This window comes from Trematomus bernacchii, unplaced genomic scaffold (assembly GCF_902827165.1).
Source record: "Trematomus bernacchii unplaced genomic scaffold, fTreBer1.1, whole genome shotgun sequence".
Lineage (NCBI taxonomy): Eukaryota > Metazoa > Chordata > Actinopteri > Perciformes > Nototheniidae > Trematomus > Trematomus bernacchii.
In genome coordinates this window covers 175,067-318,816 of record NW_022987720.1, presented here as the reverse complement: position 1 = coordinate 318,816, position 143,750 = coordinate 175,067, and the positions used below count along the sequence as shown (strand labels likewise).

At 40.4% G+C, this 143,750-nt stretch overlaps 9 protein-coding genes across 15 annotated transcripts in view; 4 read left to right on the top strand and 5 right to left on the bottom strand.

Annotated features, from left to right (window-relative positions):
* The window catches only part of LOC117492218 (elongation of very long chain fatty acids protein 4-like), a 6,704-nt gene extending 4,286 nt beyond the window's left edge, over window positions 1-2,418 (top strand). The window contains exons 5-7 of the mRNA XM_034142347.1: window positions 371-542; window positions 666-793; window positions 1,161-2,418. Coding sequence (XP_033998238.1) covers window positions 371-542; window positions 666-793; window positions 1,161-1,439 — 579 coding nt within the window. The 3' untranslated portion in view covers window positions 1,440-2,418. The remainder of the gene's footprint in view (window positions 1-370; window positions 543-665; window positions 794-1,160) is intronic.
* Window positions 2,419-5,660: 3,242 nt separating this feature from the next.
* On the top strand, window positions 5,661-14,530 carry LOC117493540 (protein SOGA3-like). Of its 2 annotated transcripts, none has more exons than XM_034144162.1 (10): window positions 5,661-6,425; window positions 7,061-7,285; window positions 7,508-7,666; window positions 7,906-7,968; window positions 8,279-8,548; window positions 8,632-8,994; window positions 9,361-10,020; window positions 10,336-10,466; window positions 12,259-12,297; window positions 14,331-14,530. In XM_034144162.1, exons 1-8 carry the CDS (start codon window positions 5,661-5,663, stop codon window positions 10,402-10,404), a joined length of 2,574 nt encoding a protein of 857 aa, XP_034000053.1. In that variant the 3' UTR covers window positions 10,405-10,466; window positions 12,259-12,297; window positions 14,331-14,530. The 2 variants fall into 2 exon arrangements, with proteins under 2 accessions (XP_034000053.1, XP_034000052.1); XM_034144161.1 differs by having other exon boundaries at window positions 10,141-10,466; window positions 14,331-14,446.
* Window positions 14,531-15,969: 1,439 nt separating this feature from the next.
* On the top strand, window positions 15,970-18,093 carry LOC117493541. Its single transcript, XM_034144163.1, has 4 exons — window positions 15,970-15,997; window positions 16,134-16,198; window positions 16,293-17,202; window positions 17,293-18,093. The coding sequence occupies exons 3-4, from the start codon at window positions 16,525-16,527 to the stop codon at window positions 17,548-17,550; spliced, it is 936 nt and encodes a 311-aa protein (XP_034000054.1). The 5' UTR covers window positions 15,970-15,997; window positions 16,134-16,198; window positions 16,293-16,524; the 3' UTR covers window positions 17,551-18,093.
* Window positions 18,094-30,489: 12,396 nt separating this feature from the next.
* LOC117493250 (E3 ubiquitin-protein ligase rnf146-like) lies at window positions 30,490-36,569 on the bottom strand. Of its 4 annotated transcripts, XM_034143710.1 has the most exons (6): window positions 36,219-36,569; window positions 35,676-35,867; window positions 35,033-35,173; window positions 34,799-34,951; window positions 34,261-34,449; window positions 32,639-32,932 (listed from the first exon to the last, which is right to left on the bottom strand). In XM_034143710.1, the coding sequence occupies exons 1-6, from the start codon at window positions 36,295-36,297 to the stop codon at window positions 32,874-32,876; spliced, it is 813 nt and encodes a 270-aa protein (XP_033999601.1). In that variant the 5' UTR covers window positions 36,298-36,569; the 3' UTR covers window positions 32,639-32,873. The 4 variants fall into 4 exon arrangements, with proteins under 4 accessions (XP_033999599.1, XP_033999597.1, XP_033999598.1 ...); XM_034143708.1 differs by lacking the exons at window positions 34,799-34,951; window positions 35,033-35,173; window positions 35,676-35,867; window positions 36,219-36,569 and having other exon boundaries at window positions 30,490-32,932; window positions 34,261-34,326; XM_034143706.1 differs by lacking the exons at window positions 34,261-34,449; window positions 34,799-34,951; window positions 35,033-35,173; window positions 35,676-35,867; window positions 36,219-36,569 and adding an exon at window positions 33,527-33,762 and having other exon boundaries at window positions 30,490-32,932.
* A 2,939-nt stretch (window positions 36,570-39,508) lies between these two features.
* cenpw (centromere protein W) lies at window positions 39,509-41,546 on the bottom strand. Its single transcript, XM_034143625.1, has 3 exons — window positions 41,328-41,546; window positions 41,098-41,211; window positions 39,509-39,705 (listed from the first exon to the last, which is right to left on the bottom strand). Exons 1-3 carry the CDS (start codon window positions 41,412-41,414, stop codon window positions 39,679-39,681), a joined length of 228 nt encoding a protein of 75 aa, XP_033999516.1. The 5' UTR covers window positions 41,415-41,546; the 3' UTR covers window positions 39,509-39,678.
* Window positions 41,547-41,773: 227 nt separating this feature from the next.
* Window positions 41,774-44,979, top strand: hddc2 (HD domain containing 2). The gene is made up of 6 exons (XM_034142908.1): window positions 41,774-41,895; window positions 42,520-42,641; window positions 42,798-42,900; window positions 43,059-43,127; window positions 43,242-43,380; window positions 43,760-44,979. Exons 1-6 carry the CDS (start codon window positions 41,821-41,823, stop codon window positions 43,897-43,899), a joined length of 648 nt encoding a protein of 215 aa, XP_033998799.1. The 5' UTR covers window positions 41,774-41,820; the 3' UTR covers window positions 43,900-44,979.
* Window positions 44,588-60,500, bottom strand: tpd52l1 (tpd52 like 1). 3 transcript variants are annotated; one of them, XM_034142911.1, is made up of 7 exons: window positions 58,115-58,204; window positions 52,906-53,024; window positions 52,646-52,794; window positions 51,505-51,606; window positions 49,999-50,031; window positions 49,394-49,408; window positions 47,407-47,839 (listed from the first exon to the last, which is right to left on the bottom strand). In XM_034142911.1, exons 1-7 carry the CDS (start codon window positions 58,164-58,166, stop codon window positions 47,797-47,799), a joined length of 513 nt encoding a protein of 170 aa, XP_033998802.1. In that variant the 5' UTR covers window positions 58,167-58,204; the 3' UTR covers window positions 47,407-47,796. The 3 variants fall into 3 exon arrangements, with proteins under 3 accessions (XP_033998801.1, XP_033998800.1, XP_033998802.1); XM_034142910.1 differs by lacking the exons at window positions 47,407-47,839; window positions 49,394-49,408; window positions 49,999-50,031; window positions 58,115-58,204 and adding exons at window positions 44,588-46,318; window positions 47,331-47,391; window positions 60,358-60,500; XM_034142909.1 differs by lacking the exons at window positions 47,407-47,839; window positions 49,394-49,408; window positions 49,999-50,031 and adding exons at window positions 44,588-46,318; window positions 47,331-47,391 and having other exon boundaries at window positions 58,115-58,188.
* A 1,098-nt stretch (window positions 60,501-61,598) lies between these two features.
* Window positions 61,599-75,085, bottom strand: rnf217 (ring finger protein 217). Its single transcript, XM_034143057.1, has 7 exons — window positions 74,052-75,085; window positions 70,483-70,704; window positions 69,633-69,797; window positions 68,750-68,847; window positions 68,569-68,672; window positions 67,229-67,300; window positions 61,599-66,074 (listed from the first exon to the last, which is right to left on the bottom strand). The coding sequence occupies exons 1-7, from the start codon at window positions 75,030-75,032 to the stop codon at window positions 65,992-65,994; spliced, it is 1,725 nt and encodes a 574-aa protein (XP_033998948.1). The 5' UTR covers window positions 75,033-75,085; the 3' UTR covers window positions 61,599-65,991.
* A 6,629-nt stretch (window positions 75,086-81,714) lies between these two features.
* nkain2 (sodium/potassium transporting ATPase interacting 2) lies at window positions 81,715-125,210 on the bottom strand. The gene is made up of 6 exons (XM_034143058.1): window positions 125,078-125,210; window positions 123,323-123,403; window positions 103,272-103,472; window positions 91,572-91,632; window positions 84,287-84,368; window positions 81,715-81,974 (listed from the first exon to the last, which is right to left on the bottom strand). Exons 2-6 carry the CDS (start codon window positions 123,377-123,379, stop codon window positions 81,965-81,967), a joined length of 411 nt encoding a protein of 136 aa, XP_033998949.1. The 5' UTR covers window positions 123,380-123,403; window positions 125,078-125,210; the 3' UTR covers window positions 81,715-81,964.
* Window positions 125,211-143,750: the final 18,540 nt, after the last annotated feature.

Genomic DNA, 143,750 nt, shown 5'->3' with positions numbered 1-143,750 from the left:
ATACTAGAAGGTGGGGTTAAAACACTTCAGACCACTGATTGGTCAAAAAGAAATGTGAAGGATTTCATAGGACATCCTGCACAAACCACTAATGTTTAAATAGCCAGGCTACTGTCAATAGCAAACCATTTTTTTTTGTATTAATTCAACTCATTAATTTAGCTTTGAAGGGATTCAGTGGGTGTCCCGTTAAAAAATATGTAACATAGAGAAAACACAGCATAAGAAGCCATATTGAATACTACGCCAATGTCTTCCCACTGTATTTCGCAGTCAATCAAAGATGCTATTGTGTGCAGCGGTGTTAGAGTCAAGGATCCTCCTCATCAAGCCGCAATAATGACCTCGGTCCTGTTTTTAACGTCTTCAGATAGCGTCTGCTCTCTGGTGGTACTACATCTCCAAAGGAGTAGAATTCCTGGACACAGTGTTTTTCATCCTGAGGAAGAAGTTCACCCAGGTCAGCTTCCTCCACGTCTACCATCACTGCACCATGTTCATCCTCTGGTGGATCGGCATGAAATGGGTCCCAGGTGGACAATGTGAGTAAAGGGATCTTATGGAGTCTTCAGTTGCACTCGCATTCAGTTTGAACGCTATCAACTTTCAAATCCCCTTACCGCTGAACTCTGATACAAGTTGACGCCTATATATTTTTTCCACAGCATTTTTTGGTGCAACCATCAACTCTTCCATCCACGTCCTCATGTACGGGTACTACGGCCTGGCTGCTCTGGGACCTCATATGCAGAAGTACCTCTGGTGGAAGAAATACCTCACCATTATTCAGATCGTGAGTGTGACTTTAAAGATAACCTGTTTTGTGGGTTGGGGTCATTTCTTTGGTGGTTTTTCCTCCTTAAAAGTATTTTTATTTCAAAATATGATCTGACTGATTATACTTTTGTCAAAGCATTACAGCTAGATAACAGAAAGAACTAGAAAAGACAAATTAGATACACTGAACAATACTGATTTCTGTCCATCAATGATAGTACTGAGAAAGATATGTCCAGTGCATAATAACTAATGTCTTATATTCATCCGTGGTTATAGGAATCCTTGTTTTCCAATTACATTCTGCAGGTTGATTGTGTTTTTACCACGATGTGGGCTCTTTTGTCGCCTAATTTTGTTCATACAATTTGTCTGTTGAACAGATCCAGTTCCACGTGACCATCGGCCACGCCGGCTACTCCCTCTACACAGGCTGTCAATTCCCCGCCTGGATGCAGTGGGCTCTGATTGGCTACGCCGTAACCTTCATCATCCTCTTCGCCAACTTCTACTACCACGCGTACCGACGCAAACCCTCCTCGCAGAAGGGAGTCAAGTCCGCGGCGAACGGCACCTCTATGGTAACTAACGGTCATAGCAAAGTGGAGCAAGTGGAAGATAACGGAAAGAGGCAAAAGAAAGGACGAGCGAAAAGGGAGTAAAGAAGGAAGAGGGCGTGCCCGGCGATTTAAAGAAAGAGGACAGTTGTTGGAAGGGCCAGAGAAGGAGGGAAGAGTTAGGTAAGGAATAAACAGAAAGCTTCCTCCTCCCTGCAAATAATGTAGAAGGATGTGATTTGTGACCAACTTGGGAAGCTGAAAGCATAGAAGTGTGTGTTTGTGTCTATAAGGGGTTTCGAGAAGGAAGAGAGGGGTGATGGTTGTCTCCATAAAAGTTGTTTTTTTTAAAAGCAAGATGCTGATCACGTATGTTCCGAGCTCTTCTGTCCAACTGTGTTCTGGACCGTCATAGGACCAACATATTAAAAAAAGGAACTACAAACTCAGCATCGTTGATCTTATCAACCAAGATTCACCTCCATCTTTTGTACTCTGGATTCCAGTATTGTTTTAACTGAAAGCTTAAATAGTCTTTAATATGCTTATTTATTTTCTAGTGCTCTAAAAGAGTTTTAATTAATTTAATTATTACCAACAAGAGAACATGCAGATGTTTATACCAAAGGGTTTTTCTCTGGGTTCGTGGGGAGATATTTGTTTACGAATACTTAGAGTTGAACAAAGTTAGGAGACATTCTCATAACTGCCATCTATTGTATTTAACTTTACAATTATCTACACCATCCACCAATCATATATGTCACAGACTTTCTCTGCTGTCTCAAGCTGATACAACTGTATGACATGATATTTACATTTTATTTCATGTTCATTGTGATTAAAACCTGGTTTAAAATACTTTGGGACAGTGGGATTGGTAGTTTCTTTGAGTATTTATGCAAATGTATGGGTATCTTTGTTATAATATTTGTATGTGGGTCCTCATCATTTATTTCTGTTTGCTGTGCGATGTAGCCGAGGTGCAAGAATAAGACATTTGAAATTCAGCTCAAAATCGTCTCACTGCCATGTTGGACTGAAGGGAAACTCCTCCTGAAAAGAGCTTTTTTTTTTTTTTTTTTTTAAAGAAAACAAATGGTAACTTCATTGTCTTATTAAGAATGAAGGCAACACAGCTTCTGGCTGCACATATAACTGAAATAAAGACAATGTCAGCACCCACTAGTTTACGTTTGTGTTTCTTTGTGTTAGTTTAAGTATGTTGTAAATCAGTTACTTTTAGGAAGTCAACGTATAGGATCAAGTTGTCACCCATTAAGGAACCTAATCTGGAGCCGAAAGCCCTCCCATCCTCCCTCTTACCATCTCTCACCTCATTCCTCTACTTCCTTCCTCCCAGGAACTCTTCTAGGTGTGTGTGAGAGGCAGAGGTAGGTGGCCTGTCCAGACAGATCTGCCCTAATCTTTGGGGGTAAATTGGCTTTAGCTCCAAAAGAGCTTATTTCCACGTCACTCCTTGAGTTACCATTTAAATCAGGTCACTGGGAGGGAAGCCTTTGCTAATCTGCCACCAGGTTGCTCCTGCGACTCTCAAACTGTATGGATTAGTTAACATTTAGCTTTGATACCGAGTCGATCTATTGAGCAAATGATTATACAATACTTCTGTGTGACAAGGGGCAGAGCAAAAAGAGGTGCATAATTGAACTAAGTGTGTTTTTTCCTACAAACAACCAAGTGCTTTGCTGTGAGTTTAATATCAGGGTTAATTTAAAGTGGACCTATCATGCTATATTTTAATAATATATTGTAGGGCCATACCTATATAAGGTATATTTATACGCTTTTTCAAAATACCAAACAGATCATGCATTTTAGCCATGCCTCATTTTGCTAACGGCAGCTGACCACGCCCCCCTGCAAAGGAGGGGCCCGAATTACGAGCGTCGTGTTACCATGCTGTTACCATGCCACGGCAACCTCTCATTCCCCTGATAGGTCAGCTCCTCCGTCCTGACGTCAGAGAAATGTTCAAATCTGGATCAGTCTGTATCAGATCCGTTGCAGCCCAGTTTTTAGAGATTTGGGTATGGAGGAAAAGAGAGAGGGTTGTGTTTTCTGACACCGGGGACACATATTCATGTATAAAAGACGTACAAAAGTGCATTTTGCATGATAGGTCCCCTTTAAGGAATTTCAGCAGATTCTTCAAACACACTGTATCCATTTCTTGAATACCCTGTGACAAACACACTATATCCCTTTGCTCTTTCACCGCATTCTGGATCCAGTAATGGCATCTATTAAATTATTCTTCCACTATCTTTTTCCTGTGCTCCAAAAAAAATTCAAATCACAACCATTCTGTTATTCTTGATACCACTGAGGGTTTTTTTGTAAGCCACTTTTTCCACATCCTTCAAACTACTCTACAGAAGGCTACATGCACTACTTAGCAGCCTTCCTTCTTATCCTAGTACACCACCATCTGTCTCTTTGAACCCATGGCATCAGGGTGGAGGTGGAAAACCCAAGGTGCAAGGGTGTAGACGTGAATGATAAACTGGATGAGGAGTACATGTCCTCCCGGGGACACGGAGGGATCTAAGCCAGGGACTAAGAGGATTGCAGAAGAGCCAAGGCTTTAGTACAGGTCACTATAACCAGCATCTCTTCTGCTAAAGGGGCATGCACACAGACACCAAGGTGAATTACAAAGCTTTGGCAACTCTCTTAAGAAACCTTTTAAAGTGTGAAACACATTGCTAGTTCCAAACATTTTTACTTTGTCCATGCCTTGGAAAATGTGCAGCAAATAGACATCTCTTCTGAAGAGCATACTGACCCATTCTGAGAGAGCGAGTCTGTTAGAGGGTGAAGGGTCAGATTGTCAGGGGTTAAATCTCTGCAAACCTGGCCCGTCACTTACTCATCTCATTAGCAATTATATGACTAAGGCGCTCATTCTATCCGAGCAGAGTGGAAACAGTCAGCGTTTTACTGGCTCTCCGTCTGCGCCCGACTCTGTTTTGTCTGTGGAGAGCACCCTCTGCTGGGACTGGATTTAGTTACAGTACATGTTGTGATTAATGACCAAAGTGGGTGAGGCATATTTTATGTACATGCTGGGAATCTTTAATACATTAAACTCAGTATTGTCAAGCAAGAAACAAATGTATTGTAAAACATGAAATTAATGTGACATTTCTGCATTAAAATGTCTAAAAACGACTGTTTTGCATATTTTTGTTAAGTTATGTTAATATTAAACTAGCCCAAATGGTTCAAATAATTGTAAACCTATGTGACATTTTCTCAGACATAAGGATGGCACCTTTAAAACTACAGGTGCAGGTCTCCCTTGAAAAAGAGATCTATGATCTCAATGGGACCAATCTGGTTAAATAAAGGTTTGAAATGAAATGACAGAGGATATTACAACTTTTTTTACAGGGATCAAATAGGTGGACCCTTTACTAGATGTTATAATGCAGGAGAACATATACTGTGTATATATATATACTGTACTGTATATGCAACGCACCTAGACTGATCCCTATTGATCTGTTTAAAGTTTCATGAACCTCATTTTGGAGTATTGTGATTTGGGTTTGTGCCTTATTGACATTATCTTACACTTTTTTGTTGCTCTCTTCCCATTTTGATCTTATCAAGTTGCACATTAGTTAATAATTGATTTATTGCACTCCAGCCCTGCCTTCATTTAAAAGTATTAACTTATGTTATAATACATTTAAGTGAATATTCCTCTCTTGTAAATGTTTGTTGTAAAAGGATATAACCTCTACTTATTTAATGTTTATCCTTACACTGTAAAGCATTTGCCACCTGCTTTAGAAATACTGTTCTTATTTAGCAATGGAAATTGAACTTTTTAGAAAGAGATACAGATGTGGGGGTGGCTGTTTACTTCCTGGTTTGACGTACATCCTCACGTCAGTTGTCCGGTGCCCCTGCAGTGCCTGGTGGTGCCCTGTGTCAGCGACTCTGCTTAATACTCTGCGGTAAGAATGCACCCATTGGAGCTCTGTGAGATGCATAAGAGACTTTTAAAAAGAATATTTTTTTCAAGTGTCGTTGAATGGATGTTGTTGCAAAATATAAAGTCCATAAGTTCTGGAGTAAACAAGTAGACCCTAAAGTTATGGGTCATAATAAGTGAAGTGTGCGCAATCGCAGAAAAGCTCTGGTGGCATTCTCCTCTACTTTAACTCTCTAGTATAAATATTACAATTGGGTTACCTTATGTAATTGAACAAGTTTGGAGCTGCTGTGCTATTTAACTTCATGATAAACAACTACAAACCATCGCCCATGTTTGGAGTTTGAGTGCAGCAGAAAATGAAGTCTGCCGCCGGCGGCGCTGCAGCTGCTCCATCACCGTCATCATCAGACAATAGCGCAAGGAGGAGGAGGGGGCGGAGGCAGCACCGGGATCCCTCGCCGGCTACAGCCCAGGAAGGGGCAACCAAGCGAGCTCGGAGACACCCAGCCAGGCCCGGATCTCCTCTTCCCGCTGGAAGTAGCAGAAACACCGGGGCGAGGGAGAGTTTGAGGTCCGCTGACGGAAGGGAGAGGGAGCCAGAGAGGCGCGGCGGAGCAGCTGTTCACCCGGATGGTGCTGAAGCTGATGTAGTCAGAGCAAACAGGGCGGATGCTGTCGGGGAAGCTCCGACAGATTCATCAGCATCGGCCCGTCGCTCTGTTTTACCCCTGCCCTGCCTCAAAGGTGATTCCTCCCGGCCTTTGTTGCCCAGCAGAGGCTCGTTTTCCTTCCCCGCGGTGGTGAGAGAGGGGACACCCGGAGAGGAAGGCGGCAGGAGCCGGGAGAGAAGCGGCGCGTCTGCGGGCTGCGGCCTCGCCTCGTTGGGTCTGTGGAGAGGAGGATGCTTGCAGGCTGAACTCATCCAGTTCCATCTGCAGAAGAGACTAAGAAGAAGCGGGGCGAAGATGCAAACCAAGACCGAGAACATGGGGCCAGAGGAGGCCGCAGAGGGAGAGCCGGGGCCGGCTGCAGAGGAGACAGAGGCGGGGTCCGTGACACAGCAGGACCAGGCCTTGGAGGACGAGGTGGAGAGGCTGCTTGACGAAAATGATGATCTTAAGGTTGGTAACATGCTATTTTTATGCAGACTGATGTTTCGTCATCATCTAGGGAGGATTTAGACAAACAATACAATGTATCACCTCCCCAGAATCCATTGCAACACAGTCGACATTTGTTTTTTTCATATTAGGGTGACAGATAAACCATGTTTAGGCCTATTTGGAGTCTGTGGCCCTGTTAACCCTGGGGCCAACCACTCTGGACTAAATATTGTGTTTGCAGTGTTCTAAATGAGTAAACATCAATTGATTTGTCTGTTCAACATCCTATATGTATTCACAGAACATAAAGCTAAGACCTAAGTTGGAAAAACACAGACTACTAATGAGTAATTGGTTATTGATCCCATCTGTATCGATCAGATAGGATCAATGATATGTTGTGTCAAAATGAGCGACAAAGGGAGTGAAAGGCCATGATTTGCATGTGCCATGTTGGCATAGAAAACCCAAATGAAGCAAAATCCCGCCTAGTCTTTTTGCACAAAGTAAATTCAAACTATATTTTTATGAAGTCCAAAAAAATCCAATACAAACTCAGGGAAGTCAAAAGTCAACAGAAAACAGTAGAGTTTAGTCTTCATTTAAAATAATCTAACAACTATGACACGTTATCTTTATAATGCACCTGCCAGTGTGAAATTGAGGAAATGAGGGCCGAGATGGACGAGATGCGAGACACATTCTACGAGGAGGACACGTGTCAGCTGCAGGAGATGAGACGTGAGCTGGAGAGGGCCAATAAAAACTGCCGGATCCTGCAGTACCGTCTGAGGAAGGCGGAAAGGAAGAAGCTGCGCTACGCTCAGACGGGAGAGATCGACGAGGAGCTGCTCAGGAGTCTGGAGCAGGACCTGAAGGTGCGAGAGGGGAGGGGAAGGTGCTAGACCCCCTGTGTGTCTGTCTGGGAGCAGGATGTGTTTGCAAGCTGTTAATGTAGTCACAAGCACAGGTGAAAACACCCCAATGTGGGTCAACTTAAATGTAAACATAATCAAAAGTGAAGATCAAACATGAATATCACTGGAAATGAGTGTGCATATTTATATTATTGATGTCCTCACATTCATTTAACCATAAAGGTAGCGAAGGATGTGTCTGTGAGGCTGCACCATGAGCTGGAAAAGGTGGAGGAGAAACGCACAAAGACCGAGGATGAGAATGAGAAACTGAGACAGAAACTCATAGAGGTGGAAGTGACCAAACAAGCCCTGCAGAATGAACTGGACAAAACCAAAGAGGCAAGTAAACCCTGGCCGACACTAAACCACGTCACGTGACATTAATGAGCACAAAATAACTCAATTTTGTGTTCTGCTTAAGCTATCATCACAAATGCTGTGGACGTTTTGGTATAGTGCACTTTAGGATGTAAATGCTTTGTTTTATATTACAAGTAGAGTGTCAGAGTGTAAATGGGATAAATACACACAAAGAAAACAAAACCAAATATTTCTGTATTCTGTCTCAACATTCTCAGAAGAGAAGAGGAAGCAAGGACATCCAGAAGACTGACAGGAAACCATCACAAACTCCTACCGAGGTGAGGTTTTCACAATAATCCATATTCTTGCCTCATGTTTCCCTAAGGAGCATCTGCTATCCTCTTTGCATAATCTGTTTTCCTTTGGCCCCCTTGTTGCATATTTGTGAGAGGGTGACATCAAGGCTTTAATTACATGCTCACATTATGTTCTCACTGTTTTGCTTTTCAAGCTCTGTGGCCACAACCGGCCAAAGCAAATGCTCCCATCATTTGAAATTAATGTATATTCAAATGAAAGCTGAGAGTTTGCAGAGATCCAGAAATTACACACTTTAGTATTTACAGTCTGTGCTATCTCCATCTCCAGGAGGTCAATGAGGACCTTAAGTGCCAGCTAGCTTTTATCAAAGAAGAAGCAGTGCTTATGAGGAAGAAAACCGCCAAGATTGACAAAGAGAAGGACCGTCTAGAGCAAGAGCTGCAGAGGTACCGCTCCTTCTATGGCGAACTGGACAGCACCCATCATAAAGGAGAGGCTGGGGGTCCGCCCACCACCCGTGAGTCAGAGCTCAAGTTACGGCTACGCCTGGTGGAGGAGGAGGCCAACATTCTGGGGAGGAAAATAGTGGAGTTGGAGGTAAGAGCAGACAATGCTACATGGGTCTATAAAAGGGAGTGGTGAATGGTAATCATGTGAGATTTGATCCATCTACCCCACAGGTTGAAAACCGTGGGCTGAGGGCCGAGCTCGACGACATCCGTGGGGAAGGAGAGGGCGCAGGAAGCTCTGAGGGCGGAGCGATGGGTGGGTCTGGCTCAGGGCGAGGCCTTGGAGATGACCTGACGGAGCTCCGACAGCAGCTGCAGCTGGTGGAGGACGAGGCAGAGCTGCTGAGGAGGAACCTGGCCGATGTTGAAGATCAAAACAAGAGAGTGACCACTGAGCTGAACAAGTTACGGTTCAAAGCCGGAACCCATGAGGGAGGCAGCAGGCACGGGGGAGGCCTCGATGGAGCAAAGGCGGAAGCCCTGCAGGAGGAGTTAAAGGCAGCAAGGCTACAGATTAATGACCTAAGTGGCAAGGTATTGCAAGTTGATGGATAATATTGACAAATATTAGGTTAATATTTATTTTTTCTGAAATTCTTTACTTTAGTCCTAAAATAAAAAGTAGGATATGTTGTTAAGCCTTATTTCTAATCTCATTGTGTCTTATTTTGTAGGAATGTTGTCAAAGCTAGTTTACAGTCATGCTAGCAGCTAAATTCAGCTAAATGCTAATGGTAGCATGGAGCATGGTAACACTGACAATGCTAAAATGGTGCTTTATATATTGTAGTTTATACTTATTACATGTTGATATTTTAGTAAATTACCATGACTATGCTGGCATCTCTGCTGTTTTGAGTACAAAATCTCATTCTCATCACCTCTCTGTTGTTTTTTCAGGTGATGCAGTTGCAGTACGAGAACCGTGTGCTCCTATCTAACATGCAACGCTATGACTTGGCCTCCCACCTCTCCCTGCGGCCCAGCCCGCGGGACAGCGACGCAGAGAGCGATGCGGGCGGAGCCACAAGTGGTCGCCGTGAGAGCGATGAGGACTCCTCCTCGCGCCTCGTCCCACCCCACCGCAAACGCGAGGGCCCTGTAGGTGGGGAGAGTGACCCAGACGAGGTCAGAAACACTAACGGAAGCAGCCGCTGCCTGACGCCCACAAGGGGCCTCTACACCCCCACCGGGCCTGAGGGTGCCGCCTCCTCCCCCTTGGCCCGCTTCCTGCCTGTTGGCCGGTGCAGCCTGCTCGAAAGGCAACACATGACTGACATCCGCATGGAGGCTGAGAGGCTTGTTCGGACCATTGACCGGCTCATCGCTGATACGGCCACGATCATCTCAGAGGCGAGGGTATTTGTGACAAACGGTGACCTGATGTTCAGGAGAGGAGGGGAGGAGGGCGGAGAGGAAGATGGCAGCCGGATCAGGGAACACGAGCTTCTGTATCGTATTAACGCCCAGATGAAAGCCTTCCGGAAAGAACTGCAGACGTTTATAGACAGACTGGAAGTGCCTCGACCCGAGGGCAGGGAGACAGAGGAACCACTGTCGGTGAGACAAATGTTAAAAAATGTTCATACGGTGCATATAAAATATCTCAAAGAGTTTAATGCTGATTCTGTTTCTTCCCTTCTCCACTTAATCCGACCTCCTGGTTTGTCCTCCGCCCAGATGTTCCAGCCTATAATTTTGCTCATCCTCATACTTGTGTTATTCTCGTCCCTCTCTTACGCCACCATCTTTAAACTAGTCTTTCTTTTTACTCTTTTCTTTGTTCTGTGATGTACGCCTCCCTTAATTCACATCATTCCTTGTTTGTTTTTGCTCTGTTGTTTTCCATTCCTCCCCACATTCTTTGTTGCCAAGGTAACCAAAAGCACAGAAAAAGCTCAGCACTTGCCGAGGCTGCAACCACATTCAAGAAAGTGCGGCTAGATTCAACACCGCAGTCTATATTATTCATTACACATCACTGTCCACGTCTATCCCTAAAGAAGGTGAGTTACAATGTGTCACTGAACAACCCAGTCTCACAGCATTTCGTGTTATAGTCACGACCTTTAATCTATTGATTCGTGTTCACCAACAAGATTTTCCCCTTTTTTTCGTGTCACACAGAACGATTTTAAAAGCAATGTATTTCTATTGGTAGTGTGTTTTGTGCCTGCAACACGTCTTTTTGTCCGGTCGGGTCTTGGAAGACCGGAAGCTGTGTGGAATCTCTTGTATAATATTTAGTATTATATTTTGGTTCACACTAGAAATATTTTATATTTAATTTTTCACTATTTATAATTTTTGAAATATCTTTTACATTTTGAAAAAAAACGTTTTCCCATAGGATTCCATAGAAAATGCATGCGGGTCAGTTTTGACACACTTATGGAAGCTTGGGGTAGTAATACAAAAACTACAATTTCTTAAAATGTAAATTAAAAATGTGAATGGCATGATATCCAAAACATGTTTTTTGAGGAATAGCTGGAATATGAAATGATACATTTTTTTAAATTACAAAGGTACTTCAAGAAAACCACCTCACCGGGTCCAAAAAGACCCACTTATGGAAGCTTGGGGTAGTAATACAAAAACTACAATTTCTTAAAATGTATAAAATGTAAATTTAAAATTAGAATGGCATGATATCCAAAACATGTTTTTTGAGGAATAGCTGGAATATGAAATGATAAAAAAATGTAATTACAAAGATACTTCAAGAAAACCACCTCACCGGGTCAAAAAAGACCCACTTATGCATCTAAGGGTTAATTAAAGGTGCAATTGACAACAATAAAAACATTCAGCCACTAGATGGCACACTACCCCTCCCCCCTTTTATCGAGTCACAAGAAAGTGATGCCAGTTTGATGCACAACCTGCATTTTTCATTGACAGTTTTTGTGTACGGCCAAACAAATTTAAAACCCTGTTTTTCTTCACCAACTAGCAAATACTATGACTCTTGATCACTACGTGATACCAACGTCGTTATACTATTGTCTCACAAGCCCGGTTAGCGAAAGGCAGTGGCGGCAAAAATCTTTTCAGTATCTTTCACAGAAATAGAAATCAATAAACCTTACAAAAATTACAACATTAGAACAATGAGCACTTAACTTCAAGAGAGACGAGTTATAGGTGTTGGTAAAAAAAAAATAGATTCTCTCAGCAATGCTAACTCGAGAGATAAAACAAAGAAGGCGGGCTACGATAGCACTTGTGGCTGTTGACATTTAGTTTGTCTTGTAAAATCCATAAAAGAGCAGCCTTATAGATTAAATAATTATCTAACACTACCTGGTAGAGAGGTTAGGAGAGTGTTGTTTAAAATGTTGTTAGGCTCAGGATGCTTATGTAATATCCTTTTCTATCTTAAGTTGGGATAGGAACATTAACATAGGAATCGTACATTTTAATTTTAGGTCCTAATCGTGATTACCATGGTAACCAGACAGTTAAAATAGGGTTGGCAAGTTGAGAGCAATAATGACATCTCAACCATAAATTGGAGCATAAGAATTCACAAAAAAGCAGGAAAAGAAAAACTGGATGAGGACCCCCACCGTCCCCCCCTTGATATTAACCCCACCCAAAATGTTGTGACAAACCTTTGCCTTACATAATGTGGTATAGCATTGCTTACATCGAGGTTTAAAGGTCGCAAGGCTCTAAGGGAGGAAGTATTAATCAACTTTCCATGCCACTATATGTCCTGGTTTAACCTTGTTTCTAAATATATTTGATCTTGTAGCATGTTATGACAGCAGTCACCTCTTCCTTGTTTTTCAGAATGACACTTGATGCACCACCCCCTGTTGTTGCCTCAAGGTAAAGTAAGGAGAAAGTTTGTTTTTACCCCCTCTCCTTGACTCCTGGGGGATTTGTCATAGGGAACACAACAGGTGGAGGAATAATGGCAATGATCCCGTGGCTTTAAACTGGAAGGAATTCTGATGATAACGTCAAGTGCCAAATGTTAGATCTTGTCCAAGGGGACAAGTCAAAGATCCCAGTGGGACCCCCAATTAGAGGCAGGCATTAGTAATTGATGGTGTGTCAGCAGCAACTGTTTTGGACGAGTCAAAAACAAGGTCTCAGCTACAGGTTACTCCAGGACATGTCATGACATTTTACACATTTTGCGCTTTTGAAAGATAGATGTGTAAGAAAAATATTTCATAACATTAAAATGCCGTGGCCTCCTGAAGTTTAGTTCTTAAAAAGGAATGAAATGTTGCCTAACATGCCAGGAACGCACCTTGCCGTTTCCTCTTCGTGACTAACTTCAATAAAGATATTATTGACAGTGTGACACATTATTACTAACCTTGTCACACACACTCTATTGGCATCTCTTTGAAAATGATTTGCAGTGGTGCATGGTCACAAGGCAAAATCTGCCCTAGCATCCTAAAGGAGAGTAGCAACAGAGAAGCCCATTGGCCGAGAGATCGCAGCAGCTGAAATAGCTATGTAAACACTTTCCCTCTCTCCGTGAGCCCCAGTAATTATAGCCAGGATGCTGGTGACGACAGTTGTCCCATCGAGACTTCAAATGGGGGAATAAATTTGACATTATGATATTTGATACCGGCTCCAATGGCGCGCCCACGTAAACAGTAAGGCGCGGTATAAAGGCTGGGGACCCCGGCTGGAACAGAAATTGTTTACCCTTTAGCTCAGCGATCAGGACTTAACACCGAGGCGTGACTAGGAGAATCAGGGCCCTTTAAATCCAGTCCAAGGGGTTATACGTAATACAGAGGTGGAAACAAGCGAGGGAAGCACCGGAGAGAGGAGACTTCACGTTTAGGCGCTGTGTTGGAGAGTCCGGAGCGCAAAGCGCGCGGGAGGTAGAGCAGACTGAGGATTTATACTGGAGCATTGAACACGCTTATGTTGAGCAAGGTAAGAACAGCTGTTTATAATGAGGCGGAAGTGTAGCTTTAATGCTAATTCATCGGATTTATGGGGATCATTTCGAATTAATGGTACATAAACTGAAAGTATACAAATTGAGACTGCATGCATGGCAAAGCCTGATGTTGAGTCTACTGTTGTCTTTTTTCAGATTACTTACACTTTTTTTTCAATATCTATTCCATATACCATGTTGAATTTTCTCATCGCACTAGTAGCCTACTGTACTTTTATCTGTCCCCCTCCCATGCGCACAGGCCACGCCGTAGGTTTACTATGCATAGTTACACGATTATGAATATCTCTCCTGTTGCATCACAAGTGGGAGGGAAGTGGCTGGTACATTCGGGCACCTTCATTAGGATACTTGTCATACTTTAATGATGGCAACAACATCAACAAAGCCAGGGGCTGCACAATAATAGTTAGTCCTCGCTTTGGGATCATGATGGCATCAATATATTTTGACCAGACCACATTGACAGTGTTTAAAAGTACATCTGAGGGGCAACTTTAGAGATTAAGTTATATTTTTCTCTCCATGTTGGGAGACATACAGAGTCAGGCTGGAGGTCAAAGTGGACAAAAGCTGTCATGACATACTTACACGACTATGCATTTTTTTAAGAATGCAAAAGAAGAAGTTGGTGATGTCTGACCTTTGTTAGGCCAGAAATTGACCAAAAAGCCCTTTAACTACAGGCAATTAAAAAAAAGGGGGCAATTATGTTTCACTTGATTAATTGGAACCTCAATCAGGTGTTATTGGCACTGGTGCAGTATGCTTTATGCTGCCTTGTGTTGAAGACATTGAAAAAACAGCATTGTGAATGGTTGTCGAAATGTTCACTTGTTTAAAGCAAAATAATTTGCACCAAAAATGTGTATTTCATAAAATATACTAACAGTCCTTTCCCCCCACCATGTGTTTTTCTCTACAGTGTTTCCTGGCCATTGATCCCTGAAAACCTAGGGTAACATCTGACAGTAAAGTGAAACAGGAGAAAGGGGAAATTGGCATTTAAAGGGGCCTCTGGGTATTGACCGGCCTGCGTCATGGCAGCCATTGATCTGGAGCGTGGGCTGGAGCACAGTGGCAGGGGCTGGGGGCAGGAGAGGCCGGAAGTGATGGACAACTTCGATTCAGAGATGCAAGAGTGGGAGGACCAGCTTCAAGACATCCAGCAACAAATCGAAGAGGTAAGATTTTGTTAAAGAAAATTAAGTCTCAATTAAGTCTCATTCTTCAACTGGACAAGTTGCATTTAAGAAAATGGATTATTCCATGCTGCTCTTCGCACTAAAAAAACACATTGTATCTAAACATGACACATACAGCGGGTCTATGCAGTGTGAATCTAATGTGAAGGACAGTTGGGGTCAGTGATTCTGCATAATACTATACCTAGGAATGTAAATATATAGAGGTAAAATTCACCAGCTTCACTAGTGTTCAAGGTATTTCTGTTTTCTGGCGGTAACTGCAGAATTTAGTTATGCAAATATGTTCATGAAAGATAAAGAAATGCATAAAAGGCATAGTCTTCTTTTGCTTAACAGTGCAACAGTTTTCACCATGTACACACACACACACACACACACACACACACACACACACACACACACACACACACACACACACACACACACACACACACACACACACACACACACACACACACACACACACACACACACACACACACACACACACACACACGATACTAAACGAGTATTAAAAGTCGTGATGGGAAATAGATGGTTGTGCAAAGTGGAATAACATGTGCCGGTTATAAATATAGGTTAGGTTTTTTGATAATTATAAAACTTGCTTGTTGTGTAAACACAGTTCCTGTCATTCAGCCGTGTTTTGCATGTAGTTGGGTACAACATGTGGAAGTAGGAAGTTGTTTATGTGTCCTTCTGTTTCAATCTTTGCAGTTGTACAATGGAGTCCAGGCTCGAAGAGGAGCAAACGATATCCCTACTGACAACCAGAAAAATGGCAGCGAGTTGGAGTGCGGCCTGGGGCACCATGGCAATGGTCACTTTGCGCCCGGACATAACAACAAGAATCACCCCGGAGCTATATCTGTGCCACATCACTATAGTAACAGCCGTAACTACAGCCCCAGTGGGTACAGCTACCCCGGGAGTCATCAGAATGGCTATGGTTATTGCAACGCCAACTCAGAGATCGGAGACTTGTTGCAGGATTATTTGGAGCAAGGGAAGCAAATAAGCCAGAAGAATAACGGAGCTCGCCATGTGGTAAGTGGAGGCATTTTAAGCATTTCCCTGCCCGAATGCATCATTGTGTTGGCGTCTGCACATATGATGAAACCAAACACGTGATAAGAGTCAAAGCTGGGGTTCAGTTGGGAACATATGCATTACAGTTAGTTGGTTCCTTCCAGTCTGCTTACAGACAGGTTACCACATTGGCGTTAGTTTCACATACTTTCACCAACTCCTGACAAATTAGGCAAGAAGGAAGCCAAGACATTAAACTGTTTCCTGTTACACATTATAACGTTCAAGTATAGTAGATGACAGTTAGGAGTTCTTTATCGTGTGAGGATCAAGGGTCAGCCGAGGTTCTGTTTGAGTAAGTTACAGTAAACAGAACATTGCCATTGGGGGATCTTGAAGTATCACTCTTGTTAAAAACTATAAATATAGTAGGTAGAGATTAATATGATGATGGATATGGTGATTTATTTATATTTTACCATTTCTTTCAGCGCTTCAGCGACACAATCAAGGACAGCCCGGTGACAGAGATCAAAAAAAGTTCTGGAAATGAAAGGTAAGTGCCACATTCAAGAACCTTTTGTAGAATTACGTGATGGGTTTGGGATATACCTGTTAATTCAATTTTTGTCTTCTTTGGTTTGGTACAGGCTTGGTCAAGAGCAGTTTGTGGGCAATTTTGAGGAAACTGAAAACAGAAGGAACCATGTGTCTCACCTGAAGAGCTCCTCTCGCAGAGAGAGTTCCCCCAACAAAGAAAACACAGGCTCGAAACCTCCTCTTGGACAAAGAGATGCCCCTGCTGGTCAACCACGCTCACAGCTCCCAACCACAAAAGCTGAATCTCCGGCCCTGGACAGGAAGTCCTACAGTCCTGGCGTCATGGGAGACAGGAAGTGCGGCAGCCCTTCTGTCCTCAGGAAGTTTGGAGCCATGCTTCAGGAAAACGAGGGCAAAACACTGACTGAATCAGGGGTGGTGACCAATCAGGGGCCGGCTCCGGAGCCAAAGTGCCCAACCCCTAGCTGTCAGCGCAGAGCTCAGGGAGCCACTGCAGTCGCCAGCAGGGCGCCCATGCGCGTGCCTACCCAGAAATGCCGAGCAGATTCCGACGTGCTGACAGCAGAGATAGAGCCCGGCCAAGAATGGGGGCTCATATCAGACTCTGGTAGACAGAACCACAAGGATCACAGAGGAGCCTACAAAGGGTCCCAGCGGGGTCCTCAGCTGTCCCCGAGGAGATCACCGGTGATGGGAAGCCCAAAGCTTAGACCCAGGGCTAACAGTGGGGGAGACAGAGATGGAGGACTGGCTCAAGGGGAGAGAGGAAGGAAGCCTGCACCCCAACATGCAGAGCCCAAAATGGACTACAGGGCCTCAAGTGCTTCCTCTGGAGCTCAGAAGATCCAGAGGGGTGGGTTAGCGGGACAAGAGTTGGCAGGTTGTGGCAAAGTGAGGGATGAAGGACTTATTGAACTGCTGGACATGTTGGATATCCAACACGAGTACAGCTCCAGTCCCAAAGCGAGACAAACAGCTTACAGACAGGATCCACAGCAGGTAGGTTTTTTTTTAGCTATAGTACAATTGTTAAAAAGCTACCAGTGATGATGTACAAGCTAACATGTTTGCCATTACGTCTTTGTTCAGGTAAACCCAGACCAGTCGTCCCCTGACAATCTTAGTAAATGCTTCTCTCGTCCTGCACGGCCAGCCAACCAACGACCTCCTTCCAGGTGGGCCGGCCGCACCCCTACCGCCATCATCACCACCCCATCAGGCCCAATGTACCGTCCCCCAAGCCCCCTGGCTCGCACATCTAGCCCCATGACCAGAACCCCAAGTCCCGCGCTGAAGCGTCGGCCCCATGTTTCCTATTCTCTTCAGACTGAGACGGTCATTATGTGATACCTGTCCATTTCAGATTAAGCTTGATCCCTTCCTCCTCTCTCTGTGTAAATAGTAAGGACTTTTTCTGTGAAACAAAGTGCTTTAAGAGAGTTAAAGATACGCTTAATTTCATCTTGATGCCATGTTCAAGAAAAAAAAACATTCTCCAGGGTTGCTGTGGCTTTTTGCTTCTTCTGTGCTGAAACACATTAACAGATTGCTTAGTTGCAGCCCTCCCCTTATCCTCTTTTTGTATTAAATTTCAGGTGTTTTCTGTATAATGAGATTTTGCATGCAGCCCTAGTTTAAGGGTGCATGCTCATGTGTTTAATCCTCATGGCGGCCATGTTGAATCAAATTCAACCTGGACTCCAGTAGGAGTAGATGAAGTCGCAACTGTGCTCCCAGCAGCAATCTGCTTACTATCAACATCAGTGTGTTTTTCTGTATCATATTGTTAAAGTAATATATTTGAGATGTTGGAATAACAGCTGTGACAAATTGCTATGATATGCCTTTAATGTATTTTTTTCCTTGGTAATAAATATGACAGTGCTTTGACGTAAAGACTCTTGTCTTTGTCTATGGCGGCACTGCATTGTTCCATTAACGATTGCTCATATTTCATGATTTACTGCATGTCAAGCCTATGGTTATCTGATACAGGCAGCCCTCTGCATGCCAGTGCAGTTGCAGTTGCAAATGAGCTAACTATCCACCAACTTCAACACATCAACTGGGTCAAACATACCTGAGGAACTGCATGATCAGGTATGGGACAAGTTACAGATTGTCTAATAAAAGCAGGGTTTTTGAGGTCCATAAATTGCACAGCACTTGGATTACTTAGATTTAATTATATATTTGTAAGCATTAATCGTGCATAGTGTTGGTTCAAAAGCAATTACGTAATCGGTCGTTAGCACGGTTGCCCAGTGTGCAGCACACACACACAGACATTTTGTAGCAATAGGGATCACTTTTCATGCTCAGTGTTTCTCGCCTCTTAACAACCTATGGCTTCCCTGACACCTCCTTCACTGAGGAAGGTGACAAAACACACCCTCTCAGCTTCTCCCGTAAACACGCAAAATATATCTTGCCGTTTTCTCAACGTTAAAAAAAACTTTTGTACACAAAAGCACATATATGCTCAGCCACACATTCATACAAACACACTCTGCTCTGAAAGAGGTGGCCAAAGTGTGAAATGCCACATAAAGGCTGTGAGGGTGTACGGAAGTACATTGGCCTGGTGATGCCTCATCCCTGTCACCCTACCTCTCGGTGCTATGTGGCACCTCATACGGAAATAGCAAGCGTGACGTGTGTTTTGGTGCCAGAAATCTTACCCTGCTGTCTTTGGGGGTATAAATAAAGAGCGGGAGGGGGACGTTGGTTCCTCTCTCTGCCCCCCGATCTCTCTTTCATCTTACCCGTACCCTTTTCTGCATGTTATACCAAATCATTTTTGACAGATTGGCAATATAGTAGTTTGCTCTGTCCTCTAATATCGCCTCTATCTATTTGTCAATTTGCAAATAATGATCATTTCTGTGTCCTATTCTCAATGGTTTTAAAGGCAGTATCTTCCCCTTATCTACTTCTCAGCTTCTTTTTCTATTCACTCCCTTCTTACATATTCTGCCTCTACTCCAACTTCTGTAAATGAGAGCCCATTATACTGTTTGGCACCTCCTTGGACTGCATGAGGTTATTTTAACAAGGCGTTATGTTGGCCATCCCTCCTCTGTCCTCATCAGGCCCCCTGGTGACTCTTGGCAGGTTGCTGTCTGCATGCTACACACCAAATACATATTCTGTGGTGTGCATGTTTTCACCCTCCACTCCCTTTTTTTTACCCTGCTTCCCTGACTGAGGACACTCTTTGCATACAGCATGCAGAGCTTGGCACAGCATGTCCTCCACTGGACAGGCTATATTCATGAGAGCATAGACAGAGGGAGAAAGAAAGAACATGAGAGCAGACAGCTGAACTGTAGCCATGGCTCCCCTGACGTCAGAGGACCATGTTGTCACACCCACTCTGACGCCGGAAAAAAATAGTTTGGATCCCAGCACAAAAGACTTCTAGGACTACCTCTACAGTTACACAGCTTTTATAATTGGCTTTTGTAATCCTGCACAGATACAATCATACAAACACATTTATGAAGGTAAAACACCATCTGTACATAGATAAGGCCTTCTCTATGACATCTGGGTTTGAGTTGCACTTGTTCTCATGGCTTTGATCATGTTGTTCTGCCATCATGAAAGGTTAATTAGACTAAGTTTGTGGGTGTCATCATGTGTGCGTGTGTCTACAAGGCATTCATTGATGTCACTAAAGGCAAAGTGATGTTCCGCATATAAATCTAACCTGTTAAAACAATAATAGCTAGTGACCCTTCGTTTTACAGTCTTCAGGACTGAGGTTATCCTATGGTAACACTTAAGGTCTTGTTTAGACTGCCAGAACAAATAGTTTATTGGCATATCCAAATCGATTAAAAAAAAGTCTAAACAGTAACGACTATTCATAGTGAGCTGAGCAGAATCCATTGTACTGCTAGAATAACGCTATGGTAGAGACGATCAAGGAGTTCAACAGTCCATGACAACACCAGGCTCCTAAAAATGTAATTATGGATTTGGATTCATTTGTAGGAATGTATGTTCATCATATGCAAGTCATTTATTCCAGCTGCATCCTGCTAAGGCCTTGGTTGTAGATACCTATTAATACTCTTTAATTAAGACTTACTTTAGCTTGGGAATGAGTTAGCAAGACATGTTGGCAACACTTGCTTTGCACAATGTTGGTAAAAGACACTTAATGAGGACATAGAGGGCTGTTAGATTGTATTGTCAGCAATATGCTGACTTGGAGGATGCTATCAACTGTTTTATCAATTGGAAGAATCTGAAAAACGTAATGGTTACCTGTGGATGTATTAACTTGAAACAGGAGCACTGCACTTTATAATTTGGGGAGAAAGACTTGTGTGTGCTGCTAGCTGTCTAGACTCCTCCTGTGTGCACAAATAAACCAAAATGTTAGAATAGGTTGTTGAAATTGACAACCCAAATATCTTGTGCGATCAAATAAAAAAATGTTTTTCTCTCTTGAAGATGACTCGGGCTCCGTTTTGCTGGTTTAACCAAGATAACAAAAAATAACAAAAAATAACCCATTACCAAGAGAAAAAGTTATTCAGAGAAAGATAGTCAACAATAGAAAATAAATTATTGTAACAATAGATAATTTTTGTAATAACATGGCATGGAAAGGGCATGATGTTTTATGTTAACCCTGGTAATTCAAAGTACACCCGTAGAGACAGGATGTCTACAGTATAGTTGCTAGGCAGACTTCAAAGTTCTATACATCTCGATAAGCTCGATATATGTATGACCTAAACATTCGTGTTTATGAGCGTTACATCTGTGTGAATAAGCCCCTGGTAGCTGACATAATGTCTTCATGGTTGTCTGAGGCATGTGTGAATCTTGTGCTCCTTCCTGCCTCCTCTCACCCACATCCACCTGTCCCCTGTCCTTTGCCCTCTGCCCCTGTCCTGCATCCCTGTCCTTTCAAGCCTCTCATTCATTGGAGCTGGGTTCGGGGGGGGGTCTACACTGAAATCCTCAGCATGCGTCGGTTGCCACCGCAACGGACTCAAAATAGATTGTTAACTGCCACTTGTATGTGAGTGTGTCTCACAAAAATGTGGACAGATGAGTGACAGGACCACCCTGTTCCAGAGGACGACCCGAAACTGAGCTGTTTTACAGGCTTCTTCAATCCCTCTCTTTGCATTATACAGAATGTTTTCTCTTGTTAAAGTTAACAGTCCGGAGACGTTTGCATGTCTCTGACTGCATGCATGTTAGTGTACTTTCAAGTTCTACAGTGTTATCATTTTTCTCCTACTGTAAAAAGGAAATTCCCTCAATGGCATCCACCTGCACCTGACATCATGGATGTATAATAAGAAAATAAGAACTGGATACAGCGTCAGTGGCGGGGTCTCGTTCTTTCCTATGAGAGCTGCTCATTGGCGCATGAAGGCAAAATGGCCCAACTTTTGAGAGAGCGAAACGTCACAGATTACCCGTCATGCCTGGCTGTCAGAGCAGAAGTACCCGTATGTGCGCTCATAGAGCATGCGCAGTTGAGTTGCCACTTAAGCCCCGCCCTCCGAGCTCCCACTCTCGGCTCACTAGAATGAATGGAGAGAGAAAATAAATCTAGATTCGGCTTTTAGTGCATTTTACAACTTTAAGGACCGAATGATTCTAATAAGGGCTATACAATAGTTTATACTGGGTAGTTTATTTAGTTAAAAAAATATATATCCGCTGATTTACAGACGTCTCTTTCCCCATGTTAGTCAATGGGAAAAAGTATTTCTGGGCCCAGTGACGTCACGGACTGATACGGAAGTTGCAGTACCGCTGTTTGGACCAAGCCCCCAGGAAGTGCGCCGGACTCTGATGAAAATATTCGTGCTGGCCAAACGGCGGTACTACACTTCCTTTTGGTTGCCAGGCCCGGAAACACTTTTTCCCATTGACTTACATGGGGAAAGAGTGGTCTGTAACTCGTTGGATAATTTTTTTTAAACTAAATAAACTACCCAGTATGAACACTTGTATAGCCCTTATTAAAAACATTCGTTCCTCAAGTTGTAAAAATGTGCTAATAACGTTATTCTGAGAGTTATTTCCCTCTGCATTATGAACGCGCATCTAACCCACGGGACCGCGCCGCCCGGCACGTTCATGTTACGTGTTCAGCACTACATGCGTTTATCTTGACCCATGGATGCACAATAAGAACGGACCCATATCGCCTTACTGCCAGCCCACGGAGCTGTAATAACGGATATATTGCACATGTTTGCTGTAATTCATCATTTGTAAAATATTATACTACATGGGCTGTATGATTAAATCTTGTACCGTAAATCTTGTATTAAATAAAGTTAATATTACCGACGTAGATTAACGTCCCTGTAGCTTCTTATTGCACTTGCAATATACCATTAAAGGAGTTGAACGTTGCTGTTTGCTATTACTATAATACCACGCAGGGATAAACCAGAGTTTACAACCTTTGCATGTGGGCACAACACGTTTTGACCCAGATTAATTAGCTATACCATGATATCGCCCGAGGAAGTCGTCATACTTATACATATATAAATAAAGATATATGTGTCAAAGCTCTAATCAAATTAACAGTTGTATTAATTATACTTGTATATGTATATATATATATATATATATATGTATATAGCCTGTGTTTTATATTTATACACACAAATGAACAACCTTGTGTGTGTCAAATAACAAGTTGTATTGTAGTGTTTATTTTAGTGTTGTGTTATGCTTATCCACATTTTGATTTCAGAGCACAGGAGAATGCTGGGCACAACATAAAGCTCAAAAGTGAAGCTGGCAATGCTGAACAAAACCATCTAGTTATAATATTTATTCAGCTGAAAAAGTCAAAGCTCTACGAAAATGTAATTAAAAATACATAAGCATTTTCAGGTAGAAAATCAGCATTTTATATAGAAATTCACAAAAATAAGAAATGTATACCTCTTATGGCTGGCATTGTAGAACTAGGTGGAAAAAATAGTGACAACAAATGTAAATACAATTTATATAGATTAAAAGGTAATATATATAATATTGATTGCAATTATTAGATTAAAAGATCCACCAATTATGATCAACAGGAAAGCCCTCTGAAGGCATGTTGTGGTTTGAAAAAAAGTTGAGGATGGGGTCCAGACAGTTAAATCAGGAGAGACTTCATTTTGTTTAAAGAACATTTATTGACACATGTCATATGATAAATGTTAAGTCTTTGGCGATTAGACCCCGATCCTGAAATCTTATATCTAAAGGGGGAAATGCAGCCGTGAGCATAGGGAACCTCCCCGGGGTCTAGACACTGGTGATGATGATGAAGATCTGGATTTGATGAGGAGATGGGATGAAGAGGAGGTGTGATGAGGTCTTTGGATTAGCTCTCCTGGCTCTGGATATGATGAACGGAGGTGGGTGGAGAAGAGGTGGATGGGGAGGAGGTGGATGGGGAGGAGGCGGGCGGCAGCATGAACACCTGAAATCACAGCTGACTGCAGGAGAGAGGAGAACCATTTTAAAGTTTGGCTGCAGCTCGGTGTTTGGCTGCTGGAGAATGAGGTGAATGTAATAGGTTAAAGAGAACGCCTGTGATGAGCTGATTATAAACAGCTGCGGAGTGAATGTATACATACCCAGTCTTACTCTTGAGTTACCCACTCTTACTCTTGAGTTGTTTTACTCATCTTCCCCAGCCTCACCAGCCTCACCCAGCTGTGGTGTGTCTGTTCTCTTTCTTCTCAATTTTGGATGTGGCCCAGGAGGAAGCGCAGCCACTTCAAGACACTGGTACGGGCCTACGTGCTGACGACACGACCGTCATCGGCCAGATCACAGACGGCGAAGAGACGGCGTACAGAGAGGAGGTCGAAAACCTGACATCTTGGTGCCAGGATAACAACCTCCATCTCAACGTCAGCAAAACCAAGGAGCTGATTGTGGACTACAGGAAGCAGCAGGGAGAGGGACACGCCCCCATCGCCATCAATGGGACTACGGTGGAGAGTCAGCAGCTTCAGGTTCCTCTGTGTCCATCACGGACACGGCTGCATCACGGCCTGGTACGGCAGCTGCACCGCCCTTAATCGTAAGGCTTTACAGAGGGTGGTGAAAACTGCACAGAACATCACCAGGACGGAGCTGCCACCCATGGAGGAGCTTTACTCCCAGCGGCTCAGGAAGAAAGCCCTCAGTTTATGTTAATGTTAGAAATGTTTTGGCACATTTGTTCCTATTCTGCTAATGGTATATTGCAGGATATTTAAGTTTCCCATGTACTTTTTAAATTAATAATAGTATGTTCATCTTGATGTTTAACTTGTAATATTGTAATCATCTTAGTTAGAAATGCTGTTTCCACCCCAACCTCTGCTGCTGAATGATTTTATATATTGTTACTAAAAGTGCTTGTCTTTGATATTATAATGATTACACCAGAAAGTCACTCTTTGTGAGATTTATTTTTTCACATTTTTCCCAGCCACAAGATGATTTCATTCATTGGAGGCCTCAAAGCTGGGTGAAGGTATTGATGCACGGATCAATGCAATCCTTTACAACAGCATTCCACTATGGTTGGGGATGTCTGTAAAAAAAGGAGAAATAATCTTAAACAAAACAAGTGTCGCAATATAGGGAAACAAACTGTGACAAAAACATATCAATTAGTTCAGAATCAGAATACATTTACATTATTACAGCAGAAAAGAGCCAAAGACAGCCTAATGTTACTTAAAGTATGCATACAAAAAGTATTAAAGATTAAAAACAAGAAATTATAATAAAAACAGTTACACATTTTACAAAATACACATCCTGTAACAGTTTGGAGGATTTAGCAGCCAGGTATATTACACAGTTTTAGCGGCATATATATATATATATATACACATGGTTGGTATTTAACAACAAGGGGTGTTGTACTGTGTGATATTGGTATTTATGGAAACATTTTACACCTTTCCTTCAAGTATTATACGTTGTAGTTACTTGTTGGGTACTTAACATGAATAATCACAGTTACTATCCTTTCACTCCATCACATTTCAAAGAGAAATAGGCTATTGTTATTTTAACTCCACCACAGTAATCCATCATCAGCTTTACTTTTTAGATAAAGATTTAAATCACAATTGATCATAACTCAAAATACATATATTTTTATATATTACCAAGTGGTTTCATGTAGGCTACAACCCACACAAGTTTCATGCTAAATTAAGCTCTGTTGCTTGGATATCACTAGATCCTGTTACATCAGCGTAATATAAAAGTACATAACGACTGATGTGTAAATTAGCATAATTACTAGCTAGCCGCTAGCTGCTAACTGCCGCCTCGTCGTTAATATCAAATCCATCATAACAACCCATTACCATGCTGTCATGAACGCGCGGTGCTGTTACGTGTACGCAAATTGACGTGCTTGATGTGAGCGAGCATTTTGGGGGGCATGTTTAAAGTTGCGCATGCGCTATGAGCGCACATACGGGTACTTCTCAGGCATGCCGGGTAATCTGTGACGTTTCGCTCTCTCAAAAGTTGGGCCATTTTGTCATCATGCGCGATTGAGCAACTCTCATAGGAATGAATGAGGCCCCGCCTCCCACGCTGTATCCAGTTCTTATTATACATCCATGGTTTGGACACAACTAATGTTGGGCACAGAGTCCTGCGCACTTCCTGGGGGCTTGCCTGACATGCGCATGCTTGGTTTCGTAAACAAATGGACACCTGCTTTGCCATCTCAAAGAGCTTATGTGGTTCCTTCAGAAGCCGAAGTAAAAAACGTTGATGCACACCTGACATCAAGAAAAATTGACTGCCCTCTATTTGTATATCACAAATATGTTATGAAATAATACCAACGATTCCGTTGATTAAGATCAATGAAAGCTAGACTTGGGGTCACATGGGGTTGTTGCTGGACCTATTCATCTTGAAAACCTGTATCAATAACAAGCCCAACAAGCTATTGTTCATCTAGTGTTGAAGGCTTAAATTACAAATGTAGGGGTCAACACTGTTAGACCAAAGGTGTACTTTTAATCCCACCACTCTACACTTCAATTTTTCACCCACTTTATCAACAAAGTACGAAACCTCCCATCTGTCGGACAGTAGCTCGTGTCACAATCCTGCTCGCTCCATCTTCCTTGACATGTCCGAACTGTCAGTGTGTCTGGGTCCGTCCATTGAAATTGGGATCTCAAATGCCACATGATGAGTGCGGCAGTACAAGAGTTGGGACCATCAAGGACAGCCGAGAGGACCCTAAAGGCGTTCTTAAGAATTTCAGACCTCCATTAAAATAGAATGGGGCACAAATATCTCCTCTTTGAAAGACAACCCTTGAAGCTCCCCTTTCAAAACAAGAGCGGGGTGCTCTCGTAGGATTAGCTGGTGTTGCCCGGCAGAGGTGACTATAGTGGTCTATTTATCGTGTGACGAATTACCAATTTTAATTTGGTTTCAGTGGAGCGGTCCGCTGGGACACTACGAGGCACGCTGTCTGGCCTGTGGCCTACGCAAACATGTTCACTTCACACACATACAAACGCACGCACTCTTTTAGCCCGGAGGAATTAAGTCTGTCAGTAATGTTAAGAGCTGGTTGAGTTTGAAAGAAAAACCCTTCAATGTTGCCTTTCTTATCTTGTTTAGAGTAGGGTACACTATCCTTTACAAAAGGAAGTGAGATAATGCCATCCCACAATTATTGCTGCTGCAATATTTAAAGTGATGACAGACCCAAGTTAGCATTGTCCTTCGTGCATAACTGTATACGTGAAAGTCTTAAGGAAAATATATCAAATATAATTTCTTAGAGCTTTCAACCGCAGTCTGAGTGCAAATTGTGTCAACTATTTCCCACAATACATAGAACTCCAATGGAGCACATGTAGGTAGTTGATAAATGCTCTGACATTTTAAGTGCTAATGTGCCTGACTATGGGCCTTGTTGGGTTATTTTTAGTGTCGGGATTCAAGGTGACAATGAGCATGATGATTACAGCGATAAGCCCACTTATCATTACACATCCACACTCAGTTGCCAGCTCATGGTACAATAGCTTAAACTAATGCAGTCCAATTCAACAGCCCTGCAATAAATTCTACCTTAATGAAGTCAATGACAACAAAATAACTTGATCGCTTTTCACTAAAGATGTACAAATTCATTGTCTTCAGTTATGTCTGTATGCCATTAAGCAAGCTAGTGCCAGCAGCTGATTAGCTTAGAATAGCATAACGACTGAAAACGGGAGAGTATCAGAGGCAACCAGCATGACTCCAGGAAGTCACTTCACCCCACCAAGACATAGTTACAGCATGAGACTCCCCTGTTAAATCAAAACTTAATGTTACACTAGAAGACAGATGAGGTGTATGTTTGACAATTACATGAAGGTGTTGGTAGGCAGATCTATTTGTATTTTACTTCGGATAGACAGGCTTGCACAGCATATATAGTAAAGTGGCCCAAGTGTACACCATGTGTTCCATTTTTATATCTCACCTGTCATCTTTTGATTGCAAATACGGCTCTGCAGTCATATGGTACTGTATTTAGAAATGGAGAATACCAATAATATAAACTTTACGATTACAGAAGTCATCATAGTAATGTTGTGACGCATCGCTGATATAAATGGTCCAGTAGCACCAGGCTCAGCGGGGCGCGTCACTTGATCTGCTCTAATGGTGTTAGCTTGATGATGGTTACAGTAGAAGTGAAGTCATTCCTGGCTCCTGCAGGACTGAGATACCCTGTCTGTGAATCTCAGCATTATGGTGAGAAATAATGACGACATACTTGTACGCACACAACACGCACAGCCACTAAATGCTAAAATGCACCAGTATACTAAGATAGATACCGAATATGTTACACTAAGGGAGACCGGCTATCAATATCCAAGCCCATTTTTTCATTTTCTCACACAACAAACAACACATACACGTAATGCTGAAGGCCTTTCAACCTTGTACAATAAAAACAAGGTCATAAATAATCAACAATTCTCCACTGTGGGGCTCGGGGTGGCGAAAGATGTGGGGATGACGGGACTATTTGTGGAGGGATTGGAGACAGCCCGTGTATTTTCTGTAGTGTGAAGCGGGAGGCTACAGAAGGTATTTGACCAGGATATGATAGCACATATGAGGGAGTTAAAGGCCAAACATGTGTCTGAAAACATGTAGTAGTGTTGTCTGCCTGTCTGGCTGTGTAACTATGACTGGCGCTATCATGTAAAAGACACATACTCAAATTCTGTCTTCATTTAACTCTGGTGCAACATAATTGTCCTTCGCATTGACAGACACTATCCTATACATGTTGAATCTAAACACAGTCTGTTTCCATGTCATATACATGTAAACCTGTCAGTGTCTGATATAGCATGCCAGTTAATGTTATGCCCTACATAACATATGCTATATTCTTGATGTACCTAAATACAGTACAGCAGGGATACTCATCTTGCTCTGCTTGGGGGCCACTTGTGGAAAAAGAGAGGCAGCCAGGGGCCAGTTTATATCCACAAAACAGACATTTGGGTCTTAATGAGTGTCACCTGCCATTTTAATCACATAGACGTGCTCTATAAGTCTATTTAAATGTTTTTACTCTTGTCTAAGTAATTGAATATTATCAGCATGCTCATTGCCTTGAATAGCAGTGGTAAACACAACATGTGGCCTTCAGTCAGAAACGTCACCAACAAATATGTTAGAGTAGGGGAATCCAAACTACAGCCCGGGGGCCAAATGCGGCACGCAGACCATTTTGAATCGGCCCTCAGCAAATTCAAGTATAACGACTTAAGTATAATAAACTTGTGCTTGTCTTCTATTATGCTTCTTAAATATATATGTTCAAATATATAACACAGTATTCATGTGTTAATAAGCTCAATTTTCAAATAAATTCAGTCAATTAAAGTTGGAAACATTTTCTAACATATCTTAGTTGATAAGAAAAAAGCCCAATGACTTATTTACATAACAAGCTTGATAAATACCCTTCATATTTCCCCTTATTATAATCAATCTGAGGCTTCTGTTTTAAGGGATGAGCTGCCAACACCCACAAGCATAATGTATCTACATTTGATTGATTTTGCTAACTTATAACTGAATTTATGAGGCAATATAAGTGAGTGGCCCAGTCCTTTGTACATGTTTCTGTATGTGGACCTCAGTGAAAAAAGTTTGGACACCCCTGTGTTAGAGCAATTTTCCACCACCTACATGTGCTCCGTTGGAGTTTTTACGCACAAGGGGGCAAAACTGTAACAGTAACAGCTATGGGTCTCACACCAGACTGTCAGTGTGTCCTGCGAGAAAAAAATAGTTAGTGTCTTTGTCTCTTTGACCATAGAAATGGTGTGTATGCGCTCCACATGAGTTGTCATGGTCAGTTGCTACTCTGAAGTGAATGTCTAGCAGCGTGGTTCAATGGATGGCAACGTTTGTGGTTCTCTAACAGTTGCTAATGATCCCGAGGCGGATGGCTGTTGGATACCGTTTGGGTTAAATAAGTGTTCTCTAATAGTTACTAATGATCCCGAGGCGGATGGTTGTTGGATACCGTTTGGGTTAAATAAGTGTGTGATTTATGATTTGAATTTGCCATACAAATTCAAATCATAAATCAAATGTAGGTATTGTTTTTTTCTTGAACCTATCCCATTCAATTGTCATTTGAGTTACAGGGTAGCCTACATTTTGAAGCTCTGAAAAAGCACAGGCCAAAGTCTGGCTCATTAAGCAGTGTTTCTAATTCAAGTCACAGTCCATCTGCACAAACTGAGCCTTTAGTTTATTCGGATGGAAAATGCTGAATTTTAGTTCCATTGGTGGCAATAGTCTTGGTTTTGCACAAAGTCTTATCTTTCCACAAACCTGTATTTTTGGAAGGCCATAATTGAGTCAGCACAAGTAACCGAGTAGGAAGTTATCACAGGCCCACAGCCACAATTGGTAGTGTTTGACAAGACCAGAAAAAAAACAGATATATGAAGGGAAAGCATTGAGGTAAACATGTCATCTAATTAGCAGGTTTTCAACCACACCATCGTTCTGTAGCTTGAAAGTGTCCGTAACACGTGGGTAAAACACTACTTCATTTATGCAACAGCTCCACAATGTGGACGTTTAAGGTACTGCATGTAGACTAAGATAAGCACACATTGCAAACAGGCCTATGGATCAGTGCCATTTTGTTTCCAGGCTTCCCATAACTGTTGTATGTATCCTTAAATATAACAAAATAACTCATACAACATATGATTTTAAATGATATATATTTAATAACTTCACAAAACAGCACAAGGATGGAAGTTTCTATTGGGTCATTCAGACAGTGAGACACAAACAGTGAAAAGTTGACAGTTAAAATAATAGCAGCTGAGGCAGAAAGGGAAGAATCAGAGGGAGTGAGGACAGCTAAAGACCATCCAAGAACATGTCAGTGCCAGCGCTCTGATAGTGGCCCTATCCAGAGTACTATGACGAGAAATAGAAATCCAAATGTGTCTCTACATATATAGCTCAACACTTTCCAGTGGTTTTGCCAGTAGCTTTTCAGCACCCAACCCCTCTCACAACAACACAGATGTCATAACTCAAACAAGACTTTCACACTAAAATAGGGAGAATAAGGTCTTTAACATATACACACAGCAAACTCCAGTTTAAATATGAATCTGTTCCTACTAATAAAAGCAGGAAAAGGCAGTTTTAACCCTCTGTAACTGTAAGCTGCTACATTTAAGATGTTCACATCATCACAAAGAGAAAGAAAAATAACATTATACAAATATCAATCAACCATGAAGTCAAAACATCAGAGAAAAAAAGACTAATTTGTTACATTTCACAAACTGCAGTCACAAACTGATGTAAAGGCAGTGACAGATGGTAGTTTTTGGACAACATTGACCAAAAACCCTTGCCAAAGTTAATCACCCCTTTTTATCCCTAAAACAAGACTGTTATGCTTCATTATAACATGTTGATGAGAGTGTAACTGCCAGTATACAGTATATTGCTGTCTGAAACTAGCGTTGGAAGTCCTTTCACAAGAGGCTTTTAGTCATGTGTGAAAGGTCTCTTGAAATGGCTATAATGTTGTCATAAGAGTTAAGCTTGCACAGTAAAAACTAATACAAATATTTTAACAGTGAACTTATTTGGGGGGAAACACACATAGAAAGGTATGCTTATTTAATTGAATTGTAATCAAATTTCCCGGCATTCAGCCGCACCCCCTCCCATCACAAATACAGATCATTTGACAGCATCCCATTAAAAAGGAAAAAAAAATTGTTTTTTATCAAACTAACATCTAAGTACACTGCTGTGAACTATGTTATTGCTGCTACTGCTAGTTACCTCTATAGACCTGCAGGGAAAACTAATATTACAATCAATTGGATGAAGTCATTTTCAATGACCAAATAATGTTTTGTTATAAAAAATAAGTAAAATACATTTCGTATTTTATTTGGCACGCGATTGATGGGACAAAATACACCCAATAACACAAATCACAACACAATAAAGTTTCTTCATTCTTGGGACCCTTAATGATGCATATTAGTTTTGAGAATTGTTTTGCCAACCTGATCAAAGTTTCAGAGAGAAGTTTACAGAAACCAGTCACACCTCTGTGACAGTGCACTGTCCATCAGGACTACGTGATCGCAGACTGATTGCAGAGCTTGAGGGCCCCCCCCTCGGAGGCATCCTGGCTGGCTGGTTCTCTAGCGGTCTTTGCCTATGTCTAGGTATAGATTCTGCTCTCTCGCACTCCCTTTCTTCCTCACTGTCACTATTGCCGGATGCATACTCATACACCTGTAGCTCATCATCTCCTTCCACGTCTTCACCCTCTGGCTGGCTGATAAGGAGCTGGGATAAAGACTCTTCCACGCTTGGTAATGAGGCAAGAAGGGGACTGGTAAGATGGCGCCCCAGGAGTGTTGGAGGTCTAACAGGAGGAATAGATGCCATAATCCCAAAGGAAGAAGACTGTGATGGGCCATCAGTGTCCGATCCATCAGCTGAGCTGATGCGTTCTGTTGCAGCTGGGGGGACAACTGGTACAGTAGCAATGGGGGCAGGTTCGGGGTCTAACCTTAGTCCTGCAACTCCCTTCTTGGGGATATCTACAATGTCCCGCTTTATCTTGCGTCTGCGGCCATGCTCATTCCGGCGATATTGCACCATGTTCTCCAGGTCTGCCACATAAAGAAACCCCGCAATTAGCATCTCTGTGCTCTTCCTGTCCTTAGCGAAAGCCTCCTCCAACTCACGACTGGTCCTCTCATCATACTGCCACCAGCCGTTGCGTCCCTCATAGTACCACGCATAGTCTCCACGGGAGCCGCCCCCAGCCCCCCCAGCTTGGCTCACCCCTGAAGCTGCTGCTTTCAGTTCTTCAGGTGAGAGGAGAACTGGCCGCTCCAGAAAGTCTTCTGGGACTTCCTGTCGGCAGAGAGCACAGCGTTTGCTCTGCCAGGAGGCACCTTTGACACACAGGTAGCAGAAGACATGGAAGCATGGGAGGCGTACAGGGTGGACGCAGCTCTGCAGGCAGATGGAACACTCCGGGTTGACGATGGAGGAGCTGGAAGGGTCTGCAGAACAACTATCTCCCACTTCCTCCATCAGCTTGGAAGGAGCCAAAGCATCCATTGAACAGTCCACTCCTCCACAGCCTGCCATACTACAGAGAGAAACACACCAGTGTCACAACAGATCTGCATGGTAAGACTTGCACTATTATACATAACTGTAATGTGTACACTTGAATTTAAATTAAAACAACATGCAGTTTGGTGCTGGTCCCACTGGACATATTCTGTTCTGTTTATAGTTTTGTGAACGCCCAAATACAAAACATAAATGTATGGTTTCTATTGTGAAACAAAGTGTTCAAATCATACTAGTTTAAGAAATGTGAATATTACATGCCGGGAAAGCGGGCAGCCATGATTGTAGCCCGATTGTATTACAAACTTACTCAAAGGCCTATTTTCTGCAGTCTGACAGAGCTAGCCACCTGACTACTGCTATGCTAGCTAACTCGGTCATTTGCTACTTGTTACATTTCAATGTGTTTTATACCAAGCAGTGACGCTAAAGGCTCGTATCTTTAATATGCACTAACACTTTGACGAAGAAACTCTAAAGTCAATGTCAGAAATAACATTCACCTCGCTAACGTTAACTTGACAGCTGCTTTAGCATACGCAGTTAGCATGCTAGCTGTCAGTGTGCTTCCAGGCTATTTAACTTCTCTATTTACAGATACACCCACCTGAACACTGGGATACTTCTTGAAACGTCCTCAGCAGATGCTCAGGTGGGAACAATTCATAAAGCTGCCTTCATATTTGACTATAAAGTTATGAACGCCAAGTATTGACTTATTGTCGGTAGGTGAAGTATTCCAGCCAAGCCCATCTGATTTCAGTGCTGCTGGATCGGCCTCACTGCGTCCAACATTGCAACTCCACATGATCTGTAGATCTACTACAGCTGCGCACAGTACGTACCGTGCGTCAGGGTCTACGCATTTATTTATCATGATACAGTATATGATCTTTAAACAGATTCATGACATGGTACTCATCAAAGGCTTTATAAAAGTTTGGTTTATAGTAATTCATTATTTCATTTTTTTTTTTTAAAAGAGTCCTCCCCAACAAGCTGCATTAAGGCATAAACTGATCAGTCTAGTAAAGCAGTATCAGTAATAATACTTTTACAATCTTCTATGGTTACCGACAAGTTGCATCAAAAGCACTACTATATATGAAATGTCTCTGATTCAGCTTACTCCAACAGTGTTAAATGTAACACTGGAACACAAACATTTTATAAGATATCAACACAATCATCCATCCATTTTTTTCCCATTTCTGTTGGTTTGCATAGAAAAATCGGTTTTATTTTAGATGAATACATCTCTGCATTTAGAAAAGTTGAATACCTCTGCCATATCAACAAATAGTCTGTATGGGGGCTCTTTTATAACCTAATACAACCCACTTGGACTCTTTGGTCTCTTTCTGTTGACACACTTCCTGATCTGTGACACGGGGGGGCAGGGGTCACCGGAGACACTCGGAGACTTCAGAACTTGTCGGTCACGCGTCTCCTGTCCCCTCCTGTAGGGCCGCGCGCTGCTTCTCCGAATACATGGACCCCAATTTGTCCATCCTCCAACCTCGCAGTGGACTATAAAGACAGAGGATGATCGTGAGAAAGATAAGCAACTAAAGTCTTATTTAAGTGTTGATTATATTTCACCTAATTAATCCAAATCTGTAAAGTTTCTAAAAGGTATTCAATAAATGTAGTGGAGTAAAAGTACATGATTTCCCTTTGAATGGTATCGGAGTAGAAGCAATAAGTAGCATAAAATTGAAATAAGTAAACTACAAGTTTTTTTAAATTGTACTTAAGTACAGTACTTGAGTACATTTACTTAGTTACTTTACACCACTGCTTACAGGTAGCGAGACATGAAAAAGACAGTGTATTTGACATCTCAGCTGTGTGAAAACAGTTTTTGATTTTCTCTCACCTTGGGGGGTGCATTGCATAAGCTGCATATCCGGCTCGAATCCTTTGGGGCAGGTGAGATGACATTGGCCGTGGAGAAAGTATAGGTCTGCTCTACACCTCACACACATGTTCCTCCTTACACACACCTCACAGCCTGTACAGCACTCTGACACTGAGGGACACAAACACATCAAATTGTACTGTAGACCCCCAGTATCATGGAAGACTTGTATGAGAACACACAGTGCCTTACCTGTGCATTCACGGAGCACCGTGTTAGCAGTGAACCCGATTGGACAGCTGTCTCCACATTTCCCCCCGAACAGGAAGTGACCCGGGTGACAATGAGTGCAGAAATGTTCACTGAAACAGGAAGCGCACTCATCCTTGCACCCTGCAGATCAAGGGAAATTAACTGGTCAGCAAAGACTGTATAAATAAAAGGGTAGTGACCACACTGTCGTTAGTTTGATATTCTTAACACTGACTTTAATCAGTTTGCACTAAAAAAGTGGTACAGCTGCTCTAACGATATAATACAGAAATAAGCATTTATTTTTTTATTTCATTTAGCTAAAAATTAAGAGTAACATATTCAGTTGATAAGCGGTGCCTTGTGTACAATAACTTGAAATGACTCCTCCCACACCTATTATAAATGTGAAATATATACATTTTTCTGTATGTTTATATTTTACCTGTTGTACCTTTTTGCTCCTGCTGTGTTTTTTCTTTTTTTTTGTAATCCATTTTCTGGTTTCTAACACACCTTTACACTCTTATAATGTCATTTATGTGAGGTGTATTTAATATTTTTAATCGTGAAATTAACAAAAAAAACAATTAAACTTTTACTTTAACATTTTTCCATCACTCGTAGATGTGTATGGACTTACTTGTGCAGATGCCTATGTGTGGAAAGCGCCTGCCATAGTGACCCCGGGGACAGGAGGACAGGCAGGAGCCCCTCTGCCGCATCCCGTCCAGCTCCAAGTGGAAGAAGAGGCGAGGTTTGCAGGACAGACAGCCGTTCAGGGCAGAGCATGACACGCAACCTGCAGGACAGACCCTGCTCACAGAGGAGCTTCCTGCGGATTAACAGATATGAAATTAGTGCGTCCGTCTAAAAAAACACAGCCGGAATTTTAGATTTTTCCTAAGCCTGTAAAAAGACAATAGATTAAAAATACTCAGGAACGCTGTGCTTTATGAGAGCACAGAGCGATGCTTTCAAATTCATAGTGTGCAAGTTGGTAAAACCAATAGAAATCATTGAGTACATTATTCCCTGAAAGCACTCTTATTATGTTCATATGTAGGGTCGGTCTACTGTTGACTATGTTACACTAGATAAATGGGGAAAGATAAGGCACATTTTACAGAAGCTTTGCAGAGCATAAGCATTAGAGAGGTGAGGCTGACAAGTTAATCATACTTACGTCTTGTGTTATCTTGGCCTTCTGTAAGAATCATGAGGTGCAGCATCCAGATCAACAAAGGTATCCACATCTTTCCCATTCAGTACGGCATCAATCCAGTCGCCTTGCATCACATCCCAAATCCCATGATGTACAGTTCATGGAAAAAGGTTGTATTTCTCCATAAAATTCATTCAAATGGACCCACGTTGAACTCCGGTCTGCGTAAGAGAGCGGTCGAGTGCAAAATGTTTTCTTGCAGAGAAATCCCATGTGCATTCCATGAGATCACTGAAGCCGGCAGAATGCCACGAAGAATGCAAACAGAAGACAAACCATCGTATGATAGTCGCAACCCAGATGTAATGCAAGTTTGGGTAAGCTGCTGTGGGCTCGTCTATGTTATCCCCCCCGAACACACACACACTCCCCCCTCTTCTGTGTTACCCGTCCTCCATGACACTCCCCCTGAGCCTTAAAAATATCAAAATATGTATCTTTTCGGAATTGGAATAATAATATATAATATGATATTACATTATATTATTACTTCAACTTTTTCTGTCACAAAGTCTACATTCATTATCCAACTGAAGCTTAACATTCTGGGTATTGTAAGGTCCCCCCTCTTCCCAAACGTGTTTTGTTTTTCACTTGGATATTTGACCTTCACACCAAAACTCTGTTCTCACATTCTGCAGCTGAAGGAGGGAAGTTTTTCCATGCTCACTTTGAATCAGAGTTTCAAATATATACGTACGTCTTTGTGACCGCACAATTGGAAGCCAATGGTGGTAATGCAAGTGGGAAAAAAAACATTCTCTTAAAATGACTTTTAAGTGAAAAGGACAATGTGTGTCCAGGATTCCAACTTTTCCAAAAACTAAACCGTTTTTGTATGTTTAGTGAGGGTTTGAAATGCATGTTTGATGGGTAAAAATAGCATATTTCTAGTGAGATCATTGAAATATTTCTGACAAAATGTTATCGACTGTTGCTTAGATTCATATGTTGACCAACATATAATCATTAGAGCAGATGAAAGGCATGATTGCTATTCATCTTGCCTCACAGCACGTTGAAATTAGAGCTTGTTTAGAGGCGAATGCAACACATCTCTCATCTTTAAACTGTTTTCGGTTTAACCATAATGTCAAACGGGGCTAATGTGTGACCATAACACCAAAATATCTCCTCATATAAACATTAAAACATGATGTTTTTTTAAACATGTCATCAAAAGATCAACACCAGCTCATCAAAGTCTTCACATGGGCTGGATGAAGTCAATGATGGAGAAGACTAAACAATACCCAGCACAAAATAACTGACATAACCAAGTCCCCATGCTTTTTAGATTTGTTTAAACTTAAGGCATGATTGGGCACTTCATGTTCTCCATGAAGACTGGCTTCAGGAATCCCAGACAATAAATAAATAAATACTGAATGATTTGACTACCTTCCAATGAGAAAAGAAAAGAAGAGGGCTGGAGGTGTCAGAGAGAATCTGCGGTTCCCACAAAAACTCTGGAAGGCGATAAAAGCTGTAGGCCGCAGACGATTTTTGGTTTGGCATCCCACTGAGTACTATCGCCTGTTTTGGGAACTCTGTGGTTCTCAAAACAGATTTGAACTCTCCAGTGCTCGCCTTCCTGGAATCAAGCTTCCCTCTGCAATTCATGATTCTTTGCTTTGGTCTATAATCCTTTCAGAACCTGTCAACTCTGATAGAATCAAATTGTGGGTGTGTTGCTTATACTTAAATTCTAAACGTTTTGTTGTATTGTTGTTAAAATAACTGTATTCCTCTTCAAGGCAAAGACAGAAAAAGTTACACAATTGAAACCATGTGATTCTTATTAAGAAAGGCACTGCAAGTTATCATAATATGATGTCTGCCAAAATGGACGGCCGTGCTTTCTTCGGCCTGTCTGGAAAAATGTCAGAAAAAGAGTGGAAGCTTTTCAGTGAGATTTTACACTGAAGCTGATTTATCATCCTTGAGACGCAGCTCAGTTACACAGGGTCAGACAGGCTCACGCTGGCTGCCTTAAATTATCACCAGGTGCTCAGACACAGACAGGCAAGGCAGATTTCTTTTGTTTTGAGAGAGGAAGAAGAGTGCGTTTCTCAAATCCCACAGGAACAAGCGCAAACCCACTATAGAATAACACCTCAGAGGATCCTCTGGACGTGCAGCCAGCTGCTGCGGAGAAACACCATCCATCAATCTGCGTGCAGTAGATACTCAAAGACTAGCCTACCTGCCAGCTGGAAACTCAACAGGCATTAGAAAATATATGCAAATGCTAGAGGGCTCTGTCATGAGAATGTAAAAGTAAAGGAGAGAACAGCAGGGCAGGTGCAAGGGGTTCAAATGTCAGAAGGGTGGAGCTCCACAAACCCAGTAACAACTCCACAACCTGACTGGGAACATAAACATGACAAGGCTACGCTCACTGGGGTGCCAGATCAGATTCTTGAAGAAAATAACCGCCGGAGGCCAAGGAATGTCTTAACTGCCGCAAAGAGAAACGGGGAATGAAAGAAAAGAATAAAAAAGGAAAGCCACGAAGAGAGAGAGAGCCATGTTTATTGACAAATGTAACCCAATCATGTTTGCATGGTCTAAAGTACAATGAATGAACCAACGTTGTAATTCAAATGTTTGTATCAAATCACTTGATCTACTGTTAAATAAAGAGTCTACAAGATCTTAAAACAGTCCACTATACTACAAACCAGAAACAGCTTTTAGGGCATCGTCTGCCATGAGCTTTTACTAAAGCACAAAATGCATATACCATCTTTTTCAAATAAAGATCTAACAGATAATGTAGGATCAGGACATTTTACAAGACATCTTCACTGCTAACAGACGCCTAAGAAGGCAAAAAGCCCCACGCAGTCATTAAGGTGTGAGCAGGATAGCATCGCAGCACATAGATAGTCTATGTAGCGTGAAAAGGAGAGGAATTTGGGCCGAGCCCCACGCCCAGTGAAGACGCTGTGAAGCATGCAGCTTTAAAACGCTGACCATGACGGGTGATAGGAGAGCGAGGGGGGGGGGGGGGGGGGGGGGGGGGGGGAAGAGATCTGGAAGTACTAACTTACTCCGAGCTGTCCACAACCTCCAGATCAAAGCTCAACACAGTCAGCACTTTGTTTGGCTACCGCTTATACAGTACGTCTCCAATGCTTTCTAATGCGAAGGTGAATTTTATTGCAGCAGCATTCATGGCATGATTACATGTGATATTATTATGATGTGATGTGTTTGAATTGAAGTGTCTACAATGGGAGGGATTGTAAGATTTACAATAATTTTATTAAGAGCAGAAAACTCTTGAGAAAGGAAAACATTTACACAATAGTAAAAACACATTTTCAGAAGAATAAATATGATGCATAATGAAAAAGGAAAAAATATTTCCGCCGTCCTAGAAAATGTTCATAAAAATGTCGAACTTCCCCCATCTTCATCCCTTCGCTTTTTTCAGCATTTTCTATAAAGAAAAAAAAAAAAAAAAGATTTGTACGTTTATCCCACATTCAAAATGGAGAAATTAGAAAGTGTACAAAGAAATGTAAAATCATTATTAGTAAGTTGCTTGAGTAAGTAAGTTAGACTACATATGATTAACTGTCATCTCCAATTATAGATAGAAGAACCAAGACCAACTCATTTTAGCTGGAATACTAGGATTTTAATGCAGGAGTGCTAATGTCCTCTAATGTGTGGTTACATGTTATTAAATGCACTCAATGTAAAACCTTTTTTTTTTTTTTATTGTATAGCAATATGTAACTTGAGAAAATATTCCCTTGATGTTTATTGAGCACCTCTTCAAAGCATACCATGAATTAATTTGATTGATGTCAACAGTTATTATGTGTTTTATTAGTTTACATGCTTGATTAGTTACCCTTTGTAATGCAATTGCCTTAATACAATCCAAGATGGGTGCAATCATATAAACCTTGATAAACCTCCTGCAAATTAACTAAATTCAATAAATCCACTTACATGTTATTTCACACATGCAAATACAGGACCCAAAGTCATGCGGTTGTTGTGGAGGGTTCTTTAGATAGATTGGACTGTATGGTCGGTACAATTGGTGCCTTGCTTAAGGGCACCTCTTCAGCTCGCAGGAGGTGAGAATATATCATATTCCAATCACTTGTATAGACTCTTATTGCACTATTTTACTATTTTTCTTTTTGTATTTACTTGCACTATTTTTTCAGTTTTATTGTGTTGCACTATTGGTGGAGCCTGGGACCTAAGATTTTCATCGTCATAACTACACTGTAGCTATGTAGTATGACTAATAAAAGCCTTGAACCTTGAACTGGCACCTCTACGTTTAACGTTACCAGGCAACACTACGTACTGACTGTCTGAGCTGACCTTTCCACCATCAGGATCCCAAGCCACCTCAAACTTAATACAGCCTAGATATAATTTATAAATCAATAAGATGTGGGCCACCTCCGGAAAATTAGAAATGTCACAGCAGTCTTAAATGCAGTCAATGACAATAAAACAACTTTATTTAAAAACGTGTGAGTGCCTTTGGAGTATTCACTGCCTTTCAGAGAACAACAAAAGGACCATAAGAAAATCTGTTGGACTTAAACAACCACTATAAAATAGGTTTTTCTTATTGTACATTGACTATCTAATAATAACATGTGAGATTATTTAATTAAAAATAACAATAATTGCAGTTTGAATCAGGAGATTGCAATAACGTTTGAAATCTTTGTATAGTAATATACGGTTTGGCAAGGCCCTTGAAATTTGAGGCACGTGTTTAGCCGTAAAATATAAATAAAGTGGGAAACAACAGTAGCTTGTACAACTTGTGATTTGAACTTCCTTTTTAACTAACCTTGGACACTGCTTTGAGGTGATGAGCTCTGATCGTTGCAGATTTCTCCTCAAACGCTTTAGCCTTCGCCTCTTCCGCCAGGTTGCTCAAAAACATCAACGTCAGGAGTTCAATCTGAGGAAAAGTAACACCATAATTGTTTATTGATTAGCTGTTAGCCATGATAGCAGCGTTAGCCACAACACAGAGCACTCAGAAACATTAGCAACATTAGCGCGTTAGCTCTTCACCATTGCTTCTGACGTCGGCCTCACGTTTATGGTAGTCTTCGCTTTTGTTGTGATTATAGATTTCAATTTGGGCGCCTTCTTCAGCATGTTGGCTAATGTTCAGGGTGAAATACAAATTCAGGCCGATAAAAAAGTTTGTTTACTTTTTTCAATCTCCCGCTTCTCTTACTTCCGGTGAACTGATTCTTCTTCGTGACATTTGCATCGTCACTTGTTGCCGTTACTGCCCACTACAGTTTCAAATGTCTGGTTTATATTTCTGTTTTACAGCAAGGAAACAAAAATATAAAATACAACATTTATTCAAGTTGCAAACTATTAAATACCTGGAATAAATAGATGCCATAAACAGGCACAGATGTAAGTACTGTGTGTGGTGGCTCTTTTTAGTTTCAACTAAGGTTTGTTGTGTTGTAACGATGCCACCTAGTGGATGAAAGGAGCAACTACATCAGCAGAACACCATCCTTTGTATCCGGGTCAGCGGGCAGTAATGGCGACCACCATAGAGACAACAACCGGCATGAGCAATATGCTGCAATTCATGAAATTTATCGGACAGCTAAAAGTAAGACCTTTCCCAAAGTTACTTGTATGGTGATTTGGCCCCTTGTCAAAAATGAACGACACGTTATTTTAAGCCTGGCTTCCAAAAATATTGTATTGGTGCTACTGGAGCTAATACAGTGAGGCAGTGCTTTTTTTAGTCCTTACCAAAGTGCAACTTATCCTTATTCATCTACCCACACAAACAAACATGTTGTGACTTGAGAAGAAAATTAAACCATTGTCTTGTTATCAACCTGAAGGAATAACATTAATAATTGTAGGTTAACTTATGTGTCCTGTATGTGTCAATGTATGGTCAAATAAATACAATCGTTATCAAAACATCAGTACAAAACCTTAACAGATTAGGTTTACAATCATACAAAAACATATTCACTCTCCCTTGGCTACAGCAAGTGTTTTTTTGTGGTTAAATGTATGTTTTATTCGAATATGTGCAGTCATACAAAACATGTTTGTATGTATTTTGGAATGTTTTATTTTTTTTCAGTGAAGACAATATCTCCAAACAGAAGCTGTCTTGCTTCGCTGATGAAAAAAATATCACTCGGCATATATTTTAGTTGTTGTTCTCCCTTGTCTTTGCAACTCATTATTACCTCTGTGTTGTTGTTCCCTGCAGAGGGTCCCACGGACCGGCTGGGTGTACAGGGAGGTGCAGAAACCTGAGAGTGTGTCAGACCACATGTACCGCATGGCCATGATGTCTATGACCATCACAGACCCCACAGTGGATAAAAACAGGTGATTCATTCACACTGCTCACACCCAGACCTGGAAGCAACTTAAAAAAGATTTAAAAAATTGACATTAATTATACTAGGTAGAATATAGCAGCTCATCAACCGTATATATTTAAATAACCTACATATTGTTGTCTTTTTCCCTTACTGTCTTTAGATGTATAAAGCTGGCTCTGGTTCATGACATGGCAGAGTGCATTGTGGGAGATATCGCTCCATCAGACAACATCAGTAAAGCTGAGAAACACAGGCGAGAAGAGGCAAGTGACCAGTATCCCATATCTTAACACCTCTGTTTTACTAAACGAATAGTCTGTTCAGGCTTCCATGGCATTTTTAAGTAAACATTGATGGCTTATATTAAATTAGTAATTTCTGTGTTTGGCTCTCTAATTTCACCATCTCACTTCTCTCTCAGGAGGCGATGAAACATATTTCAGCTCTTCTGCCGGAGGGACTCAAACAGGAGATTTATGGACTCTGGGAGGTAAGCTTCTGCTTTGGTTGAATATCAAGTAACCTCATACCTAATAGCAGGAAGTCATGTCCCTTTATAAAGATAATTCTACCAGTGGGATATTGCACTTGTGTTTTTCTGCAGGAATATGAAAACCAGAGCAGTGCGGAGGCCAGGTTGGTGAAAGAGTTTGACCTCCTGGAGATGATCCTGCAGGCTCACGAGTACGAGGAGCTGGAGGGAACACCAGGAAGACTGCAGGAGTTCTTCGACTCCACCGAAGGTTAGTTTTGAAATCTGTGTCTCTATTCTTCCCTGGATCTCATTAATTCAGTTGCTCACATTTTTGCACCTGAGAAGGCTTATTTTTTCTTTCATATTTAGCTTACAAATATGCAACTAAGCAATTTTCTTATTATATTTGAAACAGTTTTTAGATTTCTCAACAGTCAACAATCCAAAGTTGTGATTACACTTTAAAATGGAAAGCTGTTTGACCATAAATGACCTTTTCATTCAAACTAAATGTGAAATGTTCACCATACTTTTTTTGAATTTTCTGGGGGTAACCAGAATGAATAGGCAAAATTCAGATAAGATATTACAGATTTTGAAGCTACCTTTACTTGCATTGTTTATATTTACATTTGTTATTCTCTCAGGTCGTTTCCAACACCCAGACGTGCTCCAGCTCCTCAGCTCTTTGAATAAAGAGAGAGATAGTCACATGAGTAAAAAGGATGAAGCAAAAGACTCTGGGAACTCGCAGACGACTGGTGGTGCATCTTCACACTCATCCTGACTCTGACACATACAAACATTTCCTTAGTGAAGATACTGTAACACAAAATATGTGTATAAAGACGCACAAACACGACACGTACCTGCATGTTTCTGCAGTACCACTGAGGATGAGGATATTTGAATATATACTTTGTGCATACGGCTATTTTTTCAAATCTGTTTAATCCAAACTGTCCTAGAAAAGCATCACCATATATAATTAATACCAAATGAAAAATACAAATGCAAAAGCTGCCAGATAATATTAAAAAGCAAAAACGTATCAATATGTAATGAAATGTCCAAACAAATGGGTTGGAAAATTATTAAAGAGCTATATAAACTCCCAGATAGTGTTTTATCATCTCAGGCTTTATTCTATTTTTCCAATCCATTGACAAATCCATTTTGACATATACCATACATTTATCCGGCATACAGTATATAACATCATTGGTTATCATTTAAAATATCTAACAGAAGAAAACATTTTCTGATGCAGTCTAACTTTTTACAGAATAATAGTAATCAGTTATTTTACTGTTTCTTGTGGAGGAGAAAAAAAGCGGTCGGACGTGGAAGTCATTTCAAGTCAATTTGTATATTTAATAGAACTTTAGCTGCACATAACTACTTTGTTTTTGGTTTGTTTTATCTTGGTTTTCTCGGTCACATTTCTGTCTTTAGTGTAAAAACAGTCAGAGTGGTTTTTAGTTTGGGTAAACAATCTTTAATATCATTCCATCAGCCATAAAAACAGTTGTTTATAATAGTTTGTGATTATTTGTATGCAGATGTCAAACACAATGTTTTCTGAATGTCACAGATCAGTAGTTTATGTTCCAATATCAGAACATGCATTACCTCAGTATTTCAATATATGAACGTTAACATGAATATTATTGAACACATTTCATTAAACATGAAACGATCCCGGAGATCTTCTCAAACCACGGCAAAAAATAACAAAATGAAACATAAGTGAAACATGAAACGGAGAATATATATTGAAACTTGATGGCAAAGTTATGCAGGTACTTGAAAAGTTAAAAATAAAACAATGTTTTTACACACAAATTAATAAACATGTTTAACATTTTGTGGCACCAACCTTTTCCTAACATACTCAGTAAAACTTTATGTTATCTCGCAGCATTTAACAGTTTGTCCTGCACCAGGAAGTTAAAAGAAATCGGTGTATTAATGTTATTTTGTCATCAGTAACAGAGGCAAAAGACCACAGAAACCATTTCAGGGTCAAATGTCATGTGTATGCATGTATGAATCCAGCACTAATGTACAGCAGTTCAACACAATGTTTAAAAATGTCAATTTTCAACTGCTAGAGTGAAGAAGATAATTCTCAGCATAAGTGATTTATATAATTTTGCGCAACCTTCATATTCTAGCAAGCCTCTGTCAGTATTTTGCATTCAGCTATGCGTAGAACAATAGGCTGTTATTTTCAAAAAGCATTATAACTGGCTGCATTTGCAAAGTTATTCCATCAAATATATTTTTAGTTGCCATAACAACATTTCAGATCTTTAGTCGTATTGAAAAGTCATTTGTACAAGTTTACAAATAATTAGTTTTACCCAGGATTTCAGGATTCCATCAATGTGGGTTATACTGTATGTAGATTTAAAAACATTTAGTAAAAAGTACAAGGTACTTGAAAATGTAACATAAAGACTATTATCAACTACTTATTTCTATGAATACCCTAAAAATGTAGTTTTTGGTACGACAGGTGTAGTGAAGTAAAGTTGTGATACTGTACTGGCTGTTTTCACAAGCTTAGCTGCGTCTCACCTCATTGGATCAACGTCTGTGGTATGGAGCTGGCAATACACTCCTATTGGTTGAGTGCACCACACTATAGAAAGAGCAATTCAACAAAGACATTAACCTCTTGGTCAAATGTATAATGTCTTTTAGATTGTTACAAAGGATGTTTCCTTTAAACCGAGTTGAGTTATGTGTGGAATTATCTGAGGGTCTCACTGGGTTTATTATTAGCCCTCCATTACAGTAGGTTTGCTGTTGTGATCTTTTAAAAAATAAAGGCAGCCAACTGCCTATTTGGAATATTTAGGGTACATTTGGTCCAAACAAGACATTTCTTAAACTTCCTTTCAAGCATTCAGTGTTGCATCTAGTGTTAGGAGGCTTCATCTCAAACATGGTTGTAAGCATCCTAACACGAGGGATCTAACACAGGTGTTCTGTAACATTTCAGTCAGAGTATTTAGAAGATACGTTCTGCACTACAGCAGTTCCTGGTCTTTGAGTCCAGCCTTTACGGTGCCGCTCTATCACGGCCTCTCGGAGCCGTCCGTCAAGTTGTTAGTGGGCGTGTCCTGAGAGCTGGCGTTCGCTGCGGAGGAGAGGACTTCCTCGAAGCTGCCCCCTGTCTCTGCACCGCCCACCTTTGTCTGTGGAAAAAGCAGGAAAAGATAGATACACAATATTAAAGTTGAAATGTGAAAGACTTCTACTATCACCCTCATTAAAGGGATAAGAGGTCTTTCTCTTTTTTGAAAGATCATCTACGCTGAAATGTCCCTTTTGTTTTTAAATTGTCTAAATATGTTTAAATTGTGTTTTAGAGAAGTGTTTGATTTTCTAAAGAGGACGACATTATCCTTGAAACAATATTATAACTGAAAGTCCCAAAATAGAAAAAACTTGAGTAATTTAGTATTACATTTTTTTCCACATTTTTTATATTTATTTATTATTTATCATTATTAATTATTAAATTAGTTATCAACAATAACAACACATAGTATTGCCATGCTCATCTTCCATATAGGCAAAGAAAACATTTAAAGACATGAAAAAACCCATACATACATAAAACAAAGTAAGCAATAAAATATATAATAAATAAATAAAATGAATCATACTAGATTTAATAATCAAAAATATGTAGTTTGTATAATCATAATAATAATAATAATAATATAGTCAATAAAAAGAGAAAAATACTATAAAATAAATCTCATATCTGATCGTGGTCCTATCTGTGGCTATTGTAGAGTATAAAGGAGAGAGGGTGCTGCTGCTAAGACTGTCTCAGGATCAGTGTGATCAGAAATAACCAGCAGGCTTACTGTGAGAGTCAGGAGTGTAATCTGGCCTCCACACACAGATTACAGTGTGTACCTCTCTCTGCTTCACTAACACTTTACAACACTAAGAGGCAACAACATGTTTCCCTGTGTGGCGTTCACAGTGCACTACTACAGATCAGCAGGTAGTTGAAATGCTGTTAGTGTGACTGTGACCAGGAACAGCCAATGCTCAGCTCGATTAGATGCAGTTACAATATAATAAATAGGCTTGTTTCTTTTATACTAGCTTAGAAATGTGGAATCAATACACATGTTTTTTTTATCGCTTAATGCAAATTCTTGCTCACACACAAACACCATTTGTATTCACCTTTAGAGTAGAAACTGTAGTCTCGACTTTCTCCTCAAAAGACTTGAAGCTGGGAGAGTTTCTGTGAAGAAAATTAAATCATTATTGTATTTATTTTAAACTGCACAAAACGATTAGCTACAGTACACATTTTGCTTAAATGTAAAGATTGTATGACAATGATGGCTTATAGGCAGCTCTCACACATACACTTGGGATACATTGAATATGTAATGTAATAGCATACATGTGCTAATATGCAGGAAAAAGGTCATAGGTGTAAAAAAAATATAATGCAAAAAACATCTCTGATATTCAATTTTTCCCCCGGGTTTCTTCTGATTAATATCATTAAATAAATGTCAAAGGAAGGACACATTAAACAGTTTACTGGGAGTGCACTACGCCGTGCTGTAGAGGAACATAACGATTAGTGGAAAAACAAACACAGATTGATTCTCGATCAAACACACAAAGCCAGCAGTGGTTACCTCATGGTGGGCATGCTCATTGAGTGTCTGAAAGAGTAGCTGTCCCCAGAGAGCGTGGTGAGAGAGGAGTTAATAATTAGCACAGGATACACACACACACACACACACACACACACAAAACCAGAGATACATAGAGATATCACTGTCGTTAAGCACTTTCTTCTGACATTGTGCTCATTAGTCAGTCCCAGAGCCTCTTGGAGGATGACATGGAGAGAGGAGAGGACATCTGAACACTAGTGTCACTGGAGAGTTACAGTAGGTAATAGGGAATGGAGAAATATGATTTAAGCACAGATCATGATGAAAAAATGCTCACAAGTAGTGGGGAATTTTCAATATCGACATAATAGTTCATATCCTCACATGAGAAAGCTGTCTATCAAGCTATTATTGTAAAAGAAGAAAATGAATCTGATCATTCCTGATTTAAAAAATACAGGAATTATCATGTAAGAAAGAACAGATTTACACACTGTTGCTTTTTATTTTTTAATTTAATTTTATTCATACATGGGTACGATTATGATTGTATGTAGGTTTGATTTATTATTACCTTATTTAGGATTGTTGGATTTCAATTTCACAAATATCTTTGACCGTGAGCCTACACAAATATCTTTTCCTTTACAAATAAAACTTGATTTCAAGAGTTTAAAGCATATCCTGATGATTTTCGGGATAAAACTTGCCTCATTTTGCTCAATTTGACATTATTTAGATCTGTTTTTAGCAAGGGTTGATTCTGTGAGAACAGCACCATCTACAGGCCTGGCATATGTACTACAGCGTCTCCAGCGCTTTCGAACGGCAATGCCGTGGTTGTCTCCTCCTGATTGGTGGAGTTGGCCCAATAGCCGTAGCGCCACCGTCCTGACGTCAGGACAGTGTTCAAATCTGGATCAGTTTTTATCAGATCCGTTGCAGCCCCTTTTTTAGAGATTTGGGTATGGAGGAAAATAGAGAGGGTTGTGTTTTCTGACACTTGGTGAGTTCCCTGGAACACCGGGGACACATATTCATGTTTAAAAGACGTACAAAAGTGCATTTTGCATAATAGGTCCCCTTTAAATAAGTTTGGCTAGAATAATCACATTCAATGTTATTGTTTTTCTTTGCCTGTAAAACATAATTGAGAATGTTGAAACCTCCTAGGCAAATGTCATGTATTGTTTTTATTATTATGAAATCGTCCTGTGTCTAGTAGGTAACAGCTGGAACCTCGGAGCACACACAAAGAAATTACATCTATGGTGTATTATCACAAAGGGCTGCAGCTCATTAATCATTTTAAATAGCTCAAAAAGGGAAAAGCCTGCATGGTCAGTCTCATGTTTTGACCTAGTTTTGGCACTGTCCTGTAACTTGGGAAAGTTTGTGAGAGCTAGTTCACATTGAGGCTGTTTGTTTGGGCTTATCAGAGAAACTCAAATCAATTAGCGATGATTCTGCACGGCAGCAGCCTTTACTCCAGCAGACTCAGCTGACCGTCCCACCTGTTAGCGCCGTCAGCTGATCGCACTGAGATCTATTGAGTTAAGACTCCTGAGCGAGGAGCAACTAATGTGACATAATCAGCTGTGTGATGCTTACCCTATGGAGTTGGACCTTGGGAAGCATGGGGGGGAGAAGGAAAACATGTTTAACGATACTCGACAAGGCCTTCAGTCACACTCTTTCACTTTAGTAGAACATTTCTAAAAAGAGGGAAGTAAACAACATCATGGGGAACTTGATTGGACTTCACTATACTTTATCTCACACGCACAGAGATGTGCTCACAAGATTAAAATGTTCTACTAAAGGTAATCATCGTAAACACACACAAAGAAACTCTATATCAGATTGATTTTTATTACTCAATCCCAAAAACATCTATGAGAGATCACACACACACACACACACACACAGAAGAAGAAATAAGAGTCAGAATTAGTTGTTAAAGGCGAAAAGTGACAGAAACGCTATCTAAAGAGTGGAAAATCTGACTTTTGACTGCACACAAATTACAAATATTTAGAAAGATACAGTATATTCGCAGATGCTGATATGCTGTATCCATTGAGAAGATTGAAAATCAGTTGGAAGACAGTTGAATATTTGATGAGACAAAAGGACATGCAAGAGGACACTTCCCACAGCAAATACTAACATGCAGAAACTATGCACACCATGATCTATTAACCTCAGGGACGTACCTCCGAGGAAACAGTAACTCTAGACCAACCATGCTGCAATAACCAAAGATAATGCATTGGTTCCTTTCTGCACTTTATACTCCAACAACACAACACGCTGCACACGGTGTTCACAGATCTTACCCATCTGTCTCTGCAGCGTGAACACTGTCAACATGTTACAGTCAACACAGACAATATGCTTGCTTCTGTTGTAATGAATGAGCAGATGTTGTGAAAGTAATGGTATCAAACGCTTTTACTCTCTTCAGTTTCTCCAGACTCCCAAAATAAAATGAAAAGATAAATCAAAACGTTTGCTCCTACAATACCTAATGTTTTTTTGTTAACTTAGTTCAAGAGGGACCTTTACTTACACTTCATTTAGATGATTAGCCACAACAGTGAGTAGTACAGCACATTCACGCCGTTTAATCAGAGAAAATGCATGTATTTACCTCATAGGGCAGACATGAGAAAAGTGCAGTCACATCTACATTTCTGAAGGAATCTAAAGTGCCTTAAAGCCTGACAGTAGAAGTCATGCTTTTACGCTGTAATAACGATCAAAATGTGTGGATGTAATGGCTTTACACTTGTGCCCTTAAACGTCTGAGTGTCTGCATTTGATTGCAAAGTGTTGTATTAATGACTTCAACTTGAAAAATACAACAGAAGAAAGAAATAAAACTCACATCCGTAAAACATTTATGCCTTATGCCTGGAAAGCCAAATGATGAAACACAATGAAAAGCTACAAATGTCCCGAGTGATGCATGAGGAACCGACATACTGACAGGAAGTCACACAGAAGCACAAGCTTTCTCTCTTCATCATACACACATGCTCCATTTATTTCACACGGAACAATGCAGGCTGGCTCACACACTCGTGTTGACTCTCAGTGTCTCTGACAGAAGAGACAGAAGAAGAGAGGGAAAGTGAGGAGGAGGAGGAGGACAGACTCTGCCTCCGGCCCTTCAGCTCTACAGAAAGCAGCTTACTGTGGGTTTACATAATCTCAATTCTCCCTGAGCTGGTTCGAGCAAAGAGTCAAACATCTCAGAGGGAAAGGGATGGATGGCACAAATACAAAGTGTCTGTGAATTGGATAAAAGTAGAAATGAGTCATTGAGTGAACTGAGGATGGGTTATGATACGTTTGGATACAAAGAAGTTTGTGATGAGTAACATGTGTTTTTTGCTGCAAAAGACACATTTTCTGAGTGAGTGAGACGATGAGTACAGCTAAGTGCAACTGTCAAAGAATTTACTAAATTCAGAGAAAAACGGAATCATCAATCAGAATCAGAATACTTCATTTATCCCAGAGGAGAGTGGGTTTTGTGAAAGTTGCTCCTTTTTGGAATTACATTTAAAATATCTAATATTTATCTACATAAATGTACAATATTTATATATATATATAATATAAAAAAATGGTAAGTAAAAGTTAAAGAAACTTGTGTCATCAGTATTTGAGGGACGATTTTCTGTAAGTAATACAGTTATGACATCACTATGTACCTCATGTCCCCGAACTTCCTGGTGATGGCGCTGCCCAGCGTGGTGAACGCGACGGAGGTTTTCTGTCCGGCTGTGGAGATCGTCTCCGAGGTCTTCTTATAGCTAAGAAAAAGATATGGATACAGAATATGTCATAACTCTTCCTTACACACTTGCATGCACTGACAGGCAGATTTGGACTATTTACAAACATTTGTAATTATTACTATCCAAATCACAGGCAGTAAACCCACATCAATTGTTTCAAAATCTTCTTAATCATCACCAAATGTATTTCATTGAGTGGTTTCCTTTCTAACACGATGGCCTTCATCCCTTTTTCAAACTAACAACGCATTTAAATCCATATTTCCAATCAGGTCTTATCTGTCTATATAAAATTGAGCTGCCCTTTTCTTTGTTAAAGTTCTGGTGGTGTGTTGACCTTTTCATTTGCATTTCATCATGGACCCAGTTTCTTTAGCATCTTACACTCCCGCGGCCGCACTGGTCCATAATGGATGAGGACGGCGACTGAGTGTAAAGTGATCTTCAGGTTGAAATGTAACTGGATAAGAGGAGAGGCCTCTGGAGAATATCCCCTTGCTCTGTTCTGTCTCTTGGTGCACGAGCTCATAGCGAATGGTCTGATGAGGAAATACCTTTATTTCTCTGCACACCATTTTTTTTTTAACTATTAACTGATTTGGTGGGTGTTTGACCGTAACAATAGTCAGGACATGTTCAGCTAAATGTTAGCCTTTAGCAGTGTGTGGCCATTTGACAAGTTTTTAATCAGGTTTATGATGTCTGTTACAAAAACACTATGGCTAGGAGCAGGGGTTTATGTCTTTTTAATTGGGTTTGTGACATCTGCGTTTATAACAGACTTTAAAGTAAGCTTTTATTGGCTGTTAAAAAACAGAACTCCCTGCTCTGTCTGTCTGTGTGTGTGTGTGTGTGTGTGTGTGTGTGTGTGTGTGTGTGTGTGTGTGTGTGTGTGTGTGTGTGTGTCTTTGAAATATCATCTATGTTGACAGCAAACAGAGAAGCCATTATTTGATGTGCTGCAGCAGACACAAACACACATTCCCCCCTTCACTTCAAATCAAATCCTGCAAACTCTTCCTCTTTCTGAAGTGGCACACACACATTGACTTACGCTGTGGAGGTCTGCATGTCGTGCCATCCTTTGCTTAAGTTGTTCCTGAGCTCGCTCAGAGAACCTACGCCAAGTTTCTGTTTGAGCTCTGCGTGCTGCTTCTCTTTGGAAGACAAGACCTGCCGCAACGTACTGATCTCCTCCTCCAGCTGGAAACACAAACAGACGAAGAGTCACTTAGCAGATAATCATCTCTTTCCGTCTTTGTACTCTCAACAGTCCTTCAGTGTGTGCTTGAGAATGGCCCAGTGTGAGCATACTTTAGCGAGCTGTTGCTGGATCTCCTCTCTCTCCTCCTCGGTCAAGAGGCAGTTGTTTAGGTCGATCTCTGACGCCATGTCTTCGTCAGCTTCTCTCAGTGGCTCCGAGTCCAGAAAACCTGAAAACAATACACAAGCGGTGAGATGTACATTAAAACCTCTGTAAAATAGTGACAGAGACACAAACTGGAAAGGCAGAAGTAGGGCTGTGCAATTCATCGTATTTTAATCGCAATTACGATTTTGGCCTGCCACAATTACGAAAACAACATAATCGGAAAAAACGATTATTTTGCTTTGCTAGGTTGTGACAGTGCACTGCAACATATTTGATCTAATTTATTTGTATTTATCATATTTATATATGTTTATTAGCTTGTTGAAGTGCGCTCCAAAATATTTGTTGATCTTGTTTATTGGTATTTATTATTTTGATATTATTTATTTAAATGTAAATATAAATGTATCATTTCTTTTATTTATTGGTTTTTCAGTTGAATTATACGTTCAGGGTAATGAACAGTTAAACAGATACTGTTCAAATTATTATTTGTATTTTTTTTAAAGTTCAATAAATTGATGTTTTCAAAGTCAATGAATAATCATATTTAATAATCGTGATGTCAATTATTGACCAAAATAATTGTGATTATGATTTTTGCCATAATCGCACAGCCCTAGGCAGAAGGCAGAGAAACATCTGGGATTGAAAGTTGTTATTTTATTCAAAACTGTCACCAGTTCAACTTCTGAACAGATTGCACTTAACCCAAGCTAAACAAAGACAACACATAGTCTAACATTCTCCAGTCTTTTTGAAATATTCTGTATCATTTATATCTGCTCCTGGAATCAGATTCAGAAAGTTCTTGTTTGGATGCACTTGTAAGTAACTGTGATATTTAATGTAATATAATTCGTATTGCTGTCAATGAAGAGTTTGACTGTCTTGAACTTTAAATTGAACATGATCTGCTTAGATTCTTCTAAAATCTATCTGCCATTTTGCTAAATGTCCGACAGCCTCTATGTCTGATTCTAAATGTCCGTCTGTCTTCATGTCTGAATGCGTGTGTCTGACAGTTATGCAATCTGTGGCGGCAGGCTGCAGCACTCTAATCTGGATTAACTCATGTGGATTATTATGCTGTGGGACACTACAGACTGCGACACACACAAACAAGATGCGGTTGATGCAGTGGGGACAGATTGACTTAAAAAGTTGCAATCTTGGATTTGAGTTGAAACTACATTTTAGTTAAAGTATGTTTTTGCCTTGGCACTTCCAATAAAATGACTCTGAAACCATGGGATGAATACCCATCTGCTCAAACAGTATTTACGCGATATTCCCAAGAGCAATTGTGGGCTCGAGAAGTTCTGCAAGTAAATAACCCTTGTACTTTATGGGTAAACCTTATTAGCCTTATAACACAATTCTGCCCTGCTAAAAAGTACCTCTGGCCCTTTGACAATTCTTTCCTGGCATTTCCTTTTTAGTTGTAATTAAAAAATGAAATGTCTGCTAAATATATGTATTGTTTTATTTTACATGCAGTCTAAAAAAAACAGTTACGAACACACACTCTTTGGATGATCCTTAACTAAACCACAACATTCACTTCCAAAAAAAATGCTCTATGTTTGCAACTTTCATGCAGAGGAAGGAAGCTGATTCACACTTTCAGTTGCATCAGCTGACTCTTACATGTGACGCAGCAAAAAACTTAAACCATCATTAAGTTACAGTTAATTTCTTCCTTCATGACAATATTCTGTATTAGCGAATCAAGGCGGTGTGTGAAGAATTTTCACCGTTTCTGTGTGATCAAGCTTGTCATTTTACAGGATATTTGTGGAAGGCAAACCCGGACAAACGGGTCCCACACAGCACCAGGCAACAGCAGGACACACTGTACACACAGCCCAGGAGATGCAAACAGAAGTGGGTAATTATGATGTCACTGGTGTTTGTAGTGGAACTGTTTACAGAAGGATTACTGTACCTTCTGTGAGGTGTCCTCTCTCTTGAAGAGGCAGCATTAAAAGGCAGGTGAGGAAAAGTGTAAGGTTAGTGTAGACTGGTACAAAAACGACCTTTGTCCACTCACTACTAAAATGGACTCAGCACCACAAGCACTAAACACACAAAGAAACACAAGTGTAGATTGCAGCACTACACACGAGTACAAGGCCTCGCTATAGTAGGGGGTTATTTCTGTATCACAGCGTCAGGACAACAACATTTTGAAACCCCCTGTGGCTAGATGGAAATGGAAGCTGTTAAAGTGCAGGGAGAACTCGGATCACACTGTCTGTTTTGAATGGTACCACACACATGAGAAGACCTTTAAACCAGTCTGAGGTCAGTATTATAGGAGGAAGGCAACTGACAACTAAACATTAACAGTTTTATTAATTCACTAAAACATAAACACTAAAAAGCTAAGACATATTTTCTTTAAGGGAGGATCGTTTCTTTTAAGCTAACTCAGATTTTCTTTTAGCAAACTCAGGTTTCCTTAGACTAACACTCTTTTGGCTAACACATGTTTCTTTTAAGCTAACGCAGGTTTTCTTTTAGCTAGCACAGGTGGTCTTGAAGCTAACGTCGTTTTCCATGGCTAGCGCAGGTTTTCTTTTAGCTAAGACAGGTTTCTTTTTACTAAACGTATAGTAGTTCCAAAAATACTGTAGAAAATTCCACATGACATTAAGGCATTTGGCTTTATAGAAAATTGGTATTACAGTTTGTCAATATATAAACAAAAAGGCACAGTGCTTAAGCTACTTCTAATATTATCAACATCAATGGATGGCGCAGGGATATTTTAATCTAGAAAACATGTAGTAGTACAAACAGGTTAAGAAGATCATATGGTCACGTTCAAATAAAACCACAAAAAAATTAAACGTTGGTTTTCAGAGATCATCCCTGTCATTTGTAGGATACCGTGATACATGGCCATAGCATCGCCAATTGTCAGGAATGTGAAGAATGCCGAAAGAAGTTAATGATCCCAGTCATGGTTCACTGCATAACATCGGTTAGATACAAAGTAAGCTCTGATACTCAGCGCTCTACTAAATGGGGGTGGGGGTAGGATCAATGAGAATGATATGGTCAGGTTTCACAGGGAACATTTGAAAGGCAACCGTGGCACACACTGCTAAATGAGTATCTTGTGATTTTAAGTGTATTTATTATTCTTCTCCAAACTTGCCAACTGTATTGCTTCCAAACGTACCCATATAATCGCCTGTGTACATTTTTCATAGTAGACATGCATAATATGCCAGGACTTTAGGAACTGAGGCCAGCCTTATCAGAAAATGTTAACCAGACTCCAAAAATAAAGTCTTACATTTAAAGGGTTTTCCATTTTTTATTGGTGTAGTTTAATTATGATGTGTTCTGTGCTTTTTGTTTATTTAGGCCCAACATAACAGTTTGAAGCTCGATCCACACTGAATCCTTTTTTTAATTCTTGGCTGACCTAAAAGTAGTAGATGAAGTCTACCTGAATTTGCCAATAAAAACCCTACAATGTGTAGAACTGAAGCATGATATCCCTGTAGTCTGCTCAAGCCCCCAAATGCCCAGATCAAACCCAGACGACTTGGCCTCGGTGTCTTCAGTGGCAGCTATAGCTCGACCTACAGGTTCCCACAGGGGTCAGGGATGTGGAGAAGTAAATGTTCAACTAGTGAAGCAAAACATTTTCTAACTCTACGGGCTCTAATCTACATCCCTCTTCACCTGTGCTGTCCAGTTGCATACCCCAAGAGGAGGACATGACCCAGGTGTCAGAGTGGGACGCTGATGTCTGACCCCACTGATCCTCCCCTGACGGTGAAGTATTACCCCATTCTGTCGGGTTTTCACCATTTTGGGCCAATGGAGCCAGGTCGTCATCATACGACTTTCTTTTAACCGATTCCTCGCCAGAGGGGTTTAACGTGCCCTGATTCAAACCTGAGCAAAGTTACAGTTAGACACAGTATCTTAGATTCAACCTAAAGTGCTTTATTCATCTTATTTTGCAACGGAAAAGTGCTCTTTTAGCAATGTTTTAGCTTAACTGGCAAAAAAAAACAGGAAGTGTCATTGAAAGGGAAGTCTCAGCTTCTGGTTAAAGTAACACATTAATAATTTGTTACTGGAAACAATCATCTTTAGTGCCCACAGATACAGTACAAACATGTTTTTGTACATTCAGATACCCCTCTATTCTGTTTTTAATCTGTCTCCTTGGGCTCTAGAAAATGATTGGGCTTTCTTTACAACATTATTAACATCCAGGGTATTTAATAATAGCCCTGCTTCACAGTAGTTCCAATTGAAACCATTTAGTCACTCAAGAAGGGTCAATCCATCTTCATTTATTAACAACCACTGGCTAGCATAAATTACTTTTCCTCTGATTTATGAAAATATGTTTTAATATTGTAATACTTAAGGACCACACTCACTCACTCTCCAGACTAGTATCAGTCAAATCCACACTAAATCACATGAGGAAGAAACTTGCTGTCACACTGATCTCAGTATTAAAAAGAGGTTAACACTTTGGTTTTGAAACACCCAGTCAGTGATGTCACAGGTAAAACACACATGGTTTGGCACCACTTCCTGTGTTGTGCTCTGTGTGCAGCAGCAATAGAGTGGTGCAGGAATGAGTCCTAACCCAAGAAAATGAGATAGCATTTTAATACTTCCAGCTTCCCTCGTCTCAAAGTCAATGTTTTTTGAATGAGTTATGGTTAGATGAAACAAGAGTCTTTTCTACAACATAAAATATGTCACTTAACACCCCACTTGTGAATGTCTAAAGCTTCTATGCGTTATTAAAACCACGACAACTTATTAAATAAACCACTAAACGTCATCACGCTGGCACAAATCCGTCTTAGGGGTGGTGATGTGAAGTCATGTGACCGTGATGTAGTTCCTTTGTAGCCTAACGTTAGCTTTTCACTTCTAGATATTGCATTTATGCATCTACTCTTATAAAATAGCCATCATTATCATAATCAAGTTTGCCACAGATCCTTTTTTCTGCTAAATTTCAAACTCCAATGGAAAAATCCCATTGGCTTGAGACGAGGGAAACCTTGTGATGCTATAACTTTCGGGTCGACTCACACCCACCCTGTGATTCAGTGTGGATTCACGTTCTGTGTTTTATTTTGGAGAGTTGAGTCTTACCCTGCTCTTCCTCCTGTGTGGCCGAGTTAACCCATTCCTCTCCAGGACCCATGCTGCCCCAGTCCACCACTGCTCCATTCAGAACATCAGAGTACAACTCTGCCGCGGAGCAAGGCAGCAGGGCGAGAGGAGACAAGACAACGGGTTAAACACACACGCACAAACACACACACATCGACCGTCTTAAGGGGTTTGGTGCTTCTCCAGTGTCCATCCCAGCCCTGTCAGTAACTTGATAACAGAGAGGTCTGTTTCGTTACTGGCAGCTTATCTGACTCAGAAACAGGAAGTCTGACGTTTGACCCTTAGTGGCACGGATCTTGAAGCTGTTAGAACAAGATTGAACAGATTCCTGCTATTTAAAAAAACAGGCCAGGGAGAAATCTGTACCACAGAGATGACAATGAGATCATTTGTAACAATTAAGCAGGAATATCCGCTTGTTCTCTGGTTGATGATGACATCTCATTACACCATACTCCAGCACTACAGGAGGAAGAAGACCAGCGTTATTGCATTTGCACTAACAATGATTTCCTTCTTTTTAACTTCCGCATTTAGGCTGCTCAGACACGCTTTCAGGGAAGAAAAGGTCACAGATTTCAGAGTAACACATGAACATGAATGGTGGAAGAAATATGATCTTTTAAACTAATATCAGTAGGCCACATGTAGTCAAACACTACTGATAATTAAGCATTATTTTAGCAGGTCAAAGCAGGTGATGAACCATTTTTTAGCTCATATAGCACAGTCACAGAACATTGGATAAACATTGATACACTCCCCTTCTTTACTATTGGATAAACATTGATACACTCCCCTTCTTTACTCTCTTATTAGTTACTCTCCCCCCTTTGCTTTTGTCTGGGGCTGAATACCCCTGGTCACAAGACTCTCATTTGCCCCCCTGGTCATGTGGCTATGCTAAATCAGAGGCCTGGGGATGGTCATATGGCTGCAAAATCAATTGATGTTAAACTGGAGGCCAAGTTGCATTATGGCCAAACAGCAACAATACTGCACATACATGTAAACCTATGTTTCCGTCCATATTTAAGACCTCTACTGTAAATGTATTGGATAAAAAACATATGGGGTGTTTTTAGAGTCCATCATTCCCTTATAGATGGAAGTTATGTTATTAAAGTTTCATGGGAAATGTGAAAGTGTTTTGCCTTGCTCCAGCCTCCAACTCCGGACACAATGCCCCCAGGTAGCCACACAACAAGTATACCTGCTATGCAAAGGAGTGCAATAAACTACCTGCAAAAGCAAACACTACCTTTATCCCACTTCACGGATGTGGGAGTCATTGCCCTACTTGACTACTCCTATTCCTAAGTAAAACAGCAACATGCCTGAAAAACAGTGAAGCTACCACTTATGTCAAACGTTTGCATATGAGGTTGAGTTTGGATGTAAATCTGGAGTATGGAAATAATTCCTGTGCAGATATCAGAAGAATTCGCAACACCTGACATGTTCAGCAGTAGCTACAATAGCACAAGTACCACACTCTATATTAATGCCACTATGATAAACTCCAATATCATAAAAGGGTTACATTTCCTTCAAAGATGATATTACTATAAACACCCTTCACATAGTTGTGCATGGTTCACAGCGAGCAAAGATGCAGGTGTGTAGTCCAGGACACTTCATTGATTTAGGGATACATAGTAAATTGGTAAATTGGATTTACTACAAATACCAGAAATTCCTGAAAACTTGTGCATTAGACTAGAGAACCAGTAAGCATCTGAGACAGGAAACAGTATCCAGCTGCAAGACTTACTTTGGTATAGAGTTTCCATGAAGTCTTGAATAAACAGTACCACAAACCTACAGCACACTGGCCAACTGTACTTTTGATATTTGCTTCCTTATCCAGCCCTACAGAAAGAGCTGACCTTGAAAGCAGCATATGAATGGCACGTTTGTTAATCAACATTGAAACTGAACTAGACATGCTACATGCCAGTTTATACGTCATTAAATGGTTATTTAAAAGTGCATGTACATAAATAATCGCTCCAAAAGTGTCGCGACATTTTTTTAGACTTGTCCCTTATTTTATTTTTTCATAATTCCGCTCCTTTAAACCTCCAAAGAGTGGCGTGTCCAGCGAGCGCAGCCTCACTATCACACCAACAGCAAACAACCAAGAGACGCAGCGACTGTTTTTAAAGTTTCGCCTTGGAATAAAGAGCTGAGCGCAACATGGAGCGACAAACACTCACCTTGTTGTCTGGTCTCCATCAGACAGCCAGGTGCACTCCGCAGAATATCCTCCCGTGACAAGAAGACAGAGCAACAACAGCAGCACGCGCAGCAGCGGCCGTCAGGTCAGTGTGTTTACTGGGGCTTCGTTGGCTGTCACGCGCTGGGCGGCAGATCGAAGAGCTCGAGCCAATGGCCTCGCGCTTCTGTAATTCACTTACCAGCCATGTTTCCTGTTGGGGAAATGAGCCCATTGGACACCAAAACATACTGTATAATCAATTTAGAAAAATTAATGGATAAATAATGATGGGTTTGTCAGGGATGGAGGAAATGTTCACATCATATAATTAAAATAAAAAAGACTACAGTATATAAATAAATAAAATACACTATTTAAAGCAAATATGATGCATATAAAAGCTTACTAAAATTAAAGTTAATAATCTTCAAAAGTAAGTAATTCAAATGCAGCAGAGTAAATGCACTGTGTAATGTAAGTACAAAGTATAAAGTAGCAAAATATAGAAATAAGTAAGCATCCCAAAGTTGTACAAGTATACTTGTAGTACAAGAACAGTACTTGGATGAATACTGTATCTTTTCCACCACCAGTATTTGTATAGAATGTTTTATTGTATACCTCTTACAACATGTTTTCTTTGTTTTGCTGTATGCAGCTCTGACAATTAATTAATTATTGTTTTTGAATAATAATAATAATTAATAATAATATCACAGAAATTCACTATCAAAGGATACTAAATGAATTTGCATTAACATTGTCGTTATTTATTTCTGCCAATTTATCAATAAATATGTGTTATACTAGTAATACGTTCAAGTACGTTTATTTATAATGTTATATTATTTCGTACTATGACAATGCATGTTTCTTTGTATCTGCATTGCATATTGAAAAAATACAAATCAAGACAATACGGTTGTGCGGCCTGCAGTGCACTTATGACCCCTGCTGACAGGAAACTGTAGTCACAACAGGAGGGGATGATGTCACTGATTCCCAAACAGACAGTCAATAAAGGAGACTGGCTGTGACTCACAACATGTTATATGTGAAAAACAAATGTGTCCATATCAAACAAAACAGTCAAACCAGACCATTTTGGCATTTGACCCAGTTTAATTTATTCTTCATCAGATCCTTAGAAGAAAACCATTTTTGTGCCTGGTTAAGTGTGTAATAATATCAGCAGAAATCTTTAACGGTGGAAGAAAGTGCAAACAAGTAGCACAGTTATCAAGTTTAAGATGTTTCTTTGAATAGAAATACACTCAAAACAAAGCAGTGTGTAGACATACAACGTGGGCATGTATTTTTTGTGAAAATGCATCCTAATGTTACTGATGACACACCATTTAAAGCAAAACAAATATTCACAGGCCTCCTGAGTTAAAATCAAACTATGTTATACTGTCACTAAAATGACACAGCGTTTTCATATAACCACTTCCTTTACTGAGCATTTTGCTGCCTCGTGACAGCCATCAAAAGGTCTTTTTAACCTACAGAGGACGAAGGGGGAGGTTCATATGAGCCCAAATAAAGTGACAGTTGACCTTGTGCAAAATTATAATAGTGTTTGGGATACAGCTGACAACCTGTATTATGGTTACCTGTAACATTTTAGAGGTTTGGTTTTATCTTGAGCTATTTCAAATACATTCATATATCCGATTGCACTGCACATTTTCCTGTACCTTGGGGTAAGAGATCCTTACATATATAATTTACAGTGGTTTCTCATACATTAGAGTTGAATAATTTAAAACATTTGCTTTTCTTTAGCTGTTCTTACACATATCTTAATGAGGGTTTGATAGATTGTACCCCTATTCGTAATCTTTGGAGTCACCAAACCACAGGTTGGCCCACCCTGATCTATAATGGCTGCGAAGGCACTATTGCATACTTATGCCAATATCACTGGGATTGTAACACAAACAAAAAGGCCGGGGGGAATCAGCCAGCCAATAAACCCCAGCAAAGGAAAAAAAATAATTGGCTTCAATAATGCTCATGTCAACAAATGATTTGTTATTGAGCAACTTTTAAAGGTTCAGCATTACCCAAACAGTTGCTCAATATTTAAAAAATGTCAAGTCAGTATTATGCAAGCATACAAAAACAAAACAAAGCAATGATGGCATCTTTACATGAGCAGACTCAACACACGTTTCTACTGATCAAAGTGAAATAAATCTGGTATAAGGGAACAACATTTGTCCTGAAGCTGTAACCACGTGAGACTAGGGATGTCACGATACCAGAAATGTATTCGCCAACCAGTGAAACCCCACGTTAGCGATTAGATACCACAATAAATAAATAAATGAAATAAAACAGTATATCCTATGTACGTCAACATTCGTTAAATGGACTTCAACCTACACTACTTTACCACGTTTGTGTAATTTGTTCATGTTAAGAGGCTAAACAGGTCATAACTACCCCTAAATCTAATAACAAATATAACATCTATTTGATATTGCTGGGAAAAATATCTTTATTAAAGTTTCCCTGAAAAATTGAGGTTTTACTAGACTACATTTGAACACATCGTGATAACGTTATAATTTACTGAATGCAGCATGAATGCAGCACAGTGCAATGTTCCCTGCATACTAAACAAATGTTCTATCATTCATAGGATGACAGGCTGACGTTGGGTTGAGCCCTAACTACTGACAAAAACAAGTAAAAGTAACGTTTATCTGAATTTATGGCAACAACTCGGTACCGATGATTGGTTCTCGTGACATCCCTAGGTAGCACAAATTCATATTTAAATGAATGTATGCCAGTGAGCGAAAATAAGACCAATAAAACGAAACGCTCCTAAAACGTTATTTGACGACATTTTTGGTGTTTATACTGAACTATATAATTATAAATTAAGTATCAAAGACACCATTTGATAATATTGCTGGTACAATGTAAACTGCAGGACAACAGTTTGTGCTTAAAAGCTGTGGTAATAGTACAATTAAAAATAATCTGCCCACACACTGTCACTCATATTTCATTCACACAAACAAAATCAGGTCAAACTGTCAGTGTAGTACTAGCCGAGCAGCAAGATTAACACGTACGCATGAAGAAGTGAACAATAGTTAATAAGATAAATGTCATGTTTATGAGAATAGCTTACACGGTTCACTTCCCCGTGCTGTGTTACTAATTCATATTCTCTTGTTCCATTTTGAGTCACCTGACCCCCAAGCAGAGTTCACAAAAACAACTGAATCACTCTGGGAAACACAGACAGAAATATGGATCTCTTCTGACACTACAGTGACTTCACTTCCTGTAATCAAATATGGTTGCAAAACAGCTCTGGGAAAACATGGTTGGGAAACAATTCTCTGGGTACAGTGAACATAAAACAAACTCCCTGAGAGCTGATTTAATCCCAGGATCTACTCAAATCAGTGTGTAACAATATATTCTACAGTTTGACTGCACTTGACAGAATAGGTGTCAGATCCATTCCCTGGGATAAAGACAAGTCACATGCACGAACATCAACCCTGCTTTTCCTTCAGGCCTTTAATCCTGGTTTCAGTGAAGATTCAGTGACGAAATGTGCTGTAACACTCTTGAAATCTTCCACTGGCAACCACCGCAGATTTAAAAATGCATTGAACTCGCATGTGAGGAATTATTGCATAATTGAATCAACCCTTATCTTTTTCTAGCATCGTTTATGTGCCGATATATTGTGCTTCTACCGCTGCACATTTCTTAAACATCTCCATAAAAGTCTCATAATGGAGCATCAAAAGAAAAACAATTTTTTTTTTCTGTAGCCACAGCTTCAGTGGATGTGCACTCTTTTTCAACACTTAAGACGGACAGCAGGAAGGATAGAGGGATAAGTGAGGACCAGCAAGCAGGCTGCAGCCAGGTGACGACCTTTAAAAGCTCTTGAAAATCTCCTGTTTCCTGGCAGCGCTGTGTGTGAATGAGTATTATAGTGCACGTTAAAAGCCAATATGTCACTATCCAAACCCTTATAACAGACAGACCTCCTCTGAACAGAATCACTGCACAAATCAGAAGCAAACCAACCTCTATGCATCAATTCTTAAAAACCTGATTGTCTAAAAAAGAATCATCCAAATGTATCCTAACACACACTTCAATGCACATGATGATATCCTCTTCTTTAAATCTAACAACCGGCATGCTTCTCAGCAAACCACCACCCACTACAAAAGTCAAATCTAATATAATTCATTCTATTCCTCTATGGATACCATTTGCAATAGTGTGTTCCATCATTTTAATTCTAGGCATCTTGAGCTATCTAATGCATATCCTACACTCCTCCTATATTTCTGTATGCAGACTCCACCACACACCGACAGCAGCACCGCCCAAAACCTCCGCAACAAGCAGCCCCTAGAAAATAACAACAAAGAAAGCTAACAAAGTGACGGTGTCGACCTTCTGTCCCGCCACATTCAGCGTTTTTGTTTTGGCACGATTGCCGCACAGCAGCTTATTTTCTTTCTGATGATGCAGGTACTGGCAGACAGCATGTGTGAGCCACTGTCCAACCAGGGCACAGACAAAAGGGAAGGGAGGAAAAAAGCATAACGGAGGAGATGATTTAGATCCACAACATGAAACAACAGAGGCTTAGCAAAATGTAACTTTCTAATGTGTCATTTAGGGGTTAATAGGCTAAATATTCCCTGCAAACATGACCACGTTTTGTTAAATGACGGTGGGTACAGCTTTCAAAACTAGGAGTCAATCTCAGCCAAAGAATGGATGAGTACCATCCTTCCACCTTTCCAAATTCTTTCATTTGAATGTGAATAGTGTGTCGATGTCAAAGACCCCGAATCACACTAGGAATTTTCAACATCTAATTCAAATGTCCAGCTTTTTTGCGTCTATGAGAACACATTTTTCCATCATGGCTTGGTCCAGAAAGTTTCCATCTTTAGTCAACTGAAGAAGAAGATATTAGCTCCTCCCATTTCTCTGCTATTTATCTATGAGCTCCTCCCATCATTTCCCATCAGTGTCCATGCTTTAATTCCAACTCTGTGAAACATTTAAACCTTTGAAATATCCATACTGTAGATTGTCTTCATATCAGGCTGACCAACGGGCTTGCTTTTTGAGCACCGTCTCGCAAGTGCGGGTGTAAACACAAACTGAATCACGTTTGTTTTGATTTGTTCTCCTGCAGGATGGATGCTGTTAAGTGTGTGACTGAAGTGAAAAGCTTGCACATGTGACAGCTGGGAGATTCAGTGGGGGGGATTCAAACACGTCCATCATGTGAAGAGCATACCACAAGACAGTGTTTGCTCCATGAGTCAGCTTAACTTGCCTTTTTTTTTTAAATATAAATATCCTGCATTCTTTTTGCAGCAGTGTTCCAGTGAGAGACAAATGTTTTCCAAGTGACAGAGTGTGATAATCCAGGCCTCGCTTTACCTCCTTCCACCTTAAAAGGTCACATTGCCATTGTGTTTTCTCTGATGTACCTTCCAAGACTTTTGCGATGACTCAGGCTGGCTTGTTCATCCCTGAGGAGATGTGGGCGTCGTCTTTCAAGCGTGTGTGTGTGTGTGTGTGTGTGTGTGTGGTCTAGATGAAGTGCAGGTTTCAGTTAGATCCACCGCCCCGAGCCCTGCGAGCGCTGCTTCTTCTTCCTCTTCTTACACACATAGTAGACCGGGAAGACTACCAAACCTGCACGAGGAAGAGAGGAGCAGTTTGAATTAGAGCAAACTACCCCTCTAATTGTACTTATCTTAATTAACACTCCATTTATGTACAATATAAGTCTTGAATCCTCTGTTAATGTTGAGCTCTCGTGAGTATTTGATTTGATTATTCCGCTTTACAGCACACAGCCTACAGATTTTGCCATTATGTGAAATTAATTAAGCTGAAAATGAGAGATTGTAATAACGATTGATAATAAATGTGGATCTGCCAACACGGCATGTTACCCCGCAGAGGATCATCTGTCAGACGCACAGACACGGAAAAGAGATTAACACTAATTACAGTTCAGCTCTGGCATCAATAGTTCACGATACTACAGAGGGCTGGCAGAGTGTTTTCAGGAAGTAAAAGCACAGAGAGATCATCTGGATCAACAGCGTTGGCTTTTTAGAACAAATAGTGGTTACTTCTCTTACGGGAGGACATCAACCTGAGAATTGCATGCATATTATAATCAGATTGCTCCTGCCTTATTGGAAAAACTGACCTTGTGATTTTCTTTTTCTGCTATATAATAATAATAATAATAATAATAATACATTTGATTTATATAGCACACTTTAAAAACAACGTCATCTCAAGGTGCTATATGAATTAAGGAAGACCAAATATAATTATTCTGGTCAACTACACACTTTCTTGAGCAGAATATTTTCATAGTACTGATATTGTATTTGTTTTTTTTAAACAAATCTTACTTAAATGTGATTTTCTCGTATTTCTCGCTCATTTTTAAGTTGTGCATGTCACTAGCGGGTCCTGCTTCAGTTGTCTTACTTAATAAATCAATGAATTGCAACTAGCGGTTCCCTTTGTCATGCAGAAACTACATGTTGATCATCTAGCAACAAACTGTATATCCATAACCCAAAATGATGTTTTTTACAATCGGGAAAAAAGTCCTATCCTCTAGATTAGTCATGGAAAAAATGAGAACTGTACGCCATTCTAATTTTGTATCAAGGCAAAAATAGTTGTGGCATGACTTGTTTGTATTACAGATACTGTCTTCATAACTCAGTCAAACCATTTAGCTGCTATCTGTTTGCTCTTCTCTCTGGAGCTTTCCCACTGATTTATGTGCATGTGTGTGTTCATGTGTGTAATTGTGTTACCTATCACCAGTGCGAAAGCTCCGAGCACCACGACCAGCAGAATGACCACAGGAGCTATCAGCACCTTAGTGCCTGCAGAGAACAACAGAGAGAGAAAACCATCATCCATAATGAACAAATGTTCCTTTCAGATAGAATACAACTTCAAAATTCATGTTGTTTAGTTACATTTGGTTTAAATGTTAATGAATGTTGCAAAAAATGTAAGATGCCATCAGTGCCTGAATTTGGCTGAGCAGACTTAAGGGGGAATTCTGTTCAAACTAAGATGTCCCTTATTATATGCAGAATCTGTGCCGCTAACAGTCCACGTCATGAAGGCAGCGATGAGAGCAGTAATTGCTAAGTGCTTCTTGTTAAATGACAAATTAGCTCCCAGTTCAACAAGCTGATATAACTAGCTGTAGCAGTCATGGAGAGCAGAGCCAAACACATCTCTCAGCTTCCTGAAGGCTTGCTGATGCAGAAATGTGAAAACTATGTACGGATAATTAGAACCAACATAATGCTTTTCACACTTCATTACAAAACTTTCCTCAGTGGCCGCTACAAGTGTGAAGTTTACTGGAAGTGTTGCTATCAAAGGGTTCATTCATTCAAGTCACAGATAAGTTGGGTTGGCAGCAACAACACATTTGGACTATATCCAGTGCATGATAGGTTAAATGACACTGCTACGTTTTGTATCTTACCCTCAATTATAATCCACTGCTGAGTGAAACATGGCAGAATATGTTTTGGCAACGATAAACGTTTTTTTTTTTTTTTAAAGGAATGTTGGTACACCATGAAGTCAAGTCAGTTCATTGCCAAATAACTCATACAATCTGTTACATTACATATTGGAAAACATCTGAACAAAAGGCAGAGTAGCTGTCAAACTGAAAGTGTGAATATGCACTTCTATGAATTCAAAAGTCAACATTCATCACAGTGTGCTAAGAATAAACAAGTATATCTTTATGGCGGTATGAAGGTGCTTTAAGCTAAATGCTAATATTTGTAGCTATCTTGCTTAAGTGTAAATGTGCTAATAAGCAATACATACAAGTACAGCTGATTGGAATGGCAATAGTCTAAGAAGAATTTGGTCAAAAATGGGAGTACTGGACAAAAAGTTGACTTAAATTGGCAAAAGGTGAATAATTAAAAGTAGGAGGGTTTATCCTCTGGGCACCATGAATGCAAGACGTCACAGACACCCTTCAAGTTTTTGAGATTTAAGCTTGGACCAACATCATTATCCTTAGAGCCACGCCGTTAAACAGCACCAAAACAATCTTCAACTAACAGAGGTTAATGAGTTTTAGTATAAAGAACGTACAGATTCACACACTTACCACAGACCGACCCTCTAATTAGCCGCCTCAGATGAGGTCTGTCAGGTAGATAGCGATACTTGCATCCAAACACGCTGAGGTTGGATGTATGGTCCCCAAAAAACCTGAAGACAGGAAGATTCATTAACATTATTGGAAATAAAGAGGTGGAAAAGGCACTCGAAGTAAAAGATTCTGATACCTTAGGTGCCGGTAGCGCTCCCCACAGCGGTAGCAGAAGTTAGTGTTACACTGCGTACATGTCATGTGATCACACCCCTCTGTGCGCTGAATGTGGATCTATAGAAGTAGACGAAGCAAGAACATAAGGGTGTTGATTAAACATTATATTACAAATAGTTATTTTACAATTTGAATATGTCATTATGCTTTCCTTCTAGACTCAAGATAAGCTCAGTTTATTGTTAAATGGATTCACTTTTCCAACACTCAAACTATAAGCATCAGCTTCAGCATGTATTGAACTGCACTCCAATATGTATGCAGCAGTACACTTAATGGATCTGTGCTATTTGGCTGCCTTTACTATAAATTGGGCCTTTACTCAGCTTCTTTTCCAGCAAAGCACAGCATGAGAGCAAATTGCCGGCGTCACCGTCAAACAAGACCCTCCTTCGCTGCTCCCAGTGCGGACATTTCAGAGACATCAGTGTGATGAACACACATGGAAAGTGTTGCTGCTGTGAGCAAACCGGTAATTAGCTAAGTCTACATCTGCTGTAGTCATCTTCTGACAGTCAAATTAGATATTGGGTAGACTTGTTTTATGACTGTGAAAGAGATGCCAGTGAGTCTTTCAGATTGTGCAGCAGTGGCATCATTATTTTTCCAATATGTTTACTGTCTGCTGCTGTTCCACAATGCACTTTAAATCTGAGCACCCATCTACTTCTCTATAGCTCCCCCATCTATCATCCATTATGTGCTCTTGTGCTTCTCTTCATTGATTTTTTTTCTTCTGCATTGTTTCCATCGTCCATCAGTCAACCTTCAGCCATCTCACATGGTGGCCAGGTTCAGCATTGTGCGTTGTTCCACGGTATCAGAATAACTTGTGTCCTTACCTTGCACTGCGGACATTTCTGGGCGTTTCTCTGTCCGTGCTCTATGACACTCGCCCAGTTTCGAAGCAGCTTGTCTCCTTTCCTGTACTCGCGACATTTGACCCCGTTGTGCCATGGCGCGTGGCACTTAAAGCACCACACGAACTGGCAATTGCTACACAGGATCTATAGAAGGAACAGAATAAAGTGCATCAAGGCTTGTGTTACTTTTTAACATAAAGGTTAGATATAGGTTTGCGCAATTAATCTTATTAAAACATAATCACTGTTTACACAATTGAATGAACATGATCGCGTGTGATATGTAAGGGGATAATGTGCAGAGGCTGGAACCGTGGCAACAACAACGTAACTAAGAATGGCGGCAGCACTAATCTGTTAGTTATTACTTCCTTTGTGCCTTCTTCTGGTGATTTCACTGACATCCTATGATCTAACCTCTTTTCTTCTCTCACTTGATCCTCCTTAGCAACGGTGATGTTATGCTTAGCAGCGGTGTGTTATCAAGTACTAATAACCTCTGCAAAGTCAGAATTTACCAATCAGAGTCAAGTATTCAACTTAGTCGTGTAATAATGGCGTTTTAAATGTGTTCCATGCTCATAGAAAATGCAGCTCCATATCAAATACACACTTTTTATATTAACATTAAGATGTTTTGGACTACATTTGATTTTGGAGAGCCGTCATGCTGCATGCTGACTAATCCTGATGAATGATCATGATCTCAATAAACCAAGTAATCCCAAATATCGTTTTGGCCATTATCTTTCAGCCCTAATCAGCCGTTAGTGGAATCCCTTTTTCTCATTTTTATTCCTTGTGTTGTGTTTCGGAACTGTCATCTCACCTTGTACTTGTGCTCGGAGTGGCTGTGGTTCTGGTTCTTTAGCGAGGTGAACTCACTGCACTGGGGGCAGGGTTTGGTGCTCGAGTCCAGCTGACTCAGCTCCAGGAAGTAACGGTATTTTGCCACGTCTTCATTGGCTAAATGGGAAATCACCACTTCCTCGTCCAGGTAGCCGCTGCACTCTGGGATCGGACAGCTGATGTAAGATTTGGCAACTCGCACCTGGGAAACATCACAAAATAAAATTCTAATTGATTCAGGCATGTTTACTATAATACAAACAACATAAGTGTGTGTGACAGTAACACTACAATGTTAAGCATAACGTTCATCATCACCTGCTCAACTATTTGAATCTGTCTATGTTTTTTGTGGTGGATTATCACTTCCAAATCCGGAATATTTCCACACTACTGATATGGGAATGGTTAATAATTGACCCAAGCTAAGAGGGAGTGAGGTAGATGAGTGAAGGGCTGAACGAGGCAGTGGTGAGAGTGGAAAGTAATATGTATCAAACACACACACAATGAGCTACAAAAGTTAACCAACCTTAACATCACACAGCCACAGTGAACATAACATATTTCAATTTGGAAAAAATTACTCCTACAAAATGATTCAAATGTGAAAATATATTCATAAAACACACATTTTAACAAAAAAAATGTCCCCATCTTAAGAAACATATGTATTACATGCACACAGGATTGAATTGATATTGTTCAGGATGCACTATTTAAATAATCCCTTACCAAATAATTTTATGAAACAGCCTTGTAGAACATTTCTGACATAAAGTTCACACCTGGGTTAAATTAAAACCAAAACAGGACCCGTGTTTGTGTGCTGCAGATTTAATCTTATCTGACTTTACACACAGTCAATATTCAACTTCCTTTTCACCATCTAGTTCTCTTTTTTATTTGTATTTCCTCCCAGGCTATCACTGCTTCTCTGGGTCTCTTTAACTCTCTTCCTCATTTCATACTTATTTTTCACATTGAATCCATTACAGCCGGTGAGACCAGTTGTACTGACACATGATAAGGCCAGTTGTACTGACACATGATAAAAGCCAGTTGTACTGACACATGATAAGGCATTTTCTCTTTGTGTGTGTCTGTGGAAGCTTGTGTGAAAATGTCAGCATAGAGAAAGCAAAGAACAATAGCATATCGTTACACCCAACAACCCCAACAGCACGTACACACAGACTCAAAGCTTGTCATATAGTTATGAAAATGCATCCTCTGAGAGAGAGAGCTGATGTGTTGTCACAACAGTGACGCTGTGATGATGACCACTGCCAGACTGGTTGGACAGGTTAGCACTGCTGCCAGATGCGAAACATGAGCCAACATAAAGCCGTAATGTGATAAAAGCAGTAAAACAATTAAGCTTACAATGTTTGTCCCAGGACAGTATGACTATAGGCTCAGTTAAAGCTAAAAATAGTACTATGTAGTAGGACTGTGCAATTAATCGTATTTTAATCGCAATTACGATTTTTGGCCTGCCACAATTACGAAAACAACATAATTGGAAAAAACGATTATTTTGCTTTGCTAGGTTGTGACAGTGCACTGCAACATATTTGATCTCATTTATTTGTATTTATCATATTTATATATGTTTATTAGCTTGTTGAAGTGCGCTCCAAAATATTTGTTGATCTTGTTTATTGGTATTTATTATTTTGATATTATTTAAAATGTAAATATAAATGTATCATTTCTTTTATTTATTGGTTTTTCAGTTGAATTATACGTTCAGGGTAATCAACAGTTAAACAGATACTGTTCAAATTATTTTTTGTATTTTTTTTAAAGTTCAATAAATTGATGTTTTCAAAGTCAATGAATAATCGTATTTAATAATCCTGATGTCAATTATTGACCAAAATAATCGCGATTATGATTTTTGCCATAATCGCACAGCCCTACTATGTAGTGTCAATGTGCTGTGACAGTATAGCGTCTTTATGCCTGTATGGTTTGTGCACATGATGGTGCGGTTTGAACTATTACAGCAGTGATCAAATTGTAGCATTTGTGTTCTGAGGTGAACTTAAATCAGTTAAAGATTAGGGCAACAACATGTTGCATTTAAGATGAAAATGTATGATTATGAATCTTCTTTTTAGTGTCCTGTATAGATTATTTGATATGCATCATAAAAGATGAACCTTTAAATCAAAACCGGAGTGTGAATTCTTTAAAGGACATGTCCCATGTTGAATGTATTAAAGAAGATGAATAATATTATACAAACATTCAGTTTTAAATTTCACTTGGAACATGCCAGTAAAGAGGAAAATGTAGAGATTCAATCTAAACACATCTAAACACCTTATATGTTAAGGCATATTAAACTGTAGATTGTAAGGAACTATATATTTGTATATATAGCTTTTAAAATAAGCACAACACTGTTGCTTTCATTTGAGGAGGCAGGTAAGTGCCCAGGAGCAAGGCACTGACCTGCTCTCAGGGTCCTATCGACATTTGACAGCATTTCTCTCGACATAATGCTCACTCTAGCTATTGAGAGTAAACAGCAAGCATGAGTGCTGAAAAACTTTGCAGTGCATCGATGGAAAAATAAATTCCGCCTACACAGGAGAGTTGACATGGCCCTTATCTCATTCTCAGGGTGCTTATCGGAGATCCTGCTTGTCTCTTTGTTTGTGTGAGTAATGTTCATGCCTTGCTTTCAAAGCAAGATAATTGCTGTCGCGATGACTGATAAAAAATGTTTTATCCAAACAGATTAAAGAAGATTATAGGAACAGTAGCAAAGGATCTAAGATTGTAACTTCTGCACGACTCGCAAAATGAGTACCAGCTCACGATCAAGGCACTTAAATACAAATCTGTCCTGAAACACTTAAGCTGTTAAGGAGCAGCGATTGGCAATATGCCTTACATTGCTGAGTCTCTACTGCCATGGCAGCTTCAGTACATTAAAGGAAGTTAATCTTTCATCCATCTATTATTGAATTCCTTGATTTATGAGTGCATGTAGCGAGCAGAATCAATGCACAGGAGCTCCTACTAAACATATTTTGTGGCTGCAGAATGCATTGTTGTGTCCCCATTGTGGATTATAACTGGACCAATAATACACAACAGAACACAAGAAAGGTATCTGATGGTGAGATCTTCCTTCAATAGGTGAGCCTAGCCTGAGACATGGAAATAATCCTATTTTAGTGCAGAATGTGTCATTGGTGACCCATATTAAAAAAATAACAGTTGTCATCACAAATTGAGGATACGTGCAGATGCTGCACTGTGACATTTTAGAAACTATTACATTAAATGTTGTCCTTAATTTATTAGAGAGCCCATCTCATCAAAAACTTGTAGGGTGAGACCAGCTCCAGACCAAATATCACAAGTAAAGAGTGTGACAGGGAAGATTGTGTGTGTTAGTTGTGGATACTTCACCAGCTGCTGGCTGACCCAGCACTGCCTGGTTTCTGGGACAGTCTCAACCTCAGCACTGTGACACCCTGCAGCACTAAACAATCCCCTTTTTCCCCACACTCCCTCCCTCATACCAACCTGGGAGCTGACGTAGAGTTTCAGACACGCATCGCACACGGCCTTCCTGCAGCAGGGCAGGGGTGCGATGGTTTCATCTTCCAGGCACACCCGGCAACTCTGCATTGCAGTCTCTGCACCGTCCTGCTCCAAGGACAGCCGGTGAGACATGTCCCCGAAAGGGTCCACCAGGTCCTCCAATGTGTACAAGGCCGGTTCGGGAGTCGAACCCGCGTCCTGTTCTGCCTCAAAGTCCATTTCTGTTGCGTCAGAGGTGACATCGTCTGTGATTTCAGCGTCTTTTCGTTGACTGTCGTTTGCGATACAGTACACACTGCAGTAGATGTGTTCTTTAGGGTAAAAAGGCTCGTCAGTGACCGTGTTGCTGTCACTGTCATATGTATAATGACGCTCACCTGTAACGCTCACAAATTCAACTCCGTGAACAGCAGAAGTGGTAACCTCGCGCAGGGTGGGCTCGTTTTTAGTCCCAGCTTCGCCCGTTTCTCGCTCCGACTTTTTACATTCGCCTCGTTCCGTTCCATAACCGTTTGAAACGTCGTTATTAACGGTCCCCTCGGTGTGTTCATGCTCTGCGCCGCGCGGCATCCGACTGCTTGTGTTCAGACACAGAGAGGAAGACTTTGACACCCCGAAATTCCTCCTCAAAATCTCGACAGCGCTCGCTCTCCTCCTCTCTCCTCCGCCACCGTTGCAGTTGTTGTTGTTGTTGCCCCTCGTATCCCTCTCCCCCCCGCTGCTCCTCTCCCCGGGGTACCGCTCACCTCCGTCCAGAGATAATCGCGAGGTGGACCTGGTGACACGGCGGCTCAAATCTCTGACCGACCGCTCAACTTTGCTGTCCGTAAAGGAAGTTTCAGTCGGCAGGTAGCGGCGGGACAACTTCACACTCCCCTCCTCCAAACTGCTGATAAAACTCGGCATTGTACAGGCGTCGGTTATCGGTCCTTCATCTTCCATCCCCGATATGGCTCTCCCCATTTATCAGCGTGTCTCTCCTGGCCTGTCCACCTCTTACCCAACTCCTACTACCAAAACAAAACAAAGCAGGCTGCTCGCTGCTTCCGGGTCTCGGCGTCAGCGTGCAGGAGAGCAGCGATAGGCCGATGGGAAGCCTAGCGGTGGGGTGCACATGGGCAGATTGACAAATATCAGAGAAATGAAAAGAACATTAGGGGCCAAAGTTTAACCAAAGACATCTTTGTCAATATCGACAAAAAGTATGAAGTGGATCAACTTTTCTCACCGTATCTTAAAGTTCTTGACTTCTCAAGAGCCTCTGTCAAACATCAAATGTCAAGACCTGAACTTTCTTTGTTTTGTTCACAATCTTGTATGACTTTGAATATCATCTTATCAACCAATATTTGTATTTATACAATTTGTGCATTAAACGAAAAATAATCTTAAATTCTAATTTAATTCAGCATCAACATTAGAACTATTCACTCATCTGCCTAAATGTGGTAGTATAGGCATACATTTTTTAAATATACTTATTTTTTATGATTTCTATTTTGCCATATTTATTGATGCTTCATATAACATGAGCAAGTGTAAAATAATGTCGTTTCCCTAATACGGTGATAATTGTGTTAGGAAATCTGATATTGTGACAGCCCTGAATCCGCCGAATATCATTGGTAATATCCGTCATCTTAAAGATGGGGTAGGTGAGAAACCGGCTCGAGATACACTTTTTGTTATATTCCATGGAATGCTCTTAACATCCCGATAGCAATGAATATCTTAAGTGCTTTGACAAAAAATCCATTAAAAAATGTCATCTGTGGAAGCCGTAGTACTGTAAAAAGCACGACCAATCATTTTGGTCTACCTGCCTGTCAGCCTTCCATCTGTGCACAAACTTATCTCGTGCCCTCATTGGTCATGTGCGCGTTCGTGTGTTGGAGGAGGGGCTCTGTAAGGAAGTAGCAGATTTCTTCCGGCTGTGTATTTTCAAATTCTAGCGCACTCGAGCTGGTTTCTCCAAAATGACCTACCCCACCTTTAAAGGTCACCTATTATTCAAAATCCACTTTTTCCTGTCTTTTATACATAAACATACATTTCAGGAAAAAAGATTCGCTCACTTTTTGTCCTGATCCATTTGTATAAAAACCTCTCTGAAAATGAGCTGATCAGATTTTGGCCACTTTATGATGTCATAACGATTTTTTGGCTTGTGTAACCATTAGCCAATCACAGCCAAGGTAACACCCGCCCACCTTATCACCTGAATCTCCTCCTAGAGCACCATTGTGTTCTTTTTAACCAAATATCTCTCAGAGGGGCGTGGGGAGTGGCTCCTTATTTTCATCTAAAGTAAAAGACAGAGAATCAGCACTTTTGAAGAAGGGCTGAAACAGAGGGGTTTATGGGATGCTACAATGATCTGTTTGGTGTTTAGAGCCAAACACTTCAGAGACATGTTTTGTATATATCTGAGACCTATAGTAAAGTAATGAAAAATAGTATAATAGGGGACCTTTAAGTCCCCTTTATCTACTGGAAAAATTGTTCCCAAACATTTATATGCTATACTTTATATCAAAGTTATTATTAAGTTAGTTATCTAGCAGACTACATAGTGTTCAAAAGGTTGCTCTCTTCTTACTTTTCCTTGCATCACACACACACACACTTCTCATCTTTATTAAATCCCCAAAACTTTAATTTGTTTCATTCCGACAGGGTGACACTTGAACACATAAAAATGAAAGTCATTTGGACCGAGAAATGTTTTCGTTCAACGCTGTTGGCACAACTTTCAAATAAACCGAAGTGGGGCGCCTGTAAAATGGGTTGTTAGCTCCGTTACAAATCCTCATCAATGCCATAGGGCACAAGACGCATGGTAATGCTTTTACTTGTCCTGGCTGTGCCGAATTGCTTTTAGTGGAAAATGCAAATTATTAAAAAAAGCCTATACAAGTGCAAGTCATCCACTTATTACATAAAGCCTGAAAAACCCTTCAGACATTTTTATGGATTGTACTCTTCCACTTTTAACAGGTTACAAAATGGGGATCCTCTGCAGGATACAAATAAATATTTAAAGTATTTCTAATTTTGAGCATTTACTCCATCTTAAACTTAGCCTATTGCATCTGTAAAAAAAAGTGTTTTCTTTCACACCGGGCTTTTTTAATAAGGTAGATATTTATTTTTTTACTGTAAAACCATTTTTCTGTAGGATTTTTAATACAGAATTTACCTTTGAGCACTACATGAGCATGTAAGAATACCACCCACTCAATTCCCCTTAATGTTTACCAGTATGTTTCCTCTGCCAAGGAACAATAGTGCTTCCCGGCAATGACTTGGCAAGGATTTGTTTGTGTGTGTGTGTGTGTGTGTTTAGTTAAGGACATACCGATATCACTAGGATATGTGTGATGTCACCCTCAGCTGTTTTTTAGATCCTGTTTCCACAGCTTTCGCATCTTTTCAGTCACTTTGTAAGTGTATTTAATTGTCTTTCTTTTCTTAACTGAAATTCTACAAAACATTTAGCTAGAAAGCAGAAACTCAACCCCCAGGACTTTGAAGACTTTGTTATTCACATGCACAATGTAGCAAATGTAAAGGATTTGAGGACACAAAATAAACGAGGACACAATGTAAACTTTCCTTCTCCACTGTCTACTTTATTCCCAACTGTCTAGTTTATGTACAGTCAGTCACCTGTGGGAAAACCATCATAAAAAGAGAAGACACCCACATAGATGTTCTAGTCAATGGTGAACATTACCAAGTCAACCCAGAGCCACATAGTTTGGATAATGCCACTTTACTGGCATGTTCCTGCATTGATGACGTACTGACATTGTGAATAGTTGTCGAAGGTATTATGAATATGTGTTATTGCACTTTCTAAATACTCCTATAACATGCTTGTTTCTGGTGCGTTAAAAAATAAAATATAGGGCAATACATTTTCAGAGTATTAAACAATTTGTAGGACAAACGTTTACTCTTTAAGATGAGAAGTTGTCTAATAACTGTATTTAGAAGCTAAATTAAGCTGGGAAGTACCTCAAGGTTCTGTAATGGGTCCTATACAGTTTTCTTTTGCATGACATTCCAATTATAATTTTGTGTCCCTTTAACAGCTGCATTTTCTTATTAAACAAAGTATGCAAGCACCAAACGTAATATTTTAAGACCCAGAACACCTATTTTCTTAATTATATTGTGAATTAAGCTACATTTGAATCCAAACATGATGATAGTTGGACACTGACAATTAAATCTGCCACATCCACATAATTCAGAGGAAAAACATTATCTAAGATTTTAAATGGTTTTCTCTTAATAAATAAAACCTAAATATGTGTCATCACCCTTAACCTTTAATTGTTGCCAATTAAGTCATAAATATTTAACATTTTATTAAAATATTTAAAGTTTGATGGGCTTTGCATTTGTTAAATACGCAAATATTTATCAAATCATTTATACTGTTTCTCATTTGTTATTATTCATACACTTATTTATTTCAGTAATAACAATGAATTATTGATAGAATGTGTAGGCTTAAAATAGAGTAGTTATACTTAAGGAGGGATTTTGAACTATTAGTACAGATTTAGAACTTTGCAACAACAACATTTAACAAAATAACGGCTTGCCTCGAGCTTCTTCTGCAAATGTTTAACACTTTATATACAGATGTGCAATCTTAGATCTGCAGAGAAAAAGCTCTATTGACTGTTCCAAAGTCTAAATGTAATCGAGCAACTGTGAAGATAAATAACAAACTGGAGATTCTGTCTTCATTATTACTTTAAAATATATTATTACGGTTGTTATTGCTGTTTTTACGACATTTGATGAGTTCTTCTATTTCCTTTTTTGTTTGTGATGAGGTCGCAGCTTTGCAGGTTCTGGGTTAAGCGTTGTTCAGTTCACCATGACAGAAAAGTACAATGAACTGCAGTACAAGGTCTCAAACGCACACCCAAGCACACACACATACATACACATACATTTGGGTTACATTATATATCCGAAATCTTCTCTATTTCCTGCCAGATTGACGTTAATATTGGTTCCACAATACCAGGTGAAATTGAATTAATCGTCTCCATTAAACACAAATTAACAAATAAATTCCGATTCAGTTCAAATTTGCTAATTACACCAACGACTATCTTTTTCAATTATGCTTCTAATAATATTCACAGCTTTAGTTACTGATTTGAATGTTTCAACAAGACGCTTCATCTGCAGTGAATTCATTTATGAAATAGAAATCATTGGTGTTGGTTGACGATTCAAATCTAAATTAAAATTGTAATGCTAATTATCCGGTGAAGTGAAAGTGAATTTCCTGCCCTGACAGAAAGGTGAATAAAAGAATTACAGACTATAGTGCAACTAATTCCCTTTCCTCCCATTCTCCTCTTACTCTCTCATTTCAAAATACACTGTACAATTAGAAGAAATAAAACACAGTAGTCCCACTTGTACACAACATCATACATTAGTAGTCAACTAGAAAAAACAGTAAACACGGCCACATGTGATTAAAAAACGTCTAGAAGTTCAAAGTTACATTTCGTCGTTTTACGTTGTAGTAGCTATTTTATCTCCTTTACTCAGCAGACATTTCAGACTGTTATTTATAGAAAAATCACAAAGTTCACATTTAGGACTCTTTGAAGAGAGTTGAGGAGCATTCAACAAACCAAACAGTTCCCATCTTAAGTAGCTAGTTAGTCACACGCAGCATGAGATTAAATACGCAACAGTTTGGAAACACCTCATGCAAACACACACAACGTTGTTTCTGTCCTCCGGAGTGACTCTCGGTGGAGCCTCATGGGGCAGCGACTCTGAACGTACCCACAGAGTTTTGTTACAAAACAAGAACTGCTGAAGATATCTGGCAGAGGGGGGTGGACTTTGTAGCTTGTAGAGGGAATAGTCCATCGTCATGCCTGTGTTACCACACAGAAATGTTCCTTGGTTGACGGAGAAGGCCTCAAACTTTTGGTCCAGTGATTGCAACACAAATGCAACATGATAAGTTACGTTTCCAGAAGGAATCAGTTGAATTTTCTGAGCAGAATAAAATAAAAAATCTGCTGGCAGCAATGAACGCAAATGTGTTTTTTTTTGCTTTTTTATATCCTTGCTGTATATCTATTTTTCTTACATGGAAACCCAAGAAACTGAACCGGAGACCCATTATTTTTGTTCCCAGTCTGTGGATTTCAGAAACTAGGCTCCACGGATGTGGTGATATGGTTGGCACTTTCAACATTAACATTTGAGTGGTGAGGTGAAGAGAGGGAGCTGCTGTGACTCTGGAATCTCTCTGGTACCGTCTTTGTCCTTGTTAGTCTGCAGGCGAGGGCGAACGTTTGCAGTGTCAGCGCAGATTCAGCCTCAGTCATTTAGTTCTCCTTTTTTTCAACAATCTCATCCTCTAGTGGTTTGAATATGCAACAAATAAATCAAAACATTAACTTACTAACTTAGATGCAATGATGGCCATTTTTCAGCTTTATGTCACATTTGTTATGGTACAAAAAGATGCCAATCAATGATCAAATTCAGGTCACTTTAACTGTGATTGTCATTTCTGTTAAACGTTGTGTTTGTTTTTCTCATGATGTATGCCTGTGGAAGAGTGTGAACTATTTCTGTTATTCAGATGAGCTGGATGCTTCAGATTTGGCAGATTGGACAGTTGATCTGACCGCCAGCTTTAAAAAAAATATTATTCAGAAATACTGCAGGGAAAAACTTGCCTGCTTTAACGATGGGCGAGTGACAAGGGAAGCTACAAAAGGACTGAAGTGGAAAGGAAACTGTTGCCTGACCTCAATCCCTCTCCTGGGGTTGTTTTCTTTGTCATGTTCTGTCTTTATATACCTCTACCGGTCTGTCTTGGATGGAAGACAAAGTATTTAGACAGCAAGAGACCGGAGGACACATGTGGAACATCTGTTCTGTCTGTTTAATGTGGCAGAAAACACCCCGTAGCCTTTGAGATGCGAGACCTTAAAAGTCTCCTGTATGTCAGTCTCTCTGTCCGGCAGACTGAATTTCTATTGTAAACATTGTTAAGATTCACATTAGCAGTAGAAACGTGAACACATCTGTTTAGTGTGTGTGTGTGTGTGTGTGTGTGTGTGTGTGTGTGTGTGTGTGTGTGTGAATTCACATATGCATCAGTTCATGCCTGTGTGTTTTTTATACACATGCACATTTTAAATGAAAGTATGTAAATCTAACTGTCGCACTGACATTCAACGTTTCTGATGAAACGACAGATGAAAACGTGTGGTGTGTGCTCGAGCTTGAGTCTGGAGACAAGCTCAAAACGTGCACCAATCAGAAACTGTAGAAAATATTTCTGACATTCCTATATCGGTCGTCTTGTTAGTAGATGCAGGGTCAGTATGGTTGGAAGTCCAGTGTCTGATGTGTCAGGCACAAAGAGCAAAACCTTCCAGAGATGGTTTAACAGGCTCTTCTGTTTACGTGAGGATGTGTTTTTTTTTTTTTACTCTTTGGTCAGGCATATCTGCATTGTCTGCAGCAGCTTGAAGAAAAAGTGTTAACATCTTGGAATCCTGATCTTTACATCCTTTTGGTTTCTTTAACAATTTCTTTCGCAAGGCATTGGTTCCTGTTGTTTCCTTCAAGAAGAAAATGCAGTTGTTACCGGAGCTGCTTGTACTGGTGTTTCACACAGTTACAGTGTTCAACCACACGAGGCCAGTGTTTCATCACGAACAGAACTAACTCCATTACAAAACAGCAGAAAGACAGACCAGGGAAGCAATGTGACAAAGTACTGGAAGGGGGGGTTGGAGGTGAAGCAGAATATCTTAGTGTCCTCTGTATCCTGTGGTAAAAGTTGAGCAGCGGTGGTTGGTAAGGCAGCGCTCCTAGGTTTACTTTGACCTGAAAAAAGAGGAGAGAAGAAGGTTATACGAAATAGTGACTGAATCCCATTTATTGCTTTAGTATAGATTTAGCAGTACATGTTAATGTGAACCACTTAAAACAAAACTGCTTGAGGTATAATTGAGTACAGTAAAGATTAAGAGGTTTGTGATTAAATGCTTAGCGGTGCATTTGCTCAGGATTGTCCTTGATAAAGTGAATTAGTCTGGCAAATAGGCTGAACAACATAATGTTCAATGAGGACAGCTGAAGCACTTGTGCTGTGTATTTTTACAAAAGATAATACTCAAGAGGCCGCTTGAGGACATACTGACTTTGATACTTTCTTCCCAACTATTAAGGACAAAAACAGGAAAAGTGAGAAGAAAAGAGCTAATTATTTAATTTGTTAGCAACAAATTCTTGACACAATATAAATGGAACAATGTTACTTTTAGCAGAATAAACATGAAAAGTTGAATTAATTGGCTGTAAAACGCACCGTTACTCAGTTCTAAAACTAGCTTACGGTGGCTAATGTTAGCGATATTAATATAAAGTTATATTGAAAAAATACGTAATGTCCCCCTGATAGCTAAGCAACTTAGCTTAATGCTGAAGAGAGGTAGTTAGAGCAGTTTATTAGTGTAGGATTCTCCTATAACGGTTTAGTGAGTAAGTAGTCCATTAGCTATGCTACTGTATGACTCTAAAATAAGTTTACTATTTACGTTTCTTTGAGGAAATGTCCCTCTTATAGCACTGATACTAATCCACCCTTGACTTAAGAAATGCTTAAATTAGTTTCTTCATCAACGTTTCATAATTCCTAATGTAACTTTAAGCTCAGAGAAAGACAATAGGCTACAAGTGCAACCAAGGACTGAATCGTGAGGTTGTAAAAACAGATGGATAAATAAAACATCAATTGTCTTAAAAAAAAGATGTGATGTTAGATGTGATGATGTTTTTAGATTATGCTAAACTCTCATTTGAATGCACACAGAGAAAAACATGCTTTTGAAGGTCAACAATAAGTTGATCTTTTTTTTTATGTCTTTGCAAAGAAGTGCAGATTTCAACAAAATACCGGAGGCGGTAATGTTTGTGAAGTTATTTTGTGTGTGTGGGTAGTTGGGTGTTGGAGATTTCCACTGGGACCATACAGCTGATCCTTTTTTTATTGGTCCCTGTGGCCGGGGCCAATAAACACCAAAGTGAAGGGACAACAGCTGGGGAACAATGATAGCATATTGATGATGTTTGTGCAAGTGTGTGTGTGCATACACGAGCATGTCGATATCTGTTTGCGCATAAGGGTACGCGCACAATACGTCTATCAGCACATTTACAGATGTGTGTATTCACGCTTGAGCTATCGTGCGAAAGTGTGTGTTTGTGTTTGTAGCCATTATCTTGGGGGTCGATGATTTATGATCTGTGTTATGACTTCCACAGGGGACATATAAAACTACAGAAGGGCCCTTTATTGCCTTTCTTCTTTGTTTAGTCCTACCTTTCATCCATCACTCTGTGTTTTCTCTACCTATCTACTAGTCTCTCGCCCATCTTGATCTCAATTTCTCTCTCTGTCCGTCTGCCTCTGGCTCTAATTTGCCCCGGCTCTTTCGTCTAATAAAAACAGCTATTGATCACCTGTCTCCTGCACATCAGTCCTATTTCTGTTTGTTATTTGTAACAGTGTACTTTTGCTTTCTTGCTTAGTGCATTCAGATTGATGTTGGGATGTCTAAGCCTGGACTCAGACTCCTTTTGTGTTATCCTATAGGCTTCCGGGGCCTAAGAAAAGCTGAAGATCTTGACAAACTGGCATTTGTTGTTTTGAGTCTGTGGAAATCACTGTATAAACTACAAAATAAAAGCTTCCAAAACAACAAATCGCACAAGGATTACATCAGGAGGATGCCCTTTTCAGTTAATTTGGGTTTAACAGCTGATAAACAGTTTTAGCTAGAATTGTTTTTTTCTCACACACAACACATTTATTTGCCACTTGTGAAGGGAGCGATATTAAAGCGCTACAACAAGTTCTAAGAGAGACCTTGGGCTGATACATGATAAACACTTACGCTGATGCGGCAAGAATGTGCTAATATCAGCCTCACTGCAGAACTCCAGATATTAAACACAGAGAAACGTCCCCTAACGATGTTTGCTGTTGATAGCGGGTTTGGATTTAGGAGGGTTTAAGGATGTGAGAAATGAAAACACAAAACATGCACGTATTATAATAATTGGGACTAATATTGTGCCTATGTGATCAAATGTGATTAAAAGATGATGATTACACAGACTTCAGCTATACTCACATGTACATGGGCTGTAGCTGAAGGTGGGAGGTCTTCTGAGGGCCCTGGTAGCCGTACGAGTCGAACCCTCCTATAAAATCAACTGCACAAAACAAAAGACAAAGCACCAATTAGAGAAATCCTTTGTGGTTATCAACTGGGAGCCTGCGACCACAGATGATTCATTGCGTCGGGCCTCCTACACCAACAGACGTCTCTACGGTACATCGTGTACCAGAAACACCACCTTAATCGCTGCTGCTCTGACTAGATAATGGCAGATTTTGGCATTCAAATGATTCAAAACTAAATGTTGCCTCAACTGTACCACAATGTGACTCAGATGTAATTCTATTTTGAAGAGGACTTATGGAGCGGTATATTTATGCCTTGAGAATACTCTTGACTCTTAAATTATCTAGGATGGCTCGCCAGTTTCTCGGGCTGAGGCAGAGCGTCTGGACTTTTGAAGAGAGGAAGCCATGATGTATATTTGTTGGGCTTTGATGTTGTCGAGCTCATAAAAGGGTACTTCCTTGCCTTGATCAGGAGCGCACTTTCTTATTTATTGAGTGAGGTTTCCTAGCGTCAAGTACAATGTGGTATTTGGCTGTCACTGTGGAGATGAAAGTAGCTTTAAGTACACCTTAAGTCGGCAAGAAGCAGGGATATGAGACCAAACCTGATGTGGAAACCAAACCTTTTACGCTAATTAGCATGTTTATGCCTCTATTTAAAATACCATAAATAAAACACATGAATATGTAATGGTGCGGTTATGGTTTCATTTCTTGGCTTTCAGAACATACTCGCCTTAAATGACACAATATCATGCTTTATGTATCATGCTTGTATTTTTGGTTTCAAATAGAATATGTGTACATGCTTTAATGTTAAAAGGAACACTTTTTGTTTTACTGTCTGTCTTTATATAGCTGTATTCACCCGCTTTCAATAACACACATTTTTTTTGCTTTTTTTTTGTTTTTAACCAGATTTGACAAACTAAATATTATGTAAGTAAGTCAGACAAAGGCAGATTTGATCTTTAAACAGAGTCATGATTACTGTTTACCCCTATGTGCGGCCTCTATGCTAAACTAAGCTAAGCTAACCAGCGATACATTTTTGTTTTGGATTTGGAGCAGGGGTGGCATAACAGGCCGATATTTGAGGATTTGAGCGGATGAAAAATAAAAAAAATAAATCCGAACTAGTCATGAAGTGCGTTAAATGTAATCAACAGGATATTTTCGTCTGGAGGGACGCAAGAGCGGGGCATATGAGGAGACCGACGGCTAGTTCTAGTGTTCAGCCTGCTAGCTGCATTTTGAACTAACTGTAAGCAATGAAAAATGACCTAGAGAAAAAGAAAAGTATATATAATAGTTTAAGATCTATAGAAGACAAGGTACATTTTATTTTTCGTATATTTCTTACCTAAAGAAAACAACTTAAAAAAAAGAGAAACCAAGCTTTAGTGAATCGGACCAACAAACTGATCATCTTCAATCTATCTGTTCATACATAATAATCTTCTTCTTTAATTCTGTCGAAGTTGGGTAAAAGAATGTCACCATAAGCCACAACGTCTTTTCACACTTCTCACTTAATCCTCTTAATGCATTCATGTGAAATTGTGATTACACCACACGACGGGACAACAGATGATCTTCTTTGTCTGTCAGCGGTTTTCTCGACTGCTGCAATAATGTGATATTTTGATGATCATTGTGCTCATTGTGCTTGTTCAGTCAGACAATGCAGAGGAGACATTGCCTCTGCCTTTCTTTTGTGAGGATCCTTTTTGTGGCAGAATGGCCCGGTGTGAACGCTAAGGGTTTCCTGCTGATTCATGCTGCAGTCAAATCATCTCAGCAGACTTTCTGCCATGCTCGACCCTTCCAACGCAAGAGGAAATGGAGCCTCTAACCTCGTCAGTGCGCTGTCTATCAAGCTGAATAGAGGCTCATTTTAACATTCTGATGTTATTCATAAGGGGCTGGGGGTGTCCAACGAGCGAATGAGAAGAGGAACAATTGCCCCAGAAACTGCAGTCTGATCTATTAAAGAACAGATGTTCTGATTTTGTATGACCACATTCTGTGTTGAATATATCTTACCTATGTTGAACCGATGTTAAGACTGATGAAATACATATTTAAGGCCATTTAGTAGTTAGGATTAGAGTAGTTGAGTTTTTGGTAAATGTTTGGGATGTTTTTTGACTTGTACATTTTCTGTATAATACATGAACTCCTCCATTTCTAGATGTGTTAATAATATATAATGTAAAAGATTTATGTTTAGTGTCTAGGCTACTATTTTCAAGCTTCGTATATCTTATCAGGGTAAACCACATGTCGGATGTCTCCAATATGTCTTTTGATGGCAATTTTTTACTTGTGATTAAATAAACAATGATGATGAGATTATTTAAAATTATTGTGGTTTTTCCCAGTTGTGAGTTTTCACTTAAAAAGGATTCCACTCATTTAAAGGGGCGCTATGGAGTGTGTCATATAGGTTTGTGTGCATATAAATGGTCTGCAAAGGCTTAAATCCCAAAGTTCCTTCTCTCCCACTGCCTGAAACGCCTCCATTGGACTCCTTGTTTACATACCATAGTGACATCACGATGTAACACACATGCTTCTACTGTCTAGCGCTCCAACACATTGTACGTGATACGCTAAGGGGCGGGACAACTCTAAGGGGTTGACCAATCACAACAGAGCCGGCCAGCTAACCAATCAGAGCAGACTGGGCTCTGGTTTCAGACAGAGGTGCTGCAGCACAGGCAGTATGAGAAAAATAAAGAGCTTTTTGAACATTAAAGCATGTAAACATGTCAGAGGCACAAAATACAATGATGGAACGGAAAATATATGAACCTGAATGAATGGGCCTCTTTAAAGAATGATCAGACAAAGATTCCAGGCAGATGTTTGACATGAATCTGTCTGACACATTCATGCAGCACTGAGACGGATAAGCATCACTATGATCATGTCCCACACACTGATACAACCACAAAATCCACACACACAGACTTTATCACACACAGACTTGTTCACACATGCACAGAATAATTATCAGTGTAATTAGCTTTCTCAGCAACTCAAAAACCTTCATTGGTCCTCGGTGAGTATTAGCGTTTTCACCCAAGGCACATTTCCCTACAAAGCTCCCTGATTATTGTCTGGTCTTCCACACTGCATTATCGCGCAGAGCTTTTTCCCGAAGCCGTGTTAGGGACTTACAGAACAGCAAACACAGGATTACCACAAATGCAAAAATCACACTGGAGAGAATTATCTTCTTGTCACATTGAAAATGATGCATGTGACATGACGCTGCCATTGAGTACATATTCATGAAGCCTCAAACCTTTCATTTCAATCCATCTGATCACATTTGTTCCTTGAGAAGAAGTGGGGAAATGACAGGTGTGGCTTACAGTATGTTTGCCTATTTGTGTGCAAAGTAAAAAAAAAAGATATACAACTGAGATGTCCCTGAAGCACTAAATCGGCCGTGTTGTGTGAATGTGTTTGTCTGCATGTGTTAGCTCTGTGATAGACTGGCGACCTCTCGAGGGTGTACACCGACTCTTACCCAGGGGCTTGGCTTTAGCTCCCAAAACACTTTTAACCACACAAGCAATAGATGGTTAGCTGTTAATGCATAGTGGTGAAATACCTCTGAATATTTTTACGGCCCTAAAAACTTAATGTGTTTCTTTAAAACTACCGTGAGGTCACAGATACATTTTAAATCATCACAATGTTAACAAGTTAAAAGTCATGTAAGGTTGAATTGATCTCAAATGTATGGAGTATAATCAAGTTTCAGGGGTTATTCTGAGACGTTTTTTTGTAGCACTGCATTTTAATAAGCTTTGTGATGACAGGAAACCTAAAATGCCACTTGTTCCGTGTCTGAATAATTAATGTCTCTCACTTATTATTTGGCCTTTGCTTCACTGTTGTATTTGGCTACTGTTGTATTTTGGCCCTTGGCTGTCGATACTGCACATTTTTGCTTTATTCGCAGCCTGAGAGTGAGATATTAGTAAAATATTCTTGTCTTAGTCTGACAGTTTATGCTAGCTACATTTTGAATGAACAATTTAAGTATTTGTTTAAACCCTTAAAACTCACATATGCTTCATCAGGACTCTGTTTTGGAAAGTTCTGGCAACATTGGCAAACAATCACACAACTTTCATTGCTTTAGTTTCATTTAAATGTCATACTGCATGGAAATATTGCACATTGTTTTCTCCACCAAGGAGGTTATGTTTTTGATTTGTTTGTCTCTGTCAGCAGGGTTACAGAAAAACGACTAGCTCTGTCTTCATTCAACTTGGTTTAAGGGTGAAGCATGGGCCAAGGAAGAATTCAAATGTGGAGCTGATCCAAATCACAGCCTGAATAAACACATACTTTTCACTTTAGTCGATATTGCAAGGTATTTGGCCTTGGCGGAGGTCTATCCTCTCAGAGATGCCTTTTAGTTACATCATACTTTCCGAACAAGTGAGAAAAGCGAGGTTAAAATCTCTCATGTGAAACACCAAAAATTGTTTTAACTTTAGCCGTAAATAATGTGTTTGTGTCGGTCGCCATCACTCAGCTGATTGATAAGATGGTCTTTATATGGGCTTAAAACGGGAAACTAAAGGTTATCATTTAAAGCTTCTGCCAGATATTTCAGTTGCTACAGGGAGAATTTAACAAGCCGCATTTGGCATGTCACTAAGCACATGAACTCTGGCATAGAAACACAGCGCACAGCACTGAAATTGTTGTTTATATCTAACAAGATCTCACTCTCAGGCTGCGAATAAAGCTAAAATGTGCAGTATCGACAGCCAAGGGCCAAAATACAACAGTGAAGCAAAGGCCAAATAATAAGTGTGAGACATTAATTATTCAGACACGGAAAACAAGTGGCATTTTAGGTTTCCTGTCATCACAAAGCTTATTAAAATGCAGTGCTACCAAAAAACGTCTCAGAATAACCCCTGAAACTTGATTATACTCCATACATTTGAGATCAATTCAACCTTACATGACTTTTAACTTGTTAACATTGTGATGATTTAAAAAGGATCTGTGACCTCACGGTAGAAAGGTCTTACCCGGCATTGAACTGCAGTTTTATAACAAATGCAAATAATAAATACAAATGTGTCTATTCTCAGCTCTTTGAATCATTTCCATGGATTCAGTCTGCATTTATCACCTATCAATATTGATGTGTTCGCAAAGACCACTCTCAATTCAGTGTTGAATAAGACATGGCTGCGTATTGATCCTCCTGCAAAGAGTCTACTTTAATGGAATAACTAAACTGATGGCCTCATGTAAATGGGCTCATTTAAATTAATGCTCAAAGGAACACGCTGCCTTCAAAATACTAATATCGCAGAATTAAGATGTTGATTTGCCTCATTTCCCCACTTGTTACTGGTATTACACTTCAAATGCAATTCATTGATACTGTCTAGTCTTTGACTGTAGAAGTTTCATTCATCCCAATGGTTGTAAAGATGATTAGATGCATTGATAAAACATTGAATAAAGATTAATTAAACATTTGTGTTGGTCTTTCCCTCCCTTTTTGACTCCCCCCTGTGCCTGTTGCTTGGTGATGGTGGTTCAAAGTGGTGAGCATGTAGGAGAGAAGTCGAATGAAAGACAACTTTGATCGAGCATGAATCTACCGAGCACTCCTTCACACACTCTCTCTTCTCGTCTCCTTCTCTGTGTGCCACTGTAAATGAATGAGCTGGAGGCTACAGGTTTCACTTTGAATTCCAACTTGAAGTATCAGTAAACTCCCTCCAGTCCGAGATGGCTTCATTCAAACCTGCTGCTTCAGCGCCAAGGGAGTGAATGTACAGATTGCATTCACTTAACAAGTTTGACTTGATTCCTCTTTCAAAAGGGGACGGTGAGTTACGGTCTGAAGTCGCAGAGACCGTTAATGCAGTGGCTAGGCATTATTCTTCATATAGCCTGTTTATTATTAATGTATTAGCCTTAGGAGAACGACACACATCAAATACAACTTAAACTACATCAAATATATCTAATTGGTAAATCACATTTTTTTGGATCGGGAAAATCGGTCGGATCAGTATCTCTTGGGTAATAATGTCTATGATGATGACTCCAAAAAGCTATCACCCCCTCCAGAAGCTGCCGATTACTATAAGGGATTGTACAATAATAAGTCCAATGAGCTCAACTCAACTTCTCTACACATTTTGGATTACATTATAACAGGACATTTCCATTTATCCTTATATAGAAAACATATTGGTGGTACGGATCTTTGTAAACAAGATGGGTGAGTTACGGTCTGAAGTTGGAGAGACCATTAATGCAGTGGCTAGGCATTATTCTTTATATAGCCTGTTTATGATCTGTTTATTAGCCTAATAAACAGATCATATTTGACCTGGATTTTCTCCCGTTTGAGATTAAAACCAATTTGGATGGAAACCCTGACGGCAGGTCCTTGCATTTTTGTCACATTTTCAAGTACACTTGAGGGCTGTAGTAAGAGTGATACTTGACATTTAAAGAGTTTCGGGGGGGATTTGTCTTGTATTGACCTTTCCAAAATGAAAAACACAAGAGCAAAAGTTTAAGCAATAGATGAAGCAGAGTGTTTGTCAGCACTCCAACAACCACCAGCCAACGCTCCTTAAAGCCCGTCCTCTTTAATGTCAAAAAGCAAGAAAATACTGTTTGAAAATATGAACATAAATGTAATGTATAAAGCGCAGAAGTGTTATGATAGAAGGAATATCAGTGTGATTGTGCACTATTCCTTATCATACTCACAATACAAGGACCAAGTAGCTTTTCACTGACATAATAAAACAATATTGTTCCTTTTTTCACGTCTATTCCACACAGCCTAATAGCACAATGTTATGTGTGAAGCCATGAAGGGCGTATTTAAGTGTTCTTTTTCAAACAAGCTGGAAACAGGCTTTTCATCCAGCTCTTTGTGCTTTTGTAAGCCTAATTAGCTGGGAAATGGGGCGCTAGCTTTTTTCTTCCTCAATCTGAAAAAAAGGAGCTACTTTTAAAAAATGACAAAGAACTTGGATGTTAAAGCGGCTTCCATTATCACTTTAAACTTCATATGTGCAGAATGAAACGCTTAACAAGTGTAGAGACAATGGCGAGACTTAGTGAAAAGGAAATGGATAGAAACAGTATCTTTTACAGTGGTATGAGTAAAGACATGCAGGGTGGGTCAATGTGTGTGTTTGTGTACTTACAGCTATCCTCTTCCTCCGAAATGAGCTTGACCACATAGCAGGCGTAGATAAACCCCATCAACTAGAGACAAAGAGAGCAGCAGAAACAGAGGGGGAATGATTTCTTTGTGAGAACAGAGAGCAGACAAAGCATGGACATCGAACAAATTGTTGGACAAAGCAGTGAAAACAGGTGTTGGTGTAAGTGGGGCAGAACAGCCTCAAAAACAGAGCACTTGAATCAATGGACACACACACACACACACACACACACACACACACACACACACACACACACACACACACACACACACACACACACACACACACACACACACACACACACACACACACACACACACACACACACACACACACCACACACACACACACACCACACACACACACACACACACACACACACACACACACACACACACACACACACACACACACCGGGTGACTGTCTGGTATCCTCAATGAAAACCTCAAGGTTAACCTGACACTGTTTTAATACACATCTTCAAAACATACAACTTTAAAACACACATTGGCACGCTGGTCGATTGTGGCACTGTGGGTGAACATTAGCGCGATTGCGATCTTTGAAATTGAATTTCAAGACCCCCTTTATTGCTTCGGTGTTGTTTGATGTCAAGGCAGATAGTTTTGTATTTGTTACTCGAGTCAAAATGAAAACCTCGCCGCCGCCGCCGCCCTCTCTGAAAGTGCTTTGTTCGGCTCAACTTGTAACTAAACACAGAGGTGGTACCTTACATCCTTTTCTCGGATGAAGAGTGAACAGTAAAGGGGCTACAGTGCTGTGTGTGTGTGCTGCGGTTGTTACCAAAAAGGATTCAAATGTGTAGACAGTGATATAGCAGTCCGCACTAGCAGGACACCTTTGCTCTATGATCTGCTCTGCCATTGGCTGTCTGTTCCCAAGGCGACGTGTAGGAAGTGCCCGATGCAGGAAGGAGCGGTCAATGTAAGGTCGAGTGACCTTATTACCCCGCAACAATGGAGAAGGAATAAGAGACAGAGAGAGAAGTCAATGTGGTACGAGAGGAAGACGCAGGCCGAAAGTGAATGATGTGTAAATGTGTTTGCATGAGGCATGAGGCATCACACACACACACACACACACACACACACACACACACACACACACACACACACACACACACACACACACACACACACACACACACACACACACACACACACACACACACACACACACCACACACACACACACACACACACACACACACACACACACACACACACACACACACACACACACACTTAAGATTCAGGGTATATCTCAAGGTCTTGACCTCATTTAGTCTAAATAATGTTCAGCTCCCAAAGCACCTCTCTCTCCTCCCTCCTTTTCTACCCCCTCTCTGCGATATCATTCCTGCTTCTGTTCCTTTCTATTTTCCTCCAATATCTCAGCTTCCTTCGTTTATTTTCTTTAATTCACCTCCTTATATCTCTCCTTGTTCCCGACAAGTACACGAGTCATATAAATACAGTGTTTTTCTCAGAGGGTGATGACTGTACTTAGATGTGAGCCAAATACTGGAAATAGACAATGCTGCCAGTGTCAGCATGGGGATCAGCAGTGATGAGAAAATCAATGTGGGTAACACCGCAGGCTTTTATTTATCAGATATGCTTTGAGAAATTACCACCGGTCAAAGTTTATTTCAACCTTTACTGGCTGTAAAATCTCAATGCAATTGACAGCAAGCTAGCAGCATACCTTTATGTCACAGTAGGATTTGGAAAAACTTGTCCATGCTTTTATCTTCAGTAGATTCGACTACTGTAACGGTGTCTTCACAGGTCTCACTAAAATATCTGTTAGAAAGCTGCAGCTTATTCAGAACGCTGCTGCCTGAGTCCTCACCAACACTAGGAAAGTGGATCACATCACTCCAGTTGTGAAGTCTTTACACTGGCTTCCTGTCTGTCGAAGAATTGATTTAAAAATACTGCAAGTGGTTTATAAAGCACTGAATTTTCTGATCTCCTGCTAAATTATGAACCATCCAGAACTCTCAGGTCTTCTGGGACTGGTCTGCTTTCTGTCCCCAGAGTCAGAACTAAACATGGAGAAGCTGCATTCAGTTATTATGCTCCAAATATCTTTAAAATCCAGGACGAAGACTTTTCTTTTTGCCTTAAAGGTCACCTACAGTAGTATGCAAAATCCAATGTGAAAATGTGTTTCAGGAAAAAAGATTCGCTCACTTTTTGTCCTGATCCATTTGGATAAAAACCTGTCTGAAAATGAGCTGATCAGATTTTGGCCACTTTGTGATGTCATAACGTTTTTTTGGCTTGTGTAACCATTAGCCAATAACCAACTAAGGTAACCCCCCCCCCCACCTTATCACCTGAATCTCCTCCTTGAGCACCATTGTGTTTTAAAAAAAAATATATATATATATCTCTCAGAGGGGCGTGGGGAGTGGCTCCTTATTTTCATCTAAAGTAAAAGACAGAGAATCAGCACTTTTGGAACAGGGCTGAAACAGAGGGGATTATGGGATGCTACAATGCATTATATGTTTGGTATTTGGAGCCAAACACTTCAGAGACATGTTTTGTATAACTGAGAGCTATAATATATTGATGAAAAAGAGTATAATAGGGGACCTTTAAAGCTCTTAATGTCTTTCATTTTTATAAAGCACTTGCCTTGTGTTGAAAGGTGCTATTTAAAAAAAACTTGCCTTGCCTTTAAAAACCTAAGATGACCTCGAAGTAGCTTCCCCTGTCCGCTACCACTCCAGCCAGAATGATAATTAGTATTAAATTAAAGGACACAAAGTCAAAATGTTGTTTGAAAGACATTCAGGAGCTTTCGGTCACCTGCAGTCAAAGCTGAGCCCGTTGTGTCTTCTGCAGGCTCATTGCCTCTGGAAATGTCTTTGAGGTGCAGATATGTTGGTACTGCTGAACAGAGTGCAGAGAGCTGTGCCGCCCTGCGATAGAGAGCGTTTGATCAGCTGTGACGGAGTGCATTTCCCTACGCATCAATATCCTGTTAATATTCTGGATGCTGAAGTATTCTGTTTTGGTGTTGCTGCATGTAAACATAATATCCTGTTTACAATGATTTGATCTTCTCCCCATGCCCAAATAAGACACACCGATATTAGCTATTAGTTTGTGTTCCTTATCTCGTTTCTTGTAGGAGTTCTGGGACTGAGAAGGTTTGGTGCCTGCAGTTATATTCAGACTTTTCCTGATGCATCCATCATTTTGAGTGGTGCAGGGATAAATATTTTATATCTAAAGTACATAATAAAATCCCCCACAACAGATGTTGATATGACGATTATTATCAGGAAAATCTAAACCACCGTCCATAACTCTTAGCCCACAGCGCTTTACTCTGACCTCGATGGTAGCTTCATTTATTTATTTTCTCATCTACAATACTTTACTGACAGTGAGTCATGCAGTGGAGGTTACAGCTTTTAGATTATTATATTTCCACAGAGAGAAATACAAAAATATGAGGAAGTGAACATTTACCAAGAGTTATGTTTGGGAAAATGTATGAGTGAAATGATTACGTTACACATAATATTATAAGACACAATTACTCAATCTCAATTTCCTTAAATGTTTACATTATGATAATTTATAACGTTCTTCAACTGGAAACTTCACAGTTTTCATGTTTATTTGTTTAATTGAGAAATGATCACACTTTTATGATGTCAGTTACTCTTAGTTCTTGAAATTGAACTGAATCTTCCACCTCCTTTCAACAATCTACTTCATTCAACACTTATAATTAATTAAACTTAAACTTTAGTCAGCGCTAAAGTTCTCTCGACCAATTTTCACTGCCTTTTTGGCTTCTTTCACAAATTGAGTTTCTCCACTTCAACTTCTTTCTGGATTTCTTGTTGCAGCTCTTCTTTCTGGAGACATTCTGATCCATTTCTACACTGAAAAAACGGAATTGTTGATAATTAAATTAGGGCTGTCAAGTTAACGCGTTAATAACGCGTTAACGCAAAAGAAAATTAACGCCACTAATTATTTTAACGCGATTAACGCATGTGTATTTTTTGTCCTCGGCCGCCCCGTAGTTTCAGAGCGCATCGAGTGTAAAATACCATCTACAAGCTGATGCTGACAGCCCCGCTCCTGCCACCCGCTTGTGGCAGACCACACTTCCACGCTCACCGGCAGGCCCGGACTGGCCATCGGGAGGACCGGGAGGGTGTGTGTATGTGTGGGGCGACTCGCGCGAGCGAGGCACACCTTACGTGTTGTTGTTGTTAGCATCTGGTGCTAGCTAGCTGCGCTAACGGATATAAGGAGCTGTTTCAATGACATTTCGCCGACAACTGCGCCGAGCACTTGACTTTATGCAGGTAGCCAGACAGTGGGACATTGTACGAAAAGTCAGCACACTCAGCACGGATAGTACGCGCAACATTATTGCAGCTCCCGTTCGAGCATATATGCCTTGAGCTGCACATACTGTAGCTCCAACGATCCATCACAGTGTCCACACACACACACACACACACACACACACACACACACACACACACACACACACACACACACACACACACACACACACACACACACACACACACACACACCACACACACACACACACACACACACACACACACACACACACACACACACACACACACACACACACACACACACACACACACACACACACACACACACACACACACTTTGTATTGTATTATTGTATGAGAGAGGTTCCAGGTTGAATTGAGGTGAATATTTGTAATGTTCAGAGGTTGTTGTGTTTAATATTCATGAGAATATTTGTCATTGTTCAAATGATAATAAACAAACATATAAAGCATATTTGTCCACTCATATGTTGATAAGAGTATTAAAAAACTTGAAAAATATCCCTCTAAGGTACATTTAGAACAGATACAAAATGTGCGATTAATTTGCGATTAATCGCGATTAACTATGGACAATCATGCGATTAATCGCGATTAAATATTTTAATCGACTGACAGCCCTAAATTAAATGTATTATGTCAACATATTTCACATAACTGTATTAGGTTAGTTGAAAGCAATAATATTTAGTTGAACCTAATATTTAAACTTGATATTATTGCGTTCAACCAACTAATACAACCTAATACATTTATGTGAAATCTGTTGACACAATACATTTAATTATAGTCAACGTTTCAGTTTTTTCAGTGTAGTTTCAAACCATTTTGATTCATAGTTTTTTTTTTATATAAACAGTTCATAATGGTAATTGACCACAGTGTCAGTACAAAATGTATTTTGGTTTCTTCCTTGTTCCTCTCTGTTGTCTGTCTAACATTTCTTCCCATTTTCTGTCTGTATTCGGATGGGCTGAATTAAACTGAGCTGCTCCCAATTGTGTGCTCTGACACAGGTTCATTTTTCATTTTGTCTTTGGATTAGTGTTACCTAGTTACCGCGGCAGTACTGAAGGTGCTGGGTGTGATGAGTGGAAATGGAAATAGCGCCGCTTCAGCACGGACAGGATCGCTGCCCTGGTCAGTCTGACATGCAATAACCTGTACAACTTCCCCACTTCCCCTCACAGCGCTCATTCAGAGAGAAAAACATTTTTTTAATGGGCTTTTATGTGCACAGTGACACACAGTTTCCCTGGAGGCATGACAACAGTCTTTATCCCATCTTAAAAATACTGTGCAGCAGGTGCATGATAAACAACGCAGCTACTGTAGTTAGGCAACAGTGAGTCAGCAAAAAGCTAGTGGCATTATTCTAAGGCAGGAAAGAGTAACGGTATGGTTGATAAACTGTCAGGCATACATTTTCTCGACTTTCTGAAAAGTTTAGTCTAATATGTTTTTCCCTTCAGAGCGAGGACAGAATGTTCTGAACAACAAAGATAATGACTCCAGAGTGGGATTCCTACATTGCAGGTACAGCCTCTAGTTTCACAATGTATTTTCAATTCTTTTAAAACATATTTTTCAGAGAGTTAGTAAATGTATGCAGCTTATTTAGTCATAGGCAACTAATTGTCCAATATGAGCTAATGATGGCATTGCATTAAAATGATGACTAAAGTGATTCATCCTCAGGGAAACATCAATGTGTGGTCAGAATTAAAGGACAATCCACTCAACAGTTGTCGAGATATTTTGCTAAAAACCACAGTCATTTTCCCGCAGCATCCTGGCAAGGACAAGAAGATTCGGAGACAGTTTCTTCCCGCGGGCAGTGAGACTGTTAAAAAAATGGAACTGTTGAAACAACTTCAAACATTCATCTGCTACTCAGTAGTATGTATCTAATACCTAATATATATATATATCATTACAATAACTTGTATATAGACTCTATTGCACTATTCCACATCATAACTTTATTTTATTTTATAACTATTATTCTTTTTGTATTGCTCTTGCTCTTATTGTTATTATGTTATTATGTTGCATTGTTGGAGAAGCCTGTGACATAAGATTTTCAACTACATAATTACTCTGTAGCTATGTCAGATTGACAATAAAGAACCTTGAACCTTGAACCTTGGGGATTGGATTTCCAATAGATTGAGACCACTGTGTATAAAATGAGTTTATATACAAAGAGCCAGCACAACAGCCAAGCAGAGATTGTAATAACACCTGACGTTTTTTTTAGAGAGCTTGTGGTAGAACCAAAAAATGCAGGGGGATCATCGTGGGAGGAGACCTTTCAGAGAAGCCACGACAGATGCCATGGGGAAGGCACTTATAGGTCAGTCACCCGGTGACGCAGTTTGTTCTCCACTGTGGAGGAAGGCAAGAATGCATTTTGCCAAAACAGTCTCTGTGGAAAGTCTCATGCATCAACCCCTTCAAGGTTAGTAAAACTGAACCAGCCCCACGGGTTGACTTGTGACCAACATTTCGGAAGATCATGAAGACATTTTGATCCAAAATTGATTATTTCCCATTCCCTGCGCCTTTACGCCCCAAAACCCTCCCAATGTTTATGAGGAATTTTAATTGTACAGTTATGTTTCAGCCTGTGTTGTAATCCTTATGCAACATTCTGTCTAATAACTTGCATCTCACATTGTTTCTAATGTTTGATGCCTTTGAGAAACGGCACATAATTTACAGCAACAGAAATTAATCACAATGAGGATAACATACAGCATTAACCTTGCTCACCCTTGAACTTTAGAGGTATAATTTACCATTCCTTGTTAAAGCAAGCTTTTCTTTGATTCATTAAATGAGCTCTTACCCGTCTTAATCTGAAAATAACAGGCAAAAAGGGAAGGTTCAACTTTTTCATCAAATGTGGGATTAGTGCGGTAGAGCTCAGCGACTGCTTGGATGACTGGTTCAATTCACATGCATTGTTCTTTCTTTTCCCTGATCTCTGAATAACAACTCTGCTATGAAAACCAATGTGTTCCCAGTGCTGCTTCCACTAATATCATTGTTTGCGTATGACATCATTGTCTGTGTTTAGTCAATGAAAGTTAAAGTATAGCTTCATATGCTAATGACTCAACTTTTGTACCCGATGATGAACAAGGAAGCCTAGAAACTCAAATATCAAATATTTCTGTGTTATACTTTTAGTAATTGTTTAATATTTCAATGATGGAGAGTATATGCTTTAGTTGTGGTCATTAAAACAGTGCCATCTTACTGATCATAATGAAAGGACAGATAAAGGATAGTCCGCTGAATGTCTATAAACTCCCCAAATGGGTCACTTTTTGGTGGTTCAATTGTCCTTGGTTTTTATATTTTTGTTACATATTGTAAGTCATATCAGGACTAAAATATTGACTTTGTTATAGCCATCGATGAATATAGGGAGGGCAATGTTGGTCACTCAGTTCACCACTTTGGTCAAGACTGAAATACCTCCACAACTTCTCGATGGATGAAGTATTCTAAAGACCTCTTTTTAGTGCCACCATGAAGTTGAAATGTTTGGGTTTGAGTGAAATATTTTTTGTTGGATTGGCATTAGATTTTCTAGAGATTCACAATCATCAGGTCATTCTACACTGTGTTCGGACTCTGAGATAATAAAAAAAGCTATGTGATGCTGAAAACTGGTGAAGGCCTACTTTTTTGCCACACAACAACGTGATCAGAAATCAATAATAGAATCAATAAAGAATTGCACTGATACACAGCATCTATCATGACAATAACATTGTATAAATTCCCTTCCCTTCTCACAGCCTCAAAGAGCTGTATCATGGCTGTTGACTCAGTCTTCTCTTCAGTGACCCAAATACAGCGCTCTGTGTTGGCAGAGCTACTTGCTTGTTCTGTTTTGCATCATGCATATATTTGGTGTACATAAAATAATCTGCAACTAAAAAAATAACTTTGAAAGGTTGCAGGGAAAGCAAAATAGCCTAACTGTCCTAAAAGCTTATATTGCGTGTTGGTTATGGGCCATTTTAAGAAAACTGTTGCAATATTTTAGATTTTACGTCAAGGATATGAGCCAATTTGGAGCAAAACATCATTACCTACCAATACTGTTGAGCAGTTAGGCTAAAATGGCTGCAATTTGTGTTCATTCTCTCAGTGTTCAGAGTTGCTAACATGCAAACAAGCAGCACAGATGATGATACTCTTCATCACATGAACACACAGGATTTAAAATTCAAGGCTTTTTCAACTGTGTGTCCAATGGGATGCTGAGTGTATGGAGGCTGCCTTTACAGTAGGTGATTTCACTGATTAGTTTCCCCACTCTAGTTGAATTATGCTAATCACTGAAATTACAGGCAGGCAGGCACTTTGGACAACCATGCCAGCAGGAAGCCTAATCTTAGTCGTTCTTTGTTGCAAAAATGTAATTTAATGATCAGCCCATGCTATTAGATAAGGTAGGAGGAGAAAAAACAACAACTCTCTAAATCTCCCTGGAGAAGCCCCATGCTCCTCTTCAGCTCCTATCTTCATACTGTGCACCAAAGTGTAAAGAAATCCCTTTGAGATTTGCAGTTTGGAAAACTAATCAGTGCTGTAACAGTCAGGGAGCACGCTAATCAGCTTGTCAGTACATTTGTTTACATTTTTTTACAAGCTCACTTTCTTATCTCATGTAGATATAAGGAATAACTTAAGAGATGCGATGATGTGTGACCTAATCAATCTGTTGATCGGCAGCAAAATACTTTGAATACATTTGAAGATATTGTTAACGCAAAAATGGCTGAGAATTCCAAATCTGTAGCCTATTAAATTGAATAGGTTTGGGTTTTGAACTAACAAAAATTTAAAGACTTTGGAAATTTAGAGACCTTGGAATTGGACTTTAGGACGGAAGTGTATTTTTGACAATTTGAAGACCAAAACAACTTTACAAGGTTGCATTTGCCAAACTTTAATTTCTACAACAGATATACCTGTAACTGACTGGGGACATTGGCAATCATTCCCAAACAAAAACAAGCTCTGTTGAAGACCTTGACAGCTGACAGTGGCTTTTTCCCAATCCCAGTCTGTCAAAAAGTGCCATGATTTGTAGAAAACATTGGACTCACCTGTAACCCCTTTCCTTTACACTGCTAACAATCAGCTGACCAGTAAACATGCAAAGAAGAGAGCAACCCAACCGAACCCTAACCCCGCACTTAGTCATCGAGTCTACCGGTTGGACGTATGCTATTAAAGAACCTGACAGTGTTTCCACCAATTACAGTGAACCAGCCAGCCAGTCAGCCAGTGAACCAGTCACAGTGTTGAGAGTGTGCTCATGGAGCATGACAGTGTTTCCACACACCAATTACAGCGAGACAGTGGTACAGCTGTGCGGTGGCTTGGCACTCAGCCACACTATAAGTACCGCTATCGATTGACAGAAAGTGCATGAGGAGAGCGGGCGAGAGACAGTCATGCCAAGTGAGGGGAGGAAGACGTGGAAAAGAAAAAAGAAAAGCCACGCTGAAACTCCCAAACTCTTTTTCTGTCTTTGTGTTGGTGTAATGATGCATGCAGTCACATTGAAGCGCCTGTTTGTTTATCGTGCAAGCGTCTGTATTCATAAGCGCTCTCGAAAATCGGAGTTTCAGTACTGAGGAGACTCAGATTAAAAGTGACAGGCCTCCCTCATTCATGCTCTTTTTTCCTCTCTCCACTGTCTCTTCTGATCCTGCTAATTATCGCAGTCTGACAGCTCAGGAGAGGAAGAAATACAGAGGGCGAGGGTAAGCGCCAGGCAGAGGAAACAAAGAGAAGGGAAACGTTGTTGTTTTGTAACAATGAAATAAGACAGAGCGAGCACGAGAGAGCTACAAAGAAAAAACTGATGAGATGAGAGAGAGAGACTCTAAAGCAGTTTATCTAGCTTTTCAATGTTAATAAGGGTATGAGGTTATTAACTTAATGGAGTCGGGATGCTTTATTTTACCACAAAGTTGCACAATCACCCACAATTCCCCGAACCATCGCAAAAGACAGAGAAGTTGGCATGGTTGTGGTACACTTTAGAATACATTAAACTAAATGTACTAGCGGGGGTGACTCTATAGATCATACATATAATCATTTGATTCATTTTAAAGTTTCTCTCTCTCCGTCACACAGACTGCAATATTTTGGAATTCATTTGGTCTTTTTTTCCAAGAGTAAGGTGAGAACATTTTTAGTATGTTATTTTATTAGATAGATGCGTGATTTCTAGTTTTTACCTTTTATTTATTTGTATATGCATGCTTCTTGAGTGATATTAAGCTATCTTTGGCTCTTTGCTGTAACAATGGTAAATGTCCCCTCTGTGGGACGAATAAAGGTATTTTGATTCTGATCCTGATAAATGTACATTGTCTTTTGAGTGTGATTATTGTCTCTAATTAAAATTGATTATTGTTATTAATATCATTATCAATGTCTTTGGATATAATCACTCACGATATCCAAACCCATTATCAACAGTCTGTAGTTTCTTTAAACTCTCCTGAACATGTATTTTGTACATTTAACTATATAAACAACTTTTAAAACACAGTTTTTGTTTTCTTATAGTTACATGCTGGAGGCTTTTATGGTAATTTCTTTAACAAGCAGGTTGTTTTAGCTGCACTTAGCTAGCTAATTAACGCTAACTCACTGTGATGACTGAATAACAATTCCTTACATTCATTTGCTTTTCTCCTGTGCCCACATTACATTACATTACATTACATTACATTACATTACATTACATGTTACTTGTTAGACGCTTTTATCCAAAGCGACTAACATACTCAATACTGTGGGCAATCCCCACAGGAGCAATTTGGGGTGAAGTGTCTCAGGGACACAACGACATGCTGACTGCAGTGAGGTTTGAACCTGTGACCCCCCTGATCCCAACACCAACGCACAACCCACTGCACCACACGCCGCCCACCAATCATGATTGGAAAATTCCAAACTAGCTGGTATGATAGCAAGGCTAAATACATCCCTAGCTACAAGCTTAAGGTTCATTTACTGCCTCATGTCAGAAAGAAAGCAAATAGGTCATGCAAATAAAATAAAATATGAACTGCTACACATTTACAGCAGCACTCGCTGTTAGGGACAGGTCATTAGTATTAGTTACAAGGCTGTTCAAAGCCACGAGCCTAGGCGTAACGGTGTGTGTCCTTACTGTATACTTGAGTTTCAAATTGCAGAGCATACTGGAAAGTACTCATTTAGCTCCAGTACTTACAGCCAGGAGTATCTGCAGCGAGGAGTGAGCCACCTCTATGAACTGGAAATCCATCAGACAGCCGGATATAGATATATATCGGTGGTCTTCGGGTGCCCAGGAGGGAGGAGGGGTGATGGGTGTCACCCTGCACCCCGGGCCGTTCTCCATCCACCAGGAGCGATGCATGGACAGGTTGAACGTCAGGACAAGGTCAGAGTCCTGGCGAGTAAAAGTCACAGAAACAGACAAAGAGAGAGTTTAATTACATATTCACACACGAGACGGACCTGGAACAAGCTTGAGATTTAATTCAAACTAAACTGTTTGTCATATAAAGGTCTACTGTATAAGATGGAAGAGGAAGAAAAAAGGTTTGAACCGAGCTAAAAATAGATCCCAGACTTATAATTCCACTGATCTGGGATCACTCAGATTAGATGTGAATCGTGCACAGGCAGGGTTATGATGAGGACAATAACAGAGGGAGAAGGAAGGAAAATGGGAGGAGGCCACGGGAACCAGAGAGAGGTTGAGAAAAATCTTTTGAACGTTTTAGAGATGCTTTGTGCTGTGGTGTCATTGGAGGTTTAGAAACTTAAAGCTCCCCTATTATACTGTTTTTCATCAATATATTATAGGTCTCAGATATATACAAAACATGTCTCTGAAGTGTTTGACTCCAAATACCAAACAGATCATTGTAGCATCCCATAATCCCCTCTGTTTCAGCCCTGTTTCAAAAGTGCTGATTCTCTGTCTGTTACTTTAGATGAAAATAAGGAGCCACTCCCCACGCCCCTCTGAGAGAGATTTGGTTAAAAAGAACACAATGGTGCTCTAGGAGGAGATTCAGGTGATAAGGTGATAAGGTGGGGGGCGTTACCTTGGTTGGTGATTGGCTAATGGTTACACAAGCCAAAAAATCGTTATGACATCATAAAGTGGCCAAAATCTGATCAGCTCATTTTCAGACAGGTTTATATATAAATGGATCAGGACAAAAAGTGAGCCAATCTTTGTTCCTGAAACGTTCAGAATCTCTTTACACAGAGGGGACACATGTTTATGTATAAAAGACATGAAAAAGTGGATTTTGCATAATAGGTGACCTTTAAATTATACTGTTAAGGTTTTAGTCAACAAACTCATGATTGGTTTCCCTGGTGTATTTCTCCTCAAGCAAAACAATGCCAACAAAACTATAGCTACCATTAAAAAGAGAGATGCATTATTGTATATGTTGCAAACATTAGGGGGTTATTAGCCACACTGGCATATGGCTCCACATATGGAATGTCTTTGGTCCAGACTGATGTGGATACATTGGTACAGATATATATTTATGGTGTGGATAGATTGTTATAACTTCTTTAAGCATCACCAGCAAGTCCTGTGAAATGTGTCTACATCTTAGAATAAGGACACATGATTAATTCAAATGACTTGAATGTCCTGGTAATAGCCCTCAATCTAGTACTGCCATGATTGATTGATTGATTTAGTTTATGGCCATCCTCCAAATATCTGGAACAAACTCCCAGAAACCTGCAGGTCCGCTGCAACTCTGACTACTTTTAAATCCAGGCTGAAGACTTTTATTTTTGCCGCTGCTTTTAATTGATATATTCATATCTTAAACTGCACTGTAACTTTTATTATCTTTGCTTTTAAATGAGTGTTTCTAGATATCATTTTATAATATGTTTATAATATGTTGCTCCTAATGTCTTTCATTTTTGTAAATCACTTTGAATTGCCTTGTGTTGAAAGGTGCTATATAAATAAACGTGCCTTGCCTGCTACATTAGCAATTAGCTGTTCCTCAGTAAGACAGAGACACTATAATATCTGTGTACAATCTGAGTCTTTTTATTCTACAGAAACAAAAACATTGTTTTCTCTTTCTTTGCTCAGCCTGTCCACCACAGCATGAACAGTCCCATCACTGGCAGAGATAACTTGAAACAACAGCCAGAAGCGGCAAAGAACAGCAAAACCAGTAAATAAAAACACATCTTTGTTCCTTCGTTGTTTCGGTTCCACTTCACAGCAGCAGAAAAAGACCACAAAGCAAAGCCCTCCTGCAGTAATGTGCAGTGTAGGGTATTTGTTTTGGCTCCACGACAATCCTTTTCATTCTAAAAGCCTGAAAGACTCACAATAAATGAGTTATAGATGTCTTGGTTTAAATAATGCAAATATTAACGACTCCATTTAGCAAGGAGGGACATAGATCACTCCACAGATGGCCATGCAATGTGCGCACACACACACACAAATGCATTAAACACACACTTGTTTTGTCTCTTGCACTGCTTTGCCATTAGTCTAATGAAAAGCCTTGATGCTTTTTAAAAGCACTCTGATAGCAAAAATGACTTTCATTTGCTAATTTTCTCCTTGATGATACATCGTTTTTACCAAGACATCAAAATAGTGATTAAACTTAGTTTTACCTTTATTCATTTATCAAGTCCTCTAGCAAGCTAAGGTTTTCTTACTGTGTGATTGATATTATACATTAACGTAAATCTTAAAATCAATACATAATATAGAATAACCTCCCCAATGAGACAAAAACCCACTTTAAAGTACATTTCCACGCGGACTATATCATGAAACAACTGCAGTATAGAGAAGTTAAGGGGTAAAACAGAGCCTTTTCAACCAGTTGAATTTAACGTGACTAATTCTAGTAAAGACCCCAAATGGCAGGTCTTTAAATAGAGCCCAAGGTTTTAGTTCCTACATCAATACTATCTGTTTCTACACTGCGTATTCACTCTGTCTTTACCTGTCCCACTTATCCTCCCATCACACCTTAAGATGAGATGAAAAACCGGACTTGACCAAACAAATCACGGAGCTCTCAGCAGAGGACAGCCGGGGACGCTCCCGCCGATATCAGAGATGTCCCTGCTATGTGTGGGAGGTAAGAGAGGACATTTAAGGGCTATGTTTGATGTCTTTAAGTATCACCTGCTGGTGTTTAGCTGCTGTCTTGTGCCTTAAATCGTTTGTTTACGTCCCTCACTTCCGTTTCGCTTCTCATTTGCAAGCTGAACAGCTGATCAGAGTGGTTTCTTGGCCTCGACCGTGAAAGGCCAAATAAGGCGTGTCACGGCCGAGGGTTCGGGACACACCAAATTGAATTTGGGCGACAAGGAACCCGTTTTCGCCCAACAACGCAAGACGGCCGATATCGGCCTGGTGTGTAAGGGCCTTAAAGGCCCTTACACACCAGGTACCGATACTCTGTCACCTCCATATTGTTCTCTTTCTTACTTCATTATTTACGTTTTTCACTCTTTTAATTCATGCCTTGGTCTCTCTTTCCTTTCTCTCCCCCCTCCCCTTTTTCCTCCCTTCTTTCCCCCCCTTGGCCTCTCTATTTCAGGGTAATGAGTAAATGCCTCATTAGCTCAGAGCTTGATTAATGCCATCTCCCCTTGTTGTGCTCCTCTTTTTAATGAGTCAAATCTCTCAAAATGTCCCTCTTGCTCGCTCTCTGCCATCACTCTCCCTCCTTCTGTCTTTTACTGTCACTGCCTTGCTCCAAATCTTTGTCCCTCTCTTTTCATATTTCATAACCTCCTTCGTGCTTCCTCTTTCTTTCTTTTAAATGGGGTTGGGAGGGAGGCATTTTTTTTCTTTTAGTACAGTCTCCATCAGTGCTTTTCTAATGAGCCTCTCGCATAAACGCACACACAAACAAACAAATAAGTAATTATCAGTGAAAAGCTGGATTTGGCAAAATGTCATCAAGGCAAAGCAGGATGAATGCTAATACTGCAGTATCTCTCACGTTGTGAAGGCAATGAAAAGGGACATACTGTAATGGGACAAATGTGCCTGTTATCTTGGTGGTGTTAGTTTTGCCAACTACTTGGGGAATACTAATCAAAATAGACTGCACATTTTTTTAAATTCCGAAACAGAGAAACTAGTATTTAAGTGCTTCTATGAATAATAAATAGATTTATAAAACATGAGCCAACAACAAGTTTAGTTGCAGAGAGCAAGATGAAAAGGTAAGAACAATTTGAAATTGCTTCAATACGTCTACTTTAAATGTGCAAATGCCGAGAGTTGTCTATATGGTTTCACTTAGCCAATAATGAATACATTGATACAAAACAAACCAAAACAAACAACAAAAGAGACCTTGAAAAGAGATTTCCTTTTCCATTCAGCCGTGTCTGAGGATACTGTGCCTGTGCATGAGTTCATTAAGGTTACACAGTTTGTAATAAAGCTTGGAACCAGACTGGTTCTAATAATAAAATAAAAACGGCATTATCTTTCTTCTTTTGTGCAGCAGCAGTGAGCGGCGACAAAAGCCTCTGCCCCCACAGAAAGAAGAAAACTCGTATTGAAAAACAAACTTAACCCCATTTTTCCAAAGTAAGTATAGACCCAGTGTTTGAAGACAGTGCTTTTGTATTAAAACATGTTTTATCCAAATATGAATAGTTTAGTGTTTGCAACCCTGCAACAAAGAATTTGGAACCAACATATTCCACAGTCGCCAGTCAGTGGAATACAAAACAATTAAAGTGCAGCTGTGTGCTGGCATTGATGCATTGATTTTATATGGCGCAGTTTACTTAGCAGCATTTATCCAAACAGGATGATGAAGCCATAGCTCCAAAATCATCTTGAGATATGAATCTGTCTAGTGATGAATGGGCTTGTTTGGCTTGCAATTCAAACAAAACAATATTGACTAGACTTGTATTAGTATATCCAACTGTGTGTTTGTGGATTCAATTATGAGTTTCTTTTAAATCACCATTTCTGTCTCTATTGTCTCCACATATTTTCCCCACCTCTTTCACCCATACCTTTTACACACATACACACACACACACACACACACACACACACACACACACTGCTGGTTGAGGATCATACACTCATGCTCTCAGGTCTTTGTCTCTGACTGGGCTGGCTCCACTTCAATGAACCACATCTGTTTTCCTACTGAGACTCGCTCTCTCTCTGAATTTCCCACTCCTCCTTTGTCTTCCACTCCCAAGAGATGGAGGGATGGAGGGGGGAAAAGACCAGTAAAAAATGGTATTTCCCCTGATGCCCTAATGCTACCTGGAGCTACATCTGAAAGCAGTTTAGCAATTAAAATAAAGACATCCGGCAAAAGTTGAGTGTCTACGACAAAATAAATAAATTAAGCTCCAAACCTTGGCAGTATAAGAAAACGGGGCATTTGGAAATTAATTATTTGACGTTGTGTTCAATTCTGATCAAAGCAGATGTGACGTAAACAAAGTTTTTTCGGAGGATATGCAAATGTTCAGATCATGGTTCACACTGTCAGCAGGATATTACCGAATGTGTCAACTCGTTGGTGCTAATAGGAAAAATGCACACCTTAGGTGACCCAGTCAAGGCAATTTTGAAAGGATGAAATTAATTGTATTTTTTACTCTCCAGACCCACAATATATTCTGGATAGATAGATAGAGGGCATACGGGAGGGAGTGCCAGCTTTTTCCCTACGAGTGCTTCAGCATCTGCTCCCTGGACACACAATCTAACGTCTTCTAACATGCTCCAAACACACAATGCAAATTCCGGCAGTTATATAATGACAGACTGTAAATAAAAGAGTCAGTGTGACATCCTGACAGACAACAGTCAGATATTCAGTCGGTCCGGCAGCCAGAAAGATCAGCACATCGTCAAGCTAAATGGCAGAAAATCAGAGAGTGGACAATATTAGCTTCATTCTCTCGAAAGTCAATTTTTCACTCTATTTAACCCAACCTCATATCTCTATCTGTGGCTTTATCCCATTTTCTATAATTTCCTCTCTCTCTGCTGTCTTTCTCTATGTCACTCTGTCTGTGTTATTTCACACCAATATCATCAGTCACGGTGCATCTCCCTACGTTGTTTTGCTGTGATTTCCCAGGGGTGGTAAAAGAGGCCTTAACCCATAATGCCTAAAGCACTTCTCTTCTATCAGATTGGTAGGGGGTGTTAGGGAATTGTTTGTCTGTGTGTGTGTGTGTGTGCTGGGGGGTAATTGGTAGAGATGAAGTCCATTCAGGATCCTAACCCTGACCTTAACCGCCCCATACCCATTACCATCTCCAAGCAAATGCCTCAACATAACCATTTTAACCCCTAAGATCTTTTAGATTGGTGCGGCCAATTATAGAGCCACTGCCCTACACCAGGTGGGATCCATAATTGCATAAGGGAGGGGGGGGGGGGGGGGGGTTGCTAATTCAAGCTTTTAATGTTTTTTTTTTATAATGGCTAGCCCATACCGTGATCAGTAAGTCAGATGTATATTAAAAAAAGTAATGAAAAACAGCCAAATATCAGCAGCTGTATGAAGTTATGTGGAAGGTAATAATAATTATCACCCAACTTATTGGTAACCCTCACCTTAGCGTTTTAGTGAGTTTAGCTCATTGATTTGTATTTTCCTAAAGCAACTTCACTCTTTTGGTTCACTTAAAGGTCCCCTATGGTACTGTTTTTCATCAATATATTATAGGTCTCAGTTTTATACAAAACATGTCTCTGAAGTGTTTGCCTCGAAATACCAAACAGATCATGCATTGTAGCATCCCATAATCCCCTCTGTTTCAGCCCTGTTTCAAAAGTGCTGATTCTCTGTCTTTTACTTTAGATGAAAATAAGGAGCCACTCCCCACGCCCCTCTGAGAGATATTTGGTTAAAAAGAACACAATGGTGCTCTAGGAGGAGATTCAGGTGATAAGGTGGGGGGGGGGTAGCTGATTGGCTAATGGTCACACAAGCCCAAAAATTGTTATGACATCATAAAGTGACCAAAATCTGATCAGCTCATTTTCAGACAGGATTTTATACAAATGCATGAGGACAAAAAGTGAGCGAATCACACCGGAGTACCGTAATTTTCGGACTATAAGGCGCACCTGAATATAAGCCGCAGCAGCTAAATTGAATGATGTGTACATATATAAGCCGCACTGGACTATAAGCCGCAGGTGTTTTAATGTTTAATGAGGGTTTGTGCATGAAAACTTCCTTTGCACAAACTGTCTCGCTCTCGTAATGTCTGTCTGCCTTGCTCTCGTTCTGTCTCTCGTACCACTCTCGGTTCCACTTTTACTTTTGCGCGCTACCTGTCTCACTCTTTTCCGGCCTCGAGCTTTTCCTGCTGGAGCCCGCCGCTTAAAGGTGGGGGGCGCGGACCGGCCATAGAGCCCATAGAGTTAAAGGTGGTGGACTGTAACCTGTAAAATCCATAGATTTAGGAGGTCCCCTAGTGGCCGTTAGCTGTAAAAATCCATAGATTAGCCGCACCGTTATATAAACCGCAGGGTCGAAAAATGGGAAAAAAGTTGCGGCTTATAGTCCGAAAATTACGGTACTTTGGAGTACTTTTCCCACAATAGTTCATCAGAACTACGATATATTTGCGTTCACACCAAAAATCCCCAGGAACTAAAGTAGTTCAAATTAGTTCATCTGACCCGCTTTTCAGTCCCTGCTAGAGAGCAGGGACTGTTGTGGGAGAAAATAGTTCATACGTCTGATTGGCTGTGCGGAATGCAAACCACGCCCGTTTGACTCAGAATTTTTTTTTGTAAGCGGCCATTGTATTTGCTCGTTTCGGCCAGCGCACCCGAAGAGATTACTTTTGTGAAAGCAGTTATTATAGCAACACTAAATAAATCATCGGAGCGGTGGAGTGATGAGGATGTGTCTGCGCTTCTGGCGATTTACTCGGAGGACGCGAAGCGCCGCATTCAGAAGCTTCTACTGAATGCAGTTTCTGTGGCTCTGCAAAGTTAGCAGACCTGGCAAAGTCATGTCGGGACGACTACGAAGGTAAAATAAAATACATGCACTGCATTGTTTTAATCTGCACAATACTGGTCTTAGATGTACTTTTATTTGCTCAGTAGATCGAGCTAGCCATGCTAGAACTTGCTAACGTTAGGTCCAAGCTGGCTAACAACATCTAGCTAGCTAGCTATTCTCAGCCGTAACCGCTATGAACACGTTTTGACTTGTGAATAAGTGTGCAATGTTCTGTAATTTGCTTCACTAACTCATGGCACTAATCGTGTGTTTCAGGCGAGGTGTTTCTCTCAAGATTAGAAACTAGTTTTCCCCTCCGGGATAAAACGATAATATAACGTTAGCAATTAGCATGCTAGCTGGACATAATGCTACCTCTAACAATACATTGTAGTTGCTATAATTTCAAGTCATTTGCAACATTCATTCTACATGTTAATGGTAAAAGCTTAAACAGTTGATTACCTGCATACCACAAAGACTGATGTTCTAATATTTTTGCACATTTAAGTAGAAATGTAATTGAAATTCTATTTATTTTTCCTTTTTTTTATTGATTGTTATAATTGTACTCAGCCATGTTATGTTAGATGTCAATCCACTTACACTGTAACTACTCTGGCCTTGAAAGAAGGTTACACATCTAACTGATGTCCACTAATCCCTATAAAACAAAGTTCAAGCATACATTAAGCACAAAACAATAAATAAGGGCACTTTGATATTTATTTTGTATTTGATATTATTTGATCCTATCTTATCTTCTACTTTACACCTGCATTTTGTACACTGTCCCTGCCTGCACCATGTCCAATGTTGGACAATGTTGTCTCGTTGTTGCGATTAAACTGATCTTGTATCTTGCATATTTCACCTTAGGAAAGTGGGCACGCGATGACAGCTTCCTTGACACCATCATGGCGTGACTCCCGTGCCATGGTCAGCAAGGAGAATGAGGACCTGCGTGCCAAGGAGATGCACGACGAACGGCTGCTGCATTCACACAAGGCCCAGGAATCGAGGTGGAGCAACAAAATACCTTTCAGGCTGGGCTTCTGGCAGTGCGAAGCGAGCTGATTAAATCCAACAGGCCTTCAATACAAAATTAAGAAAAACTTGTCGTCGTTGATAAACTGTACAATGACTTGTTGGGAGGCGTGTGGTGCAGTGGTCTGGTGCGTTGGTGTTCGGATCAGGGGAGCACAGGTTCAAACCCCACTGCAGTCAGGATGTAGTTGTGTCCCTGGGCAAGACACTTCACCCCAAATTGCCTACACCTGGGACAGTTAATTTTGTATTATTGTGGTTATATATATATATGCCACTGTTATTAATACTGACACCTAACTTGCACTAAGGTGTGTCTGCTGCTGAGCCTACCTATTGTTATTATATATATATTGCCACTGTTATTATATTGTTTTGATACTACTGACACTTATTGATCTGCTGCTGATAAATAAAAGAGAACCTACATGCACGGCACTAGCATCATGACTGTCTTTGTTTAAACCAGCAGCAGTGCAGCGGTACACAGACTAACCTGTGTGTGTGTAACGTAGTTCTTCAGGTGTGTATGCTTAACATGTATGTATTTATCACAGTAAAGATGGTATACAAAAGCTTTTTAAAGAGCTTTCAACCTCATCCCATTGTCTTTAACACACATTTAACATAATAATATACTCATATTAATATACAAATATACAGTATGAGTACTGTTTTGATACTGACATTTAATCTTTGCACTAAGGTGTGTCTGCACTATTGTAATTGTGTCTGTTGACTGTGGTAAATAAAAGAGAGAACCAAATGCACTGTACAAAAGATCAGCTTTATTGTCAATTTACAATTTCCATGCTGTTCAGATGCCTCATAAGGGCTGTGCGCGTGTCTTGCCCCGCGGCGATTTTTTTAGGTTGCGTCTCCCCAACGTTGCTTCCAGGCGAATACAGAGGAGTTGAAAAGAGCCCTTGGACATTCGGAAATCTTTGATCCACTGCACATTGGTGTACGTTGGCACCACCTTCTCCCACCAGGCCGATGTTCTATTGTTCACCCAGAGAGAGCGCGGGACACGACGCGTTCCGTAGTATTCGCATATCTGGAACACATACAAAGACACAAATTAGCCCTACATAACTCCATAAATCCTACATTAGATAGTATTAATGTGATTTAATGAACGTACCATTGCTGTTCTTTGGGCGTGATAACGGTCATCATCCTCAGCTGTCCTACGGCGAAACATGTCCATAGCGTGTGCTTTTCGTCGTCCAATCCTTTTGTTAAGGCTTCTTAAGCGCCTTTGCCTTCGCCTCCGACTCAGCATTTCTATTGCATTTGAATGGTCGATCTGTATTTGTGAGTTATTGGCTTAAATAACTCAGTTACGAAGCTGTATAACACGACCACCAAAACGTCAACTCCATACCGTGTCTGAGGTCGGAAGGTAAACAGAAGCATACAGCGGAAGCGGAAGTTTTTTTTCTTCTTCTTCTCTCGGTTTTCTGATCAACTCATTTTCAGACAGGTTTTTATATAAATGGATCAGGACAAAAAGAGAGCGAAACTTTTTTCCTGAAACTTTCAGAATCTCTTTACACAGAGGGGACACATGTTGATGTATAAAAGACAGGAAAAAGTGGATTTTGCCTAATAGGTGACCTTTCCCGCAGCTGTTTTAGACTCAAATGATGTGATAAACCAACACTACGCTACCAGCCAAAATCCCTGTGATAGACACAGTTAGTGGCTAGCTATTGAACCGATTAGAGGACTTAGCCACTAGAGTCGGATATTTTATTCTAGAATTGGTGGATACCGAAATCAGAGCTAATGATAGATCAAATAAATATTCGACTTGGTTGACCAGAATCGCAACTCCAACTGGATGCAAAAGTTGCTCTGTGTACTTTATTGGTGATAATGGGTCAATATAATGTTTAAAGATTGTTGACAAAGACATAAGGAAAGGATTTACTAATGTTCAGTGGTTTTATTACAACTGATGTCTTTGTTATGTTAGAGGCCATTCCTTTTGTAGTCTGCTCAGGTATGTATCCCGAGCAGCCATGACAATGTTGCAACGTTCCTAAACTTAAAGTGGACCTATCATGCTATATTTGAATAATATAGTGTAGGGCCATACCTATATAAGGCATATTTATACTTTTTTCTTTTCAAAATACCAAACAGATCATGCATTTTAGCCATGCCTCATTTCGCTCAATTTGCACTTTTTTTTTTAGCTCTGCTCTGCAAGGGCAGATTCAGTGAGAACAGCACCACCTACAGGCCTGGCATATGTACTACAGCGTCTCCAGCGCTTTCGAACGGCAATGGCCATGGCTGTCTCCTCCTGATTGGTGGAGTTGGCCCAATAGCCGTAGCGCCACCGTCCTGACGTCAGGACAGTGTTCAAATCTGGATCAGTTTTTATCAGATCCGTTGCAGCCCCTTTTTTTAGAGATTTGGGTATGGAGGAAAATAGAGAGGGTTGTGTTTTCTGACACTTGGTGAGTTCCCTGGAACACCGGGGACACATATGCATGTATAAAAGACGTACAAAAGTGCATTTTGCATGATAGGTCCCCTTTAAAATATTACTATCATGAGTTAAATATTTTCGCTAGTCCATAAAAATGAGATGGAAGCTACAAAAATATGACTAAAGTTAAATAGACCAGACATGTCCTTTTCATGTTTCAATAAAAGTTCTTCTTCAGGCCATTTCTGTAAAGAGTTTTTAAAGAACTGGCAGTTAAGACCTATAGGTATTATACTGTAGGTGTTGTACATTTACAACAAAACAAACACTACTGCTTACACAGCAAAGCTAAATCCATTATAAAATTAACACCAAACATCCAAATGCTGGAACAAGTTTAACTGCGGCAGACAAGTCAATCAAATCCATTATCTACTGCGGCGTGCAACCAAATCTGTGTTTAATTTGCTTGCTCAAATTCACCAAGTAAAAAAACAACTCATGTCGCTACATATAAAACTCTACAGTAACAATGGATAATCAAATTGAATCACCATCCACGATAGCTCGGGGCTCAAAATCATAAAATTGGCTAGGAACGAACCACTAGAGACGTGTTGATGAAAAAAAAAGGCAATTTCATGCCATGATTTCAACAAATGCATCCATTGATCAAACCCCGGTAAGGGTTGATGCATTGACTCAGTGAATCAGGGTGGATGTTTTAACTAGAACGCCTATGATTAAATGTGCGGGATCCTTTTGATTCATTGTCTCAATTGGCAGAGGAGATTGAACACTAAGTAAAATAAAGCCACTATTAGCATTTAAACTGGCCCTGTTTTGTTTTTTTAAACTTTCCAAGATGAATCGGGTGGTTTGCAATTTGATTTACTGTCATATTCCTCCCACAATTTATCCTGCAGTAAAAAGCTCGCCCCTGCACTGCACTGACAACCGCAGCCATTGATGTTGATATGGAATTGATATGAAAGAGACATATTTTTTTTCTCTGTTAGATAAGCGATCCTATCTTCCCTAGACGTTCAGTTGCTCGAACTTTCTCTGTGTTTGTACTTCTTTTTCCCTCTTCCCCTCACTTCTCTCTTGAAAGAGACACAGATTCGCATGAGGCTCCATCCCATAACACGTCATCTTTTATAGCTCCTATCATACCTTCGCCTGTCTAAATCTCTCCGTCTTCATGATGTCTGACTTCTCTACTCCAAATCTTTCAGTCTTCTTTAGTTTCTCTTCCCTCGATATATCAGTTATGTTTCTCATTCTGCCAAGTCACATTCCTCTCCGTCTCTTTTGGTGCTTATAGCTAACAATACGTTTAAATTGGTTTGTTTCAGTGTGTTATGTCATTGCTCATTTGACAGCTGTATTACTTCTCATGTAAACAATGTTGACATAAATCCTTTTTTTACAATTTCTCTTTATTTTCTGCCTCTTCATTGTGTTTTTCCAGACTGAAATTAGACTCCCCGGATGATACAGGATTGAAAATGTTTTTAAGGCCGCTTGGGTATACAAACAGACGAAAGAGTGTGTCCCTCATGTAACTTCGCACTTGATAGAAATGAATGACAGGTTCTCCAACTCCTGGCTGAGCTAACAGACACACACTTGCTGGCAAGAACAGTATGCAAAAAAGCAGGCATGATATCCCTCCCACACAGTCAAGGATTGACAGCTGAGCGGTGTGTGTGTGTATCTATGTGTCTGTATCTGTGCGTCATCTGACGCCCAGAGGGTGGCCGCATCTTTTTTAAATGACACAGTGGACTTCTGACAGTTAGCCGTCTAAGAGTGTGTGTGTGTGTGTGTGTGTGTGTGTGTGTGTGTGTGTATATATGTGTGTGAGAAAGAGCTGATGTGAATATGCGAGTGTTTGTTTGCAACATGGTGACAGTTTCCTCTCCACAGACTTCTCTCCAAATCTGTCAGGGATGCCACATCAGAAATCTTTTTTAAAGATTAATTCTATGGCACCGCTGCTGTATTAGATAGAGCAGTGGAGAGCGGAAGGAAGGACGGCAGTGTGACAGACAGATATATATGGTATGAATCTACGGCTTAAACTTAAATTACTGTCAACACAGGATGTACACCTTATCTAGCCTCTGGGGCTCTACAGGGGCCTTATAGGAAGCAATGATACACACTAGATAAAAAGTTCCTTCAAACGCAAGCGGTTGAGAAGGCAAACATGTTGCAGCAAGACTACTGAGAGCAGTTTATCAATACGTGGCTTAGACTAAATGGTATAGACTGTTGAACACCATATCTAAAATATATTATTAAACGTACTCATAATGTGGTTTAATCCGTTTATAGCACTCAGTCGTTCAAATTGTTAGCTATCAAACATATAGGTATAAATAGATACTTTATACATTGGTTTTAAGTCTCTATAAGTGGTCTTGGTGTCTTTTAAGTAAGGTGTTTGTAGCTTGACGCCTGCTGTAATAGAGAAGGGCAAGACACACACGTTCTGTACATCAGAAGATGAGTAGTGATGGTACGGTTAATAATGAATATATTTTCGTTTTCTACAGATATGTATGCGTAGACAGGCAGCTTCTGTGAGCAATTTCATTTGGACACACAGCACCATCCAAGATGACGTTCCATTGTGTTACCGTAAAAGTTTAACAAGTCTAATGTTGCTATTTTTTCCCAGACGCCACTTGAACACTTCTTTTTTCAGGACCACTGTGTGTTTACATCCCTGCTGTTTCAACACAGTAGGGAGTCAGGACACCTACTGTACATTTATACTGCACAAGCAAACTGAAGCAGCTGATGAGATCTGATGTGTGATATGGTTGAAAGCTCTAGGAAAAAGGGGTAAGTGGAAGAAAATAGATAAATAAAAAGAAGTATGTCACATCTAACATTGAGTAACAGCCCTCCTGTCAGCATGGGACAATGTCAATGATTCATAACATGATGTATCATTAAAGCCAACATTATCTCAATCATGATGATCTGTTTGTTCCTCCAACGTTCGTCCATCTGGCCGCCTGACTTCAAGCTGAGCTCACAAACTCTGATGCATTTCCCCTTCCTCGCTGTCCCCCACCTTTCCACTCACTGTCTGGGGTCCTTGTCAAGGAGAAATGTCATACGCGCTTGGCAAATTTCAAACTTTTACAGCCGTTATCTGTCTGACTTTGCTGCACTATTACACAGGGAATATTTGCTGAACATCAAAGAGTCTGAAAGGATTGTTCTGCACACTTAAACTGACATATTTCACAACAATCATGTCAGACACTGTGAAAGGAATTGAGTTGTTGTCGGTAATTTGTTCTTTGTACAACATCCAAATGTATGGAACTGCATTTATTTAGTATTCAATCCCCTCACTGGGAGTCAAATTCACACTGCTGTCACTGAGGATGCACAATCTTGATATCAGTTCCCTTCACGGATATACGAGAGTGTTGGTAAAGGAAAATGATATCAAAGCTACAGCAGAAAAATCTAAGAGTCACTGATAACATGGCATAAATCAAAGCTGCGACTGATTCTCTGCCTCTTTCATGCACAGAATGATGTCAATTCTCCGTAATGAAGAAAAATGGAGTCTGTCGTAACCACTTTTGTCCTGCGACCCCGAAAGTAATGGCCTGAGTGTATAAAGTAATGTATTAAATTGGCACTCGGTACTGGCCGATACATAAAGCCCCGCACTGTGAGCCGCCGCAGGCCATAAATAACAGCCCCTTCTAGACGGCGACCCATTTCCTCAAGTCCTGACATTGGAAATATGGCGGAAGAGAGTGAATGAAAAGGAGGCGAGAGGGTGAAGGCGAGCGAGGCGGAAGAGGAGTGCGGGACGGATTTACATGGCACTTTGCAAAACAACATGAAAAAGACTTGATTATAGGGCAGGCAGAGGGAGAGGAGGGATGCATTACATGGAGGGGGAGAGAGCGAGGCACAGGAGGAGGGGGAGAGTTAGACCGAGAGAGCGGGAAGAGGCGTCTAAAAGCAATAGAGAGGGAGATTAAGAGATTTTCATTTCTATCGCTGTATATTTGAAGCACATAGCGCATCATCATTACCCTTATCAAACACCTAAGAGTTATTTTGATCCCTGCTGAGTAGGATACATGAAAGTATGGTATATACTCGTCTCGCTCTCTGATTTATACCCAATTTATGTGCTTTTTATATCAATCCAAACCTGTAATCAGTATTTCTGCTTGGCTGTCATAGATTTTACTTTCAAACTAATTGGCTCACTCTAAAGTTAAATGTGTAATGGTAATTTTGGGACCTGATTTGGATGTAAATAAATTAATGATGAGTTTTAGAGAGCAGGAAATGTAGGTTTTTCTTCTTTTCCATATTTGTTAGTTTTCTTTTTATTGTGCTTTCTAAAAATCGGGAGGCCTGTCGCATCTTAGATGTGTTAAGTTACAGAAGTTGTCTGTTGTGTGGTTGAGCATTTACTAAAATACTGTTTACCGTTTTGGTTCATCTTGAGACAAGTAGCTAAAATGTTGGATAGTCAGCTTAAATAAAGGTAAGAATGCTAGCCTGCTGTCACATCTTTAAAGGGACCGTTGTTCTTACCACTGTCCTTACAACAACTTTAATGATATACAATTCTTATTAGGTTAGCATTTGCTAATTACATTTTCTACAACATTGCTTCTAAACTGTATTTTTTTATCAGCATTTTTGTTATAAATGATCTTAACATCCCAACAGGTTTCAATAAATCAATTGCTATGATACTGGGTGGATACTTCAAAACATCTGGCTCACTCTAGCTTGTTTCTCCAACTCCCGTTTTAATACATTTAATTCATTTCTTGTTTTTATTGTGAAACCAAGGTTGGTATTGAATATTTTTGTTTGTTGTTGCACTGAAATAACAAGATGAGGCTCTTTATTTTAAAAGCTTATGTGTTTGACATTATGCAGTCGTCCCAAGGGAGTATAAATCTGATTTCATCATCGTTTTGAGGAGTTTCTTTGTTCTGAGCCGAGATGCAACAATCACAAATATATCTGTGTTTGTTGAACATGTGGTCAAGTGTTAGTAACAGTCCTCCGGTCGGTAAACCCCTGGTACGGTTGGTCATCCGTATTTTATACAACAGCTGGTGAATCTGGGTGAGGGGGGGGGAATCGCACATTTGTGGCTCCCCTCTCACTCTGCAACTGGGTCAAGGTTGATGTGCCCTTGAGCGGGGCGAACGCAAACTGTTCTGGTCGTAAAAACAAGCTGTTCAGCGCCCTGGTTCGAGTGTGCTGCTCTCTGATTGGTCAGCTGCTAATTGCTAAAGGTTTTCCTAATTAGCTTGCTGCTTCACCCTCGATAGAAAGCAGATGTGATGATTTTGGTCTGAAGGGCTTATTTCTAATAAAATCAAGAGTAATATTCGAATCATTAAAATCCATAACAGATTGTAAATGATAAATATGGTAACATAATTAATTTTATTCCATTCAATTAACCTTTGAACTGTTATTATGCAGCTTTTCAATATGTTTTGAACATGGCCTTCCAACATGGCAGACATGCTTGTATTTTCAGTTTGATAAAAATAAAGCTTGCTTTCCTCCCAGCCGTAGTGTGGTGGTTGTTACTGTTAAACTAGGCCTCGGGACAGTGAGCAGTGTAAATATCATTAAAATCGAAGATCAGTCAATGAAGCTGCAGGTAACAGGCAAGAACGTGGAGGGGGGTTAGAGAACTGTAAAATGATAGCCTAGCTTGGATGGCAACACAAGTTAAGGTTAAAAGTTCTTGTGTGGGAAGAGCAGACGGACACATGACGAGTGTATCCAACAGTGAGTGAATGGGAAAACTTGCAAAGAAATATAAGACAATTGTGCTTTTTGGGGGTTTTCTCTTTCTTGTAGTGTGTTTCTATAGATTTGTGTGCATGTGAATGGTCTGCAAAGGCTACAATCCTAAAGTTACCCCCAGAGAGAGTATCCCCCCACACACTCCCCCCTGCCTGAAACACCTCCATTGGACTTTGCATCACTATGTAACACTTCTATTGGCTAGCGCTCCAACAAATTGATCATGATGGCCCTAGGGGGCGGGACATAACTAAGCGGTTGACCAATAACAACAGAGCTATGTGCTGCAGCACAGGCAGTATGAGAAAAATAAAGCACTTTTTGAACATTTAAGCATGTAAACATGTCACAGCAGAGGCACACAAAACAAATATGAAACCTGAACATTTGCATAATAGGCCCCCTTTAAGTGCACTCTAACAGTAATAATGTTCAACAAACTGCTTGTAAGATGGATTCGCACAGATATGTGGTTTTATAACTGCTCTTTGGTGTGATTTACTAAACTGGTAATAGACGTGTTACATAACTGAGTAATTTTAAACAAATTATGATGGGAAAACTACTTTTTTCAATCACCACACCAGAGAGTGTAATCAGCCGTAATCAGCAGTCCCATCAACTGATTTCCTCTGTTTATGGAAGCGCTGATTGGCTTTAATTAATTGTGCGAGTTGATAATCTGTATTCAAATTGACACATTTTTACTGCAGAGTGAGAAGACTTGAATGGCCTCAGCTTGTGTGTCGTATCTTTATCAGTTGGCAATGCAAAGCACTGACATGCTTTCATTATCACGACTCAGTGGCAATCTTACCATTAAAGCCCCTTAATGTGACCTAAACATTATAGCGAGATGTTTAAAAGGTGTAAACAAGTCCACCCCTCCTTAAGTGGCACTGTCAGTAAGCAGAAAGTGTTCACTGACAGGGTCTTGCCCCTGTGATCACGGCAGCTGAACTAACACTCAGAATTACAGTGAAATTATGTGACCCCTTCTGTCAGGGGAAGACAGGTAGAAAGCCAATTCAGCCATTTCTGGGCGTGCGGTCAAAGAAGGGGCATCATTCAAGTGTGTTTGTGAATACACACGTTCCACCGGCGACAGTAGAGTGATGCTACAGAGTGGCACCTCTTTTACTTAGCTTGTATCGAGCATCACAGAAACACAGTGGAGAGGGCAGTGATCTGTGTATGACAGCGGGTCAGTGAGCGAAGGCAGAACTTTCTTATCCCTCACGGTTCTGTCAGGGGACTCATGCAGTGGTTGGAGCTTGTTTATTTATCACTCTCAGCAAAAGCTATTCTTCTTGTTGCTTCTAGCGAGTTACTAAGCAGTCTCAAGTGCATTCCCATGCTCTTCTTGACTTCTGCATCATGCATGGGACAAGTTTAACAGATGCAATATTGATATGGTGATGTAGCTAAGGCAGACGCACATTTAAGGCTTAGTGTAACAAAAGAAAATTGTAGTTATTAGTCTCAAAACTTCTCTGCCTTGTCCAAACCAAAACCTATTAGTGCCTGCTGAACACGAGGATCTTAAGAAACATGGGTCACAAAAATAGTAAGACAAATTAAAAAACAAAAGTTAATCAAACATAGGTCAATAGTGACACATTTTTACACATTCGGCACAATAGTTAGTATTAATGACAGCAGGACGGTGTGTTAGGAATTAATACAAAATAAATAACAGTGACTGTGTTCATAGTGATAAAAGATCATGTCACCCAGTGCACAGTTGTAGATTATGAATAATATTGTGCTCTTTTGTGCATGTGAATGACTTTGGCAACACAGGCAACCCTTGTGAGTCGAATATATTCATTACTGATATTGGTATTTTATGAGATACGTTTAAAGGTCCCATGTCATGCTTTTCCGGTTATTACCCGTCCCCTTGTGTGTTATGAAGGTTTTTATGCATGTAAACACTCTGCAAAGTCCCAAACCCTCAAAGTACACCCTGTAGCGAGTAAAACTCTAACACAGAAAAGACCTGTCTATGCTGCCCCAGAATGCCTCGTTGGAGATTTCTCTTTTTCCATTGTTGTCTTCCCGTACCAATCCGTGGAGCTCTTTACACACATACACACACTCTCTCAGCGGCGAAACTGTGACGTGCTAGGGGGGGTGTGTGCTAGTGGAGCCTCGCAGCGGTGAAACTGTGGCGTGCTTACACTGTAGGTGCGCCGCGTTTGGGGGTGTGTGTGGGGGGGGGGGTTGCGGATTGCTAGTGGAGCCTCGCAGATGGGGGTGCTGCAGCCCCCTCAGCAACCCCCCCTTCCCGCGTCCATTCGCGATGTCTCACTGTCTCGCAGACCCCACGCAACAAGCAGGAAATGAACCCAGCTCACACTGTCCGCTCCTCGCAACGTCCCGCCAACACGGCACCCAGACCCCACGCAGCATTCTCATCTGTTTGTCATTACTGGTGTCATTTTCTGGTTGCTAACAAACGCCATTGTAAAACATAATCACTGATGTTCCGCTGTGACGGTGGTGGACTCATCAGAACAGAGTGGGCGAGCTGACTAATCAGAGCACAGTGGGCTCACAGGGAGGGGGGGGCAGGAGCTCCAACAAGCCGTGTAGGACAGAGAGTGAATACACATGCTATACAGAGATGCTGTATGAGAAACCAATGTGAGTTTGGAAAATTGCACAATATAAATCTATTCTAGTAGACCTCAACAATGGAATTATGATCAGTAGAAATGATCATGACATTATAAAAAAACATTATATATGAGAAATGTATATAGAATACTGCCAGTCTTATTATTGCTTCTGTTTTAAATACAAGACACTTAAAATGAAGGTGTAATACTGCCTGTCTTTGTTATATCTTTGCTGTTAGAGTAGAATAATTGACAAGCATGCAGACAAAATAATCCAAGAAAATGTTCTTACTCTTGACAGATCTCCAACCTCCAGGTAGAAACAGATGATGAAAACATTCCAGGTCATCCACACCACCAGCCAGGCGGCATACTGCACAGAAAACAGGGTGAGGGAAGAGAAAGTGAGTGAGAGGCAGACGAGATCTGACAGGCCTTTGTTGGAGAATTAGAAAAGCATGTTCATGTCTCGCATTTGGAGCGAGCTGGAGATGGAGAGAACAGACAGAGGGAGGCTTCACTTTTGATGTTGTTCAGATGCGTAGGAACAAAACAACAGCAAAGAGTGTGCAACCAATCACCTGAATCAAACCTGACAGAGAGAAAATAGATGCGTCTGTGTCTGTGTCTGTGTCTGTGTTGTGTGTGTGTGTGTGTGTGTGTGTGTGTGTGTGTGTGTGTGTGTGTGTGTGTGTGTGTGTGTGTGTGTGTGTGTGTGTGTGTGTCTTTGAGCGGTATCGGTTAGGGTGTATGTGAGAGCTGTGTGCAGCCGATGTGGGAACTTCTGAAAGTTTCCTGACTGATGAATTATTTTATCGACAGCTGCCAGCGAAAGAAAAGAGAAACAAATAAATTCCACAGGGCACGGTATTCCAACTCCTACTCCACATCACTGTTTATAACCTTTTATTTACTATATGATGCATGGCTATTCAATTAAAACTCAGGAGGTCAGGTTAATAGCCTCCCCCTTTCTATCAAATATAAACCATCTATATTAATGTCAAAAGTATTTACTGTCAATGATCAAAGTATTATACTTTTAACATAGAGCTAGTGAATTTGTATGGGGCTTGTTTGAAAAAACTCTTTACCATAAATAAATGCAGTCCTAGCTAGGAGTGTCTCAATATACCTATATTGGTGAGAGCCATCATGTTTAAAAAAAAATAGAGGTAAATTATCCCGTGGCTCTTGAATTATAACATAAAATATGTCTTTTGCCCCCCAGAAAGAAACCTACACTCAATTCACTCACAAAGGATGAATTTGACTCATTTTTTATAGACATTTTGTTAATATTGTGCTATTCTGAGTTTGTATGCCCATGATAATCGTGTATGCAAAACCTGATATTTTAACAGTCCCGTTCTTGGCCGAAATTTCAAGTAAAACACTACAGAACTTTTGTAAAAAATAAATACTTCCATAACTTAGTGACATATGTAACACTCGCACTGCTATTGGCTAGTGCTCCAACACATTGTACATGATCACTGTAAGCAGTTGACCAATCACTTTTTGAAAATTAAGCATGAAACATGTCACGGTAGAGGAACAAAATATAAATATGAACCTGAACATTAACATAATAGGGCCCCTTTAACTTATTTATTTTATCTTTCTTTTTCTTTAGAGAGAAATGGGTCCAATCTTGGATCCACCTGTAAGAATTTATATATTAACCATTAATTCATTTCAATTGTAAATAAAGGCTTCGCCTTGCTATTTTATTCGCATTCTCTAGTTATATGTATGATGGTGAATCAGATGTTTCAAAATCAAATGTCAAAGCATTGTTCTACACACAGTGTATTTAAAGTCATGACTATGATACTACATCCCTGCATGGCAGTGCTATGAGGCATACAAATGATTTCCAGTGAGACAGAAAATAAACCCTTGAAACTGTCACTCCATATTCAGTCCTCATTACTCGATGTAGAGAGCTGAGCGGCTAATGAGAGGCTGTCGTTAAATCTAGGGCAAATGATATGTATGTGTAATGGCTGTTTCAAATGTGTGTGTGAGAGTGTGTAAAACTCACCCCGGTGACATATCTCGGCCTGAACTGGATCGTGCCAAACAGACCCAGGATGACGATGATGATGTGGAGGAAGTTGGTCAGGATGGGAGCCCACTGGTAGCCCAGGAAGTCGATCACCTGACGCTCCAACACACTCACCTGAGAGAGGAAGAGGAAGTTAGTGGTTAGAAACAAAACAAATGATCAACAGTTGAGCCTTGCAACGGCAAAAGCTTAAACAATTTTAACAATCAAAACATGGTTTTATTGATGTCTTATTATCTTGACATGCATCTTGTTTTACTGTATGTATATATATATCGTCTTGTTCATTTAAGCCCCATATTGTTTTTGATGTATTTCTTTATTTTAATTGTATTGTTTTATACTGATGGGTTAGTTTGTGTGTTTTTTGTTGTATTTTTTGTATTTGTTTTTATATTATTCTTGTTTGTTTTTCTCCTTTAGTCAAGGGGATGTTCCTATGACTTCTCGACCTGGGCTGACACCTTTTTTTATTTATATATTATCCGGAAAAAGAAAAGCTCCCAGGACCGTGTGTGTGTGTGTGTGTGTGTGTGTGTGTGTGTGTCCAGGTTTATTATCATTCAGCCACTGAAGCCTCATGCTGAGATAGTTAATGAAGTCAGCACAGCATATGATACGGCACTGCTAAATATATTAACACACACACACAGGGGGACGGAGAGGGAGAAGACATGAGAAGGAAGATGAAGCAGAGGACAGAGGAGGCTGGGCGTTAAAAATAAAAAATAAATACCATTGGTAGCTTCATTCAGCCCAAAAAACTGATATTCACCCCGTCAACTTAAAGTGTTAAATCGCAACAGCGTACATATCAGCAAAGTTGTTTATATCCTGTTATTCTCACTGGCTTCACACACACACACACACTCTCTTCTGGATGGCTGAGTTTGAGAGCCCTAATGTGTGACCATATGGCAACACTACAGCCTTTCACAGCCACATAGCAGGTTAACACACATACAGTCACACACTGGCTATCCCACACATAAACTGACTTTGTGTTAAGTACACCTATTCAACGTTCCATTTCCCTATAATGGTGCTTATTGGAAGTGAGAGTTAAAGAAAAAGAATGAATGAATGTGTGTGTGTCCGTGTGTCCGTGTGTGTGTGTGTGTGTGTGTGTGTGTGTGTGTGTCCATGTCAGGGCAGGTCTGCTGTGCTTGCACTTGACAGCACCTGCTGTTATTGGACACACTGGGCTCAGCTGGCACCACAATGCATGTGTGTGTGTGTGTGTGTGTGTGAGTGTGTGTGTGAGTGTGTTTGTGAGTGTGTTTGTGAGTGTGTGTGACACGGTGTCTCTTTGTGTCTATGCCTTTGTGTCCCTTTCTGTCTGTTGTGTATCTGATTCATTTTATTATGTTAAAGTGTGTCCTTCCTTTTACAATTATATAGTCCTGCAATTGTGTCTCTCTCTGGCTCCCTCTCACACTCCCACACACACGCGTGCACAAAGGCCATTATAAGAAGTCAGAGGCCTCCCAGCCCATTACCGAGGCCCCTGGGGGCCCCTCTTTCATCAACAATAATATAAACAGTCTTCACTCCAGCTGGGACGTGCGCACACTCCCCAAAAAAACGTCAATAAATCACGTGCAAACACAATGGGTGGCGGGTTAAAGAATTTGTTCGCACGCTCTTGATGTAACAACCATATTGATTTCTCTTGGTTATTACTACACACACCCTAATGATCAGTCAGCAAAATCTAATCCTTTTTCTGCTGGTGTTTATTTTAACCCGAGTGATAAAGAGGAATATTCCAAAGCAGACCATCTGTTCATTTGGACTTCGCTCCATCTTTTGACGTGAAATTCTCATTACATGCTTCAGCTGTGAAACAACTAACTTCAGCTGCCTCGGTTCATCACTCTCTGTAATTAAGTCACCGCGTTCTCCTGACAGACAAAAGACAAAGCACGGGCAGCCGCGCTCTGTCATAATCCCAGCATCCTTTGCACGTGTCACACGGCAGAAGCTTCAGATAGGGTGTGAAGTCGCCTGGCCTTTCAACAACTGCAGTATGACTCCGGGGAGAGAGAGAGAGGGAGCTGCAGACAGTGTTGACGCTAGCAGCAGCTACGTCAGTTCAGTGATACGAGCGGCTGATGAGAGCTTCGCCTCCTGTACAGGTGGAGCTTCAAGCTGGCGAGCCCGGGTCCTGTGGGATCTGCTGCGACAGGCTTTGATGCTGCCGACAGAGATGTTGTTCCTTTCACTGGTGCTGCTTAAATAAAGCACAAGGGTGGGGGGCATGTTCACATTCAGATTGTTTATCTACGTTGTGCATCCACCTGTGGAAACAGCACATTAGCCTTAATGTGAGTTTATTTTCTAGAGGCAATTATTTCGAGTTGCAAGTATTGACAGAAGAGTTTTTCTCTTCTCTTAAATCTAATGCGTCTCTGCAGTGGCTGCCCAATCTGGAGGTGAATAAACGCTGACAAGTCTGCTATGAATATATATATAATGTGTCTATGAATATGTGCAGTGCGGTATCTGTGTGTGTGTGTGTGTGTGTGTGTGTGTGTGTGTGTGTGTGTGTGTGTGTGTGTGTGTGTGTGTGTGTGTGTGTCACAAAAAGCAGAGAAAAAAGTAAGTTGGAGATGCAGTTGCTGTCTGACAATCCGTCACATGTCGGCACAGAATCCCTCAGGGACCAAGGATGTTTATTTCACTTATTTTTCTGTTTGCACACACTGCCGCTCGAGCCCTTGTTAGCATGAGTTTCCAAATGTAGTAGTTGGCTGAGAGCCTGAATACAGTAGGGTTAATAATGAAGTTTCGTCGAAGAAAAACCCTGACTACGTTAGTCTAGTTTTAGTCAATAAAAACTGTTGACATTGTAGTCTTCTTCAAGGGGCCCTATTATGCTTTTGGGGGTTTTGCCTTTCCTGTATTATGTAATATAGCTTTTGGTGCATGTACATGGTCAGCAAAGGCCTTAATTCCAAAGTTCCCTCCGGAGGGAGTTTATTTCCCATAACAACCCCAAGTCCTCCAAACTATGATCATTGTGTTTTGCTGGTGTATTCCTAATCAACAGTATTGCATGTCTATTTGATTTGCCTTGCCATTAAAGTACAGCTAAAGATAGCCCAACATGTGTCGATAAACGTACAGTTAGTGTGTCATGACTCATGACATCATTTTCTTAAGAAACTTGATGATGAACTTAAACGCACTATTTTTTGTAAACAATATGACCATAACTACAGAGCTGAGCTAGAGTGAGTGCATCCATTCTTCCCCATACAATAGGGCCAAATAGGGCAAGTTTTGTAGTGGCACAGAGCATTTGAGAAGAAAAAGTAAACCACGACACGAACACAAATGTACCCAGTCCGGAGACATGTCACTAAAGTAATGGAGAAAGACACTCAAACACTTAGGGAACAGATTGGCAGCGGAAAGACAGGGCTGATGAAAGGGACGGCAGAGAGAGGCAGAGGACACAACAGGGAGGAAGTCTTCAGTGAGTATGGGAATACATTTTTGATAATGAAACGATAGGATGCTTTCAAAGGCGTCGTATTGCTCCAGACAGGGAGACAGCTGCACTGTGTGACCATCATGAGACACTGCGGTGGGATGAAAGTGTCTTTTATCCGGAACAGAGGAGGAGAAGACGATGAGGGACAGAGAGACAGGCCGAGAGATGTGATGAGAGGCCCTGAAGAGATGGAGAGGTGATTAAGATCTGACAGCTACTGAGGATAGAGGAAGAGATGAGGGAGTGGCAGTGGGTGAGAGAAGAGAGAATGTCTCATCTTCTCATCCTTCAATTCCTCCCTCCTCACCTTTTTCCCCCTCTCTCGCCCACTCATTCTTCTCCCTTCTCATCTTCTCATTTCCTTCTGCTTCCCTGCTCTCTTTCCTCTCTTACATATTTAATACGCATTCATCTGTTACCAGATCTGTTGTGTCGTAAAACAGCAAATTACCACACCTCCTTTCCTTCCCTCCTTTATGCTCTACCTTCTGTCTCTCTGTTCCACTTTTTCTTCTTCTCCATTTCCACCTTCCCTTTGTGCAGCATTTCCTTCTCTATAGCTCTCCTCCCTACATCCTCCACTCTGCATGGCCCTCTTATCTCCTCCTCTAGCTTGCCTCCTTCCCTCCCTCGTTCCCTCAGCGCTTTTGGCTGAGATTTTTTGCTTTGCTTCTGTGACCTTTAAAAAACTGCTGATCAAATTCTGCTGCTCGTCCCATTATAGACGACAGAAAGTAGAGAGGAGGAAAGGGGGAGTGGGATGGCGAAGAGGTTTGACGGAGGAGGACGAGATAAATAGCCAGAAGAAAGCTGGGGTAAGAGATGGGAGAGGAGAGGAAGTAAGGGAAGCAGCATGGAATAGAGAATAAAACAGGCAGAGCAAGTGAGGAAATGACCAAACAACACGTTATGAGTCAGACAGGAAGCATCACGACTGAGTAGCACATCGAGGTAAATATATACCGGGTTTCTAATCCTTTATTCGGAAACCATAATTTTTTTCCGAAGCCTCTGTATCCCTCGTAAACTTTATTCTACCAATAAAACTCCGAAGCGATCGTGGTTCACTGTTAACTTAATTAAGGCCGCCTGCCTGTGCCGTATCCCACTGTGTACAGCAAAAGCAATCTCCTATCGATTCGGTTCACACAACGATCAATTCATCTCCATTGGAGGCTATTAGGGACCATTTGTGGCTACTTAGGGCTCGGAGAGAGAGAGAGGAAAAGACGGCAGGGAAGATGGGGGGGACCAAAGTGATAGGGGGGGAAATATATAAAAAGGTGTAGAGGAAAGAAAAGAGAGAAGGAGGGCGGAGATGGAAAAAGACAATGGTGATCATAGGTGGAAACCCTTCCATTAAATATCCAATTTCCTCACTCAAACTCATCACAACTGCTCAATCATATCTGTAAAAGCCATAACGTCCTTAGTTGCCCAGCTATAGATAGACTGGATTCGACTAAGAGTTCTACCTGCAGTGCTTCCCACAGATCTTAAATATACTTGGGGGGGTTGAGGTGACGTGCCTTTGTGACGTGCAACAACATTAACCTTTCTGTTGGTCGCTTGTTAGCAGACCCTTCACGCGATGGCAGAGCGAACAGGTACAGGCAGGGCCCATAGTGATAGCCCTATAGTTTAAATCTACTACCCACAAATAAACATATGGACATGGGTTACTATTTAAAAAAAAAAAAGGTAAATGTATTTAGGAACCATGTGATTTGAAGTGGGGGGTAGACCTCAAATCCTCTAGGGGGGCATGCTTCCCCGGTAAGGTTTATTTATTAATTTTGGAGTTAAATGCATCAATCTGGTGCACTTTCAGGGGGAAATAAAGAGACTAGATCTATGGGAACACCTATATGAAACAGAACTGTATACATTTCAATAATCATACAATCATGGCCATAACCAATAACATACCATATCCAATATGAAAAAACACTGAAACTTGTTTATTTATTTATTTTTGGTTCATTTATAGTTGTGAGTGTGTCTGTGCTCCTGAATCAGCCTCTCCTGTCTCCCTCCTCTCCCCCCTGCTCCTCTTTGAGGCAGCAGCCAAGACTAGTTTTAGCTCTCAACAAGTTTTAAAAGTGTATCTTACCTTTTTTCACCTAGTTAACTTTTTATTTTTTATTATTCATGCATATTTTACTAATCACTACCCCCTCAAATGGAAATATGTGTTTACATAAATGGTGACCAAACCGTTTGAGACCCACTGAGAACTTAGACTAAGTTAACTATCTAAACACTCAGAGAGTCCTTAACCTCACCTGAGCTGAGGTTATCCCGAGCTTGAATGAAACACGGAGACCAATCGAGGGCTTTGATTTATGATCTGTATGACAGTGGCCATGTCGGCAGGCCACATCATGTAGACAGCCAGTCACCCTGTGTGAGGCAGGCCACTTAACAGGCCAGGCCATCGGGAAACCCCCCGGTCCTCCCGATGGCCAGTCCGGGACTGGGTACAGGAGGCGTAGAGCGAGGGATCATTGTCCACAAGTTAATCGATCGCAGACGAAAAAAACAAAACCTAAATGGGTCGCGAAATATACTTGGCGTTAATATACCTGGGCGGCCCGCCCAAGTAAAGTCTATGTGTGGGAAACCCTGACCTGAATTAACCTTACGTGACGGCCATCAGGCTTTATACCTCGGGCTGTGGTCATAAACGTTATAACGGTCACATACCTGTGAGTCATGCAGCCGACGTGCGAGTTAGCAGAACTTTCCAGAGAATTGTGTTAAGCTCCTTCTGAGCCCTGAGGTGCCTCTTTCAAATTGTCAAATATCATGAGCTTTTCTGAGCTGCTGAAGGAGATTATCAAGATATTTGGCAAGATACGGCTTACCATTCAAGTCTGAGTGAGAAATTGCGTCAGATGGTTTTACATGCTGGGGTGAGGATGATAAAAAACAGGGTTTAAATAATTTTGGAAATAACCAATGTTTCTACACTGAGACTATACATTGTGTCAGAATCTCTCAATGTTACCATAATAATAATCAACGAAACAAAAGTGATTCAACACGAACCCCAGAACGTTGTTTTGAGAGGAAAAAAAGTCATGGTAGCACATCACTCCCACCCTCATCCACCTACACTGGTTGCCGGTCAAGTCCTGTATATCGTACAAAGTACTCCTCCTTACCTACAAGTCCCTCCATGCCCTTGCCCCCCAGTACCTATCGGACATCCTTCACCCACATGCCCCACCCCGGAACCTGCGGTCCTCAGACTCTGGCCTGCTTACCACCCCCCCGCACCAAACTGTGAACCTTCGGGGACAGAGCCTACAGTGTGGCAGCCCCCACCCTCTTGAACACTCTCCCTGCGGAGATTCGCAACATCCCCACACTCGACGCCTTCAAAAGGGCCCTCAAGTCCCATCTGTTTGCCAAGGCTTTCGGCCCCTAATCGATCTGTTGTTTTGTCTGTCTGACTTTTGTTTTGTTATGTTTGTTTTTGCTATATTACTTGTAAAGCGACCTTGGGTTCCTTGAAAGGCGCTATATAAATGCAAGCTATTATGGTCTAAAGTTTGTAAAAAGGTGGCCCATAACCTATTAAAGGACTAATTTGGAAAGTTTGATACCACACGTACCAGAGCCAGGCTGGTTTGGTATGAGATTGGTATCTATTGATCTTCTCCTTTAAATCACTGCCTTATTTCCAAACTAACCACAGCCAAAAGCAAGGGAGTTCCAAAGTTCAGAGGACATTCAGTGGATCTCTAATATGTTTTACCATGCAGAGTTTATCAAGACATTTACAACGTAATAGTCAAAGGTTTTTCAGCAGTGTTTTAGTGAACTTGTATATAATCCTGAGATGTTCGAAAACAACAAAATGTGTGGACGTTAGAAAACAAAAACGCAGCCCTGTCCTCTGGAAGAAGTACAAGATAAATGCCTTCGGGCGGTTTCTGCACCGGAGGTCGAAGGGCATTGTTCTGACCTGCCAAAACAAACTAGAGTAGTACTGTACATTCTCCATACTTTATACAGTAGGATTCAAAGCTCAGTGTGAATATACCCAAACCTTGCTCATGAAATTCACACTCGAAAAAATATTTTGCACTAGATAATCAACATATGGCACACATTACCACCTTTATATCAAAGGAGACATGTCATGGCCATTTCCACTGATCATAATTCCATTGTTGAGGTATACTAAAATAGATTTATATTGTGCAATTTTCCAAACTCACATTGGTTTCTCATACAGCATCTCTGTAAACTACGTGTATTCACTGAATTTCACTCTCTGCCTTTAACGGCTCGTTGTAGCTCCAATAGCTCCAGCCCCCACCCTCCCTGCAGTGTTAATTTCGTCAACGAAAACTATGACGAAAAATGTTCGTCAACGACCTTTTTTACATGACTAAGACGAGACGATGACGAGCTAAAAATAGATTCTTGATAACGAAAATTTGACGAAATGTATATTTAGTTTTCGTTGACGAGATGAGACGGGACTAAGGTGTTAATGGTGGACTATCGGACATTCAAAATGCAGCATATTTTCCCCCAATTGCCTGTCTTGTCTGTCAAAATGCATCTTACATTTCTAACTTGCAATATCATTATTTCCGCTCTCTTCACTCCAGAAGAGCGATCTCCCTGTGTCTCTCTGTGTGCGGGGGGCGGGGCCTAACAGACACGCTGCAGCGGCAGAGATCTGCCGGGGACGGAGCGTTCAGAAGTATAGAGACACTCTACAAGACTCGATGTGGACAAAGCTCGTTTGCCATGTTTTCGCGTTAGCGCGTTGACACGAGTAGAGTAGTCTGTCCAAACAGCCGGCCAAAAGGCGTCATATTCAGTCGGAGAAATGCACAATTTTCGACTTCCTTAACTCGTAGCTCTGTTGCCCCAATTACGAGTACATCAGGTGTGCAGAGGTGGGAGAAGTACTCAGATCTTGTAGCTAAGTAAAAAAATACCATAGTGTAGGAAGAGTTCCTCAAGTCAAAGTATGATCATCAAAATATAGTGAAAGTAGCGACAGTAAAAGTAGTCATTGTGCAGATTGTTCCATTTCAGAATAATATATATGATATGTTTTATAATGATTGATCATTAAAGTGTTCTCAAAGCTGGTAAAGGTGCAGCTAGTTTGAATGATATATTATATATCTGTATACTGCAGGGTAGCTTGTGAATTTACTAAAGTCTGAGTTAACACTTGATTATATTTCACATCATTCATCCACATCTGTAAAGTAACTAAAGGTATTAAATACATGTAGTGGAGTAGAAGTACACCATTTAACTATGAACTGTAGTGGAGTAGAAGTACACAGTAGCAAAACATTTAAATACTCCAGTAAAGTACAAGTACCTCAACATTTTACTCAAGTACAGTACAATATTTTAACATAATTATATATATTTAATTTATTTCACATTTTAAATAAAGCAATTAATTCGGTTAACAATTTGTTAGTTTTTTCCTTTAAAAAATAACAAAAAGTAAATACAAGAATGCCGTTAAAGTACCGGATCGATAAGCAGTATTGATAAGACTAGCAGTACCGTAGAAAACCTTAATGATACCCATCCCTAGATATTACACAAGTAAAGTGTTAAGAGAGTGAAATGTTGCTTTACGAATTTCAACACTTGATGCTGTCACCTTGATTACAATGTCAGATACCTGTATTTGCCTAACTGAATTGGTTTAAAGAGAGAAAACATTTTGACTAAAAGTTGACTAAAATGTAATTTTTCATCGACTAAAAGTAGACTAAAACGTTTTGAGTTTTCGTCGACTAAAACTAGACTAAAACTATGAAGGATAGAAATGACTAAAATGTGACTAAAACTAATTACCATTTTCGTCTAAAGACTAAGACTAAGACTGAATCAAAAACAGCTGCCAAAATTAACACTGCCTCCCTGTGAGCACAGCAGTGTTGTAGTCAAGTCACCAATTCACGAGGCCAAGTCACTCTCGAGTCACCACTCTTCGAGTCCAAGTCCAAGTCCGAGTCACCAAGGGAGAGTCGTAGTCGAGTCCGAGTCCAAGTCCGAGTCACCCAAGGAGTGTCCGAGTCGAGTCCGAGTCCGAGTCATCATTACCTGTGTTCGAGTCCGAGTCCAAGTCCGAGTCACCCTAGGAGTGTCCGAGTCGAGTCCGAGTCATCATTACCTGTGTTCGAGTCCGAGTCCAAGTCCGAGTCACCTAAGAAGAGTCCAAGTCAAGTCCGAGTCACAAGTCTTCATGTATTAATCTTCGTGGATATATGTGTTGAAATGTAGCTGCTCCTCTACATTGCTTTTATCCTGTCATGTTATACTAATCTGTCTATTGAACTGCTGTGAAGCCAGTTTGGCTACAATTCTTGTAATAGGTGCTATACAAATATAAAGCTTATTACTAATATTAATATTATTATTATTATATATAAATAAACTATGTTTAAAATGAGTTACCTTTTAGAGAAGTGATTATATTTGTATGCCAATATTTTCCTATGGTAAAGTTTTCGTTTTGCACTTTTATTTTGATAGTAATAAGATCGGGACTCTTATTTTGAAGGAACTTTTACCGGTTAAATCGGTTTACTGAAAGATTTAGCCCCAGAAAGCACATGGCTACTTAGCATGCAAAATGACGTCATTCTGCATGTTAAGTAGGTGCTTTCGTGTTATCGGCTGAATCTTTATTTATTGATTAGATCACGTTACTCTGATGATAGTGTTCAAGACAGCCTATATGTCTGAACTCCGTCCTTAGAGTAATGTGTTACGGAGCCTTCTCTTCAATATTGTTTCCACATAATGAGCATTTTGCGCTGCTCTTTTCCAATGTGGAAGCAGAATGTGTGAAAGCATACAGCACGATGCGGGGTGTGTCTCTAGACATCTTTAGACTGGAATAGCGGGGCCCAGTATGTGAACTCGCCTCGCAGCCGGTGCACACGCCAGGATAGAGGACATCAGACTCCATAGAAAACTTGCTCGAGTCCGAGTCCGAATCCAAGTCGGAGCGTCAATGTACAAGTCGAGTCCGAGTCATCGTGGGGGGAAAAATTCACGAGTCCGAGTCCAAGTCAGCGTACGCGATAATTCACGAGTCCGAGTCCGAGTCCAAGTCATCGTGCGCGAGAATTCACGAGTCCAAGTCCGAGTCGCGTCAGTCAGTGCGCGAGTCCGAGTCGAGTCACGAGTCCCGAAAATCGGCACTCGAGTCCGAGTCCAGGACTCGAGTACTCCATCTCTGGAGCACAGTGTGCTCTGATTGGTCGGGACGTTGTGAATCGCGCTGAGCTCCATGGAGGTGTTGTTTCCTTGTTTAGGATACACAGCGAAACACAGCCAAACTCATCCTGAGCACACACAAACTCACAGTCGAAGTAAAAACAATAAGTGTGGCTTGATATTGAGAAAGAAAAAGGTTGATAAACGCTGTGAGAATGGGTGTGCAGAGGGAAAGTCCGTGGATTGGTCAATTTGGACCAATCAGTGGGGGCTTAACGTAACGGCTCCGCGGACGTAACGTAACGGCTCCACGGATTGGTCCATTTCGTTCCGGGTACGGGATTACATCATCCCGTACCCGGAAGAATCAAATGGACAATGACGTATCTCCAACGAGGTGTTTTGGGGAGGTATTTTCTGTGTAAAGGCCGCTACACACCCACCTGAGACCAAAGAACGCGTACCGAAGGCGTCCCGAAGGCGTCCCGACTTTTACGTCAGCTACGTCGCCTGCGTCGCTACGCCGCCCGCCTACGAACACACCGCAAATACTTCAGTCGATGAGTGGCAATATCTGTCCTTACCAGCAGGCAGCGGTAGTGTGAACAGCCAATCAGAGTGATTGCTTGGGCCGACTTTCTCTGACCTCCAGGCTTTAGCCATATCCGCTGCCTTTCATACTTTTTTTAAGTACAGTGAGCCTTTCTAAAATATACAGTAAACAGACAAACCCACCAGCATTATAGGATATACTATATGACCTGATGCAGGCACATGTATAGGCTACGTCATGTTCTCTATGAGAGCCCCGGACACCTCCCTGATTAGTCGTGGAAAAACATGCAATTTCTGAATGTTACAGTAAATATTCTGTTTAAAAAAAAAAACATTTCCTTGTCTGTTAAAGTTTTTTTGTGTTTCTTTTTAATTACTGAATCAAAGATATGAGGATAAGGATAGAGGGAGTCGTATGTTGTACAGATTGTAAAGACCTTGGAGTACTGGCACCTTTTTAATTCCAATTCAAGCACTGGTCATAACTCATAGATCGCTGTCCTGATGATCTGATGATCTGATGATATCCGTTTTCACTTTTGTCAGGCCGTCATAATGTCAGTTTTTATCTATCTGGCTGCCATGGCTGTCAACAGATGGAAAGAGAGGATGGAGGCAATGTTAGCCAGTTAGCAACACCCCGTAAGTACCCTGATGTGTCATGTGGAACAAGCGAGATGGATCAAGATGGCAGTGTGTTAATGAAAGCTGTGCTGTAGAGGAGCACTCGCAGGCTGTCATTATGGTCACTCATCTCTATGCTACAGCTCTAGACAGGCTACTTAAAACTGAGATGAGCAACTGTTGGCCCACAGGCAAAAATACAGTTTCTTGCCTAATTTGCAAAAATATGCCCAAGCTCCAAATTCTAACTTTGATTTAAGTCACACGGACGAAAGACATATTTAAAATTCTAAAAGACAGATGGAAAGACCTTACATAAATCTTACCAGAAATGCCACAGAGGGAATAATCTTTTTTTCTGAGTCTGCTTCTCTTCTTTTTGTCCTTTTGTCGTTTTTATTCTTGGCTAGGAATGTCACTGACAAATTGCCTCAATGCTGCAATACATTCAGCTTTCTTGCTCACTCGATTACAAGTATTGGAGCACCACATGTTGAGAAGTTGTTTCAGCCCAGCAGTGGAGATGAAGACATTTTCGAGCTAGACATTGTGATTTCATGAAATGGGTTGTGCTGTGTGCGGACCATTGACTTAAAAGATGACATTGCCAGAGGTTCCATTTTACACTTAAATAACCTACTGTATGCTAAAAAATGATTGTATTCCTACTAAATTAGATAAATACAAGCAGTAGATAAACACTGTTGACTAAAGGGTGTCTTTTATGTATTGGTCCCATCATGTTTGTTGGGTTTTTTGAAGGTCATTGTATAACGTTGAGGTAATAGAGAAAAAAGGGCAAGTGACATTGCCATCAATACCATACATTCTGTCAATGTACCTCTTTATTTGTTTTCCTTTCCTCTGTCCATTTCTCCCACCACATCCAAAAGGAATACATTTCCCATTTCTTTGTGAATTAACTGGAGGGATTAATATTCTTAGGAAATATTTCTTTATGTAAACGTGACATTTAAATGTCAGAACCATTGGCTAATCAGTTTGGTATTTCAACAGATCTTCCCTCTCTGTCTGCGACTGTCCTCCCCTCTGTCTCTATCTATTTCTGCCGTTGCTCTTTTGTTTTTCTGTCAGCTGCTTTCTCTTTCACTGGAAATGACAATGGGAAAAAAGGTCTGGCTTGAAATACTGGTATTGTCATTTGAATAGGAATCTAACAATACTTAGCAAGACGGTTGGTTTGTGACATAAATATTTAACTATTCAAATCGTTAATAATAAAAATGAATTGGCATACTTTTCGTAAACAGCAGATGGCGATATCTACTTTTGACTTTGCCTTTTTCCACGTGTTTCAAGCAGTTTGGCATACACATCAGGGGTTTTTCCAGAAAAATATAGTATGAGGCGCTGATCATATATATAAGATATATAAATTCTTGCGCCTGTATACAAAATGGCGCCTCGGACGTAAACAACAACAGGACGTCAAAACTCTGTAAAAACAAAGCTTTCTATGCCGTATGACGTCTATTTGAAACTATTTTCATATTTTTTGAGTAATCATACTGTTTTTGACTATCAGAAATATTGTTTTTTGGAATCACATTTTACGAGGATAATCTGCATTTTGATATGAGGGCGCACGCCGAAAGTAAGAGGGCGAAGCAAGACGTCATTCATTCTTTTTGAGAAATAAAGGTATGTTTTCCTGCTCCAATATCCTTTTGTTAAAACTAATTGTGAGGGAATTTTATCGTGAACAGCGTCATACCATAACAGTGTTCTACTGTGAATTGTAATGACATTCAAAGTAAAGTGTTTTGTTCCTATACATTTGAATGTTTTGTCTTTTTTTCTTAACCTAGCCAAAAAAGTAAATATGTGTAACCTGAACTTGTGAGGCACAAACGATGGCTTGTTCCCATCCCGAAACACAGAGCGAGGGAATGTTATTTAAAGCATCTGAAGGGTGCGCACAACACAACAATACACTCCCTTCCAATAAGGTCGCCACAAATTCAAATACACAAAATTAAGCACACGAAAGCCATCCAACAACCACACACACACAATGCTGGAGGACTTTCTCTCCAGATTATCAATCAGACATCATTAGACTAAACAAGAACATGTGTGTGTGGTTGAGTTTGTCTGGCAGTGTGTGTGTGTGTGTGTGTGTGTGTGTGTGTGTGTGTGTGTGTGTGTGTGTGTGTGTGCGTCCTGAGCTGATACTGAGCTGAATGTGTCATTAGCAATAATTGCAGGTTGCAGCAGAAGCTCTTTACAGTTATTTACCATGATTGACCAAGTTATTATAATTAATATCGTACACATCATCGGGATAAATGCACCTGTCTTCAACTCTTTGTCCCTCTCGCCTGGTCTCTATCTGTGCCTTATTAATCAAACAATGTAATCGGATATTTAGCGTCTTTGATGGAAAGCATGTCCATCTGCTTGTCCTCCCTGCTGCTGCCTTTGAAAGCCTTCTCTTCCTCTATCTGTCGGACCGATTGCCTTTTGTCGTCTGATCCAGTCTGACCAAAAGAGCTCTGACATTATCAGAGGCGAGCAGAACGTGTGAAATGCTTGGATTTGTCTCAATATGTTTTATCTGCTCTGCCGTTTTGATCTTTACTGTGCCAGTTTTAGACATAATAGGAGGAGGAGAAGACAACAGAGCTGGACGGAAATCGTTTTGATGAGATAACTCGTTCAAAGGTGGAGGAAAGAGGGTTTCTTTACATTTCAAATGATACTTCTGATACATTATTCAGATCTCCGTGATGGATATTTGAGCTGTTAGGGGTAAAAACCTTGTTATGCCCTGTGGTTGTAGATCCAAAAATTGACAGTGAACGGTGTAGCTGCAGTGATTTGGAACAGAAGTCAGGACGTGCCAACGTTTTTTGCTTGGGTTTTGGGCTTATTGCCTTTTTGCTTATTTTTTTATCTCCAACCCTCGCAGTGGCTCTCCCTTTCACGCTCTTTTTTCTTTCCTTTATGAAAAAAACCTCTTCTCTGTCGTGTCAGTTTTTATTTACTCTTCTCTTCTTTCGTTAATCATTTCCTCTCATCCTCTTCTTTTTTCGATCATCCTTCTCTCCGTCTTCCCTTCTTGCCTCAGCTTCCATTATCTCTCCTTCCTCGTCTATCCTCCTTTCACCCCACGCTTGCGTCCTCTCTTCCCTCTCTTAATCGGCTTCTGTGATACTATTCTCCACACACACACACAAACTGAAACACAAGCACACACACAGTTTCTAAATGAATTATCAGCCCACCAGTGGCTTTCCGTTCGTAGACTCTTATATCTTAATGGCTGATCTATGCAGGCAATGCTTTTATGAGGATGTGTGTGTGTGTGTGTGTGTGTGTGTGTGTGTGTGTGTGTGTGTGTTAGAACGAGGGGGGTTCAACTGCTGCATGATAAATAGGAAGTAGCACCTCTGTGCACTCATTGTACGAGCCCGTATTTTACTCAATTTCTACGTGTGCTTGAACAATGTAATGGTAGTGCATGTGGTGTGTGTTTTTAGTGTATTTAATATATTAAGTGTGTGTGTGAGAGCGGAGTAGTGGGATATGTAGAGTGGAAATGACACGATACAAACCCACAGATGGACGCCCAGCAGGCTAAGAAACATTAACGCTGCACTCACACATTAACACAGACACACACACACACACATACACACACAGAATTGTAAGTAGAAATCAACCACATCATTGGTAGTTGTGGGGTGTGCATCGGCGACTATTAACATGTCCACAAGAGAGGAATATAAGCAAGTTTGTGGCAACGGCGATTAATCATAATATTAAATAATAAACAATTTGGCCGTATGATTTTCATGTCGGTTAATTGCCTGAAAAGTGACTGCGGCATGAAAACAGGTAGACTTTTTAAACACAAGCTGCACCCCAAAATCGTTTAGTTCCTTCTTCATTAAGTCAGGAGACAATAGCCTCAGTGTGGTTTATTGTGTTCGGGTCACTGGCCAAGACTAAATTAACTTTGTGTCCGGGGCTGAATGGGAGACATGAAAAGAACCTGAGGTGTCCCAGCTGACAATGAACTGCCGGCCAACTTGGTCACCTTATTTAAATGGGCTTCATTGTCCTCGCAGCGCTCGTAGCATCAATGGGCGCTGGGTGCTTTATATCCTCCTGCTCGTTGTTATGGAGCAGAAAATGTGGCCATATTTCCATAATATTACTCCGGGCGCCATCACCGAAGCCGCGGCGCTGATCGCCCATTCGCTGTCGGTGGAGCACATCCAGCCGGCACTTGCTCCCGGTGCGTGTGGATATGAAGGCTTGTCTGTGTGTTAACCGTACAAAAATGTCCACAAGCAGATTGCACTTAAGCTATTTATGGTGCTGTAAATCTGGAAGCCTCTGCAGTTTTCCATCAGCGGGCTAGCTGCTACTACAGGCCAAACGGAAAGCGTCTTCCAATATCCAAATTGGGTTATGTCTACAAATCCTTCATTTACCTGCGATTTGTTTTGCACGTTATTCCTGGCATAGCTTTAAAGAAAATTATTCATCTGTGGGAGAAATTGGGCTGCAGGTGCTTGCTGAGTCATAACAAGATTAATTACAGCTCTGATGAATTCACAGGAACTTTGATTTTTTTAGGTTTGCAACTAGCAATTATTTTAATAATTAAATTTAAATAATTAAATAGTTTTGTTGTTTTGTATTACCAAAATAGCTGTTTGATCTATTAAAAGCCCCAAAATGTGGGAAATATATTTTCTTCTGCTTGTTTTTCTCCACCAAACAGTCCAAAACCCACATATATTAAGTTTTCACATCTTCCAAAAATACAAAACTTGTAAAAGTAGCAAATCCTTCCATTTTAGAAAGTGGAAACAGCATATTTTTCTTAATGAACTGCTTGAACTTGTCATACCTTTGATTTATTTGCAGCAGCTGGTTTGTACCTCACATTGCACTCTGAAACTCATAAGTTACTTTGTGTTGTGCGCATGATGCCAGAGTCGCTGCTAACAGTACTGTGAGTGGTTCTCTAAATGCTTTGCTTTAATGTGATTTATCAATTACTCTAATCCATCATGTGGTGTGTGTGTGTGTGTGTGTGTGTGTGTGTGTGTGTGTGTGTGTGTGTGTGTGTGTGTGTGTGTGTGTGTGTGTGTGTGTGTGTGTGTGTGTGTGTGTGTGTGTGTGTGTGTGTGTGTGTGTGTGTGTGTGTGTGTGTGTGTGTGTGTGTGTGTAAGCATCTATGTCCATTGTGCCCAAAGCCAACTAGCCACTCCAACACTACTTAAAGATATTACTCTTTATCCTTTAAAAACACTCTTCAGCATTGTCTGTCTGCCATTACAAAGTCTCTACAGATTTTTCTTTCTCTCAATACAGACAAAGAAGAGTGTCTGAATGTTTGCTTTTCATTAAGCTAATGGCCTGACAGGAGAATCAGCATTATGGTTTAGTGGCCATCTGGGATGAAAACTGTCAGAATGTTGTGGTGGTAACTTTGTATTGATTTCAAATGAATGTATCAATATTACTCATGGCATTTATGATTCAGTAAAAAAATAAAATGAAGGGTGGCGGCTTTTGGCATCATCTTTGGTGCCAACTTCTCTCTTGTCCATCATACTGATCACCGCGGCCGTTAACTGCTCAGTTTCCTCTCTTAATAACCATAGGAAGATTGAAACCCTAATGTGTTAAACTACTCAGCAATAGAGCAGGACATTTATTAGATCAAAATATCATTAAGACAGCACTTCATGAGTATGGATAATGGATCTGAGAGTTAAAATAGGCTCAGAGAAATGAAAGTTCTCAACAGACATTTGGTTGGGTTAGTGTTTCTGTTACAATATAAACCCACTGCAGCCAATACACAAACAACTTCTATGTATAAAGGCAGTGATGATGGGTGGATTTTGTATTGTTAACCTTATTTTAAACTATATGGTTCTTGTCAGATTACCTCTGAAGTGCAATGCGAAAATGATCCCTAAATCACTAATGTGTGTCTTTAAAAAATAACTGCACAGCAAGAAACAGTAGCAAGGTTAATTTGGTATTGATATTTAATTCGGAAGGTGCAGTGTGGAGCACTCCTTCTGTGCTGATATAGATTCCTGAATATAGGGAGCCAAAAACCAGGGAAGTCAATTCTGTGGAGCTTCTGGAGCCCTGCACCACAACTGCTGCTATTAATAAGCAGAGTAAAAGTAAATGATAAAAAGAAGCAGCGGGTTCTAAAATCTATTTCCTTATCAATGTGCAAATGCATTGATTCCTGTGAACACCATCCCTTGCTATTGGTCGACTTTAAGGACATGTCATTATTATTAAAATTAGTTATTGAAATAGTTATGAAGACCTACATTAGTTTTTTTAGTATGACGCCATTGTTCATGATGATATCCAAGTAGGGATGTCCCGATCACCTTTTTTTGCTCCCGATCCGATCCCGATCATTTGATTTTGAAAATCTGCCGATACCGATTTTTCCCGATCCGATCTTTATGCAATGCATTAAGAGAAAAAAAAGGTAACAGATAACGGCTGGTCATCCAACGCGATGAATTCAGCTATCTTGGCTGTTATTTTTTTGGTCTTTTCACTGTTCTGGGGCAGTTTCTCTTTCCTTTTAAAAGTCTCTGAAAGTGTCGGTTGTTTCAGTGCCGTTACCTGAGTGGCCGCTGTGTACTCGTCGTGTTGTTGTTGGTGTTTGTTTCTCAGGTGGCGTATTAGATTGGTCGTGTTGAACGTAGCTCTGTTCTTTCCACCACG

Excerpts from the sequence above, each read along its gene's own strand:
- LOC117493541 (XM_034144163.1), top strand. The coding sequence starts at position 16,525 with ATGGGAGACAGGAAGTGCGGCAGCCCTTCTGTCCTCAGGAAGTTTGGA. Across the intron at positions 17,203-17,292 it reads ACAGACAGGATCCACAGCAG|GTAAACCCAGACCAGTCGTC; the intron begins GTAGGTTTTTTT and ends GTCTTTGTTCAG.
- tpd52l1 (XM_034142909.1), bottom strand. The coding sequence starts at position 58,166 with ATGGGTCCTGGAGAGGAATGGGTTAACTCGGCCACACAGGAGGAAGAG. Across the intron at positions 52,795-52,905 it reads TCCAGCAACAGCTCGCTAAA|CTGGAGGAGGAGATCAGTAC; the intron begins GTATGCTCACAC and ends TTGTGTTTCCAG. Across the intron at positions 51,607-52,645 it reads GACATGCAGACCTCCACAGC|CTATAAGAAGACCTCGGAGA; the intron begins GTAAGTCAATGT and ends TCTTTTTCTTAG.
- cenpw (XM_034143625.1), bottom strand. The coding sequence starts at position 41,414 with ATGCTGAAGAAGGCGCCCAAATTGAAATCTATAATCACAACAAAAGCG. Across the intron at positions 41,212-41,327 it reads GGCCGACGTCAGAAGCAATG|ATTGAACTCCTGACGTTGAT; the intron begins GTGAAGAGCTAA and ends ACTTTTCCTCAG. Across the intron at positions 39,706-41,097 it reads ACCTCAAAGCAGTGTCCAAG|AAAATGCTGAAAAAAGCGAA; the intron begins GTTAGTTAAAAA and ends TTTTCTTTATAG.
- hddc2 (XM_034142908.1), top strand. The coding sequence starts at position 41,821 with ATGGCGACCACCATAGAGACAACAACCGGCATGAGCAATATGCTGCAA. Across the intron at positions 41,896-42,519 it reads AATTTATCGGACAGCTAAAA|AGGGTCCCACGGACCGGCTG; the intron begins GTAAGACCTTTC and ends TGTTCCCTGCAG. Across the intron at positions 42,642-42,797 it reads CCCACAGTGGATAAAAACAG|ATGTATAAAGCTGGCTCTGG; the intron begins GTGATTCATTCA and ends TACTGTCTTTAG.
- LOC117493540 (XM_034144161.1), top strand. The coding sequence starts at position 5,661 with ATGAAGTCTGCCGCCGGCGGCGCTGCAGCTGCTCCATCACCGTCATCA. Across the intron at positions 7,286-7,507 it reads GTCTGGAGCAGGACCTGAAG|GTAGCGAAGGATGTGTCTGT; the intron begins GTGCGAGAGGGG and ends TTAACCATAAAG. Across the intron at positions 7,667-7,905 it reads AACTGGACAAAACCAAAGAG|AAGAGAAGAGGAAGCAAGGA; the intron begins GCAAGTAAACCC and ends CAACATTCTCAG.
- LOC117493250 (XM_034143708.1), bottom strand. The coding sequence starts at position 32,931 with ATGGCAGGCTGTGGAGGAGTGGACTGTTCAATGGATGCTTTGGCTCCT.
- nkain2 (XM_034143058.1), bottom strand. The coding sequence starts at position 123,379 with ATGACCTGGAATGTTTTCATCATCTGTTTCTACCTGGAGGTTGGAGAT. Across the intron at positions 103,473-123,322 it reads AGGTTGGAGATCTGTCAAGA|GACTCTGACCTTGTCCTGAC; the intron begins GTAAGAACATTT and ends TTTACTCGCCAG. Across the intron at positions 84,369-91,571 it reads TTCGGAGGAAGAGGATAGCT|TTGATTTTATAGGAGGGTTC; the intron begins GTAAGTACACAA and ends TGTTTTGTGCAG.
- rnf217 (XM_034143057.1), bottom strand. The coding sequence starts at position 75,032 with ATGGGGAGAGCCATATCGGGGATGGAAGATGAAGGACCGATAACCGAC. Across the intron at positions 69,798-70,482 it reads ACTCCGAGCACAAGTACAAG|ATCCTGTGTAGCAATTGCCA; the intron begins GTGAGATGACAG and ends TTCCTTCTATAG. Across the intron at positions 67,301-68,568 it reads AATTAGAGGGTCGGTCTGTG|GCACTAAGGTGCTGATAGCT; the intron begins GTAAGTGTGTGA and ends TGTTCTCTGCAG.